Source organism: Achroia grisella, unplaced genomic scaffold (genome assembly GCF_030625045.1).
Source record: "Achroia grisella isolate CSIRO2021 unplaced genomic scaffold, CSIRO_AGI_Agris_v1 utg1086, whole genome shotgun sequence".
NCBI classification, from domain to species: Eukaryota; Metazoa; Arthropoda; class Insecta; order Lepidoptera; family Pyralidae; genus Achroia; species Achroia grisella.
In genome coordinates this window covers 360,401-504,579 of record NW_026712572.1, presented here as the reverse complement: position 1 = coordinate 504,579, position 144,179 = coordinate 360,401, and the positions used below count along the sequence as shown (strand labels likewise).

At 31.8% G+C, this 144,179-nt stretch overlaps 1 protein-coding gene across 2 annotated transcripts; it reads left to right on the top strand.

Annotated features, from left to right (window-relative positions):
- The first annotated feature begins 38,935 nt into the window (after positions 1–38,935).
- LOC131842784 (uncharacterized) lies at positions 38,936–122,119 on the top strand. 2 transcript variants are annotated; one of them, XM_059191355.1, is made up of 5 exons: positions 38,936–38,964; positions 82,728–83,349; positions 101,260–101,372; positions 119,318–119,486; positions 120,461–122,119. In XM_059191355.1, exons 2-5 carry the CDS (start codon positions 82,750–82,752, stop codon positions 121,094–121,096), a joined length of 1,518 nt encoding a protein of 505 aa, XP_059047338.1. In that variant the 5' UTR covers positions 38,936–38,964; positions 82,728–82,749; the 3' UTR covers positions 121,097–122,119. The 2 variants fall into 2 exon arrangements, with proteins under 2 accessions (XP_059047338.1, XP_059047346.1); XM_059191363.1 differs by lacking the exon at positions 38,936–38,964 and adding an exon at positions 43,503–43,778.
- The last annotated feature ends 22,060 nt before the right edge of the window (positions 122,120–144,179 follow it).

Sequence of the window (144,179 nt, the reverse complement as noted above, 5' to 3'; positions counted from 1 at the left end):
ATATAGTATGTTCTGTACATATGTGTACTTAAATAAACATTTTACAACCGACAACAGTTTCCGAACATTAATCTTGTAGGCAAACATGCAATAAGAAGATATTTATCTCGGATCATCGCGCTTGTTGTATCTCAATAACAAATCTTATTAACATAACAATATAGTTAATTGCACTAAGGCTGCTCGTGGTCCGGTTGTGTAAATTTAAACGACATTCACATGAATCATTACGTTTTTTTTTCACAACCCACCCGATAATTAATCTCTGATAATACTTGTAGCTGTAGGCATTGAGATTCGTATTTTTATTTTGTTATCATACACTCGGTGTTATTATAGTATAACTAGCTGTGCCCGCGGTTTCACCCACGTTAATTTTCAATATAAAATATAGTCTATGTGTTATTCTGATGCATAAGCTATATTACTGTAAAGTTTCATCAAAATCCGTTCAGTAGTTTTTGTGAAAGAGCAACAAACATGCATACACACAAACTTTCGGTTCGTAATATTAATAAGATGTACGAGTAGATTACAAACAAAGGACGTTATAATTTCAAATTCGTTTTTCGTGTTGCAAGATATAATTTCCACAGACGCAAGATAAGAGGTGTTGTACATATATGTAAGTTTTAAGTTTTATATGAATAATAAATATATCTCCACGATATATCCTGAATGGGGGTAGTCAGGGGAATTGTTAGCTGTCGACGAAGTGTCGAAAACAAATCTTGAGGTGAAATGTAATGAAAATTTGAAATATTTTTTTAAAAAATATGACTAATTAAACGTGCTTATATTAAGTTTATTTGAAAAAAGATTATTTATATTTTATTTCCTGCTTATAGGAAGCTATAGTATCTAGCCTATCTTAGTATGAAAAAAATAATAAAATACTTACTTAATTTTAAATGTATTATATATATGTATATTGTAATAATAATATGTATAATAATCCATATCTTATATTTATATACTCGTATATGTAATTTACATATTCAATACTAAGCCACCATCAAGTATTTCTGCACTTCCCGAAGGTTGACTGGTAGACTGACTGACTGACTTAATACTGACTGCAGTATTAAGTCAGCCTTTCTTATCATATTTTATTGGTCAAATAGGAAATATATACAATATAAATAAACATGTTTTAATGTGTTTAATTTATTGAAAACATGGTACGAAAAGCATAAATATTTTCTGTGAAAGATAATATATACTTTTCATATGAACTGGACATCGTAGTCGATATTAAATTCACTAAAAACTGAACCTTCTGCGAAGTATGGAGCAACATTGTTGGATCCCGTTGGATTAGACATATATCTGAAATCGTTCTCGAAGCTTTTTGCAATATCTCTGTCATTGACAGACAGGCATTTCTCATTGCAATGATCAATGTGTAATAAATGTTTGTTTACCTATTTATTAATATGAAACGAGAGTACATTTTACCGTCATTGTATATTTCATTAAAATAATAAATTATGCGGTCATATTTAGAAATATTGTTTATAATATTACTGGTTTATTTTATTTGTAATTTGTGTAAATGAATACTATATGCAATCAATATTTGACGGATTGATCTCGATGGACTAGCAGTTTAGCACACCGCTGTACTTTCGATGATCGCGGGTTCGATTCCTCGCACGGTGCAAACAGTTGTATTCATGACTATTGTTGTTTTTATCGGTCTGAGTGTTTTGTATATAAGTATTTACAAAAAAATACATATTCGAGTATTTATATAAGTTTGTAATAATACTTGTACTAATAACACAAGCTTTGCTTACCGTGGGACTAAATAGCGTTGTGTTAATGGTCCATAGTTATTTATTATTAATATTTTGTTGGTAGAAAAAATAGGCACTGAATAGCTATATTATTAGACAAATATTTGGTACTCATATTTTTTTTTGTCATGATAATAAAGGAGAAGGAAAGGACATAGACCAAAATCAAGTCACAGAACGGCACGGCTGAACTGTTTGAATTAACCACGGGGATAAATGACATCTCATCGAAATCCCTTCATTCATTTTTCCGAGATGACATAATAAGCTGAATAGACATCAATTCTAAAATTACTCGGGATCCGTTGGTTATTCATACGCTACCTAATTATTTTCTTTCTAAAAGACGGCAAAGATATATAAGATTTTATTATATGTATCTGTATAATAATATTAATATTTCGTGACAATTCACACAGCGCCATCTAGTTTCAAGCTAAGCAGAACTTATGTTAAGCGCATTAGTGAAGTGATAAAAATTTTCTTTCTCTAGAAAAAATGACTATGTAAGTTATTTTTTCTATTTACATATATAATATACATAGAAAACACCAATATCGATACAGACAAACTCGTGAATACAATGGTTTGTACCCTACGAAGTATCGAACCGACCACCACCGGAAGTAAGGCTAAACCGCTAAACCACTGAGGGCGGCATTATATGTATTTCCAGTAGATGGCTATTCGCACAGAGTAAGAAAGACTCTGAATTTATATTAAGACATCTAGCCATACAGTAAAAATTGCATTCAGTTCCCTACAGTAGATTTTGCTTTATATATAGTATCTGAGTATGGGTACAGCTAAACAATATTTTTAAAAACCATTGTTTTGGCTCCTTATACAATAATCGAGATTAATTTATTTTTAATATGTAATCATTAGTTATTATAATTTTATTATATACACAGATTAAAGTCAAGAGAAATTCAAACTTATACGTAGTGCCATAAGTCATATTATTACACATCTAAGGGACGACGGTCGAAGACGACTAACCTTTGCAACAATATATTAAAAAGTAAATTTTATCCTCATTAAAATGTTTGAAAATTGTTCTTAATTGCATATAATTAAAGGTCACAACTTGAATTAAGTTGTTTCGCGATTCGAACTCAAGCTGAGTCGAGGCAAAATTACATGGTACCCTGCTGACAATACAAAACCGGCGCCTCTGTTGTAATTATAAGGACTTTTTACAGCATCTGCTAGTCGATATGTTAATATTACTTGTATTTTAATAACTTCATTTAGCTGCGCTTTAAATGGCCATACTAATATCATAATTATGTAGATCTGTCTGTCTGTTTGTTTATTGATACCTTCTTATTAAATGTCTGAAAGCGTCTCAACGTTTATTGTCAAGATAAATTGTATCACAAGGATGGAGATAATTTTATCATTTTTCTATAAAAAAAAGCAAACAACGTTAGTAGTAACAGCAAGTTCTCTGTTGTTATAGAGACTAACTTCTGCCAGTAACTTCGTCTGTGTTTTTATGATTTAACGGGATAAAAATGTTGTCTACTGAAGGAGAGATATTCTTCTCTGCAGATATTAAGTACTTAGTTTAGTAGCAAATGTGAACGAGACAGTGCATATATGTAAAATTTCATGATGATAGATTACACTGTTAAATCGTGAAACTGTAACAGACAAACCAACTAGCTTTCGCATATGAGAGCATGGCCGTTACTATAAATATACTATAGTAGAGTTTCTCACTCTTCTGGATAAGTCGTCCACTATTATAATATTCTGACCAATGAAATGACTGATTTGATATATGTACTACTATTTATTTTAAATAATCCGGCATCAAATTCCTTGTAGTTTGCTATAAATGGTAGCTTATCCTTTTCAAAACTGGCGTGCACAAGACATAAAATATCATTTAAAACGATTTTATAATTTTATAAATTCATTTCTTCACTTATAAATATTTAATTTAGTACTACTAATTTGTTTTCAAAAATTTAAGGCAATGTTTTTTCTCCTTATTTACTTTAGACGCATGGCATTTACCAAATCCATCGGATGTAAAAAAATAATTTAGGTCTGAAAGGATATATTATACCAAAGCATCACCCAAAAGTATAAATGTATGCTAAATTGCCATTATTGAGGATAAACAAAAACAATGAATTATTTACGTATTGAATTTATTTTACTTAGCATTATATTGCAACATCAATCCAAACACCGAATATGAGAAGAAACTAAAAACTCACACTATTTGTTCAGAAAACACCACTAACTAGATCAACGCAGTAAATGTACATTTAAAACAACATTTAACTAGTACATTCTATTTTTAAATTTAGCATTCCAAATTCAAAATACATCAACACTGGTAATGATACCACTAACTGGATACAGTAAATGTAAATTTAAAACAATAATTAATTAGAACATTCTATTTATAAATTTAGCATTCTAAATTTGAAATATATTAACACTGGTGATAAATCAGCAAAGCAAAATGAAATTATCTAGGAGAGCTAAAAATCTCCTTTGTAAGAGTAATTCGATTTATTCTGTTTAACCCGCCGAGTTTGAAAAGCCTCTCTCCTTGAGAGTATCATATTTACAGAACAGCATATCTAACTAGAAGGGTTATATATACATGAACACTATGATCCAGACACTTTCCTAGCGAGTACTGAGTCCTTTTCATTCATCTGTGTTTATGCCGACAAAGCGCTTACCTATACAGTTTTACTACTACCAGTTCACTTCAACCATATAAAGTTCGTAGTTTAGATTGAAGCTATAAAACTAGCGATCATGGAAAAACTTTTATTAACTCTCATATTACAATCGTTATGTATACTTTGTACTGAAATCTTATAACTTGTACCATACGTTTATGATCGACGACTAAAAGCAATGCATAAAGTTATATGGCAAGCATTGTCTTCGTAGGTACACTAAAAGTGTAGTGCATCAACAGTGTAGCAACACTGCACAACAGTATTTCATTTAAACATGGGAATTTCAATATGTATTGTCAATTTCAATTTTGGTCAATTTTGGTATTGTTCATGTTCAATATGATATTGTTTAAATAGTCAGTATTGTGACGATCATTGCTCATTATTATTGTAAAAGCAAAATCGCTATCACAGTTGGAAAAAAAATAGCCTGTAAATATATTCCATAATTAATAATAATAATAACACTGGACAATTTACACAGCGCCATCTAGTCGCAAGCTAAGCAGAGCAAGACAATGAATATAAATACTTAAATACTTATTTAGTAACTATATACATAATGTATATACATTATGTCATTATCTGGGTGTCTTCTATATAGAAGACACCCAGATAATGACACTCATGAATAGAATAGAATAGAATACTATTTAGAAATCGTTACTTAGTTACTTAAAATATGGTAATGAAATAAAATGTTGAAGTATAAAGTCTTAAAATTTCATTTGACGTGAAGCACAATTTTGGAACGTACAAAATAATATTTTCCTCGGGAGCGAAACATCAAGTGAATTCTTTAACGTCACTTACACTGATTAGGTTTACGTCTAACTTGGCTATGTACTACATCTTAGAAGTTCAGAGTATCGCTCGTTTCAAAGCTCCAATTTGAAGCTAGCGTCTCATCAGCGCTCCCGTCTTGCATTCTCAAGTGTTGGCTGGGCATTGAGAACGGGTTCCGGGCAAAAACTGGACCCCCGTCTGACATTCATAACACTTTTTGTCACCTACCGGTCGCGCATTGTTTTAATAATCATTTAAAATACTTCATACATTGTGATTCCCCTTGATGTCGTTAACGGGTTGAATTAATTAAAATAGTAAATTATTGAATTCATTAAAGTTTCATTTACACGTGATTAAAATCACATTTCCTTTATAACATCAGCTAGCAATTTATAGGTTAAAACCATTATTTTGATTTCTACTCCAATCAAATTATACTTCTATTTAAATTTAAATTATGCTCAAATATATTTTAGTCCGCAAATAAAACTTTATACCAAAGAGATATTACTACAAGATCTGGAAGTTAATTAATCATGTGGAAAAAAGAACTGTGAAACAGAATAGTATGTGTACATAAACAAAAAGTATGTTCAGGAATATCTTGAATCCGTTGCCTCTATAAAATCGTTAAAAATGTACGAATTATTACAGTAAATACGTACATATTTGTATAAAGGTTGGTAAACAATAACGTAATGTTTTAATCAAGTAAACCTGATTTATTTTCAAGTTAAAGATAATTTAAAGCAGATAATTGAGTATTTTTTAATGACGATCATTAAACACGGGCTTGTAAAGATCAAAAAAAAAGAGAATAAAGAGTGTGTAGACTGGTTTATAGGGCTGATATTTTTAACCTAGTGCAGTAATGATATTGGGTAAGTTTTATGAAATGTATCACAATAGAATACTTGTGTTCAAATTTGATGATTCTCCTTTTTACCCACTTCTATCTATTTTCACACCATTGTTGGAAATTATATATCTTATCCAATAGTTTCTGGATATGGATATAAAGTTATATTGACCTCTTATCAAATAAAAACAAATTACTTGATAAAATTGGTACTAGACGTCAGAACTTCTAGCTAAATCATTCATACTCCAAAAGGATTTAAGTAAAAAAAAATGCAATTTTATTTTGACTCCGATATCAAAGACTATAGAAATCGTAGCAATCCTAAACAGTCTGTATTGGAGCTTCGAATATTTTTACACATCTATAAAAGAACTGCTCTAGATCTCAATACTTCATTCTCGAAAGACGTCTGCGAAAAATTTTGTGAGCAATTTTCCACCTTAGAAAGGACAAAATTGCTCACTGAGGTATTTCTACATATTTTCCAGCATCTAAAATCGACTAAGTAAGAATGCCTCTTGTATCTATTTATTTTGAAATATTGCAGTAACCAACAATGAATTTTTTTTATAAAGATATATGAAAAAATAATCTAATAATGTAAAGAGGTAATAAAGTGGTGTAGTTGGATGTTCTGAGTTGGAAAGATCATTTATCGAGGAAGACTAAAACTAGACTGTATTATAGGCTAATTAACATTACGCTACCAAAAATAGCAGCGAAGCTGCAATGAAAAAATTAAAGCCGGAGAAAATCTGGCGCAGACGATAGACGATTGCGCGGGTCTGCTAATACTATATATAATTACGACCATGCTCTAATTTTAATTGCAATTAATAAGTATAAAAAACGTTGGCATTTCAATCTTAAAATAATTGACTACCACAAATAATTAATAGAAGCTCGCAGAAAAAAATACAAATAAAAACCATCTTCAGTGATCTAACTTAAGCAGTCAATGACCTAGCAACCTTTGGTCTCAAAATGTCAGATCTTTAATTATTGGTAACATCATAATCACCCAATTCAGTTCATAAGTAATCGTTGAACATGATTATTACACGTCTATTTCGTATGGTTGTTTATATTTAACTCTTTGTACTAGCTAGTACTAGTCTTAGCAACATGGTCGTGGTATACTTAGATTATTACGTTACCGTAAGATACTAGTTTACTTGTTTAAACCACCCGCTGAGCTCTATGTGAGGCGTGTATACAGTCAACCGCTTCAATGAAGACATCGACTTAAAAATTGATACCATTATCGACTGTATCACCTTCCACCTAAGTATTAACTTCCACATTATGATAAGATTCAATGTTAGTGTCTTATTTGGTGAACCGTACACCTCATGCCGTTTCATTACAAGCCTTACATCATTTATCATACTTTACAATCCCATAATTTATTCATAAAGGCGATCTTGTTTTATTTCTACACAGATTGCTTTACATGGTGTTCTCAGATTTCTCTATACGTGACGCGATTGCCCTTATAAAGCGATTGTGTTGAATTATAGCACTTATATTATCGATGACAATATTTTACACGTCGCCAAGTGTTCTGTAAAACGAAACCTTCACTTATTTATGTTACGAGCGATGGCTTACGATTGTCTTGTTTTAATACCAAAATGTTATTAAAATTTTTATGCTTATGCGTTTATTTTCCGTATCCTGTATCAGACAGTTTAATTACTATCGTAGCTGCATTGTGTAAAGTTTTTATATTATACTTGCACCTATAAAATTATTTACATTAAATTTCGATAGTGTTAACAAATACTAAAGCCAATTCCTTTAACATTTTTTTTTTATTTAATAATTATGTAATACTATATTTTTGGATCCTAATTACGAGAATAGTCACATGTAAAACTCATACAGTTGTAGCAGTACCAGTCAATACCTATAATTCTAAATAAAAAGAACATAGAGCATAAACTAGAAAAGTTATCAATGAATATGCCGTTGTTAACTTTACAACAAAAATAAATATTTGTCTATCCTGGAATATGGCTGTTACATCATACTTAAACGACAATGATACATCACAAGATAACACACTTCCAGGTGAGTCACATGAAACACTATCGTCTCGTAGATTCAACACGCAACTAACGAAACGAAAACCACTTTAAAACAAAACAACTGCTACAATAGATCTACCTGTCGCGCCTTTATTAGCAGTTCTAAATGATTAATTATTATTAATGTTGCCACACAAACGTGTATCCGAACATTAATGTCTTGTAGAATTACCATTGAGCACGTCATATGAATATTTTATTCGACGGCTATCAATTACGGTAGCAGAGATCCAGGTTCCTTAAACTTTCGGATCATTATATATAAATTTTCAATTTTGCTTTAATGTATTATTAAAATTATTATTTTTATGTAGGACACAAATTTTGGTTTTATTTATAAGACGACAGGGATCGTTAATTTACGGTTAATTATATTTAAATTAATTTCTGTCTAGTGTTGTTATGGTAATACAATTAAACTCATCATTCTCATATTTATCGCTTTTATAATAATACTAGCTATTCGCCCTGGCTTGCATGGGTGTATTACATAAACCTTCCTCTAGAATCACTCTATCTATTAAAAAAACGATACAAACTTCATTGCGTAATTTTAAAGATTTAAGCATACATAGGGATGGACACAAAGCGACAGCGACTTTATTTTATACTATGTAATGATTATATAACTATCAGCAATAGTTATCCAGACTACTAAAGACATTTGATACACGACAATCTGGAAGCTATCTGATAAGATCCACTTAACAAATCAGCATATTATTAGGCTACTTGAGTTAAGCGAACCTACATTTGAGAGAACGTAGTCTTGATTTGATGTTCGAACGACTATTATGATGCCAATTCATGCCATGCGTAGGAGCTGTTAGAAAAGAATGCGAGCCTAAGAGCCCTAAGGCAAACATAACACATTTAAATAAGTATACACGACTATTGCGTGCGAAGAATAAACATTGATAGAATTGTAGAAATTAATATTTATACATATAATTTTAATAGTGGTAATTTAGAGCTTTTTTACCGTTCTCTTGAATCATTCTATCCGTTCCTGAATACTGCATTACACTGCTTTCCATAATTTAGAATATCTACGTCTAACGACAGCCGTGACGATTTTGTTGTATATTATGTAAAGATTAGTGTAAATTTAACATAACTAAAAAAATAATGTGATAAAGTTCTGATTATACAAGAAAGATACACGATTATTTACCGCCGGGTGAAAATAAGATCGAAAAACATAAATCGGAAGGGTCTAAAATGGAAGAAATTTTCCCAATACCTCATTTACGTTTTACATTATTGTCGATAATTTAGCTACCGCTTTTTCTGTATATTTGTGTGTTCAAAGTTATTAACATTGTCAGGCTTTTAATGATTTAACGAATGCTTGCAATTCGTTGTTTACATACCTAAATCTTCTTAAGTATCTTATCATGCTTCTCATAATTTCACATCTTAAAGACATTTATTTCTGAATAACTTAAGACAATTTATTAAACCTCTTGTAGGACAAGACACTAATGCCTTCTCAACGCGCAGTCGAGTCACTTTGCATATACGATCACGCGATTTCAGAATAGGTAATCTGATATATTAATTGGGATTTATAGTTATTATTATTAGTATTGTTCATTAATTATTAATATGGGAGAAAAATGTATCTACTATAAAGTATAAAGAATTATATCTTATATGAGTCATAAAGTATAAAGAATTATATATATCTGGTTCTGGTGTTAGGAAAATTTCCAAAATAAAAATAGAATTTTATTATTCAGCTTGTATTTTATCGTAAATTGTTTATTAATAAATAAATACAAATACTTTATTATTAATATATTTCGATTGAGATTTTTTTAACAAAATCGTAATGACTTGTACAAAAAACGTACTTTTCAATAGTGCTTCTATTAAGTTTAATTGAATAAAAATTATTTCTACTTTTAGCATTGTAATAACGTTTTAGTTATTTTTGATTATTTATTTATGTATAATAACCATTAATTTCTAATAATGTATTTCTATTATAAAGTATGTACTACAACGTAATTACTGGACATTATCTTTAGAAATATAAGCAATCTTTAAAATCCCAGTAGTAAAAAAATGTATTAAGAACAACAAAACATCCCAAGTGCTCACTAAAAATGATAATCTTTGGATGAAAGACGAATGCCTACATAATAAAATGGGGCTTTTTTTACAACCAGACCCTTTATGAAACTCGCTTCGATCGACGGTACAAAATTCATGTACGGTCACGTTTCTAGCGTACAAGCAATGTTTACGAGGCAACACACATTGCGTAGGAATAAACAGATAAAAACCAAGGTCTAGGTAACCGTTATGACGGATGAAACAACTAAGGTTTGCCGTTTATTAAGGATTCCCTAAAGTCCTATACCATTTATAACCAATTAACCAATTTAGCTAATGTTAGTAGCTGGCTTCGCTTTAGCCGATATTCAAATCTGTATATATTTGTTTGCCATCATAATGCTACCTGCATTCTGATGGCAAACAACAGCCAACTGATAGTAAAAGATTACCGTAGTCTATAGCCGCTTGAAACACCAAAGGTGTTACTTGCGTCTCTAATGATTTAGACGATTCTTATAGTACACAGTTTATTTTTGTTGGTTCCACAGTGATCTACAACTTCAGTAGCAAAAAAAGCAGTATAGTAGCGACTTCAGTCGGCTGCTTTTGTTGGATATATCTGTGTAGTGATTTACTGTCGACTATTGAACACAAGCTCCCCCATAAACCACTACAAAGAGCGGTTCTGAATTATCTGCATCCATTAACTCCCTGTAATCATTGTAAGGTAGTTACACCATTTAATGGGAAGATGCTCTGTGGTGCACTTACATGTGTACAGTCGCCATTTATGCATCAATCTTTCCCTCCAATCACTGGTTCATGAAGCTAGACTAATAGCATTGCAGGATACTAAGCATTTGGACTATATAGATAAGTATAGTTATATACATCTTAATTATCATCATAAAGCTGAAGAATTTATTTGTATAGTTGGTTGAACACACTAATCTTACCAACATATTATTCGAGAAAGACTTTTAACTACATAACATCATACTACATAATTATAGAAGTAAAGAATCATTTTTTGTTTAAATAAGAGGAATAATTATTCCCCCTTTATCACTTTCTTCTGTGACTCATACGAAGTTGCGTCTGTCAGCTAGCGAATTAAATAATACACATTGCTTCTCTACATACGTCTGCTTACATAATATTATAACATATTTTTTGCTGTATAAACATAATAAAAAATATCTCATCATTTTACCTATTAAAACTCCTTTGCTAAACCTAGTCCTCTTTATAACATTAGATATCAACTTAGAGATAAGTAGAAGATTATTCAAGCAAAATTCAAATCCTATATTCTACTAACAACTCACCAATGTATCCGAATATTATATTTCACGTGGTTTATATATGTCTTCTTAAAATAAGATCGTATATAAACTAAGAATCGGAATATACATGATATAGAGTTACGGATTCCGACATTTTATTTACATATTTATATCATGTGTATGTTTGTAATATACCTTTATATTTGGATCCCGCATGCCCGGATATGGAAATTAGACTTGGCCTAAACTTGCTACGGACATAAGACTTTTGGCGAAAAGAAGTGATGCAGAAAATTGTGTTCTGTTCCGTCTAGTTGTTCGTGAATATTATGTGACCTGTGAAGTTATATGCAGTGCATGGTTGATCTTATGATATTCTCAAAGTAAATTCAACCTTATTTACTTGATATATTACTTCTCGTGAAGGCTTTATGAAATCTTTCGCTGTTCGTTTGTACAGTATTAAAAATAAATCTAACTACATTTAATTTTTAATGAATATACAATTATTTAGAGTATTTTAAGCAATGATATTTTTTTTTTATTGCAATCAACCTAGCCCCAAATCTAATTTAAAAAGCCAAGTTTCTCTTTACATTATTTATCTATGTATTTATCTTTTAATTAAGTTATATTTCTTTAGGTGAACTTATTTATTATGCGCACCAAGAAAACTAAATTTAAAATGATTATTATATTCTCAAAATCATCCATAAAAAAAATATTTTAATCATAATTTTAGATGATATTACAAAGCGTTGCGCTGTTAAACTATAAAAACGTTATTTGGTCTGTCGTTCACATCTATTTATAATACTGTTATAACCAATCAGTGACAGAATTGATTTTCGTCTGATCCCATTACCGCAGGTGTAAAATTGCTTTCTTATTCTACTTAATCATATTCATCTTTTTGTTATTTATTATTAACATCAATTAACCCTTGTCTGCGACCGGCATTTACATATTAATATATTTTGAACCCATAAATTAGAGTCGTTGGAATATCAAGTGTAAAGTTTATTTTTACGGCTTGATGCGCGAGGTGGAAATTAAAGTCCATTTCAATTAATAATTTTGACGTTGCATTCCTTGGAGCATGATTTTGGTTACTGTCGTTTTTTAAATCATATTTATAACTAGACCTGCTTTGATTAATGACGGCGCGGTGTATATTTTCACTGCTTCTTGTTTAACATGTTCCATTATCTTTCATGTTGATTAAGACATAAAAATTTCTGTATTATCATGATCAATAAGTGTATATTAGTAACGTTTTGTATCTATACAATTATGCTAATATATAAGTATACGTTATCTAATATCGTCACTTTTTGCTGTTAAGAGAACAAGTTCTAAACGAATTTCTAATTATGTTTTGCTTGAAGATGTCGATATCGTGACATTATTAAGATGATTGTCTATAATATATTACGTTGTTAATTCGTTCGAGCAAGTTCGGTATTCAAATTATAAAATTTTGATGTAACACGCTTTGGAAACCGAAATTTCGCCATCAATACCCTCAGCTTCTCTCAGTTCACCGCCTCCAACATATATCAGGACAGATTGATCCGAAACTATTGTTGCCAAACTCTCCAACTATTCCATAACAAAAACCGCTAAACCCCGAACTCTGACCATTTTCGATTGAAATGTCTGTCTACTAAAAATAACTTGGAACAAAGCGCCCGACGTTGTCTTAATTCCACGAAGCCAATACGAATGGCTAACAATTTGTCGGTCTCGTTGGGTTGATATCTAAATTAGTATGGAGACAGGCCTAATGTTATTTTTTTCTTTTAGTCCCTCGGCAAACTTGACGTCTCAATTAATGGTGTGTAATTTCATACATCTGAATCGAATCTGGCAAACTTATGATCTGACAGACTATGCATATCATTTTCATATGTTATTATCGTAGCCTTATCGTGAATGGAATTTTCTTACACAGATCTACATTTTTGGTTCTATTCAGACATTGCAATTTTTATCTTATTTTTAATTTATGGCACCATTAAAAATGTATATTCTTGGTTTTAATAAGTATTTATTTATCTCTCAATATTAATGGGCTGGCTAGTAGGTACATATTTCAGAATCCGAGTATGCTATCGTGAAGATATACAATAATATTTATAATAATAATACTCATATTTATTTCTCTCAAATAGTAAACTGTTACAATTGCTGTTTGTAATGAAATTATTTGAGTAGATACTTTTCAAGTTTCTCATTTTAGTTCTCTTTAATAGGATTATTTAACGAAGTTACATAAGTAAATTATAACCCTTTGAAACATTTTAAGTAGTCAACATAAGAATGCTAATTAAAAGATTTAAGACACAAAAAGTACAGAAAACTTCATTGTAGATATACTTTGTCAAAAATGAATGCAAAATAATACAATTTGTTTGAGAGCGTCAGCCGACGCGGTGCTTGTAAAAACCTCTCAGCTTTTCTAGCCATCTGAACGGACTGTATTTATTTTAGAGCCTAATTTAAATAAGACAAGGCTTAAGTTCTTTTGTGACTTTGTAGGATTCGTAAACAAATTAGTCTATACGAGAAGGATATTTTATTTACCGAGCATTGCATTAACATATAATTCTGTATTATGCAGCAAGTTGAAATCTACTATTATTCATGATGTAGTAATTGAATAACCGTAATATGGTATTGAAAATTACAAAGGCAATTAACATCCTAATGACATAAATGATGTTAAAAAAGGAATGCTCGTAATTTAGTATTATAATCCCTTGAAGCGTTCAAAAGTAGTCGGTGAGAAAATACACACAAAAACTGAACAATTCATCATAATAGTGCCAGGCAATTACTGTTAGAAGCGTTAATGACTGGCAACCATTATTAATCTGTAGGGAACTTGTTTTGAACTTACAAGACTTATAGCGATTTCGATAATAATCTTGTTTTAATAATTACTCACTTATTTTTCTTCCCACAATCTTGATTAACCCTATTTGTATGTTATTTTTCTTGATGCCCGTTAGAGTTAATTTGGTAGCTTGACAACTCTTTTAAGAATGCTTAATTCTGGTGATTTCTCTTGGTCAGTGTTATCTAGTATGAAATCTTAGGGGGGAATGCTTTCTGTTACTCTTTGTATGCTGTATTCAAATAATTAATGATAATTAATTGCAACCGCATTATGTTCTGTAGGAAATCATTAATACTTGTATAAACACGCTAAACACTGATGATACTAATATTAAAATAATATATTCAACTACATAAAACATGAATTATTTTGTTGTATAACAGTTTAGATTTATAGACATGAATCATAATTTTAAATGTTATTCTTTTCTGTATTTATGTAAGAGTAATTATTTTTCTAATTTTTTCTAGTTTTAAGTATAGTAGAGAAACGGAAGTAGAATTTGGTTGATAAAAAAATCACCAAGCGTTTTTATGACACTAGCTAATTTAAGCAAAGTTCAAGTCAACGTTATGGTTTCTAAGTCTGCAATGCTTGTTTTCTAGTCTTCCAAGCATCTGTAGATCACATGTTTCTGTCTTAACTAATTGCAAATGTAAAAATAAAAGTAAGTTTAATCTTGAAACACAAGTTTTGTTACAGCGACAGATATCGTTACTAACTCGCTTAATAATAGTTAGTTATTTGCTTTTACATCTTGATTTGTTAATAATGAATCATGTAATGAAGAAAATTTATGTGAAATGATCAAGCTATTTGCATACTATCAAGTAACGTAACTTACGAGTATTATAACTATTATAACTATTTCAATATAAATTAGGTCTTATTAAATTAGTCGATGGTTTATGTCCGTGGGCCAAAATATCGGAAAGGTAAACAGTATAATACGTCAGTATGTTTGTATAAAAGTCGGTTTGTTACCATTTTATGACCAAATGGCTTAATTTTATGGACTAAAAGGTATCTTAATGAAATTTCACGTAAACACGGATTATTGTGGAGACAATAAATTAATATGTGAAAATGTTAAAATAAACTAAACTACATACCTACATATTTGTGAATTTAGAAATATAAACGGATAACCATAACATCTAGTTACACTTTCAAATTGAGTCAAAACATTATACAATAATGCTATGGATATACTGGTATTATTTTGTAGCTGTCAGCAACAGTTATCATTTCGCTCTGAGGGTGGACCACTAATTTGTTATTCTTAGTATATAACGAAAGAACTTTATTAGACTTTTACGCTTTAACAATCTTAGTACAAGAACAAATAATTCCATTGTAAGATTATCTTTGTTTCTTTGGAATACGAAATTATTTGTCATGTCTTAGAATTCTTGGCATTCATGCCCAACTGGCTTAAGAAATTGTATATGTCTCATTCATAAAATTATCATCTTTTATATTGTATTGCGCCAGTAGATTTCCAAGTGGCGACACTGCCTACTGCGCTTGCTTAGGTAGGTAATAAATATTAATCACTCACTAACTCATGTTTAAATGTTTCCTGCTACTGTAAGAATATTACGAATGCCCAAACGAATTAAATTCATAAAACCTTCATTACCATATAACAGAACTGAGTGTGTGGGTTGATGGGTATTTTAATGTAACTAATAATTTAAATGACGTTTTTCCTCTACTTATTCTTCATATTGCACCTTTTTTAATTTAAAATAGACGTTACATTACTATTTTACTTAGGGTCTTTTATCGTACCTTATTCGTAATTTTATCGTCTACTAATTTTTATAGTAAATTAAAAAGGTAGATTCCTAAGTTTTAATAGGTGTACAGGCAGCAGTTCGAATATTCCTTATTAAATCTACACCTTCGCTGTATAAATAAAATTAGCCGCCATTTTGTTTAAGCTTGTTACAGCTCGACGCACGCCGTTGGCCCTCGTAATTACGATGTTAGGCCGGTATGTGTGCCCCATCCCTAACGACGCGCGAATAAAATACTTTACACGTGTGCGTTTCGTGTTATTCGTGTGTGTAGCTCGTATTCATGCGTATGCGCATGTGTTGGTGTTTTACGTTTGTATTTGTGATTGTCGGCGTTTTTTGAGTCAGTTGCTTGTCTAGCAATAATTACTATATACCTTACACCCGCGGCACGGCCCCACTCGTTTTTTGTCCCTTTTTTTAATCGAACATCTTAATCACAGTGCGTGATAGAACTTGGTGCCTCGCGTATAGTACTAAAACTGTTTCTCTTGTTTAATGGTTAATCACGATTGTTATCGGTTTTCGATTATAGAGGGCGCGTTGGAAATATAGTGCTTACGTCAAATGTTGGTATAGTACTACTTGTCAGCATACGTAAAGGTTTGTTGATATATGATATAATATTGTAATTATCTATAATTATAACGTAGGTCATACTAAATTTAAATTTAATAAAATTTATGAATGTATAGAAATGTAGGTTTATAGGAACTTGTTGGGTAAATTAAAAATGTAACTATTACCTTAAACTATGACGTAGTGATTATTTGCAGTACACTCAATACAAATAAAATCGTTCTATGTCGAAAGTAATATTCATTATATTGGAAATATTACTCAAATGTAGTATTTTAATATCCCAAACCGTTAAGTATAAAGTTAACATAACTTTATAAGTTATCGAAACTAATAAAGTTATGTTAACTTTATTAGTTTCGATAACTTCGTTAAATTTCATAATTTGCTTTAAAAGAAAAAACATTTCGAAGACGAATTACTTGATGCCTACAATAGATTTATTCTAAAGTTTGAACTTATTTATAAATTGAAGAATTGCACTTAACTAATAGCATATATATTTTATTATAGTAATAAAAATGTTTCAAAAAGGTCTAAGATTCTATATTTGCTGTACCCTAAAATCGAATAGAGTCGTTACAAGACTAAAAACAAAACATGTAAATCTCCGTACATCTCAATTCACATTCATTTGACTCGACATAAAACAAGTTATCCCGGCTACGGGCAGAAATGTAAATGTAACGAACGCAAATACAATGAAATTGTTAGTAATAGTCGGTGCATGCTAGCATAGTGAGTTACTCCGACTTACAGGGTATGAGTTCGAAGCTGTCCAAAACACTTTGTTTCTTTGTATACCTAAGTGACAATCCGGTAATGGAAACACTGATAGCAAACTGAATTGAGTCTTTATGATTTTATTTTGGACTGTTACAAAAAATCTCGAAAATAAGTCTTAAGGACTCAATATTTTAAAATATTGAAAATAGTCAAAGTAACAACAATAATACGATATTTTTTTAATATTAAAAATGAACTAGTAAATATGGTAATTCTTAGGATGAAACAAAAAATGCAAAATATATTGGGCACTTAAAAGAGGACCACGTACGTAGCTCTGCTCTTAAGACAAGACCTATGACATTCACAGAGATGGATTGTTGTACTAGTTAACTGTAGAATCAAAGAGTAGTCTAGTGGATCGAGAAAACCTAATAACGGTGTAAAACTGTTTATTTTGTAGACATCGAAGATTGCTGTACATTACGTGACTAATTCGATACGGTTTTTGAAAAGCCAATGACCAGACGATTTTGTATTGTATTTAACATACTTAATATATTTTCGTGGAAATTATATTAAACATTATTTGGTTTATATAAAATAACATTATTTTCTTACAAACTAGCGACTCGTTTCTGTATTTCACAGGTGCACAGTATAGTGTATCATACAGATTGTATATCTACCCGTTTTACACGTACATATTCAGAAAATAATGAACGAAATTATTGACAATAACTAAAAACTTTATCAGAATCATTTGTATAGTTTAGAAGATGTAAGAAAGAAGAAGCGGGAATATAATCAAGTCGTAATCTTACTAAAATTATAAACGCGGAAGTTTACGAGTGCGAATGGAACGTTGAATGATGTTACTCTTTCACGTAAAATCTACCGATTGATTTTTAATCAAGCTTTACAATAATATAGGTTATACATCAGAATAACACATAGGCTATAGATTTCACGTGGGTAAAATCGCGGGCATAGCTAGTATATAATACATAAACATAATTTTATTCTTTCATATCAAATCTTTACCTTATACTAAAATGTTGTCTGGACTTGGTGACCGATGAGATCGCCTTTTGCATTACCTAGTATTTATGTTATTTCAATTAATATTTTTCCGTATATGTAATATGCAATATAATATGTATAAATATTAGATTTTGATGGTGATCGGATTGTGTGATCGTGTAGTAACATGAACAAGTTGCTGTATAAATATTTGTTACCAAAATTAAGGTCGTTACTCTCAATTTATAATTTTAATATCCACAAAATGACCGCAAGAGCATTTTTAAAGCGGTAAAATGCATTTACTGTACAATGCTATGTCGAATCGTCGGCCGCCGGTAGTTCTACTTCATCACGATGGGCACACTCCACAATTGTCATTTTTTATTCTGTTTGTTCAGTTTTCTTGTTTTTGTTTATTTTTTTACGTACTTTACTTGTTGGTTTTGTCAAGAATGCAAAGGAATTGACGTCTCCATCGTGGTTCGTCACGCTTTACCGTCGACAGAATGACGCTGTGATTTTTTCCGCTATTAAAAGGCTACATATTCTTATTCCCATTGAAATACCTCTCTTATTCCTTAAAGGTAAGGTATGAATTGTTTCGATCCTTTTTTATAGTCGTAAGTTTAAAATACACAAGTGAAGTAGCATGCAGGCCCCTTATAGTGAGACGTGATGACTTAATTTCAGTCGTTCATTTGGTATGGGTGCAGATATTTGCATATGTTAGCTCGTTATGTAGTAAGTCGTAAATAGTCGAAGTCTTTTTATTACTTTTTAACCTGTGTTTACTCTGATCTGGTATTTTAATGTTGATTATCCTCGACGGCCCGTAACCAACTTGAGCTTGTAGAAAGTTATTTTTAAATATTCTGTGGAAACCTACTTATAAATTTTGTAATAAGACAAGATAGATCTTGTATAAAGTGGATAAATATGAGATAAAATTAGTATTTTCAAGATTTTATGCTACCTATTCACTAATTACGCTGTTAAATTGGTTTGTCTGGTAAATATCTTATTACGAATAAAAATTATGAGATATAAGTAACTTTTATAGAAACTTTTTTACTTTTATCAGATAATAAAGATTTTACATATTAGAATCATTCTGATAACTATTCTAGACAACTATACTTATACTTCAAAATATACTTTACGATATGCCATCCTATATTAGTCCAGGCACTTAGCAAGAAAGTCGGATGATAATATGGGAATTCATTGCGAAAGTGTATTGATTATGTTACTAGAAAAGGTCTAAAGTGTTCTATCATGACCAAATAGATCGAATATTATCTGATGGAGGTTTCAAGAGCCAACAGCCATATAAAGTTGAATGGCTGTGGCATTCAATTCAATGCATCCGCTCTATGTAACTATGTAGTAAGATAAGTGTTATATACTGTATTTTTAAAAATATAGTATGCATTGCTTAATTATGTGTGTAGTAAGTACGTATGTGATATTTTAAATATTCAAAAGGGCTTATATTAAGTTGATTTGATTAAATGATTTTTTATTCTTCTATTCTATTCTAATGATCGAATAATTTTCGAATATTGTTAAAATTTTGAATATATGATTACTGATATGATTTCAGTTGTGAATAAATAACAAATAATGCTTATTTCTTACTACTACAACTTCATCAATCAACATGAAATATTCGACCTTGTTAATTAATTATGACGGCTTCGGTGGCCTAGGGGTTTAGCGCACCGCTTTACTTCCTGTAGTCGCGGGTTCGATTTCTTTCTCGGGTATTTTCTATGTCAATTTCAAGAAATTAATAAAATATTTCTAAGTATTCAGTATATACATATATATCAGTTATTTAATATTCATAACACAAGGTCTATTGTGCTTAGATTGGGATTAAATGATGCTTTGTGGATTTTCCACGGGTTATTATTATTATTATATTCATACAATTTTCATAATTTGTTCAATAATTTTCAACTTAATTTTGTAGCCAGCTGCAGCCAATTAAAAATTAAATTAGGTTTCATTTCATTACATACAATAAATTAATATATTTACAAATATAGTTCAACCAAATTGTTATTATAAACGTAACAGAATATAAAATAAATATAATTACAACAGAAATAAATAAGTACAAAAAACAATATTACAAAAAAATATATCTATAAACAGTGTTCAACCAAATACTTAAAAGCAATTACGTTTAACACATCGTTCTATTATTACTAGGGAATGAAGTGTGAAAATACTCGTATATCACGCTACAATCTACATCTTCCTATCACGTATCACATATTGCTGATGTATCACATGATGCAATGCGTGGCGAACAGAACAGGTATCAACATGTATCTCAAAGAGATTGCTGCTATTACAGTCCATACGTTTAGTCTCGGTTGCTCATATATATTTATATTTTTATTTAAATATCTAATACCGTAAAGTTTAATATCACTTTTTTAATAACTATACTTCATTCTTCCATCTGATTAAATATAAAGGTGTGTGCTATCTACTTTATTTTAATTTTATAATAATAATAATAATCTCAGGACAATTCACACAGCACCATCTAGACCCAAATTAAGTTAGCTAAAGCTTGTGTTATGGGTACTAGATAACTGATATATATATACATAGATATTTTTTTTAAATACATACATATTATACATAGAAAACACCTAGACCGATACAAACAATCATACTCATGAATACAAATGTTTGTGCCGTGCGAGGAATCGAACCCGCGATCATCGGTCGTAAAGCGGTGTGCTAGACCGCTAGACCAACAAGGTCGTCCACCGAATTTTAATGTTCTATTAAAATTTCTTAAGGTTTGAGTTAAAACAATATTTATTTATTTATTTACACAACTATTATTACATACCTAAGCCCAATAGAATAGTGTATCTAATACTATATTATACATGTTCGTTAATGTAACATATAACATACTATGTTGTTTTTGGACAGTGCGAGCGTCAGCGGCGCCTTGTTCAACAAGTTAGTAAGTAAGTATTATGATTGTTAATCTACTGTTGCCTTTCAGAAATGGTATTTCCGAACCGATACGATATTGAAAGCTTCAATAAAAGAGCTTATTCCTTCTTAAAAGGCCGGCAACGTACTTGCAATTCCGCTGGTGTTGCGGGTGCTCATGGGCGGCGGTAATCACTTAGCATCGGGCGAGCAGTAAGCTCGTTTGATCCCTATGATATAAACGAAAAACGAAGAAAATTGTTCAATTAATTAATCCAAAATGCTGAATATGTTTTCAGAGATAACAGGCATATGTGCCCAAATATGTAAAAGACCAAGTTAATATTGACAAAACTGTATGTACCATATTTGCTGGGAATAAATTTCTATTAAAGAAATTCCAAATGCGGTATATTGTCTCTATTATTAATCATCTCTATTATTAATGAGGAGATCCGCAGAAGAACCAGAGTGACCGACATAGCCCGAAGAATTGCGACTCTGAAGTGACATTGGGCGGGGCACATAGCTCGTAGGACAGATGGCCGTTGGGGCAGTAAAGTCCTCGAGTGGCGACCACGGATCGAAAGACACAGCGTGGGAAGGCCTCCAGCAAGGTGGACCGACGATCTGGTCAAGATCGCTGGAAGGCATTGGATGCGAGCAGCGCAGGACAGATCGTCGTGGAGATCTTTGGGGTAGCCCTTTGTTCAGCAGTGGACGTCTTCCGGGCTGCGATGATGATGATGATGATTTATAATGGCCTGCCTGGAAACCATCTTGGCCATTGACTGATTAAATAGTGACGATGAGCTAATTAAGCTGACTTTGTCATCGTTCTTTCATCCTTCACTGTGTGTAATATTAGCGTAAACAGGACCACATTTTTTTTATTTATCTCAGGACAATTCATACAGCGCCGTCTAGTCCTAAGCTATGCAGAGCTTGTGTTATGAATACTAGACAACTGATAGTAATATATTTGTTTAGTATATAGTATATAGACATAGAAAATACCCAGATCGATACAAACGATCATACTATTTTTTCATACGAGAATACAATTTTTTGGAAGAATTGAACCTGCGACCATCGTAATTAAGCCGCTGTGCTGTACTGTACCGTTAGACCACAAGACCGACAATAATCTAGCATCATAAATAAAATTATAAAATTTCTATAACATAAAATTATAAAAATAATATTATACAGGAATATATTATATTTAACGATAGATATAAAGAACTTTCTAGTTTCCTAAACACTATATAAACAATACGGGAGCCGGAATAGTAAATAAACTATACACATAGTACATTTTCATACATCACTATATTAGATACATTCAACGGAATTACGTGTGAAGTGCGAAATAGCTTTAGGGAAGCTGTCGGTTTCCCATATGGATACAGGGGATTCGCCAAGATTACATCTGTAGTACGCACATAAATTACAACGTCTCTCGGCAATATAAGAGTACTGCTATATCCTGATTTATTCAAACAAACCTCAACAGTGATTGGTTGTAATTATTAAATATTAATGTAATATTTAATTTCTTTATTGTTATATTACAACTGACAGCCTCTAGCGGTTTAGCACGATTGATTGCTATGATTTACTACCAATGGTCGCGCGTTCGATTTCTCGCACGATGCAAACTTTTATATTCAAGGGTATGATTATCTGTATCGGTGTGGTGTTTTGCATATAGAAAATTTCGGGATAAGACCACTTTAAGTGTATTAAAAATAGTGTAGGAGCTACCAAATATATACCGAAAATTTGAAAAAATCGGCCAGGTTGTTTCCGAGAAGTTCAATAACAAACATGGTGATACGAGATTTTTATATATTACATTAACTTTAATTTTACAAATTATGTTGCAAAATATAATATTATTTACTCTTCTTTATTATTATCCAGAAATATAAGGTTGTATATTTAATATTAAAAAAAAATTGCGTAGGTATGACAGAATAAGGTTGGATAGATACATACATTTATATATTTGTATTATTAAACTAAAGAAATAAAAATACAATATGTGAAAACTTTTGGGTCACAAAATCCCTGATGTTACAAATGTCTTTTAGTTAGTTTTCGATATATCATCCAGATGACATGACAATCTTTTATCCTTAACGCTTCACAACACATAAATATGACTTGTTTATTTGTTTGGGTATCACATATTGGAGGTTATGAACCCATCTTCGCGGCGATTGGAAAAATAATCACGCAAATTGGCCTAGAAATGACGAGGAAATCAGTGTAGTCTCGTGTTAGTCACCCTGATATTAGGGGTTGTTATTCCCCATTCGTTACAAACGAAAACCTTGCTGTACTAGAGATAGCTTTGGAAAAATGAAATTAATGAAATGAAAAACTCTTTACTGTTCCTCTCACAGAAAGGAAAAATATATATATCATATATATATATTTTTGTATCTATTACTATGTTGTAATATGCTTACAAGGTCGGCTGTAATCACTATTTCATTGTCAGATTATTGGTCATGTACTTATGTGTGTATGGTATATTTTTGTATATATGTATTCATGTATATTCTATAAAATATTATAATATTATTTGCGCTGCCAACAACTTATCTCTGCACAACTCATGGTTGACTGGTAGAAAATGCCATTAGGTGTTAAGTCCGCCATGTTACTTTACTTATATATGACGTGCATTAAAGTTATATAAATAAAAAATAAATAAATAAATATATAAATTAATATGTTTAACAATTATAAAAAACAGCATAATTACAATACACAGAAATTGGCGGTCACAATGGGCGGCCTTCTCGCTAAATAGCGATTTTTTCCAGGCAACCTTAGTATGGAGAGACTGATTAAACAGTGCCTGTTCGAGGCATAAAAATAATTAGTTATTATATTGCTACTGAAGTACAGAAAAAATGCCGACAATTTTGTTAATTTATCTACATGTATTACAAAAATTACTGATTTATTAGACCTTATCTAAACTCAGTTCAAATTCACATTCAAAATATCTTTATTCATGTAGGTCTATTTCAGACTTATGATATGTCCAATCTACCGTCAGTTCAGAATGATTTCGAGATGAGAAGAACTGACAAGAAACACAGTTCGTATTTTTTTTTAATGTTGTACATATTTACAATAATACTATTTAATTTTATTCAAATTGACCACCAGCATATGCTATATAAAAAAAATCAAAAAATCTAATCGCAACCTGAACAGACCAGTCCCCACAAGCAGGACCCGTTCACGAGTATGACGGATGAGCCAGCCTTCATTGTACTCAACCATATTAGAGGGAGCACATCGACCCGGCCCACCACGCCGCCACAAGTTTGAACTTAATAGCGAGCATGACTGTTTCAAGTTACTCCACTACGTCATTTATATTATTTTCAGTGTTTATATTGTTCGACTTTGATCAGTTAGAAGTATTCCTCTATCTATATTATTGATTCGGTTCAAAATATCGTAAAGTTACCTCATCGCATGGCGTGTTTTGGTTTATTTTATAAATGTGGAATGGAGGATCCTAGGATGAGGATGATTTCAGGTTAATTAACTCGCAGTGGTTAATTGGCTATAAATTGACCGTTGTTAACAATCCTTTTCTCTATGGACTATTTTGAGTTCAACACTTTGATTTCACTCTAAAATACTCTTAATAGATAAAGTCTGTTTGTAGGAGGTTATAGTTTTAATAAATAACAGAGTAGTCTGAAATAGGAGAGGACGACCGAAGAAAAGATGGATGGATCTGTAAAAAATATGTATAAAGGGAGAGTAAGCTCAGATATGACGGCTGATAGGGACAGGTTAGAAGATGACAAACCGATCTCAACTCATCATTACATAGTATAAAACAAAGTCGCTGTCTGTCCGTCCCTATGTATGCTTAAATCTTTAAAACTACGAAACGGATTCTGAAGCGGTTTTTTTAATAAATAGATCGATTCAAGAGGAAGGTTTACATGTATAATACATGTACACCCGGGCGAATCCGGGGCGTTTAGCAAGTAATAGAATAAAGGCAAATATAAATTGAAATACAGGGTGGCCCAGAAGTTTACATTTTGAAAATTAAATAAGTTTTTTTCTATTCATATATTTCTTTTTCTCTTTTCAGAATTAAAAAATATAATCCCTGGAAATTTTTATCATGGATAAGTTTACGACAGAACAACGAGTGAAGATTTCAACAGCATTTGTTGAAAACGCTTCACTAAGTTCCTTATTGCAGGCCTACTAGGGACATCCCCCTAGTAGGCCTGCAATAAGGAACATTAAAATGGCGCATATACGATCTTTACGTTGCAACAATTGACCATCCATTTTCAAAGTAAAATTCAATTATCTTCACTCATTGTTCTGTTGTAAACTTATCCATGATAAAAATTTCCAGGGATTATATTTTTTTAATTCTGAAAAGAGAAAAAGAAATATATTAATAGAAAAAAAGTTATTTAATTTTCAAAATGTAAAGTGACTTCTGGGCCACCCTGTAGGTTATTTTATATTTATTAATATAAGTACAATATTTCTGATTCCTGTTCGTTCCAGTTCAATTGCTACATCAATAAATAGTATCACATTTTCTAGCCTTTCATTTGCAACGCCAACAAGCAAGCACTATTGCAATTTCATTAAAAATTTACATATCATTTAAATATTTCTGAAATAGTACAATCCCAATGGGCGGTTATAATGAAATTTACATAATATTAATTGTAATTGTGTTTTGTGAAATACTGCGCAATAAAATGTATTACATGTGGCGTATAATGTACTTACTACTGACTCTCTGAGTATTAAACTTTAAATTTATTACTACCTATTTATTTGATTCGTTACAGATGTGTACTATGTTACTAGTCGTAGTAATCATTACATAGTATAAAACAAAGTCACTGTCGCTGTCTGTCCGTCCCTAAGTATGCTTAAATGGTTTTTTTTATAGATAGAGTGATTCTGGAGGAAGTTTTATATATATAATACGAGTACATGTACACCCGGGCGAAGCCGGGGCGAGTAGCTAGTATTATTATAAACGCGAAAGTTTGTGAGTATGTATGGATATTTGGATGGATATTTGCTACTTTTTTACGATAAAACTAGTGAACGGATTTGGTTGAAACTTTAAAGTATTGTAGCTTATATAGCTTTATTACTTATAGGCTATAAAAGATATTATATATCGACAACCTCGGTGGTCTAGCGGTCTAGCACACCGCTTTACGTCCGATGGTCGCCGGTTCGATTCCTCGCACGGCACAAAAATTTGTATTCATGAGTATGATTGTTTGTATCGGTCTGGGTGTTTTCTATGTATAATATGTATGTATTTACGAAAAAAAAAATGATCTATGTATTTGTATCAGTTATCTAGTACCCGTAACACAAGGTTTAGATAGCTTAACTCTGGTCTAGATGGCGCTGTGTGAATTGTCCTGAAATTATTATTATTATTATTATATGTAAATTTATTATAGATTATTGATTAGAAATGCATACAAATTGTTGGGTCCTTGTAAGTGGTACCATTCCCTATATACATGAACAGTATCACGGGCATCACGTTATCATATAACACTCGTGATACAATATACAATACTAATATTCCATACCTCTTACTCTGTAATTTCACTGCCTATACTTAAACTTTAATATGTCTTTTGTGGATTAATTAACTTTAAATAATTTATATTAACTTCACCCACATCTTGTTTTGCCGACAAACGAACTTCCAGATCATGTGCACGTTATGATTAGGGGTTGCTTTCAAGACCGGAACTGTTCGAGTAATCCACTTACGCCAACCGCCACAAATAATTTTAAATTAATAATCATATTGTGCATAAGCATTTAATATATAGAACAACTAGCTGTACCCGCGACTTCGTCCGCGTAAAATAGTGACATTGACCAAAATATTTAATGACCTAATAAAAGCCAAATGAACTTCTTTGAATATAATCTCTCATAACTCTTTCAACCTCTTATAAATCTAATCCTTAATATATATTTAAAAATAGGCTAAAATTTAAACTTGAAGCTTTTAGCCTTAAAAATAACAATATTTCCATATAAACATTTAACTCTCCTTTAAATTCTTTAGAACCCATTTTTCATTATTTATATTTAATCAACAGCCTAAAAATCAGTTTCACGCTTTGAAAATTGGCAATATATCCATACAACCTTGCACCTACCCTTTCAATCCCCTTAGAACCCTTTTCCACATTAAAAAGTACCCTATTTCATTTAAATCGGCTCAGTAGTTTTGGCGTGAAAGCGAGAGAGACAGACAGACAGAGTTACTGTCGCATTTATAATATTAGTAAGGATAGTACTATTCAGGTCACACTAGAATCTGTGTACTGAACTGGACTCTCAGAAAAAACATTAATACCAAAAATTTTACGTTTATAAGCGGCTAAAATGTCCTACATTAATAAATGATTTGATTCCAATGTATCTATCGTTACAGAGTGTATTAATCTTTTTCACTACCGTCCAGTTTAGTACACAGATTCAATTAAGAAGAACTGGTAAGATACTCAACTGAAATTCTATCTTTTTAAAAGCCAGTTTGTTTACATTTTGTATTTATGTAGGTGTCTATGTCTAACATTAAGTGAAAATCACCGAACTGCTCTTGCCATGCATGTTCGTCATTCAAGTAAATAAAAAATTCTATTTGTTAAAAAAAATACAGACGAATTGGGAGCTGCCTTTTTTTGTTGGTTGAAAAAATACAACGTTGATCTGAAACAGGTCGTTGCAAAGGGGACTAAGGCACTATAACGAAATATACACATCCAAAGTTTGTATTTACTATCATTTTTTTTAAATACAAATCTATTTTTCTGTAACAATAGCATTTTAGTAGCATTTTGACTCAGTGGTCTAGTGGTTAGCACACTGTTTTATGTCTAATGATTGCGAAGTCGATTCCTCGCACGGTACTTACAAACGTCTATATTCATGAGTATGAGAGTGTTTGTATTGGTTCGACTATTTTCTATGAACTTAAAAAGATTGCTTTTAGTAATAAGGCCGCCTTACTGTAATTATACATGTGTTCTTTAATATATTGTTTATGTACCTATTTTATTTATTGTATACATCTATACATATAAATAAAATTGGAGTGTCTGTTTGTAATATTGAAATGAAACGTTTTTTACTACATGCATATGAATATAAATACGAAACATACACCAAACTAACCTTTTTTACATTTTTTGTTTGTCTGTCTGTTTGTTCCAGCTAATCTCTGAAATGGCTGGACCGATTTTGACGGGACTTTTTTTGACAGGTAGCTAATGTAATAAGGAGTAACTTAGGCTACTTTTATTTTAGAAAAATAAAGTTAAATTCCACTTGGACGAAGTCGCGAGAACAGCTAGTTACAAATAAAGTACTTTCTATCTATCTACAAATGGACGTGTTATAAATGAGTTGTAGTATATTTCAATAGCTATTGACTCGTTAGGTGTTCTACCAAATAAATACAACAGACAGGGACATACTCAGTCATAAATCATTAATGACAACCATTTCCAGCTGACTGTTCCGTTATTACAACAATTTGCATTCTAAACATTAGTTTATGCAAATTCAGGATTATTAGACACTGTCATGAAATTTCAGCTATTTCGCTTCGCGTTTGGTTTCGGTTTATTTTGAATCTATCATTATATTATGCTAAATACATATATTAAATATTGTATGTGTCATAATAATGTGACATATAATTTGACGGCTTCATTGGTCTAGCGGTTTAGAACGCTGCTTTACTTCCGATAGTCACGGATTCGATTCCTCGCACGCAAACAATTATATTTATGAGCATGGTTTAGCGAAATGTTTTCGACCGCGTGGATACAATAAAATACAATACAGTTGTATCATATCCAAAATACAAACGTAATATTTGTATTTTGGATATGATAATTTTATGTTTAGTTTTATTTAACATTTTTATTTGCACAATTAGACCCACTCAACAGTTCCTAACGCTCTATTGGAGATATTAGAAGAGATCTTTTAGAGATAAGTCGTTTTTTATTAACATTAGTTCTAATTAGTATACCTAAAAATATATTTAAGTGAAATATAGAATATATAATATATTTTAAGAAGTACTGAACTTTTAGAATTCCGTCCTCGGACACGTTGACTTTAGCAACAACGGGTAAGACAGATCTGTCATAACAAATGACTTGTCACCTTCCAGCGAATGGGCTAACCTATTTGTTATTGCCAGGGGTGTTAAACTCCTCGCAGGCAATGTCAAATACAATATTATTAAAGTTTTGTAGAATCTCAGCTTAAATCGTCGAGACATTAGCAAATTAATTTCCTCGCAAACGTTACATCAAAGAGGAATAAACTATTCATTACTTGTTTGAATTCATGAAAAATTGACTAATTTAATGGATCCAAAGCAATTTCACTAAGAATATCTCTCCTAATTAATTCATCAGAACCAATCTGGCTTTCAGAGTTCATTTATTCATAGCGTATCTCTGTACGGAACCAATAAAGCATCAACTACACAGCTATCAGAATTTGCATTTCAAACGTTTTCCCCCGGGAACCAGTGGCAGGCTAATGTTAAGTGTGAGGGAGACAGAAATTTAGGCATATTAGCCCGCCCGCAACGTTTAGCTAAGCCTGAGGTGCCGAGTTTGGAACTTTAGCGTGTTTCCAAAGTTTAACTGCGCAATTTGGAGTTTGGAAATATTTTGTTTTGTAATAAACCGATAAGTACCTACTCGTATTTTGCATTTCAAAGGTCTTAAAGCTGCCATAATGGAGGCTAATGAAATAACTCAATTAAAGTAAAGTTTAGAAATACATCACTTTATGTCTGTAAAGTTTATTGAAATTCATTGTGACCCAATATTTAAATATGCAACAACCAAAACTGTAGTTTTTTTTATTGTAGAAATGGAACGGTCTTTATTGAAAATTGTATTGCATATTTACAAGATCTTATTAGATTAAAAGTATATTACACTGAAATATCCGTGTTCAAAGAAAAGTTGGTTTATATTACCGTTTTGTTTTACATTAGCCAGTATCTTCAAAAATTCTCAACCGATTTTAATTTTGAACTCCATTCAATGTTTATTAAGATTGAAACATTGTTCTATTTAGTTCTAAATATTTAGTTAGACTTGCATGGTTTTTGGTGGCTTCGTCACCAAAACAAGGCGTCAATCAAAGTATTTTTTATTTATTTGATTCATGTACCTGTACATTACAGATATTTATGATAGGTCAATATCCCATCAGTTTGTAGTATTTGTAAAACCCGCTCGCAGATCATAACTTGTGCCCCAAACAAAACGGCAATGCTCTCACAGCGATAATTCATCAAGACGTGATAAGGAACAGTGTTGTGACACGCGCGTGTATTATATTACACCCACGTTACGTACTAAGTGTTAGTTGCCGTTGTGACAGACCACATTTCAGCTGCTCATGTGTACCGGACGTTACGCTGGTTGTGTACCAACGTGTAGTAATTCTAAACTGTCAGAATATGAGGGAATGCACTAGCTAAATGCCGCGGCGAAGGCTGCGTGAAACTGAGTAAAAAATATCTTGTTTGATTGTCTATGTCCAATAAGTATTAGTTGCTGTTGTGACAGACCACATTCTAGCTGGTCATGTGTACCGGACGTTACGCTAGTTGTGTACCAACGTGTAGTTATTCTAAACTCACAGAATATTAGGGGAACTGTGAATACAGTAGCTATATGCCGCGATGCTGGCTGCGTGAAACTGAGTAAAATATCTTATATGATTATCTAGAACATGGTCTACACCCAATAAGTTGCCGTTGTGACAGATCACATTTCAGCTGCTCATGTGTACCGGACATTACGCTAGTTGTATATCAATGTGTATTAAAACTAAACTTACTGACGACGTCGTTTCTCTAGCGGTTTAACACATCGCTTTACTTCCAATGGTCGTTGGTTCGATTCCTAGTACGATGTAGACAGTTATATTCATTGGTATGATTGTTTATATTGCTCTGGATATACATATATTTTGTATTTGACTAAAAAAAATATTTTAGATATTTCTATCAGTTTTCCAGTACTATAACACAAGCTCTGCTTAGCTTGGGACTAGGTAGCACTGTGTGAATTATCATTAAGTTATTACTATGAAGAATTATCTGATATAATTATGACTAGCTCGCAAAATGTTCGGTAGCTTTGTGATAGTTTACAAAGGAAAAGTCAGTCAGTAATACGTACATTTTGTGCGGATTACTCTCATTTAGGCTAATGTCACATTCGGTATTAAGGTTCACGGAGCTAAATAAAAGAATAATAGAAAGGACTAGATGGCTTTTGTGTGTTTCTTTATTAAGGCTAATGACTATATTAGGGAATCTCACGGGCTTTTGGGTAGTGCTAAATTTAGTTGAAAGACTAATGACTTGGTGAGTATTTAATAGGCCGATGTGGTTTTGATTTGTCTTTATTTTTGGGCAGTATAATTGAGTCGTAAATATTATTCTACCTTTACTAATATGTCTGTATATGTTTAATTAAATATGAAAAGACAAATGTTTTTTGTTATGTAACTGACATTTCCAGTAAGTTCTCATATATCACAGTCATTCCACTATCCTACTATTACTACTATATATTAATATTTTACTGCTATATAGCACACTTTAATTGAAACACTATTTGCACTCCCGTACTATTTTATTATTTGAACTATAATTATTCTCGTCCATATTGATCATGTTACTAACTTTGTATTATAAGGAATATATAGGACTCCGATTCAACATGTTGTACATGATTATGTATATGTTAATAAATTCTTTTAAGATTTACATAGTATAAAAACTAGTCGTTTCAGTTGTCTGTTTGTTTAGATCTTTTAAGCTGCGCAACTGATTTTAATGCAGTTTAAGAGATAGAGAGTGATTCAGTGTAAGATAAACTCGTGGGAAACCAGGGCGGGTAGCTAGTCAAAGTAGAAAACAAAATTATTTTATATTACTTTGTTATTTATGATTCTGTTCTACTGTAACCATTAAAATATTTATCCAAGAAATAAATTGTTTTACAACATATTCTTACCACAGTATATGCCTACAAACCTAACATACAGACTCAAACATAACAGTAAATACAGTACATAATTGAGTTACCGCATACTTTCTATAATCTTCACTAACTTATTTCGTTTTTATGCCTTGAAAATTATTACCACACAAAAATTAACACGACATAAAACCACAAAACAAAAACGCTGTAAAAATTCCTGAGTGTCCGAACATACGTGGCTGCGTTCACACATAAACAATGTTGTATCATTAGCAACTCAAAACGGGGACTTTAACAATTACAGTCCGGAAACATTGCTGGTTGGGAGGTGATTATAATCTACGCTTTTTAATTACAACAGGCTCCTCCCGTAATTTATAATGAACTGTCCAATCGCGTTAAGAACCATTGACGTGGAGCCATTCAGGTATAGATAATCTCATGTCAACTACATTACATTAGGTGTATGTAGAAATTATTGATAATACGACAAAGAAGACGAGCTCGGTGGTCTAGTAGTTTAGCATAACATCTTACTTTAGATGGTCGCGGGTACGATTCCTCTCACGATGCAATTTTTAATAGTCATGAGTATGATTGTTTGACTCGGTCTGGGTGATATCTATTTATATTATATACTAGCTGTCCCGGCAAACGTTGTTTTGCCTTAAAATAAAAAAAAAAATAGGGGTGGATTACCTACTACTGGTGGATGAAAAATAGATGTTGGCCGATTCTCAGACCTACTCAGTACGCTCACAAAATTTCATGAGAATCGGTCAAGCCGTTTCGGAGAAGTATGGGAACGAAAACTGTGACACGAGAATTTTATATATAAGATATATTTCAATATCCGTTGCCTAATATCCATAACATAAGCTCTGCTTAGCTTGAGACTAGATGGCGCTGTGCCAATATAAGTCATCGAAACTATATGACTCCCCGGGAGAACACTCTGAGTCCATACCCACCTCTGAGCCCTATTTAAAACTAATAGTTTTGGAATTATGGTTTGGACTGACCATATCAATCTAATTAAAATGAGAATTGTTAGTAACGGATTTGTATAATCCAACAAACTGAAATGACCGTTGCTAATGAGAAACCACACTAAACCTTATCTTTTGCTAGTTAATACGGATTTTGTATAATCGTTTTTTTTTTTTGGACTACTCTAATGCCGTAGCTGGCCTTTACAGCTTCATCGGACATTAGGGGCGAGTGCAGATGGCACTCCAAACCCGCGGAAGGACTTATGGAGCGGCTGAAGGCCAACTCCTGCCTGACGGATACGACTTTAGTCTGAGGGCACCTCGTTCGAGCCTCGGCTCAGGCCGTCGTAATTTCAATCCCCGTTCCACGTTTGAATTGGACGGGGGATCGATCGGAGGGGTATTGGATATGTCCTATATAACCATGTTGGTGCTATCTACTTATTGCTATACAATACTAACTGTTACCGGACTTCCATTTTTTGGTAGTTAACAAACTAATAGACATATTATTGTATTTATAATGTATATAACATGTTCGCCCAATATTCAAAATTCCGCTATAATTAATTTTAATGTTAGGCTTGAACATTATTAAGGCTCTATTGTCAAATTTCAAATTCAAATTCAAAATATCTTTATTCATGTAGGTCTATTACAGACTCTTCATCATCATCATCGCAGCCCGGAAGACGTCCACTGCTGGACATAGGCCTCCCCCAAAGATCTCCACGACGATCGGTCCTGCGCTGCTCGCATCCAATGCCTTCCCGCGATCTTGACCAGATCGTCGGTCCAGTTACAGACTCTTATGATATGTCAAATCTACCGTCAGTTCGGAATGATTTCGAGATGAGAAGAACTGACAAGAAACTCAGCTCGTATTTTTTTTTAATGTTGTACATATTTACAATAATACTATTTCATTTAAATTCAAATTTGGGAGAATAGAGTGACCACCAGCATATGCTATATAAAAAAAAAATCAAAAAATCTAATCAGTGTTCGCAACCTGAACAGACCAGTCCCCACAAGCAGCGCCCGTTCACGAGTATGACGGATGAGCCAGCCATCATTGCACTAAACCATATTAGAGGGAGCACATCGATCCGGCCCACCACGCCGCCACAAGTTTGAACTTTATAGCGAGCATGACTGTTACAAGTTACTCCACTACGTCATTTATATTATTTACAGCATAAACTGTACCAATCACAGTTTTCACACATTACAATATTTAATTTACATTATTTAAATTACAATATGTCAAAAACTATACTTATTTGCGCGTATGTGTCATATACATGGTAGTGTGCGTAATGTTTTTTTTATTGATTTCATGTATTTTATATGCATAATTTAAAAAAATATATTAGTATTTTGCATTATTTCTCTATATAAACTTTCATCATCTTCAAAACTTAACTTATAAACTTTATTCATCTTTTGTCGACCTCGGTGGTCTAGCCGTCTAGCACACCGCTTTACGACCGATGGTCGCGGGTTCGATTCCTCGCATGGCAAATTTTGTATTCATGAGTATGATTGTTTGTATCGATCTGGTTGTTTTCTATGTATAATATGTATTTTTTTCCAAAAAAAAATCGATGTATAGTATATGTATCAGTTATCTAGTACCCATAACACAATCTTTAGCTATCTTAACTTAGGTCTAAATGGCGCTCTGTGAATTGTCCTTAGATTCTTATTATCTTATTATACACTATAATTGTTAAATATTTCATACTCCTCTATTGGCGCAATTTTCGTAAAAGAGGGTATAAAGTTTTTTCTTCACATGGCCTCTACTTCGTCTACACCAATTTTTTTTCCTTTTTCTTCATCTCGCCTATCCAGTGTCCAACTGACCTGACATCATGCTCAGCCTATCATCCTCCACTGATACAACTGACTCCACCCCGCCAGCGTAAACCGTTAGCGCAGGCGGAAGCACCATTCCATAATCATTTAAAAAATAAGTCTATATAACTGAGAGCTCATAAATTACTATCAAATGAAATGTTCACGTCTATCATTTAAAATTAAAGTTTGATACAGTGTAGAAGTTAACGGGGAAAGCAATCTTTGGGTTTTTAATTCCATTTGACGGGATCATTATTGATGATTGAGTAATTGCTTCTTTAGAATGATTAGGATAGCCTGGTCTGTTATTTTAGTTTGATTTTCAAATTAAAAAAACTTATACGTTATGTATGTAGTTCTAATTCCAAGCTAACAATGAGAGCTTGTGATATGGGTACTAGACAACTGATACAAAAACGTAAATACATACATAAATATATATACAAAATAATCTGACAAATATAAACATAATAGGTACTCCTGAATACAAATGTTTGTATGAATTATGCGATATCGAAGCCGCGACCATCAGAAGTCGGTGTCCTAAACCGCTACACCATCGAACTCTCATTAGACATATATACCCAAATAAGTAAACATACTATTAATAGATAAACTATAAAAACTAACTACTAAACTAAACTGAAGGTAGCGCTAACAAAATAACCGTGGGTGGAATGAACTAAGCTTATTTAGTAGCTGCTATGTCGAAGATAAACAAAAATGATAAAAACATCTTTTCTAATATTATAAATCTGTAACTCGGTCTGTTTATAAGTATGTTTGTTATCATTTCACTACTAAACGGCTGAATGGATCTTAATGAAACTTGGCATGAATATATATCACTAGAAAAAGCAGACGAAATGGCGGACTACAACTAGTACTTCTATTCGGTATAAAAAACAATATAAACAATGACTAATTTAATATTACAGTCTAAAATAATAATGTGCAGTTACCGTTATAATTTAACATGGAATTTCCCTTATACTTCCTACTTTACGGCCATATAACTGTGCCGCCATGAATCTAATTTGGCTGAAGTGTTACACTCTCAATAAGTAGCCGCCTAATACTTCACTCAAAAATTTACGTACATTTTATACGTTGGATATGTAATTTACAGCTGCTCAAGCGGATGGCTTCTCACAAATTATGATACAAAATAACACATTTCTCTCGCCGACACGACTGGCTTATAATATGGGCAAGGCTCGAAATTAACTATAATTGCTTAATTCGGAACTCATGCGTTGTTTGTCCAGATCGCCGCAAAGGGTTCTACGTAGTGAGGGAGATGGGTATATCTGATGGTGGTTGGTTAGATAGAGACGGATGTATGCTGTTAGAAATCGGCGCCGATGTTATGTCCGCATCGATGGATACCTTCCCGGTAATGGGAATAACGTGTGAAGGGAGAGAGAGTGCGATCATTAGATCTGCTTTTTATACATCTTGTTAATGACGTATATGTATAAAAAAGTGTGTATAACTACATTTTACAAAATGAATATAAGAAGTAACATAAATATAAATTAAAAGTTTATCAAGTTCGAAATTTAAATTTTACTTTGAATTTCGAATTTTACCACATTGTTTTTTTTAATTGGGATATCACATCATATATGCAGTAGCACGATAGATAAAGTGAGCATTTTTTAGACTGTGGCCCAACAACACGTAAAAAAATCTCGCGCATTTTTGTATTCTGAAATGTTAGCTATGTTTTGCTTGAAACCTTTTCTATGTTAAACAAATAGTAGTGATGTAAAATATTCCCTTTTTAGTCAAACCTCAGCCGCGGATTACGTAGGTAGGTATTATTTCAAGCTTTCATTTACCTAAAGTGTAGACTATTACATCATTGTTTTTATCAATATTATACTCGAACATATTTCTAAATTCAATTATATAATATATGTAAAGTTAATGTAAAAGATAGTATTTTGTAATGTCAATACAAGAGATTTTTTTATTTTAATGCTTAGTGCATTAAAATAAAAAGAATGTAGTATTATAATGTTCTAAATTTAAACATATTTTTGAATTTCGAACATTGTCATAATTATGTTTTAATTATCAATCCAGTCGGATGAAGTATTGTATATAGTAGTAGTATAAAGTCCAGTAGCATAATAACTAACATAAGATTTTTTTAAACTGTGGAACTTCAACTTTAGGTAAAACTCGCGGTAGGTACTCGGCTTTTATTTAGCCAAACTAATGTTGCTACCATTGCGCTATTGATTTTATCAATATTATTATCAAACACGCTTCGAAATCCAACGATATTAATATAAAGTTATGTGAAATATGCAACGGAATGCAATGCAGATAATATTTGTTAATATTTACCTCCCACGCGTGTTCATTGTGCGAGTTCATTGATCTTGATCCACACTAATATATGAAAATTAAGAATTTATTTGTTTGTTTAAACGCGCCAATCTTTGAAATTATCTGTCGACTTTGAAAAATTCTTTTTACATTTTAGAACACACTTGAGCAAGATTATGGGCTATTAAACATCACGCTAGAACCTGTAGTCAAGAATAAACAAAAATTTAGAAAAAATACGAAACGAAAATAAAGTAATAACGCGAACGAGGGTTTAAAACAATCCGTGGGTCGGAATCCGGAGTCAGTAGCCATTTCTTTTAGACTGCGGGTGAATCCACGGGTCCAAGGTTCTATAATAATGTTATTGCAGAATATTTCTAAAGTATGCCTAAGGCATATTTTATGTGTTTCTATTAAAAATGTGTTTTATTTGTTTCTGTTGCTTACGTACTGGCCATATAGTTTTATATCTCATATTTAAATTGTATTTACTACTGTGTATTTTTTATTATTAAGAATTGTATTATATATATTTGTATATAGAACCTTAGTGTCTAATAAAGATTGTGACAGACAACAACAGTCTCTTTAGTATATTAAACTTTATATAATGACAAAGACGATCTTGCTAAGTTCAGGAGTTTACTTGGATTAAATGATCTCAGATTCCATTCACGGTGTAACCTAACGGTTGTTCTAAGTTGTTAGTATGGCATAGCTGACGGTCTAGCGGTGATCTAGCGGTTTTATTTCCGATGGTCGCAGGTTCAATTCCTCGTACAATTCCAAAATTTGTATTCACTATTTATGTAATTCTTGCAGTATATATGTTTAAAAATGTCTGTATGCAGGCTGTATCTGAATATACTGGACATAAATATATTTAATATTGTTAAAATCTATAAGCACTGTATTCTACATATAGTTGATTTGATTTGATTTTATATATTGCGGTACTGCCGCCCTTGTACCAACTACTATTGTTTAAGAATTAGCATCTAATCTGTTTTGTTCTTTTCAGATGCCGTCGTGATTTGGAGACATCTTAAAGGGTACGTTGAATGTTTTTTAATGTTACCAAAGTTATAATACCCTCAACAGTCGGTAGTCACGAGGATCCAACTTAAAAATAAAACAAGAATATAATCATCAAAATGTGTTTGAGTACAAGAGTATCTAATTTTATATTGTTTAGTTTAGCTTCTATGCTTTCGAGGTAATAAACTGGATATGTGAGTTTAAATATAGATCTGATGAAATTACGGATTAATTAAGATTCCTAGTGTCCGAAGTATGGTGGTATTATTGACTAAAATGATTTAGTGTTATATACTATGTTACGACTTTATAATTATAGGTACTAGCCGACCCGACAAACGTTGTTTTGATATATAAATTAATCAATTATTTGTCGACCGCTTTGAAAATAAAATATTAATATCACTATTAAAAACCAAATTAATTAAAAAATAGGTTGTAAGTACCCCTACTTACAACCTAATAGGAGTTGATGGCAGAAAGAAAAAAAATTGTATAGTCCAAAAAATTGTGGTCAATCACTCATTTAGGACTATGAAAAGTAGTTTACGTCCTATTTTCAGATCTACTGAATATACACAAAATTTTAGAAGAATCGGTCAAGCCGTTTCGGTGGAGTTTTGACACGAAAATTGTATACTAAACTAGTTGTACTAAATATATGTAGATTTTTGTAAAAAGTGTAGTGAAAAATTGGTGAGGCAGATGATTTAAACTAAGCTGCTTGCTTAGTAAGCTAAATAAATATTCGCTTAAAGAAATTCAAATCATCACCAACTAACATAGGCTATATTTAATAGAATAATAAAGGTTCTACAATACTTGTACTTGTATAAAACAGCGTCAAATCGTCGAGTTCTACATGAAATCATTATTATGGTTGGCTAACGATTGTTGTGAACCGACTTAAATTCCTTCACAGTCAAACTTGAAATATTCTTGCAAAATTTCAGCTGCAAACATCAAGCAACGGAAATTGAGTGCCTCAGGCATCGGCCATTATATTCTGTATTAACTTAATGGCTTATTTTGTTGATTCTTTTTTTATAAACGATGACACCATTATATTTAGCGCTTATTGATCGTGGTCTTTATCGGGAGGCGTTTGATGTTTAACCTGCTTTATACAAAGTACGTTTACCAAAAGCTTTTATCCTTAAGATTACTTTTTGCGATGTTTTTATGTTCAATTTACCATTAAAGATTGTGTAATATTTTTTGAGGATATTGGGTATTGTATATTGTAATTTAAACACTTGTGGGGATTGGTCTGTTCGGGGTACAAACACTGATTAGACTATTTGCTTTTGACAAAATTGCAATAGCATATGCTGGTCACTATATTGTCCCAAATTTGAATTTAAAAATAAATCTGTATTATTGTAAGTATGTACACAATCTTGTTTGAAAAGAATAAGAAGAAGAAAAATAACGGGCTGAGTTTCTTAGCAATCCTTCTCAACTCGAAAACACTCCGACCTGATGGTAAATTTAACATATCATCATCATACAAGGAATCGAACTTGCAACGATCAGAAAACATAGTTAAGTCGATAATTGTAACATTTTTTATGCGCATAATCTTTATTATTATATTTTTATCTGAAAATCAAACAAAGTCGCGAATAACAACCAGTGCTATTATAAATATTACGATATTAAGAGCTTAAAAGCAGATAGGGCTCATTTAGAGTATTTGTTCTCAACTAATATTACTACTACTAAATTGAGCGTACAAGAGCTCATCCGAGAAGTGAGCGGCTCTTAAATTATGAATGATAACATTAAATATAAGAAAAAAATATTTGGTTATTTAGATAGTAAAAAAATACATAACTTATTTTAAAAATACATTTATATAGACGACCTCGGTGGTCTATTGGTTTAGCACACCGCTTTACTTCCAATTGTCGAGGGTTCGATTCCTCGCACGGTTTGTATCGGTCTGGGTGTTTTCTACGTATAATATGTATGTATTTACATAAACACATAAATAATTTACATAAATACAAAATATATTTATATATTTGTATCAGTTGTTTAGTACCCATAACACAAACTTTAGCTAGCTTAACTTGAGACTAGATGACGCCTGGGATGATTATTATTACTATTATTATAGACGATTTATTTTAGTCGCTTTGCCTTCAAATATACCTAGTGAAATATGGACTTGTCAAGTGGTACAGTACTACGTTGAGAACTGACAATGCCTCAGTAACGTGGGCCATATTTTGATTTTAAAAATAAAAGGATCCCTGCAATCAACCCAGGCAGTAATGATAGTATATTCGATTGAGCTAAAATATACAATTAACTTGTATCTAATGCTACACTAATAAATAAACAAATACCTTAACGTTCATGTTTAATTCAATGGAGATTAAGTTAAAATCTTGGTTTCTTATAAAATTTGTTGCCGGCACGTATTCTTTGAAACACATAATTTTGTCTCTAATTAATCAGAAAAAGTGTAGACAGAAACATTTAAATCAACGTCACACAGTGTCGCGTTTGCATCCCATAGATTAACGTTCGTGGAAACAAATCCATTTAGAATACTGAGGCTCAATGGAGTGACTATGTCAAGACGGCAAATTTGTTTTCTTCGAACTTTACAAAAACCATAGATTTTAAAATTCGAATTTCGAAAACAGAACGCGTTTATTAACTGCCAGTCCGATATGTTAAAACAGATGTTCCGCCTTGGCGCTTGACGGATGGGTCAGGCGAGGTCGGCCGCCATCTTGCAAGATTCCCGCCAATCGCTGCGTCCCCAGGGTGCCTGTCAACGGAACAGCGAAACAATTACCGGGATCGTGACTTTGTAAACAAAGCAGGTTAAAGCATTCAAGACGGTGTAATTAAAGAAAGATTCTGTTTAAATAAGCTTAGGCTTTCAAATAACAGAGATATTATTACGGAAATCATCCGAGTGCCTGCCGTCTGTTTTTGGCGTTTAAAAGTCAACTTAATTCCTGCTCTAGAGATTACGGTGGAAATCAAATTAGGTAGGAGGAACTCCTAAAAACTGTAGCAATAAGGCTTTTTTAAGATATAATAAAACAAATAAAGAAGTAATCGCGGCTTCGCAATAAAGAATGGGAACTAAAAATGGAGATTTTAAAATAATTATCAAACTTTTACGGCCTCAAAACGGTTGAGGTAACATTAAGTTATTAAAACGATATATCGGCAAACATCTCATTAGGCTACACGTAATAATTATGTCAGGTCAAAACCGAGACAGCTTCCAATCATTTCGATATGCACCTGTTGCCGCTCGGCTCTTCTCGTTTTTAATGAAGACATTTAGTTCCTTCGCAGGTGTTCGTGACTTCTGATCCGAATCAACCTCTATTATGTTATTTCAATCATGGTGCGCTTTGTTTTCTTCTATAGTTTTTTGTGCGTCCCGCAAATAACTTTATTGTCCCTGTTACAATTTATTGCGGTACAAAGGTGCATAATAAATTGTATCAGTCTGTTAACAGATGTATGTAATTAAGTTGTAAAGTTTGTATTGTTTTTGTTAGTATGAAAGGAAATTCGATTGAGGTTAAGTCAAAATGATATTATATTTCTCTAAACAAAAGAGAAATAAAATTACATAATTAAATTCTATTTTTATATTTTATCACATTTATTAAAAAAAATAGTCAACAGCATAAACAGATGTAATTGTGTTTATATTTTTGACCGAGTTTCTAACTTGGAATAATATTATTTTGCTTTTTAAATTTCTTACACTCATTGAGTTCTACTCTGAAAAAGAAATGTCATTAGTACAGTTATGTAACTGAGTGTAAAAATAAGTCGTAATACAAACGTGTTAAAAATCAAATTATATTGTCACTCCCATTTCAGCACCGACAAGTTAGAAATAAAAGACTTGGACTGCTATAAGATAATACATGAGATTTCGATAGAAGGTTCTCTAAATTCGCACAAGCCACTATAGACTTTAACCTTAATCAGTTAGAGTTTTATATCTCGGGAAGTCCATTTCTCCGATCGGTTTCACAAAATAAAACTTATTGAATGATCTCTGATTAGATGATTATCAAAGCAGGGTTGCATTGGATCTTGGCTGTTGTACGAACATTTTATATGGTAATTGAATTGTAATATAAGCATTCGCTTTCGAGGCTTCATTATTAGTGGTTTATTGCGATCGGTATCAGTAACATGAGTACTGGCAGGCGTGAGTTGTGCGCTAACATCGTATCTCAGATACAAGTATTCAAGAATAATTATAATAAACATGGTATCGATTACATAATTTTAATAAGGTGAAAGTCACCTTATAAGAAAACATTTCGAACAGACCAAAGCGTCTCACAGCAAAAAAAAAAGGACAAAAGAGCGGCAGATGCGTCCAGACCTGCACAATTAATTTTATACATTTATGAAACGTCTCTATCCAGAGGAAACCATTTCTTCGAAGATTTGACGCGTTATAAATTTTTGTGTGAATGGTTTTTATAAAGGGTGGGACCCATTCGCCATATGCCGGTGTGATGTTTTATTCAGTCTCGCCTTGTTGCTGTGGATGACCAGTGGTTTTTGTAGTTGCTCCTCGCTTCGCTTTGCGGTGAAATATTAAACGTATCTACTGTCTATTCGGTTGATTGTTTTGTTGGAAGTGTTTGTTAGTGATCTCGAAATTAACATTTAGTATTTAATGCAGTTTATATACTAAATCGCAAGTGAATTTAAAGTGTTTTTTAATAGTGCAATTTGATATAGTAAAATTAGTTTATTTAAAATGTTAGTGGTTGTGAGTGTAGTATGTATTTTTAATTGTTTGTTTGGAATAAGGAAATAAGTAAGTTTATTTATGTATTATATATTTTTTATATTATGAAATATGAATAATATAAATATTTTATATATAAATAATATAATTCTTGTAGGTTATAACAAATATAAAGTATAATGAAAATAGGTATAACATCAATGTCCTACATAGACTTGACTGAATAAATATACTTTTAGAATTTTATTTAAATTTTATAACGAATCTGTGTTTATAAAATATTTTTCTGTGGCATTAAGAATCGTCTGTAAGCTATATTCTATGTTATTCACTGATAATTTTCTATATGATTTTTTGTACTGTTAAGTATTTTATTAGTTTATTAAGTACAAACATACATAAAATAATTTTTTGGTGGCAAATAGGTGTACTGTCCGTAAATGGGTATGGTATCTGATGGTAAACGGTGACCGTAGCTTATATTGCTTTTTATAATGTTAGTATAGATAAGATTTTGTATATAATCGTGTTTAAGTCAAAAATTAACTCCTATTTAGGACATTCTGACTACTTATTTTATTATTTTTGCGGTGCCGTTGATGTCTATAAGCTAGCGTTACTTTCCATTTGGTAGGCCAATTGCTTGTTTCTCATTTTAATCTCATAAAGAGATTTTTTGAGAATTGTTTCTTTATAACACACCTACTCGTTAAATTATATTTAGACTAGAGATTATCTGTAGTATAATTATTATTTAGATGTTATACATATAAACTGTTATTTAAATTGATTTTTTTATACCCAAATTAAATCTTTAGATAAATATAATCTAAAGATGTTATATAGCTAATTTAAATTTTCGTTATTAACAATGTGACATGAGAACAAACATAATAAAAACGGCATTAAAATAATTCATAAGCCAGTCACGTCGCGACGGTAAATGCCTCTGACTATACCATCTAGGATAATATTTTTTTTCATGAATACTAAATAAATAATTTTAACATATTTATTTACCGTTAATGAAATAATAATAATAATGAAATATTATTAATATTATTCATGAAAATGATAAATATTTTGTTAATTTGTTAGGCATTTACGTACGTGATATTATAGGCATATAATGTCGCCATCACGTAAAAAATAGGTAGATATAATATTGATATAAAATGTAGGTATATTATATTTTATACATGGTGTTTCAAATAGTACAATCTTATAAACGCCACTAAGTGCCACAAAACTATGTATGTTACACAATAATTGAAATCCAGCGCTTTAAGTGAATTAAAAATAAATAATTCAATATACCTACAACTCAATTACAAAAGCGAACCAACACAAAGCTATTATTCGACAAATAAAAATACCATTAACCTTCGCGAAATATAAAAATTCAATGTGACAGATGGTCAAAAGCCCACATACATAATAATTCCATTATATTGGGGAGTTTTTTGACACGACCATTGAAATAGGTCAACAAATAGAGCTTCACAATAGATTTGCCGAATGTTCGGTCGCGAAATGACGATTTGTACCGGTATTGTGTAAAATTTCATTGGAATAAATTAGTGTGAGAATTTATTTTGAATAAAACATACAATATGTTTAATCTAGCTACGCCCGCGGTTTCACATGAAATTTATAGCTTATATGTTATTCTGATGGATAAGCTATATTACTGTACAATTTCATTAAAATCCGTTCTGTAGTTTTTGCGTGAAAGAGTAACAAACATCCATCCATACATCTATCCATACTCACTAACTTTCGTATTTTTATTATTAGTAAGATTTAGTCACTTCTGATAGTAGTTTTATTTCAACTTGTATCTAATACTAGATGACCCGCGCAACTTCGACTGCCGTCATATTTTGCTGACAATTCCGCTCCGATTAATCATACCGTGATATACTATATTGCCTCTAGACTGCCTCGATAAATGAACTATCTAAGAATAAAGAATTTTTAAAATCGGATTAGGAGTAGCTACCAGAGTTTATCCGGAATATCCAAACGCAGAAACTTTACCTCTTTATAATATTTAGTATGGATAATCTTCTACAATACAAATTTAAAAATAAATATGTTATGTATAAATAATCATTATTTGTTAGGAGTTCCAAATGAAACTCATATTGCCTCTACTAACGGAATCTGATCATCCATAAATATGATTGATTCCAATTAATTTTCCAATAGCAAATAATCACAAAACAATTATATTAATAGTTCATTTATTAATGGAATTGTTTTGTCAATATACGAATATAAGAAATTAGACAACGAACATTTGGAAATTATACTAATTAAAAATATCTTAATATGTATTTATTTGTATAAATTCCTTACTTTAATTAACTTGAAAAATAAGTCGAATTCGTGTGTTAAAAAATCTAAAGTAATTAAGGTATCATTCAATGTATAGCACACAATAAATTGCTTTTTGATTGACACTACCAACAAGTTGAAAATCGGCGGACGAACAGCGAAATATTTTAAGGGATACAATAAAAACTGCTAAGTCACTGTAACCATAGAGATTGTGTAGATCATGTGGCGCTAACCATTATTGTTTTAGGTCTCATGGCGCCAAACATATGGTGCTTAACGTCTTAGGGATATTTCAATAAAATGTTTACGATTGCTACAAACGAAAAAAAGTGAGCAGTAAAAGATTTTTTCCTTCAATTGGATCGTAAACTCGAGAGTCACTGTAAGTTTAAGTAAACTGTTGACATTATTGCTATTTTCTTTTGATTTTTTACAAATCTGCGATTAGAAATGTCATTTAAATAATATGTAACATAATGTAAAAGAAGTACTTCCTTTACATTGCTAAACATTGTGCATAAAATAGTCAAACACACGCAAAACAATAAAACAAGAACCATCACAACATTCCAGCTATTGTGCAGACGCAATAAATGCCTAACAGTTAACGTTTCTTGGTTATAATAATTTTAGAAAGTAAAACCAAAATAAAGGATCTCAAACAATGAACTCTTCAATTGCCACTTCAAAGTATGCCTGCGAGTCACAAGTAACATAAAATCCAACAATGAGAATAAAAACGCTTAATTTATCTTTATAATACTTTTACTACCGTTCCACTCTTTTGAACAACTACTAAACATTTGTTATTTTAATAAGTGAATAAACATGAAACTACTAGACACTTGATTGTTGAATATCATAGACATTTATAATTATCTTAATTTCGTATTATATTTCAATAAGTTTTTTGACTTCATAAATATAAATTCATAAGGATTAAAATAAATGCTTCAATTAATAGAAATATTTTCGTAATTATTTAAATTTTCTGTTTAAATATAATGTAAATACTTTTTTATTAACTTGATTAGGATATCTTATAAATATACAAAGTTTATTCATATCAAAGGCAACAGTTGTTTATTATTAAAATCTCGACGATACAGCCTATACTAATTTAAAAATTCATCAATCATTTCTCAAAGATACGCAATTGCCGCCCAGGGCTAAGAATCTTTACCTGAGAGCGATGAAAAAATCAGTAGAAAAAAAGGTGACAATAACTACAACATGCCAGTAAACTACTAAGACATCTCAATTTATTGAGTCTACTTCACAATCGTCCACAGGATCTAAAGGAATCAATTTGTTCTTGGAAGTATCCTCAAGCGATTTGGTGACAAAAGTTTTGAACTCAATTATCTTCAACACCGCCTATTTATGACTTTATCAAAAGCTTTTGATGCTACCGTCTCGGCTTGAGCATTAAATGAGGTTTTAGAAACACGAACTGTAACAAAGTTAAAATAAAAGTAGAATATTTAAGTTTGATTCTATCAGAGACGCTTCATTGGCGACCGATCCTCCGCGTTCCCAGTCAACATTCCTGCATTCGGTATAAGGTTATAATTCAACTGGTGACGGCATGTGATACCTATCTGGACAGCCATTGAAGGTATCAGACTTGACAAGTCACTCTGCACTAAATTTTCAAGTTCATAAAGTGTGAACAGTTAAGTATAAATTATACGCAGTGAAGACAAACATTTTCAACGGTTCATATCCTTTGAGAATTGTGACTTCTAAGAAATATAGATGGTTATCAAGTTTGAGTTTCGGCACCGCTAACGAAGGTCGGTTTGGATACCTGTTTGTTTTTTCATTCGCATCCTCTGAATTGTCAGCGAAGCACCCACGTCTCATGATGTTAAAAGAAGATAACATAATAATCGATGACCAAGACATTATTGTCATCGAAGTTTATGTCAAATATAGTTTTGACTTCCTCCACGAAGATTGGCTGTTCACAACCAAATAGTAATAGGTTCTATAGACATGAATCATATTCAAATTAAGTGGTTACTATACCATAACAACCCATTAACATCCCACTGTAGGGCACTGATCTCTGGTCATAAGAATGGCCTTATATTGTTATTACTACACTATACAATTTTATTTATTCTTAAATCGTTTACAGTTATAATCTTCCTTAACGGTTTTGGACAATATACTCAGATTTACAAACAACAACATTTAAGAGACCTATTAGATTTATACGTAATGTTTGACTGTGAAAGTATTGTCTAAAATTTCTGCGTAATAGCTTGAAGCAAGTGATATTACAGTAAACAGTTTGTAGGGATAGAAAACGTTTATAATGAAGCCTGAGACGAAACTACGGGGCGAGGGAGAAATGTGTTCGTCCCGAAGATCCAATTACAATAATTGTACTCTAATAACATGTAGGTACTGTTACTAATAAGATGAGAGTATTGGATATGCTTACTACTTGTAGTCTTACAGTTACCTCTTTATCTTCCAGTATTACAAAAGGGTCTACAAAAAATATGATAAACGCTATCTTTATAATCCCGCGTGTCCGTTGTTTAGCTACCCCAGCACATATGTCGCACAAGTTAACGCTCTTTTGTAAACCGTATCAAAATTAAGATAATGTACATTGTCCGTTCAAATTTATACTTTATTATTAGCTTGGGCCCTACAGCTGTCGTGTTTTGTTGTATTTTTTGTGGCCAAGTGGGCAGTGACCGTTGGTTATAGATTGATGCGGTCCCATAAAAGTGTACAGGTAATGAGCTCCGAAATTGGTAATAACTATATAAAGTATGATACAATTTTGATACTATAATCTTGAATTATGACTTATATCCTGCATGGTCTATTAGATAATAGATACATTGCGGTAAATTGCTAGTCTGCTCGCGAACATTTTTTTATAATGCCTACAAAAATATATCAATTAAATATTCCGCGTTGTTTTCTGTTTAAAGACAGTATACATATATTGTACTGAATTAAAAATTCAAATCAAATTAAAAATAATTTACTGATGTAAAAAATTTTAGCCGTTTATGAACGTCAAGATTTCTATATTAATATTTTTTCAGTCCAGTTCAGACCGTACACTCAATTAAGAAGAACTGGGTGAAACTAAAAAGTAAATGTCTTTTTATTTTAAAGCCAGTTTATGCCAATTAATACCAAAAGTACTTTTGGTACCTTACTATAAAATTTGCATTTGTACCTTAATATAAAACACTCATTGCTATAAAAGACGTATTGATTTTTTTCTAATCGAAATTTGTTGTTAAATCTTTTATTAATCTTATGAATCTGGTTGATTTGTATAATAATTATATTACTATGACTTAACAAATACGTTTATAACGTTTATACATTTTATGGCAATCAATAAAAATATCCAAATATATAAAGTGTCATGTTGTTCATTTCAATTTTTCAAATTTCGAATGTTGATTTCCCCTAAATTCGTTTGCAAGTGTTGTTCGACATGGAATTTCATTTGTTTAATTGAGCAGCCAAATATTTGCTCCGATTCTGTCAACGCCGTTAGTTTCGTTCGTTCTGTCAATATGTCCACAAATAAAATACAACATGACGCTATAATTTATTGCTCTGTTTCATTCTATTTTAATGCTTGCGTCATTGATTTAGGATTTAGAATTGTATTCGAGTAAAATAACATGGACTTCAACTGCACTATCGACAGGTTGTAATCAATTACACTAGGCCTATAATATTTATTATTTTCATCGTCTCGCAATCTAATTTAGCCACAATAACTACATCTTTATATATGTTTTGCAACAATTGAATGTCTGGTTCCAACGGTGAAAGATTTATAGTTAGTAATTATATAATTTTCTATCTAATAAATGTTATAGATACAATTGCAATGTTATGAATATTGATTACAATCTTTCAGCACAGACTATATTTTATTTAGTGTAGTGAATATAAACAAAATATCTGTATATAATACAGATAATAATTTCTATAGTAAAGAATACGGAATGTCTTTCGCCAAAGCAATATAATAGTTTTCGATGTTTCACTAGTTATTAAAAATTTATCGTTCAGTTTTATGTGTGACATGTTGCCCTGCAGAGTTTACAATCAGTTTTATGTGGTCGACGTCTTTTGACCATTGACCACAGATCTTATACAGTCATATAATTGGTATTACTTGTCCACTTCCCATAGTTTATTGTACACATAATTTTAAGTAGCCTTACGCGACTATAACTGTCTTTTATACTATTTATTCTTCTTTATTCAAGCTTTGCAGTAACAGCCATCAAAGCAAGTACTTTAGATCCATATTTCAAAATATTTTTAAAACTTACTCTAGATATTAAGTCTTTGATAAACTTTTATTGAGTTTGATGTTAAAAACGGTTTTAAAGTTTCCAAAAACGCTCGAGGTTCAACACTGAACTAACGATAAATCGTCTCTAAATGGACGCGTAGTTTCACAATAAATATCTGATCTAACACCGTCTTCCTGCCCACGCCCATAATTCAGAGAGAATTATTGGTATAAATTAAATAAACATCTCAAGTGAGACATTTACAACGAATGTCCGAGTCACTGCAAAATTATTTATAGAAATTGTTACAAACTTATTACATCTAAAAAGCGCAGTTAATTGGAGCTAGGAAAAGCTAATTATATAAGAACGAAACAGCACTAAAACTAGTGACTATCACTTAGTTACTAATTTCAGTGATTGTTTATTAAAACCAATTCCCTTTGAAAAGATCAAACTAGAAATAATAGTATTGTTTGATTATGACGGCAATAAAACACTTGGCGATGGTTTGAGTGGGTGTTAAATCTTTTCTTATTCTCTTACACCTAAACGAACTGAAATGCGATAAAAGTGAGATTTTATGATACGGGAATCTCTAAAAACATTGTTCATCTTGGGTGGTCAACTAACAGGCTTGACGTGATTTCTTGGTCTAATAAACACTTGATGTGTGTTTTGCGCCAGCCGGTTTGGTTTTTTAATGTTTATTTTCAAATCATTCATAGGAAAACTTTGTTAAACACTTGATTCAAAAACTGATGAATGTTTAGGATGGCTACTTATAGAAAGCTATGATACGATATTAAAAGGTATATCAATATTTATTGCGTTTATAATAACATTTATTTATGTGTGTATAAGTATTTAATTGAGGATAGATCGTTAATGTTGCATCAAAAACAAGGACAAGATTGTATCATTCGCTGCCGTCGCATAAACTACAGTTGTTATAAAACATATATAGGTACAGGTTTCTTCGAATAAAGTATCATGTAAGTTTCCGACTGGCTTTTGCTATCGTGTCGACGTGGTATTTCATCTGGTCGACATCTGTCAAGTGGAACAAGTTCAACTTTGTCGCTGGCTTTGGTATTAATTTCCCTTTGCTCCATTTTATTGGCTGTGATTGGATTATTCTCGTACTTTTCTCTCCTTCCTTCTCTAGACATAATATTTAACTTTTTATTTTAATCTAGTTAACTGTGTTTACTGTCTACAATAATTTGATATATTGCTGCTATTATATTAGTATCTATTATTATAATGTTTCTGCAAATTATGGTTACTATTTATTTAGATACCAATTGTTCAATAAATTGATATATAAATCGTGATATAGAATTGACAACAATAATTTGTTTTGCCAGTTCTCTATTTGTCTTCAATAAATCATTTGTCACTCCATTGAAGAATCCCTTATGCATTCTATTCAATGACTTTAAGGTATCGCCTTATTGAATTTGATAGTGTTCAATGGATTTTATTTAATACTCGTTCATTCACTTACATTGTTTCGTATAGAAACAACTAAGTAGGCAATCTTTCAAATGTATTGTACAATACGTTACGAAGTTACGTTAACAATACTTTGAGTGTCAGTAAACACTTGAAGATGACGAAACTCAAAACAATCGTGCGACACAAGACAAAACTTTTCATCGAAAAAAGTACATGTACCAAAACAATTAAGCCCTCAGCGAAAAACTTTTCGCGAACTCTGGAACTAAATACGACGAAAATCACTTAAGACCCTTAAGTCTTAGCATTACGATCCCTCCCAAGTTTTTGTTATGAGAAAAAGAGACAAGAGGAACGACGTGAAGTGTCATACATTTTAACGGTAGCGTTTTTGTGTTCCCCGGTTGTTGTTTAAATAACAGCATCTCTTGTTCGCTTGTCGACAGTTTTTGCCAGACTGACAAGTTACTCGGGGGTCCAACTTTAATTTGTCGTGAATAATTAGGTAATTATTTGTCTGGATTTTTTGCATGTTTTGTAAAATATATGAGTCATTATAATACTTTGCTTCATTTAAATACAGAAACATATTTCTGCAAACTACATTGAACAGACAGTAATTTTTGTTTTAACCTAATTGCTTGTATAAATCATGACATTGCTATGTTGTATAAGATAAGCAGAGAGTTGTTAATTCCGTTTTTGTAATTATCACTGTCTTACAAAAAGACTATTTTAAACTCGACGCGTTAATTCGGATTAAAAGCGAGATTCCCAACTTAAACTACCTCAAAGCGTTTGTCCCTTCTCTAGTAAATTACGCAATAAATCTTCGCTTCTAAAATTGCGTTGCACCTAACTTTGTTAGGAAGGAAAAAGTTGCCGTTTCTGTAATTGGCTCTTATCCAAATTAGCCAAGGAAGGTCTTTGGAAATAATAACTTTCATAATCTTAACGGTACACGTCAGGGGGCGAAACAACGAAATGAACTGTCAACGGGGACGGCCAAATCCAATTATTCTTCGGCTTAGAAACGAGAAGATTTAAATTAACCTCCGTTGTTCTTCCCTTTTTAGCTATCATTGGATTTTGCGGAGTTACATCACTTCCAAGCTTATGATACTGGTGGTTGAGATTTTATTTTTACATATTTTTTTCCTATCGCTTTATCGCTTTCATAATACAGAAGTTCGTGTTCAACTTGAATAGGGAGTAGAAATTTGTTCAAACGTAAATTGCGGGAGGATTATTCAAACTTATAACTTTTCTTTTACATTACTTCTCCTTATTTTACATTTTTCTTTTTTCTCCTATAGTTCTCTCTTTATACTTCTATATTTTTTTAGTTGACACTTTTTTTACTTTCATTTTAAGGCTGGCCTTAATACACAAGCTCTGCTTAGTTTGGGATTAGATAACACTTTGAATTGTCCACTGTTATAATTTTTATAAGATAAAGCTTATAACATTAAGTTGTTAAAATAATAAGGAATTAGTGATTGATTAATCTAATTGTTATTCTGAATAGGACGTAATATAACAGCACCTAAATAAATGCACCTAGTGAAAAGGAATTATTTTACGAGCATTTATTGAGGTTATTTCTCGACTTTAGTTTGCGAGAAAAAGGTGTATAACTCACGTGTTTATTAGTGTGGTTTATGTGCTCTTTAATTGTGTGTTTATCTGTTGAAGTGTAGGATTACCTACATGTTTACTTACTTCGCTTGTGTTTTATGGCCGCTGTAAAAACATTGCAGAAAGATGCGCTGGCGTTGTGACTTAAATGATGACTCTGGTATATTTATGTGTGTTATATCTCGTTTTACTAGGGCTTTATTACATTATCAAATATTGTAGCTTTATACTTACAATTTAAGTTCTTAAAGCTTAGAAACATAAATTTATTCCATTACTTTATTTTAAAACTATTGTACAACTTAATATAAGAATCAATACCAAGTGGAAAAATATGCGATAACTTCATAACATATTCTAAACTACTATATTATGTATGATTTTTTTAATTACAAGTAAATAAGAAGTAAGAACAATAATAAAGATTAGACTATCTAAACTCGATGTTGTTCCATTATTTCATGAGAGTGTTCCTAGAGTAAATTTAAACTGTACCGTATCGTCTTATGCACCGTATTGTATGTATATGTACCTCTATACTCAAAATCTCAGTATAATCAGTTAGTAAGAAATAAAATAAAATATGTTGAATATAAACAAAACCTAATTAATAACTAAGAACATAACCAAGACATTATAAATAATAATAAAGTAAATAAGAACTGAAGTCACTGGTGTGACCGTAAATCTTTCAAGATAGTTAGTAGCCCCGAATCATTACAAACAGCTAATCAATCAATCGTAAATCCTGCTAAAGAAATCAAACTCGTTGGAGAGCAGTGACAAATGACACAGTAATTGCTCTAGATTCTAGCAGCCCCGTTTTTTCCCTCCTCCCGAAAGCAAAAATCGAATCCTCAAATAACCTTACGGGATTGATGAGGTACTATTGAAGACGAATGATAAACGCAAGCCTGACGCGATTACAGGTTGATAAGCGAGTGGCAGAGAAAGCCAGGTTTTTAGGGGCTGCTGTATTTTTTATACCTAGTTAGTATTTAACGTCGTTTAATGTCAAAAATTTTGGTAGAGAACATTAGTGTAAAAATTTGGAGGTAACTGGTTGACTAGAGACATCTGATATAATTGTATACTTGTTTAGTGCGAACGATAATGTTGTATATTAAGCTTTATGTATATTAAGCTATATATGTTTTGTTAAGGGTTATACTAGAGATTTAGCTGACAGAATTGTTGTTAGTAATAAAGAACAACCTCTTTGGTTATTTGTAGGGGAACTCCACTAATTTATTTGATGTTTTTATAATTGCATACAAAACATACAAATTTATAATAGATACATCAATATATCAATATAAAACACATTTATGTATATCTCAAGTATTTGTATGCATTTTACACTGTTATATTATCATTTCTATTTTTATAGTGTGCCACCGACCTTTTTTTCTTTACTTAAAGTTTCGATCTCCCAAGTTGTCTTTAAGAGATTGCTCGAAGCGATAAGGCCTCTTTTTGTTTAGCACATTAGTGTAAAGTTCTTTATTTATAAAGATTTTTCTCTGCACAATAACGAGTTATAATATTATTATTCCATTTAACAAATTAAAAAGGTAAGGGTCTCTAAAAAATAACACATAAAATCTTTCTCTCCACAAACTGGTGAGAGTACCAGTTACAAGTAATACAACTGCCAACCCGAAGCTAAAGTAAAGGTCCCTTTTTGTAACCTGTTTGAACCTCCTCAAGAAAACTTCAAGATTTACGACATGCCTCCAAAAGTTAACATGTTTCTAAAAAATGGAGCAATTCTCCGTGCCTCTAAGTGGCGATTTCATAAAAGAATGTCGATCAAAAAGATTTTTAATTTAATTTTCATTTATGTCTTCAACCATTTTCCATTTATGAACTAACATTTTAAATAGGAAAGTGAAATTATTTTTTGATGTATTGAATTAACAAATAATTATGTTCATATGGTAATTTACAGTGCGCTTTTAGATGAAATGAACTTTCTGCCGCAGATTTCTTTAGAGACTTCATTATGGGCTTCTTTAAAGGGCATATTGAAGTTTAAGGGACGATTTTAGAAACGTGACAAGTGTTTCAGGCATCCATATGATATGGTAACTGTTTATAGATTACAGTATGGTTCACCCGGTTGCGCTAACTGTTTACACTGTGTTTGTACACCTATAAGGATGAAGTCAGATTAATTAGCCATATTATAACTTACATAGCCTTATTGCGTCGGCCTGATGTTATATTATTAGAAATGTGGTCACTAATCAACATTATTAACAATCCGCTCTTTCCTATGGTAACTGTTTATTGTAGGCTCATTTGCCTCTATTATGGTATTTCTATATCTCTAAGGTTGCCTTGAAAATATTGCTTTCAGCAATAAGTCAGTCTTATTATAATTATAAATGTATAATGTAGTCGTTAAAATATTTTTTTGCGAGCTGACTCGCGTAACTTCCTCTGCATCACACTTGATATTTATCATTATATTTAGCCTTATTTACATAATATCTTTTTATATTATAGCCTATGTATTATTTTGATGTATAAGCTGTATATAAGTAGTTTTTGTGTCAAAAAGTATCAAATAGACATCAATCCGTCCCTACTCAAAAACGTTCGTTTTTATATATTAGTAATATATCTTCACTTCACTGTATGTTACAAATAAAGCATGTTCTATTTATCTATCTCTTATTAAAAAGAAATAATGGCTTATCCTGTAATATTTGGGTTAGTCGCGAACTCTAACGGAATTGCAGACAAAAGGCAGTAGTGTTATTCGGCTTTCATTCTTCAGCTTAGTTTTGAAGTAATTAAATGAAGGAATGCGTTGTCACGTGCGCTGCCGGCTCCGAAAAATCTTTTCTCATCCTTTTTTGCAGTACCACATAGTCTCTGGGGATGAAGTTAGCTTGAATCTTATTCCGCAGCCTGTTCTTAACTTTAAATTTTGACTTAAATACAATCACATTAAATGACGTAAATTGTCGGATTATTAATAATAATAATATCTCAGGACAACTCACACAGTGACATCTAGTTCTAAGCTAAGCAAAGCATGTTATAGGTACTAGACGATTGATATAATACACAGTTTTTTTATAAATATACATAAAAAAGTACATATACCTAACGATACAAACAATCGTACATTTGAATACAAAAGTTTGTACCATGTAAAGAATCGAATCCGCGACCATCGGAAGCTAAGCGCTGCTACAAGACCACTGAAGTTGTCAATTAATGTCTGACTTATTATATTCTTGTGGTCTTCATTACTGCTTGAAGCATATATGTTATGGAAATCAGTACCTACATCGCGATACAATTTAATAACAAGACAATCACAACATAAACATCCATGGATCTTTCCCCTCATGTACTGCTACTGCCAAGCAGCTTTGTAACCTGTGTTTTGGTTGGAAGTTGAGATGAGGCAGTAAAATTATAATTGCACTATATTTAAAATATTATGTAGTAGTAAATATACATTACCTGATACAAAAGGTTCCACCTTTTATTGCTAAGCATTTTCTTCAAGACTACTTTTGGGTGAACAGAAAACATATAAAATATATTTTGTATCATGTATATATTTACATTGGATCTTCTACAACGTACAAACACTTACTCTGTGGAATATAATGTAATGTAGGTATCATATAAACACAATAGCCAGTATAGAATAAATTGAAGCGTACAAACATAATATTCTTTTCATAAGATACGCATAATGACATACAGAAAATCTCATATATTAAACACTCCGATTACCATATCCCAGCACTTGAATTTCAGAATTCGCAGATAACGTAGGGGTTCACGCATTTTACAGCGCAACCCTAATATAACGGATAAAATCGCCCTCGCCTCCCGGGCTCGCTCGTAAATTCGATTTTGAATTTCAAGAAAAAGGTGCCCCTTTCAAAATTTATGGCTGATTCGACCGCCTTGTTTTTGTGGTGCCACGGTTTAGACTGGAAAATCTGCGAACATGTTTGGGTTAAAAACTTTGGTCGTATCGGTTTGGTACAAGTTAAAAGATATATCATAATATTACACTTTTAATATTTGTTTTCCTATTATTACTATTGTTAATCCTGTTTCTCACTGAAATCTTCATTGATGTCAGTTTTATTAACAGTCACTTGTTACGATACCTTATCACCTATTATAATACAATATTGCTTTAGTTTACTATCAACGTGGTCGCTATAGCAATAAGCTAAAAATAGATTTAGAAATATGTGTTAAATTACATATATTTTTTTATTTTTATTAGCTTCACAAAAGGACATAAAATATACAAACTTTTTACACTTAAAACGTTTATATATTTTTAAAAATACAACGTAAATTTTCTCATTACTATTTGATTATTTCGCAATTAATTTCAATTAATATTATGTAATTTTATAGTTGCAATTGCTCTGTGTTTTAAGTAAATACAAAAAAGTTCAAACATAATCAATAAATCTCACAAAAACCTTGGTATAAATAGTATTTAGCTTACAAAATTATAAGTAATCTGTATTATATATATTTACTACTTAATGGATTTATCCATTTCACGAACTTCACTAATTCCATTAATTATTTATTTGTAAAATAAATTTTATTATATTTGTAAAATGTACTCGCTCGCAGATCTTCACTTGCGTCCGTCTCCTTTTCAATTTTGTGTCGAAAGTTTTCGTGTTAGCGTGAATTATTGCGCTCATAATGAGAACAAAACCATTTGATGCAGCTTCAATGGAAGCCATTTAATGATATTTTATTTGCTAATATTTTCTTGAGGCTTTACTTATTTATACAGACTTGCCATTTATTTAAGAGACACGATCGTGTAGGTTTCTTTTCAATTGACTGCAAAATACTGGAGAGTTTTTGGAGGTATTTCTGTTGTATCTATTTACAATTTTAATGTCAATTACATTAAAATTGTAAAGATACAAAAGCTATACCTATATTGCGTTTATTACAGGTAATATAATGTAAGTATTCCAGCTTCCTTTCATTCTTGTTAGGACGTAAGACCCCCCTAAAGGAATAACGGTAGGAAATAATTAGAATTATAATTACTATATCTTTCTTATATTTTTGTTACTGTATTATTCTGACTTTTTGGACATAAGTTAAATATTAGTTTAGTTCATAATTTTATAACTTAATTATTATTACATTCGATACAATAATTTATTGTTAAAAAAAAATAAAAAAGATTGTTAAGTCTATAGTATATAAATTAGAATTACTAGGAAAATAAGTATGTTTTAAGTACAACAAAATATACTTGTATTTCGAATAATGACGTTATATTATTTAAACAGAAATATTCGATCATACCTTCATCCTTTTCTCACCCATGTAGAATCTCTGTTTAGAAGTCATAAAACTATTCTAATCTCCTTCACACTAAACAAATAGAAGTGTTATTGTCACCGATACATTTTTTAATCGATTGATACATCCCTTTCACAACTAAATTTCTGTTTTCTAAGTCATAGAACTATTGTTATCTCTTTCGCACTGAACAAATAGAAGTCACCGATACATTTTTTAATCGATTGAATCACGATTCGATTTAGAATACGTACGTGCGTTAAAATCGTTACGACAACAGGCGATATGCATGATGTAGTAATTCTAAAGGAGCTTATAACGACAACTTTTTTATCGACGCAGTGTTGGTATTTCTCTGTAGATGATGATTTTTTATTTAAAATTTAAACGACGGTTGGAACTTTTGGAAAGGACAAAAAAATATTCTTATTTTAGATGTAAAAAAATGTTTTCCAAACGAAACATCTAGTCATCGTGAGCAAAAAGATATTCGAAGGTAGTGTGTATGCGATAAATATTACAACAACTAAACTCGGTAGTTTTGCTTTAGGTTTAGATACGGTAGACACCATCTTTCTGCCAATGGTTTCGGGTTCGATTCCTCGTACAGTACCTAACATTTGTATTCATGACTATGATCACCCTGGATAATTCACACAATATCATTTAGTCCCAAGCTAAGCAGAGCTTGTGTTATCGCTACTAGACGTCTGATATAAATCCTTATTTTTTTTTTTGTAAATGAGTATGCATTTCTATGTGTAATATGTTATATATAATATACATAAAAAATACCGACACTGATACTAACATACTTATGCACAAAAATGTTAGCATTGTGCGAAGAATTGAACCCACACCATCAGAATTAAAGCGCTTTGCCAAACCTCTAGATCAGTGATTCCCAAAGTGGTCTATATCGACCCCCAGGGGTCTATGACAGTGGTCATCTTGTTATTTTTACTTTATGTTTTTAACACTAAACTTTACTACAGTTAGAAATTTTCAAAAAATCAATACCAGGTAAGAATGGGGGGTCTACCTAAAACCGAAAAATTTAGCAAGGGGTCTACGACACAAGTTTGGGAACCTCTGCTTTAGATCACCGAGCCCATCTAATTTAATGTCATGATTACATTGATGCATACTTTAATGACGACTCTGACAAAAGACAAAATTTCTAAATACTTAATGTATCCCATCCTCGTCACCATTTAATATGTCTTCTGGTGACATCATGTATAGAAATAACACGTTTTTAAGAATGATATTTATTGATTTAATATAGAATATTCGCAACAACGCGATTAAAACAAGTATCAACAATATAATAGTCTTAATCTTCCTTCACAATGACAAATTCCTTCACAGTGTCAAAAGTGACACTGAGTTTAGATAATAGATAATTAATACATTACATAACACGTTTAATAAACCTACATTACACGTTTAATAAACCTACAAAATTTGCTAACAAATGATTTATGTGACACTTCATAAAAATATTCAAATTGTTTTTGTTTAAAATAAACGAACACAAAACTTTATAAATTTTGCAATGTTTTCCGGCCAGCGAAAAGTTTCATTAAGGCAAACTGCAGTGGTTCCGTAGCGGATGGTTTTGCCCTTTTTTTTGGTGGCGGCGTTGTGTTGTGTCGCACTTCGTTTCTTATTCGTTGCAAAGTTTTTATTCAGCACGGAATATTTGTTTGTACGAGTCAAATTTCGCGAGTAACTTACGAACTGTTCGTTACAATTGCATGTAATATGTTTCGCGTTTGTAAAATAAACTTTCAGTTATACAATTTTCATTTAACAATACGAGTAAGAATTTAAAAATACTTTTTATTTACTTAATGTGGTAAGTAAATTGATCTGATGAAACCAAATACATTATTTTTCAAACCAGGCTGGGATCTCTTGTAAGTATAATAAAGTACTTGTGAGAGGAGATCCTTCTATTCAAGGGTGGTTGGTTTCTTACATATATATTTAAGGGGGTCTTCCTATGTGACGGCCTGTTTTTTAGGGATATTTTAGGATTTTTTTTCTACGACCAGTAAATATTTAGAGCTTCAAGTTTTTTATCATTTATTAACACATATTTGGACAGTATAAATATAAAATTTCAGCTAAAAATATTCAGTCAAACTAGAGTTACAGCGCTCTGAACACCCCCGCCTCGAAAAAAAGAGCTCCCACTTCCTCCACGATTCCGGCTGATCGGCTTATCTGAAAAAAAAAAAAATTTGTAGGCTTAAAAGCACGGAATGACCTATAATCAAATGAATATAAAAAAAATTGGATTTTTGATAGACATTTGAAATAAAAGTTGCAAATTAGGCGTTTTTTTTTTGTTTTTTGCTATAAAAAAATCGAAGTTTTGAAAATTTTCGATTGATAATAGTTCATTCCATGCGTTTACATATATTGAGTGTGCCCTGTAAATTTCAAGTAATTCGGTCCAGCCGTTTCTGAGATACAATGGAGGAAAGTTTGAAAAACACAGTTTTGAGAAAAACGCGTTTAAAGTTTCAAGTCCGTTAAAAACTATTAAAATATCAACTTACTCTCAATCGGCGATGCCTGGTCCATAGAGTATTCCTTCCTCTTCCTCGTGAAACTCTTTTAAAGCAGATTGTTCAGCTCTTGAGTCAATCCTGGCTTGTTTAACGACATCACTTACGCGCCGCTCAGAGCGTAAGATTCGCTTTTCATCCCGTTTCTCAACATACGCTTGGGCTTCACGACCAACAGGGCATCCCATAATCGACATAACTTTTAAAATACCTTGAAAACCTTCATTAAAGATAATAACTGCTAAGTAGCTAGCAATTTCAACAACTTTGGGACCAGAATGAAGATGTTTAGGAGCGAAAGTCCAAATCAAAGAATTCAAAGATTCGTTATTGTTTTGTGTCTCTGCTCCTAAACAACGAATTAATAATTCGTCTTTCGATAAATCTTCGAAAACCGGTTTGATAGCTTCTTGGACTTGCGGAATTAGAGGTGGTTTATCGTGATGAAATTGGTCCAGTTCATTATTAGCTTCAGCCTTACGCCATTTACACCAACTGTCTTCGCCTTCTGGACAAAATTGATGCTGAGGGTTTTCATCAGAAGAACATTTGTGATAGTACGTTGCCCAAACTTCCTTTCTCATATCTTCAAGCGAATCTGGATGGCGTCGAATTGCTAATCCGTAGAATTTTGTAATTTCTTGGATAACTTTATCAGTAAGTTTACCTGCTCCTTTTCTGTTTAAGTCTGTAGAAACGTGTCTAAACTTGTATAAACAAATATATTAATAAAAGGGAGGCCAGGTATAAAGCCGACGGTACACAATAGGCCCGGTCTCTAACTGCCAACTCACCGCTCCGAACCGCTCTTTCTTTTACCTGCTGTATCTTTAAAACGACTTCGAATTTTCTAAAATCGCTTTACTACCGTATTCTAGACATGTTAAGGGAGCAATTTATGAAAAAAAAAAAAATCGATTTTTTCAACCCATCACATAGGAAGACCCCCTTAAAGATATTTTATATATGTAGATACTTTATATTTTTATATGAATTTAAATTGACTGAAAACAAAAAACTAAAAATAAATGTATTAGTATAAAAAAAAAATTATATATTTCAAAACGTATGACAAAGTCTCTTAACTCAACAGATTAATAGTAGAAAAATATCATGGAGAAAACCATGGGGCTTTTGGGCGCTGCAATTTGACATAATATATAAAGACAAGGTTAAATCTAAAAAACATCACTAACTTTATTAACACAACAACATATATATGTATATACCTATTACAATGAAATAACTAAATTTGGCGTTCATAAGCGGCTATAATGTCCTATATAAACAAATCACTTTTGAATTTTAAATATAATAATAAAATAAAAATTCAAATAAAAATGCAATCAAAAACATCCTATAGATACAGTAGTACAGGTTACCGTAAGGAAATGCGTAGATTATGACAAATTGCATAATTATAACTCACTGCTGATGACCTACGATTATGGTAAACTACGTAAATCTGATGACATTAGATCATGGAAGACAACGAAATATTATGATGTTTATGACCATTATGGAGTCCATCATGAGATGTACTCTGGATTTCTACTGTTTAGTATAGATGTTGAAACTTGATAACATACGCATGTTAAAGTTAAGAAAATACTGACTTAAATCGTTAACAATTTATATATCTACTAGTAATAATTAAAATTCATTAACAACCTAACTGGGTAGCTCAACATCTCATTCCACAGGTGATCCCAGGATAATTGGTGTTTGACATCAATCATCCTGTGATCACCTCATTAGATCCTGTCTTGGGGACAGAGTAATAATTCTATAAGATGTTTGAAAATCATCAATCAAGAAATAAAATAAAATACATAGTAATTCCTCATTTTTTGAAGTCGGTACAGAAATAGTACAGGAGACAAGTGTAAAGTGCCAGTATCATAACATTGTAGAAGCAAATGCATGGTAGTGCCTCGGCCAAGTTTAACGTTTATCGTAGACAAACTACTTACGTGTGTATTGCAAGTTGATGGGTACAGTTCATTTAGTACAACTTCTTCTGATAGATATATAATACATGATTAATCAACATTAATATAGCTAAAAAAATGCATTGATTTTAATAATTATTTCACTTATAAAATACTATATTACTAACTTTAACACACAAACTGTTTTTTTTTTTTATAGAATACATGTTTAATAAAAATTGTTTCATTAATTCCACTCTTACAGAGCCGTTGCGAATCGCTGTTAAAGATGCTATATACTTAAAGTATAACAATATCTCTATTACTACGAAACCATAAAGTGAAATAAGCTATTAGTCATTTCACTATAATTGTGTGACCAACACCAAAGTGTCGGAAAAGTCTTTGTCACATATGACGCACGTCACAATATCAAAGGAATTGTCCGATTGCTTGTTTTACGCTGTCTACGAGTTGAAAATAAATACACCCTTGTATTGTATTTGTAATAACCAGTAGGTGGCAGCACTTTGTTAAGTTGAACTAAAATAATCTTGTCCATTATGACATCTGCATGCATTTATTACACTTGGATCTTTTGATGACATGTACTGTTATTCATACAACTCTTAGGTAATTTAGGTAGGGTTAAAATATCAAAGAAGCGTTCAATTATTCGTATAAATTAACGTTTAATTAGGGTTCCGTAGGTTATATTGCTGTAAAGTTTCATCAAAATCCGTTTTGTAGTTTTTGCGTGAAAGAGTAACACATCAATAACATCTATTCATCCATACTCACAAACTTCCGCGTTAATTTTATTTTATTCATTTATTTCAGATATGTATCCATATTATGTTAGTAAGCAACTTAGAAACTATGTTAGTAAATTACAGTGTATCCTTATTTTTCTAATTGTTATATTTATATCTAATAATCTATGTTCTATGTTTATAATGTTATTAAGATAATAAACAACAACTACCACCTACTGAATCGTGTTTACGTCGTGTGTGTCCCCAACCTAACGAGTACGATAAATTAGTTGGTTACTTTGAAATACTGGCGTGCCAATTATCGTCACTGTAATATAAATAACCATACATTTTATTCTATTTATTACAAAGCTTGTTAATTCGCTCTAAAATGGAAAGTTGTTCATTTTGACATCCTCAATGGATTCGATTCTCGCACGGTACAAACGTTTATATTTGTAACTAGCTGCACCCGCGACTTCGTCGCGAATTTCAGAGATTAGCCGGAATAAACAGTCAGACAGACAGACAAAAATGGTAAAAAATGTTATTTTGGTGTATGTACCGTATTTATATTATGCATGTAGTAAAAAACGGTTATTTCAAGATTACAAACAGACACTCCAATTTTATTTATATGTATAGACTGCGATTATTTAAATTGTATGGGTGATTTCTATATATGTTATGCAAAAAAAAAAAATAATTAAGTTAAAAATATTTCTAAAACCATAGGAGGATGATAAGATAAGCAAGAGGTCAGTCAGGTTTCTAAAGCGAACCAAGTGGAATTCGACCAGACTTTCCATATTACTAGCAATACGGTTGTTAATCCACACACCTCGTACTCTGTAATTTCACTGCCATATCTCACCCTTTAAAGTTACCAAGATTATAAAGAAATACTTTGTGGTTGTATGAAAAAGGTTCATACTATTTTGTACAAAGTCATCTGCAGAAGTAACCCGTACTCCTGCAGATGGCTTTGTACAAAATATACAAGTAGAAGTAACATTCCAACCAAAAATATATAAACCCTTACAATATAAATATAGTCCCATTTTCTTATATTAAGAAAACTATTCATGTTTTCTCATAATAAGAAATTTCTATTGTAATCCAACACACTATGAGAAATGTTATTTCTTATACCAATAATGAAAGGACATATATTTCAATTCTATATTAAGCTGTACCCTGAATGCCAGCGGAAAGCGATAAAGATCTCCGCGATATAGAATATAATAGAAAATCATTTATTCAAATAAACTTAATTTAAGCACTTTTTAATAGTCATAACAATTTTTTTTTATCTACCGTTCGTACGGAAAGCTGTCTCATCACAAGAAGAATGAGCAAGAAACTTGTGTGTTGCTCTTGTAAATAATCTTTGTAACTTTACATTTACAAGTCGAAACGTGTGAATACAAACTACCAACCAGCACTAATTTATTTGGGTCAAGTAGGTATATATATACAATAAGATTAAATCAATCATAGTGATAATCTTAGTTAATACATAACTAGCGAGGACAACTTTTAACAGTTTTAGCAGTCAGATAGAACCTAAGGAAGTTCTTAAGTTCTTACAGAACAATCTGAGAGCGCTACTCACCTACTTAATAACTAAAGAACTTTTCAACCTGATGCTGTTCTTGCCAACTTATACCATTTTAAAAACCTATTATATTAGTGGTAGATGGTATATGATGGTTACTACTGGAGGGAGACGGCAGTGTCGAGAAATAGATCAACAAATGCACATGTGATATTCAACTGCAGAAAATATCAAAATGTTTTATTTATCAACTAACCCTTGGAAGATTTTTTTTTTTTTTTTTTCCAAAAATTCTTATCTCCCCTCTTAAGGAGAGGAGATGGCAACATACCCCGGCAGAAGCACAGTCGGCCATTTTATTATGTTATTATATTATTACAAGTCACAGTTATTATTATGCGGTTTGAAAATGTGGCAATTTGATATAACGAAATATTACTATATATTTATATAATTATATATTATATAATTATATAAATATATAGTAGTAGTACTGTAGACATATACCCAAAGCCCTAAACATTTTTTTAGATATATATTTTATCTGTGTTCTATAGAGGTATTTATAATCTACTTTATGTTATATTATATAACATAAAGTAAAGTAAATATCGATCTATCTATCTATATAGTAAATAAAATAATTAAATAGAATAAATAACATAATTTATTAGCAAAGAACAAAAATATATAATCTATCGAGAATACACTAAAACGAAGAAAGGAAAAACTATTGAATTGGCAATAATTGCGAGCGGAACTGTGGGTTTAAGCATCTTATCTATATTTCCCGCTCATACTTCCGCTTGCCGGTTACAATCGAACTTAAACTCTATATAAATGTAACACTGAATATCATTCACAATGCGTATGCCATAACAGTATGTTAAGGGACATACAAAGTAATTTATATGCTACGATGGCGAATATGTTGGTTATATTACATGGCTCTATAAGAACGAGAGTTCCATTTTTTGCGTTTAACATTCTATATTTATACATTATTTTATGTGATGTGTATTAAAAGATATGTAAGTGAAAAATAGGTTTATTGGCTGACTAGTAATATCCTCTTGCTTCGCACGGAATAAGATAATTTCCCGCTGTAAAATGGCGCTTATATTTTGAGTTATATCTGTAGCAATACATTGGTGAAAACTGTTTTATTTTCATGATATTTCGTGATAATGTGATGACGTTTCATTTATAATTGTTTGCATAAGTATACTCTTTTCTTTCATTGCATTCAAAGTTTGTAAGAATTGTATTCTTAATGGAGTTGTAATGAGGGATGAAATATTGTATGGGAAATTCATCATTTTTGAAGCTAAAGCGACAAAACTTTTTTTTTTACCTTTTTTGGGTAAATTATTAAATATTTTTTGTTTTTGTTGGTCACTATTTCACACGGACGAACTCCTGTTTCAAATTTCGTAAAAATTATATCTTTAATAGAGTTGAATAAAATGGTGAATGAAAGTTTGTATGGAAATTCATCATTTTTCTTTAGCTTCTTTGGGTTAGATTATTAAACATTTTTACTTCATTTGTCCAGTCACTATTTCATACGGACGAGGTTACGTACATCTAGTGTGTAATAAACGTAAAAGTAAAAAAATAAACAGCGCTCAATTGCACACTGCAAACATTTAATAATCGATTATTAGCTACATCTTGATTTACAGCTCTGGAAATAGTGGATGTCAACTGCCAAGTTGCTGCATAAACTGGCGTACACTAACGATTACGACTATTTCCATTCATGTTTATGTCTAGGCCTCCCCGAGCGTCGCTCTCTGTTTTTATTGACAACATAAATACGCTTGTGTGTGGGCTAAAAATGCTTGGAACGAACGGGAGGACTTTTTACGCGTTCCAATACGTTCGATTTACTTTATATATTTCTTTTAAATTCAATTTGCTCTAAGTATACAGATTTTCAATTGTATATATTATGTAAATAATGAATAATCGAGGACAATACTCATAGCGCCATCTATTCCAGAGCTAAGCAGATATTGTGTTATGAGTACTGGACATAAACAATAATATATTTATAAGTGAGTTCATAACGTAGGTATATACGTGTACTTACAGTAGGTTTTTGTATATAAATAATTGGTAAAACTTATACATACGCAGAATAGGATATATATTTGTAGAATAAGTGTGTTTTGTGTGTTATTTTTTTTATAACTTATTTAATAAAAAAATTACCTATAATACTTGATTAAAAATCATAAACTTCATTTCACAGCGTAAAGCGTATACATTACGCTTACGTACATAAATTGCGAATTAATTAAAATAATTATAAAAATTTATTATTGACCTCCTGTATCACAAATGTAGTATTTTTTATGGAATTAATAAGGAAATAAATATTATCTATTGCAAAAATAACAATCAAACTTCACTTTTACTGAAGGTACCAGGAACACTCAGAAAATTCCCGTCGAATTTAGACCGTCTCACATTTGGCAATCGTCTGATAATGGTTACTTTACTACAAAACGTTTACAAGCAAAATATGCAAATTGGATGTATGAGTGCTACTTGCAATTACCCCACGATCTCCCGAAATGCATTTCACCAACATATGTAGGTATGTCGAACGGAATACATTCGTGTAATTATGTAGAGCACTTGAGCCTTCATATCTGGCATATTAGCATCAAACATGTGATAGCTACTTAACTCTATGTGATAGGGCTGCCAAATCTTCCTATATATATATACGGAGCATACTGTATTTTGTAATTATAATGTATTCAATGAAAAAAAGGATTTTTGACATTATGTAGAGCACTTGTGCATATCTGGCATATTAGCATCAAGCATGTGATAGCTACTTAACTTTATGTGATAGGGCTGCCAAATCTTCCTATATATATTTGGAGCACACTGTATTTTGTAATAATAATGAATATAATAAACGAGAGGAATTATTTAAATTTAATGGCATGGTTTTAATTAAGTGATATTTCTAGCATTTACAAATTATAATTGACGAAATCAGTAGTTTGGTCTAACACATCGCTTTATTTTACTCTTCGATCGATCTCCTATCCAATTCTAACGGGGTTCGAAATTACGACAACCTGAGCCAAGGTTCGAACCTCTAGCGGTGTCTTCAGACTAACGTCGTATCCGTCAGGAGGGAGTTAGCCTTCAGCCGCTCCCTAAGTCCTTCCGCAGGTTTGGAGTCCATCTGAACTCGCCCTCTATCGTCCCGTGAAGCTGTAAATATCATCTCTGGCCAACAGCATAGAATAGTTCGGAAAAAAGCGCTTTACTTTAAGTTTAGTTTTAGGAAGTATGATTGTTTGTGTTAGCTGGGTGTTTTATATGTATATAGAAGTAACGTATCTACTTAGATTAAGGTATCTATATATATTTATATATATGTAAAATATATTTCACAATAGAGCCATATAGACAACTTTTTATAAAATTGAAGATACCTTAGCTTCAATGTATATACTAGAGGCTGGAATTTTCGTTAAGTCATGTGGAATTCTATGCTATGGCCGATATCAATAGCAGATATAAATATAGAAATAACACAGCCCTAATTTAAGAATCTATGTAAATTGGCGACGTTGAAAATCTTAATTAAGTGAGGTTTTTACAGCGACATCTACGAGCGTACGATGGAGTTACAAACAGCGGCCGCCCGTCTTGAGACTTTATGTATTCGTACGTTATTTTGTTTGGTCTGGAATAAAATCTTGTATAAATGTACTAAATATTAACTAACCTATGCCACGCTGTGTTGACTGTAAAAGATCTATTCTAGGGATAAATATCTAATTTGCTTTAAATGATTCTTCTCTATGTTTTAAATTATATTAATTAATTCCATCCAAATAATGATATAGATGGATATCAAAGCTTTTATATATATAAATGTACAAAAGAATATTATCAAGATTTCTAAGCTGAAAAAAAACCTTTTTATCTACATCGTTATTTAACATTCTTTATAATAGATAGCTGTTTAACTTGTACATTTCAATAAATAATCTAAGATAATTCACACAGCGTCATCTAGACCCAAGTTAAGCTACCTAAAGCTTGTGTTAAGAGTACTAGATAACTGATACAAATAAATGGTTTTTTTTTCGTAAATACATATATATTATACATAGAAAAGACCCATACAGAATCGAACCCGCAATCATCGGAAGTAAGACGGTGTTACAAACCGCGGGGCCACTGAGGAGTTCAAAAATGTATTTACCATTCTTTTGTGGCTTCAAGCAAATTGTTTTCAATATCATGAAGGGATTAAATTATGAAATTTGACCCAATTTCTGTCACGCAGTTGGCTAGGTCTATTTCCAGCGATGTTTAGTTTACAAAGATAATAAATTAAAACTTTAATGTTGTGTTTAGACTATATTTTTAGTTAGTACAAGTCACACGTTAATCTTGCTTTATTAACTGTAATTAAATTAGACAAGTAATAGTTTCCTTTGCATGGAATACGTTATAAGTTATTATGAAAGTATGATTCTTAATAAATTCGCTAATAATGTATATTAATAAAACATATGCCCTCTGTGGATTAGCGGTTTAGCATACCGCCTTACTTCGGTTACGGGTACGATTTCTCGTACAATAATAAAATTTATATTCATGTACAATGATTGTATTGATGTGAGTGTTTTTTCTATATATTATGTATGTATTTACAAAACAAATATATTTAACTATTCTGTCAGTTGTTCAGTGCCTGCTTAGTTTTGGACTAGACAACGCTGTGTAAATTGTTCTAGATTATGTATGTATTTAATACTACTAATTCTGTAAGTCATAAACAAGGATGTAATTTTTATCTTAAAATATAATTAGGTATATATGCTTATAGGTAAACATTCAGTTTAACGTCTGCAGCTATCAGAAAGAAAGAAAAAATATTTATTCAGTGCTTTTCAATAGTCTTACAATATAAACAAAACCTAACAAAAAATATTAAATGTAATAAAATGTATATATAATCATCAGTTAATCATTAATAAAAAAGTCCATTTTATTCACACTATGACAGTCCTTGGCCAACTGAAATAAAAAGATTCAGTTATATCATAACAATATCTGTAGACTCTCTTCGCTTGAGATGAACATTTTTCATGGCAAACAAAGAATACACTCAGGAATATTTCGTGCCACTTGGAACATCAAGCAACCGACTAACCCAATTTCTTATTCGTTCCACAATAAAACACATAGACATATCCAAGATCTGCACAGATTTGGCAGCAGACGGCGTTGCCAAGTGTCTCATGCCAAGTGTTCGTTACGCTTGCACCGATCCTGGATGTTCAGTGCATAGTACACTTTATGCGATATGGTACCGTCATGTTTATAATATAGATAAAATATTGTACCTTGTCACATTAAGCTCTTCTTCTCATATCTTAGAAGTATATATTTATATACTTTCACATTATTTGCAAGCCTATATGGTAAATATTGCTGATCATTTCATGCAACATTATATTCTATCATCTATTGTACCAATATTTAACTAATAAATTATTTCATTTCATATTTCCTAGTATTTTAGTGACCTATCCCTAACTAAGTGACAATCTTTTTACGGCCTCGGTATTCTAGAGGTTTAACACACCACCTTTCGGATGGGCGCAGGTTCAGTTCCTCACACGGCACAAACATTGTTATTCATGAGTATGATTGTTTCTATCGGTCTGTGTATATTATTTATGTATTAACAAACAAAGTATCGAAGTATTTATATCAGTTGTCTAGCATCCATAACATAAACTCTGCTTAGCATGGGACTAGATGGCGCTGTGTCCAGGATTATTATTATTTAACCAATATAAATATAATTCAGTCAAGTGTTCATAATTGAAGTGGTAATCTAGTTGCAACCGATTAAGTTAAAGTAAGTACTGCAATATTTACTCGCAGCTAAGTAAATACTCAATAGGAATTAATGGCTTTAGAGTATTTACTCATTACCACTGAGTTATTGTGTATTTACTCAGTATTATTTAATGCTACAGTGCTTGTACATCACTACTTACTTTATCTACCGTAAGCAAAGTATTAGTAGTTTTATTTACTATTGTTTAAAAAAATATTCATGAATTATTATTCATTACTAAGATTGACTAGTGGAGAAAGCTTCTAGTATTATGTACGTTTTTTATACCATCTTTGTACTTTGTACCGTGGTGCTTTTCATATATAGGTAAATGTTACCAACAAGTCGTTACCGTTAGATCTCGACGGCCTTGGTGGTCTAGGGGTTTAGCACATCGCTTTACTTCCGTTGGTCGCTAGTTCGATTACTCGCACGGTACAAATATTTGTATTCATGAGTATGATAGTTTTTTATCGGTCTGCGTGTTTTCTATGTATTTATATCAGTTGTCTATTATCCACAACATGAGTTCTGCTTAGTTCGTGACTAAATGGCGCTGTGTTATTTGTTCTAAGATATTGTACTTTACCCAACTCATGTTAAACGGTTACCGTAGCCTATGGACTTCTGAAACACCAGGGGTATCTTGAGCGTGTAGCTGACCTTTAATAAACCATAATATACCCTTCTTGAAAAAATCATGCTGTAGTTTTTAAAGAAAATATCATGTCCGTGGTTGCAGCGTGCAACGATTGCAGCTTTATCTGTCTGTCCCATAGAAAGGATCCCATTCAGGTTCGAATCCCTAGCGGTATTGTGAATAAAGATGTATTCTCAAGCAAGAGTTGGACTGACCTCTATTTTTGTCCCATGTAGCTGTGAATGCTAGCTATCGTCAACAGCATTAGAATAGCTCGGATATTTTCAGATTTTTTTCTATAGATTTACAATTCTATTTTATGTACATAAGAAATGATTTGGTTCAGTACGCAATAATAAATGGTTTGCATACCTTACATAAATTCTTCGTTAGCCTTCTTTCCACATACAGAACACTTGGCACCAGTTTAGGACGTTTCCATATTGAGTTCGCCATTTTGTTTGAGATAGATGAGATGCCAAATATATTGGAATGTTACCAACCTCCCAGTTTTTACTCGTATATTTTTTTATATGGCAATCTTGAATACGAAATTTCAATTCGTATCAACTGCTATAAATGTTATGAGAATTTTTAAGTATAAAAACTTTTTATTTTTATTTTTAATACCATAATTTTCATTAATTAATATCAAGACAGAGTAACATTTATGATTATGACAATTGTAATTCTGATTATTGTAAGATGAAGGAACTAGTACCCAAAGGTTTGTACTTAGATTAGGTAGCAGGGAATAATGTATAATGTGAATAATGGAAGAAACAAAATTATTATGTTATACTGGTATATATTTTATGGATAACAATAGAATTTAGCACCCATCAGCATACTCTACTGAATTAATTAGCCACTTATTTATGTAATTTAAAAAACAAAATTCTTTTTCGGTTTTTGATAATTAGAAAAAAATGTCTTTCTTTTGTTCTGCTGAAGTGTCAAGTTTAATTCAATAAAATAAATCAGTAAGTACAAGTAAATCATTTCCACAATTGTCATCATTATGCATCTTAATCTCATCTGTATCAGCCGCCAAGCATCTTGCTTTGTAAGCTGTATTTTGGTTCAAGATTGAAATTACAAAATTGATGTCATCCATATGATCCTTGTCCTCCGGAATAGCAACGTACGTATAAGCAATATCACGGCCATTACATATTAATACAATGTCCGCAATACTGTATAGGCGACGGTTACATTTACCATCAGGCGGGCCGTCAATTTGTGTGCCATTCCAATTACAGAAAGAAAGATAATCGAGCTACAGATGTTTCTTGTCTTCTAAATCTAAGTTTCCCATGCCAAAGAAGGAGAGGCCATTCGCTATGACGTAGAACATAAAGGGCGGTGTACACAAAACATTTTAGCTTTTAAGGGGGCAAGTGTTTACATATTTGTACTGGTGTTAGCTCGACCCCAGTTAATGGGCCCAGTAGCGGTCTTGTTCTTTGTAATGTTCACTGCACACCGGCTCCCAGTCGGCTCATCACGATTTGTGTGTGTTTGTTATTGACAAGTATATATTATCACAATAAATGTTCTTTTGTTTACGTTTGACATAACTTTACAAGGGAATAAAAATGATATGGTGGTGTGAATTAATGATTTAAAAAAAAATGTTCGGTATTTACAAAATTCTTTAGTAACGGGAAATTTAATCTGAAATTTGATTTTGCATAGTAGTAGTTTTTCGTTCAGATCTTTTTTTTTAATATTTAATGTATAAACAAAGTGCCTATGGATTCGGCTGGAGTTTTATTATTAAAAAACTTATTTTACTTACACCTAGTCAGCAATTATTCTTAACATTATTATATCCATAAATAATTGCTTAATATATTTTTGTAACATATAAAAATATTATAAAATAATATTATTTTGTCCAGTACACCACCGGCCTTACCACTTATCCTTTGTGCTAACTATGACCAATAACACTCAAGGTGGCCGGGGTACCGACAAAGATGGACGTTCTCATCCTTAGACCACCCTGTTAGGGTAAGTAAGTTCTGTAAGTGCCTAATATAATAATTATGTTTGCCATTTTAATAATGGTCCTTGAGGGTGAGAGAGTCTTTTTTATACTTCGATGGTGGCAAACAAGTATACGGCGCATCTGATGGTAAACGGTTATTGTAAGTTATGTATGTCTGGAACACCAAAAGTGTGACATGAGCGCTGCCGACCTTTAGAAACCTTTAATATACCCTTCTTTAAAACCTCCATATAGTCTCTCAAGAAAATCTCAGTAGGTAGTTTATCGCACAATCTAAGCAAGCTTCACTGAAATCGCTCTGTCCGAGACTACTTAGGTTCCAGCGTGAGGTACATTCCCTGACGATGGCATCATGTCTAACAATTCTTCAGAACACAGTCCGTTTCTCTTGTCATCCTATTAACCCCTTTGTTCAGAAGACTGTGTGGAGGTCAATGTACCACACTAGCATCTAATATTACTAATAAGCCAAATTTTGTACATTGTATCTTTGAAAAATGTTTGTTACCCGTTCGCTCAAGAACTACTGTACGAATTGGAATCAAATTTAGTACAAACTACCAGTTCCTGCGACATCGTTCGCGTGGAATTTAACTTTATTTTTTCAAAAATATAAGAATTTTTCCAAAATAATAATAGCCTAAGTTACTCCTTATTACATTAGCTACCTGCCAATAAAAGTCCCGTCAAAATCGGTCCAGTCATTTCAGAGATTAGCCGGAACAAACGACCGACAAGCAGACAGACAAAAATTGTAAAAAATGTTATTTTACCGTATTTATATTCATATGCATGTAGGTAAAAAAGTTATTTCAATATTACACTTCAATTTTATTTATATGTATAGATTACCTAGAATATCGTTATACTTTTTTATTGGAATTTTCGAAATCCATACCCCATTTTCTCTATATTTCTATATTCCTTTTATTAAATTAGATTTACTTTTAAATACACTTTATATAATAAAATTATCCAACTCCATAAAAAAATATTTAGATGGCTTCCATTTACATGTCTCGTTAATAACTGGCAAAAAATACCCACGAGAGTTAATAGCCTTTTATTGTTTGTAATATTTTAAACGATATTTATTTATTAAAAGTTATAAGTGTAGGACAAGTGCAAGAAATTTCTAATCTTAATACATCTAATATAAGTTCGTTTTTCTCATGCCCTGATTGCGTCATTTATTGGTTTACGGTGCAAAATATTCGATACATAATTAAGCGAAGTGTTATTTATATTTGCTATCCTTATATTCCCCCATCCTAATCTTATTTTAATGACTGTACTTGTAGGGTTATCGATATTACTAATTTAATAACTAATTTACTAGATACTTCAAATATTAATGTTACTAATGAACTTTTAATCATTTAACTGACGTTAGAGAAGCCAGAGAATCGTTAGCCTATTTCTAGTTATTCATATTATACCTATAAGTCGAACGAATTATTAGATAGATAAATATTAACTTGTTATGTATCAACAGATACACATACATATACATTTTAGAACGTAATATAATTAAAAAAAATCAGAACATATGAAAAACGCACGAATACAAATATACAAATTTTCATAATTGTATTTCTACAATAATATGTTCGTACCTGGAATGTATACGTACTTTTTTTAATAAATCTAATGCTGTTGGCTACAGAATTAAACTCGCTCTGTCTAAAGGTAAGACTTTATCAAACCAAAATGGTGGCAGACCCGGGGAAGAGCTCACGGACCATCTGAAGTCTAACCCACGCCTGACACCTGATACTACACGGAGAGCGTAGCTAGCGATTCGAACCTCTCAATCTGGGGGGAATGCGATTGTTAGTAATGTGGACTGATGACCCCATTGCTAGCAATGTACTCGTCAGGTTGACCTCCACGTGGTTTCCCCTAGAAACCATCGTGATAAATTCCTGGTGAATTTGTTGGGTTAACTGACCTGACCTCATGCTCAACTCATCAGCCAGCGTGAACATCCATAAAAAAAAACCTCTCAATCTTGTTTCGAAAACCTCCAGCCCTGTCCATCTAACCTATCTCAAGATAACGATCAGAAGATAGTTGTGATATAGTTTTCCTAAGTGTTTATGAGTTTATCGGAGTTCTACAATTAATTAAGTTTCTTAACCGAAAACTTTCTCTAAATTTTAGTATTGACCAATTTACGTCTTAAATTTAGCATATTTTTACCATTTGTATACGTATAATCACAAGTATCATGTATAGATGACTTACTATTATTTTTAATAGATTTGTTTATAATAGCTACATGTAAAATTCTAGATCGATTTTAAAATTTCTTTCCTAGATATCTCCAATACCACCTATTAACACAGGCTGCTTTAAGTAGCCTGTGAGTAGTAGATTGTAAAAAATATATGCTGGTTGACAGCCCTAACTAAAAGTAATTCCGACAACGTTGGATAGCATCAAACCGTGGTGGTAATCAATACAATATCTTATACAGAACAAATCTTCATAAGGGAAAACTAATTAACCGATCACGAACACGCTTAGGATTAATGTTATTACAGCGTATCACAAACAAGGCTAGTGGTGCTGACTTCACTTTGTAACAATATTTTATATTCTGTATTAATCCACATCTATATTTTACTAATGTTATAAATGCGAAAGTTTGTGAGTATGGATGGATGTTTGATAATCTTTCACGCAAAAACCAATGAACGGATTTCGATAAAACTTTACAGTAACATAGCTTATACAATCAGAATATATTTTTATTTATTGCTCTGGAAAGTAGAGCTAGAGCTGTAATAAAAATGGTCACTTTCCGTCCCATTACATATCCTACCTATGACTTATACCAATCATTCCAGGTGCTCACTGTAAGGCAACTATATATTTTAACACTGTCCTCAAAATCCACTTCCTTGAGGTATATAACCGAGACTGCAGCGGTTCGATGCTTAACAAAGGAAACAGAATATCTGTAGTATTCCCAAATTTAAGAGCTCATTCATAGAAAGATTCTTTTGCTACCAAGGTTACCTTCCAATACAATAAGTAAATAAAATAATTAATATAAACTCTATGACCAAAATTTTATATAATATGTATAAAAAACCTGGCTACAAAAGTTAACTTACAACGAAACAGAAAACTTTATACAATACAAATTTAATTGAAATAATATTAAAATAATATAAAAAAAATTGGATTGCGTGGTAATCGGCTAAAATGGAATTGAAATGATTTATTTAACTTTATCTGGCTTTATTTATTTTATTGTTTCCTTTTCTTATTGTTTACTAGCTGTTCCCACGACTTCGTCCGCGTGGAATTTAACTATATTTTTCTAAAATAAAAGTAGCCTAAATTACTCCTTATTACATCAGCTACCTACCAAAAAATGTCCCTTCAAAATCAGTCCAGTCATTTCAGAGATTAGCCTGAACAAACAGACAGACAGACAAAAATGTTAAAAAATATTATTTTGGTGTATGTACCGTATTTATATACCCTCCCTGAGAATATATGTGACACCTGAGATACAGTATCATGATTAGTTATAATACTATATTAGTTCAGGTGGCACAATTACAAAATCTAAATATATATAACCCAAAGGTGACTGACATAGTGATCTATCAACTCACAGCCCAAACCACTGGACGGATCGGGCTGAAATTTGGCATGCAGGTAGATGTTATGGCGTAGGTATCCGCTAAGAAATTATTTTGAATAATTCTAACCCCAAAAGGATAAATTAACGCGAGCGGAGCCGCGGGTAAAAGCTAGTGTATGTATATGTAATGTAATGTATATACATTTGTAATGTAATGTATTTTCACTATTATGTACAACTTAACTATATAACAAACTAAGATTGCAATAAATTATTATTTTTATTATTATTTTATACGGGTATACGAGTGTGTCCCTTACAAATATTAAATTATGCGATTCATTAAAATTCCATGTAGACCACCTAATCTTTAATTTATACACAATCGGATTGCAGCAATGCGGCGAATAGTAATTAACTGTTGATTGCGTTAATTCGTATTTGTATTGATCAATTATAAAGATACCTGCCCGCCTGTTGTGCATTATGAAACAGATTTCAATTATTTTATTATTTATCTGTTTACTGAATACAGTGTTACAAGTAGGTCTTCATTACATGGTATAAAATAAAATCGCTGTCGATGTCTGTCCGTCTCTATTTATGCTTAAGTCTTTATAAAACTACGCAACGGATTTTTAGCGGTTTATTTTTATAGATAGAGTGCTTCAAGAGGAAGGTTTATATGTATAATACATGTACACCCGGGCGTAGCCGGGGCGAGTAGTTAGTATATAATAAAATTAACTCCATGTAGTGGTAAATATATGTATTTAATGACATAACAACTGCGGGTAATAATAGACTATGTCTCTAACACAATTTGCTCGACCGAATGCCGTGGCTTACATTTTTTTTTCGGACTACTCTAATGCTGTTGTCAGCTGGCCTTTACAGCTTCACCAGACGACAGTGAGTACAGATGGCACTCCAAACCCGCGGAAGGACTTATGGAGCGGCTGAAGGCCAACTCCCGCCTGACAGATAAGACTTTAATCTGAGGGCACCACTATATTAAAATATGTCGACAAATAAAATTATCTTGTACATGTAAAAAAATTCCTTAATACTAAAAAACATATTAAAACATGCACTTGATTACTGTACTTCAAATATTACAAAATCTCACAATTTCGGTACGTAAAAAAAGAAGAAATTCTCCTCTTATTATTGTAACACTTTCTAATCGCAGTTTTGACATTTTACTGAGGTAGCCTTAAGTGAAAATTTGTGTAAGCAGATTGGCATCTGAATTGAATTAAGCTGTATGTCAGCTGAGATAGAGCAGTGTAATTACAGTATATGTCAGAATGACATCTTTCTTTATGTAATTGAGATCTATAAACGGTAACACTTTGCCATATCGCTTGTAGATATATTTTCGTAAAATAAAAATATTTGTAAAAATATATAATTATGTCCACCACCACGTATAAAAAAAAATTCTATACATGTTATAATTCTAGGATATATGTTATATATTGTAATATACGGCCCTATAGAGCATATAGCTATCGTCATTTTTAGCACTAACAAACTAATTTGAAATACAATTCTTTGTTATTTTTTAATAACAAAGAATTGTATTTTTTTAAAAACAATATATCGGTATTTATGTCAGTAGTACCCATAACACAAACTCTGCTTACCGTGGGACTAGATGGCGCGTGTTAATTATCCAAAGTTATTTATTATTGTTTATTATAATAAAATGGATATATCATACTTTTTATTATACTACTATATGAGTGTATGTGCGTTTGTTGTCAACTACACAGATTGTGACTGTGGCGCTGCGAAAAAAATATAGCATTAAAATGAATAACTTTATGCACGAGTCTACACAAAAAGCATTGCTTTGATAAATTATCTCGTTTCATATCAAAAAGGCTCAGTGGTGTAGTGCTTGCACGTTTTAGATCAAGATTTTACGCATGAGTTACTATTCTTGTACCTACATATAGTGCGCACAGAATATTAATATACAATGGAAATTCTTTAACTGTATACCTAGTAAGAAAATAAATAATATTTGAAATTTTAGAATTATTTTATTTTTATACGCAGCGCCATCTAGTACCAAGCTAAGCAGAGCTTCTCTTATGAATACTATACAACTGACACATATACTTTTTTTATCATTGTACGTAGCGCCATCTAGTCCTAAGCTAAGCAGAGAATCAAATACTTTTTTTATGTATATTTATGCTTAGTAAACATGGCGAATATTCAGACTATTACGAACACTCATACATCATTAAAATCGTGTGAGAAATTTAAACGTGCGACCATCGGATATAAGACGCCGTGCTAAACCACTAGACCACCGAGGTTATATGAGTTAGAGACCCGCAAAATATTTTCACGAGCGTTCACGTGAGAAACCAATAGAATGGGTTCGTTAACAGACACAAGGGTCCTCGATACAGCATTGTGCCGGTGCCAGGTCTCCGCTGACAGGTATCGAGAGCCCGCCGAAATGTTAATGAGACAGCGCCCTATAATACTTGTCTGAACGCGTCCGTTGATGTAAGGTTCAAAATTGATTAAAATGTTTTAATGGTTCTTGTGTCTAACTAAAAACATTTTCGATGTTATCAATAGAAATGAAATTCAGTATAATATGATACTTCAGAGATCATTTTACGTATTTCAAATATTAGTACGGACTAATAATTGGGGGTGTTAGTTTTTTCTTTGATATTGTATCAAAAATATATTGCAAACTATGTTAACATAATAACACCGACTTAGGCAAAGTCGGTGTTTTCATCAGTCTGGACTATTTCTCGAAATGGTAAATGCAACGGATTTTGATGCGGTTGTCACTAACATTTCGAGAATTTATTTAAAAAGGTTTACATGTACAACAAATGCATAAATAAACGACGGTGGTCTATCGGTTTATCACACCGTTTTACTTTAGCTGGTCGCAGTTTCATTCCCTCGCACGGTACAAACATTTGTATACATGGGTATAATTATTTGTATCATATATTATTATAACACAATTTGAACCCAGAAATCAAACTCTACTTAGCTTGGGACTAGATGGAGCTGTGCGAATTGTCCTGACATTGTTTTGTTATTTAAACCTCTATGACATACAATTTAATTGATACAGTTTATGAATTGAAGGTTAGTTTTCGTTATAAATTGACACCCGTGTCCTATTCGCCAGAATTGAAGGGGCTGACCTGGACACGCTTCAAAGGACCATTTTGTTAAAGGGTCAGGCTTCGCAGTTACCACCCCTGCGAAGTCGCTAACTCACTCATATTTACATAGTGTAAAACAAGTCGCCGGCGCTATCTATTCGTTTATATCCTTTAAATGACGCAACGGATTTTAATGCAGTTTTCAGCAATAGATAGAGTGATTCAAGAGAAAGATTTATATATAATACATGTGCGTTATAGTCTAGAACAAGTCGAGAAATTTAAAGATTTGTAATGGATGTGTGTCGAAGTCGACTGGATCTTATCTATAAGGACTGGTAATTATCTATAAGATAAAAGTGAATACCAATGTCAAATCAACCCAATAGCAATCGTTTTGTATGCTAAAACAGTACTCATGATCACTCATCACTTGTTGACCTACCGACCTCAACGTCTCGGTACATCTTCTAATCTCTATTCTACTGTTATAAATTTAAATATTTTATGGACGAGAAATCGTTATCAACCATTGACTAGGATAAAACGAACTTTAAATATAGCTTTTATGCACCTACCTTAAGGTAATAAGAGTTGTTATTAATTTGAAAATATATGTCAAAAGAGATTGGATACTACTTTAATTCGACATAGTATGTTTTCGAAATCGATGGCCACAATAGTCCAGTGATTTACCAAACCGACTTACTTTTGATGATCACCGGTTCAATTTCTCGCACGGTACAAACATGAGTATGATTGTCTGTATCAGTCTGGATGTTTTCTATATATATGTTAGTTGTCTAGTACCTATAACATAAGCTCTGCCTAGCTTGGTCTAGTCACACTAGTCGCGCTGTTTGAGTTGTCCTGAGATATTATTATTATTGTGGCTATAGATGACATTAGTCATATAATAGCATCAAATTCCTTTACTAATATCTGTTCATTATAATTATAACAAGTAAATCGTTTGTCCGTCCCAAATACCACATCACTATTTAAATACTTGCCAGTATTATTATTATTATTATTATATAATACATTGACTACGATCTAAATTTGAACGATAAAATGAACTTTATGCTTTCTTTAATATCCAGAGAACATCGTGATAGCACTAAACCCGTTCGTCCAATTTGAATCGATAAAAAACAAATTAAAATAAACCGAGAAGTCGATGATATCGATACTAGTTCCGCAGCCATTGTACTCTTGAACGTGGTACTCTCTAATTGCGGTGGCTTTGTTATACAAAATGAGGTGTTAGCTCTTCTATTAAATAATAAGTAGTTTGATGTCAGAGTGGGATCGATATATCAGATGTAAATTAATCGGTGATGCTTCATGTTTTGATATCAATGCTTCGGTATGTATATTAGTTGAAATGATAGCTTTAAAACATACGTCAAATAACTGTGCTTCTAAATAAAGTACAAGAAGCCTGCTTGAATAATGTGCTGAATATAATAAGACCGACGTGGTTGGACTACTTGAATCAAGCGACGCATATTGTAGTGAGGACTGTTAGTCAAAACTTTTCTGCAATAAAAATATGTAGATTAGAGTGTACTTTCTTAAAGCATCTGCACATGATACGATTTGGTACACAATCGGATGAGTTCAAATATCGAATTGAAATTGTATGTGATTTAAATACTAATATATCTCAACTATTCGCCCCATGTGCATTTTTGGACGATCAACTGATCGGGCTGACTGCAACCAATCGAATTCCAGATCTTATTGAATTCTTACAAAAAGTTCTTTAAAAAAATGTTGATAATATATTAACCTTGTTTATTTTTGTTACAGATAACTTACAAGAAGACTGCGTATGGCCGAAAGATACATAAGAAGTCCTACGGAAGCGTCGCCGTACGCTTTTTGGACACAAAAAAATGTTCTGTATAAAAACAGTTACAAACAGAGAAGTTATCAACAAACTGACTTAAATAGAGTTAATTCTGATATCCGCACAAGACAAGATGTCATTGAAGAAGCGAATAATAATAAAGTTAGTAAACATAAGACTGGAAATATCGACACACCCATCGTTATAGCGACTGAATTAAATCAAGATATAAATAATCAATTAGACAAAGAAGATGAGGAAGTCAGAAAGAACGTATGGGGTGACGTTGACGATGATACCTACATAGCAGAAATAATTAAATTAAGAACTACAGATGAAGTGAGACGGTATATTCGTGATACTAGTGATTATAGTGATAACAGTGATAAGGTTGTGAGTAGTGATAAGTTAGATTATAACGAAATGTGGGAATTGGAGCCCACGGACTTGACGGAGTGTGACTGTTTAGGGCCACCTCCAGAGTTCCTGCTGCCTCCGCCGCCAAGACCACCTTTCCTCCAAGCAGATTATTACTGTGGAGACGACCCAATACCAGACTTGGAGACCTGCGACACTGAACCAGTAAGTAGTTTGTTTAGTTCATCCAACTGTATCAAAACACTTGAACACAGGAGATAAAACTATTTCATGTAACAAGAGTAGGAAAATGTTTAAAGGAATTTTGTCATTTACCTATTTTTGTTAAACAGGATTGGATAGCAAATCATAATTAATTTAACGAATAAATTTAATTACACTTTAAAAGACTACTGAAGCAAACAGTGCCAATTTCCTCTTTACTTGACACTTTTTTCCCTTTTAGTAAATAAGGCAGAAATAGCAAATCTGAAAATTATACATACTTGAAAGAACCAGCCTTTACGGTATATTTCGTATATTTAACAAAAATACTGAATATATAACTACAACCAAGATGAAATGAACATATGTGTAAACCGTATTTATGATTCTAATCCATATATTATTAAAAGGCGTAATATACTTACAACAATACATACAAAAATAATAATGTTACAGAAAATTTACATAATTTGGCATAATTTAAAAAAAGTACAAATTTATTTCTTTTCACAGCAAATTCGAAAGAAATAACACAACACAAAATTATATAAAATATTATTTGTCAATGGAACTTCCTTTGTATATCACTGTGGAGATTTTTTAGATTGATACCTTCTAAACCTCCTTTAGAAATATCATAAATAGGTCTTTGTACTTCAATCGGATCAAGAACACGTTATAATTTCAATTTAAAAAACGTCTACGTACGTACAAATAAATAATTCATTTTGTGGCAAATTAAAAAAGGAGTTTTTAGTGAGTAGTCCGAATGAACCAGTTTTTTGTATGACAAATTTTCAAATTAAAATTCTTGTTTTGTCCCACATGGTGATGAATATACAACATTGTCGGAATCTTATCTGTCTTAGTAAATATTTGTCATATGCGGGTCTTAATGAAGGCTTGTTAACGACAACTCTTTTATCTTTACATCTAAGAGCCCCTACAGACTGTCTATAATTCGAGACTTTAGTTCTGTTCTTAATTCAAATTCAAATTCAAAAATCATTTATTCATTTTAGTCCTTTATGTACGTCAAATTTTTTATATTATATTTTTACCCTACCGTCCAGTCACAGATTTAATTAAGAAGAACTGGCAAAAACTCAATTTAATTTCTTATATATTTTTTTTTAAAAAGTCAGCTTATTTACAATTTTTAATGTACAAATAATAATGATGATATATGCATCTCCTTGAATTAAGCTTGATCTTAAGAAAATCTTACAGTGACAAGTATAGATATAAAATACGTATTCATGGACCATATTTATTGGTATCTTTATTGAGTCTAACTATATCTTATATGGTGCACTGAAGTGGATCAAGCCATCACTAACGTTCACAGTTGACCTTTTAATGTTGCATAGGAAAATGATCCTTAAGGGGTCAAGCGTTAAAGTTGCCGATATGGTAATATTCAGACCGCATCAATGCACAGTGCATAAAGCAGTCCAGATATGCCTAAAGTTTCTTAGTCAACATTATAAGAACAACGTCAATATAAGAAATAGAAATAATCTTTATTCCGATAAACCCAATATAAGCACTTTTGAAGAGACATATTTTTTTATTCTACCATTCATTCGGAACGCAGATTTATGACAAGAAGAATGAGCATAAAACTGTTGCTCTTTTGAATAGATGTTATTTAAAATAAATAATTAAACAATAATAAGTAAGAGGCATGCAATAATCCACATAGAAACCGCTACGTACTCATTCTTAATGCAATCAGATAATTTTGTAAGATTTTAGATTGTTTCTACAATATTACTTATAAATATTTTAAATTTATTATATAAACGTCAGAATTTCTATTAATTGGTTAACATATCGTAGAAATATCACATTCAAAACATTATTAACCTACTTTTGAATAAATTTTAGGAATTAGAATGTATAAAACGTACTAGTTCATAATACTAGACGCTTTAATTAAAAAAATCTATTCTATTTATTTACACATAGCTTATAATATATTATATTTTAAATAGTCTTAATTTATATTCCGTTACACCTTTCTGCTGTTGATGCATAACTAACACTGTGTTAAGGAGCTAGAACCTCATTTAGATATAATACTCGAGCGGTCTGAGGCACGTCTTCAGAGAGATTCAAGTAAATTATCTACGAAATTATGTAAATGAAGCCTGTTCCCATAAAGTGAGTTAGCCGATATAATACAATGTTCAATTTAAGAACACAATTTTGTGTGTAATATGACATGTAATTGGCCTTGGATATTTTGATATATATTGCTTAATGTACACATCTACTTCTCAATATTATTAACATTATTACCATGAATGATCATGTATTTGTGAATATTACAGAATATTTATCTGTTTGTAATATTTTGATATCTGAATGGCTTATTAATTTGTGGAATCAATATATACATTTATTGCTATATAGACGAGTATACATAGTTATAGTTTTAATGTATATTTTATGCATATTAAAAAAATGCAACATGCATACATCCTCTATATAATCCATAAGTATGTGAAATTTCATACGGAGGAGTATTCGCGTAATCTTTGTAAAAAGGAATAAGGGAAAGTTTTTGCTTACTATAGATTACATTACCTACTTTCAAATAAACTTCATTTAAACAATTTCGAATAGTCATGCTTATTTTTTAAGTCTACAGGTCATTTGAAAATCTGTCTCATTACAAGAAGATGTTTTATTAATCCATGCAATGGTTATAAAAGTTGCACTAAATACATACACTAAAATGTGCGCTTCATTTTCGGTCCATGAATGTAAAAAGCAACTGTAACTTACATATTTGTTCATGTATGTTTGTACGGTACTATGGAACCTACTAAAACCGTAGTTATGAGTGTCTTTATAGCAAACTATTGCAGCATCTCTTTGCTGTTGTAGAAGCTTATTTGTTCGTTTCTATCGTTGACTTGTCACTATTTGACAAAAGTGGTAGGTAGGTAGGTGGAACCGGATGTATACTAGATTGTTGCTAGTTTTTGGTTTAAGCAGATATAAATGAAATGACATACAAATGATAACTTTGGTACTTAGCATATTTTATGTAACAGGTAAGTAAGTACAAAAAAATATGTAGTTGGTTGGATAATACATGTTTATTTTAATATTATTACAAAGACTATTTAATGCCAACAGTATAAGAATCATTACATAGTATAAAACAAAGTCGCTGTCGCTGTCTGATCGTCCATATGTATGCTTAAATCTTTAAAACTAAACAACGGATTTTAAAGCAGTTTTTTTTAATAGATAGAGTGATTCATGCGGAAGGTTTATATGCACCCATGCGAAGCCGGAGTGGGTAGCCAGTAGTTAAAAAAAAAAGAACTCATACATGCTTTCCTTGTCCTCGTATTCTTGTACTAATCATAACAATTTATTTCATTCCCTCAACCATTTCGAAATTCAAATTTTCCCGCCAATCGGTGTCAGCGTGAACGTGTGAACCCTTTTGAAGTAAAAATATTATTATTAATACCTGAGTTTGACCTTGATCATATACTAAGAGAAAATACTAGAAAATCTGTATAAATACACGTATGCAGTACATTTTATATATAACTAGTGGTTGTGTGTGAAATTGGAGACAAACACAAACGGTGCACCAAAGGCCTTTAACTCATACTCATACTTCAGTCTCCTTCCTATTTCTGTTAGTACACTGTCTTCTATTGGATTCTTAGATTTTTCAAGCCCTTTACTAGGTAGGTGATTCACAGATTTCTGTCTTTTGTAATAAATTAAATCAAATCAAAAATAATTTAGTCATGTAGGACATTGTAGCCACTTATGAACGTAAAATTTTTAGTATTCATATTTTTTCCCTACCGTTGTGTCGTGTAGTTTGTATTCGTAATTTACCACAAGCCAACAAGTAACTTTATGCCATTAACATTTACCACCCAATTTTATGCCACTGTCAAAAATCTATCTATATAAAAAAATATCATTGCTAATATATGTAAAAAGTAAATTATAAAATTGTTCACTTCGTAAAAAGTCCCGAAATTGCCTACACGACGAATCAAACGCCGTTTAATAAATAAGTCATACTTTCTTATTTAATATTTCAAATTCAATTTACAATATCGAACATAACAAATTCACTCCGTTTTTTTCTTTGATTCAGAGAAAGATTACAAGAACACGATTTCCTCTTTAACTTATTTCCTTCCTTTGGTAAATAAATAAATAATAACATCCTTTCGTATAGCGAGTATGCGTAGACAGGCATTTTTTATGGTATAACATTTTAATCATTTATAAAGTAATAGACCATTATTTTATTAATTTTATCTTAGTTATTTAACTCAGGCTACTAATGGCCCATATTATAAATACCTTATAGACTAACATACATATGAAATATTAGTTTAAATATAAATTGTTTCTATGGTCACGGCTCTGACGACGGCAATCTACCACGATAGCGCCGATACACCACCCCCTTCAGGCAGTAGTTATCCTTTATGAAGGTAGGCACCATGTTCGGAGGGTCCCGGGCCATAAACGCCTTGAAACTCGCGTTGGGACTTGACTCCAGCAGTGTCCGTCAATGTCAGGTTACCTCTGGTCCATATGCAGTCGACAATTATTAATCTGTTAACCAGTTCATTAGACAGTATCCAAGGTAGACCACATGGAGATCTTCTTAATAGGTTGATTGCTTCCCAATTCCCATTGACAATTAAGTCCTACATACTACTAATACTAATAAACGTCTCCAACCCATGAACCATTATTAGAATTTATTATCAAACTTAATTTATTACTTACATGTATTACAATTTTAACAGACAATTTTTAAACAATATTATGATTGGCGTTCTAGAGTTTTTATCAATAAGCAATTATACAAATAATAGATTATGAATAGTACGGTAGAATGTCGATCTATTTGCAAACATATCAGAAAAAACGTTACAGTTGGTAATTATTTTCACAAATAAATATGGACCTTAACATCATAAATATAAAATAGATTGTCGATAATGAGGTAGCCCGCCTCTGACGCATTTTCAATAGCAATAAACCACCCACATAACACCATCTGATGATGATTCATAAGTCAATATCGGACCGCAATCTTTTCAAACAAATCCACCGTAAAATGTATCTCTTGTTAACATAATGGCCGACTTATTACACGGAAACTTGCCGCGTGAATTCTTGTGGTTTTAAAGGATTAAGATGTAAATTTAATTAAGATATTAACCAACACCTTTATAGAGAAAACGCGGGTGTTCGCGGTCGGTCGGACATATTTCGTAGAATATTTTGGTGGTCTGCATAAAATTTGTTTCGAAATATTTTAGCACTGAGCAAATATGTTTTTTATATTTTTATTATGCCTGATATGTGTGGCTTTGACGATATAGGATGACTGTAGTCAACGTTGTTAGCTTGGATCTCCTAACCTCTGGTTCATCTAAAAGGTGATATATGGCAGTGAAATTACAGGGTATAGAACCACAATGCTTTAATCCTCCGGGATTGGGGTATATATGATTGTTAGTAATGTGGACTGATTATCTTAGTGCTAGCAATGTACCATGTCAGGTTGACCTCCACGCGGTTGCCCTGGAGACCATCGTGATAAATTCTTGGAGAGTTTGTTACGATGGGCTAACTGACCTGACCTCATGCTCATCTTATCATCCACCACTGGTGGCCTGCTAGCGTAAACCGTTGGCGCAGGCGGGTGCACCATTCCATTATCACCCATAAAAACATCCTCCGGCATAGGCATAGCATCCTGCTGACTACGGAAGACGAGGTAATATATTAAATACTACGCAAGTCATCCAAATAAATAATACATATAATAAGGGGGAAAGGGGATTGCGTAATGCCTAAGTTATGCGAATTGATGACCCTATTCCTAGCAATTTAACATGTTAGGTTGACCTCCATGCGGTCTTCCCTGGAAACCATCATGAAATTTCTGCTGATATTGTCACATTGGGCTAACTAACCTGACCTCAAGTTTATCTCATTAACCTCCACTGGTGCCCAGCAAGCGTAAACCGTTAGCGCAGGCAGGTGCGCCATTCCTTCATGATTCATTAAAAATACATTTAATATAACATTTGCTTTATTTAGATCATATTTAAAACAATGAAGTTGAAAAACACTTCTAGAATAGAATAGAATAGAAAATCATTTATTCAAATACACTTACATTGAAGCACTTTTGAATAGTCATTACATTTTTTAATCTACCGCTCGTTCGGAAAGCTGTCTCATCACAAGAAGAACGAGCAAGAAACTTGCGTGTTGCTCTTTTAAATAATTTTATTATTACTTTTATTATTACTTCCATAGATGATCTCTTCTGTATTTAAACATTAACCATTATTATTTCAAACCACGTCTACGAAATTGCGGGCACAGCTATTTATAAATAAACAAGTATTAAAATATCTCATTCTACGAAAATGACTTTTAATTAATTTATATATACTGGGGATATGGAACATCAAATATACCACGTAATGTTTGTACACTGTCTTCAATAATACAACTACGCAGTAATTCCTCGTTAAACATTATTTGTTATAGACAAATAATTTAATTAATTACATCCCAAATACGGATTACCGCTAACATTTCCCTCGGGCGGACCACGATCAACACATGCTGGTAATAAAATATTCCTTATTGTCTTAAATTTATGGCATCATTTTGAATGATAAACTAAAAATGATGACCAAGGTGTATGAATAGGATAAATTTAAATTAATTATTTATAAACAGACTTGTTAATGTTAATTGTGCTTAATTGGCTTGCTGTCTAAGGAATAAAATGTACTAGTACCCACAGCCGTAAAACGCGTAATTAAATTACATTTTCATCCGAATATTTTCGTTGACCTACCAAAATTTGTTTGGTCTGGAATGTAATAAATACAGTTCCAATAACTTCTATTAGTTTATTTTATATACATATGTTCATGAGATTTAATTACAGGGGTAGTCAGATGAATTAAGAATGCAAACAATTAAAATTCTCACATTTGAATTTGATCTGTATATTTGGATACATACATATGTTTGTTTTTATTTTTTTATAAATTAAAAATAAAAGACTTGTGTTATATATATATATATATATATATTTTTATAATTAAAAATTCTTGGACATATTTTAAAAGAATTAATCATAACAATTCATCATGTTAAATGTACTTCAAATGTATTTGCATCTGTCAGATGGTTCATACATAATAACAAATGCTGTCAGTTTCAATATATTAAAATTTAACTGATTGCTTGACTTAACTAATTTCCAGGCTATTTATATTCGTATAGTTTTAACAATAATAATAACCCAGGACAGTTAACGCAGCGCCATCTAACCAAAGTCCCTAAGTCTTGCTTATACTACACTAAAAAACTGATAGAAATAATCGATTATATTATTTTTATAACAATAAATAAGCTGATAATTCATCTGATAGAACTCTATATATGTAATCGTTCTGTATCTTATGTCAATCCAGAAACAGTTTTAAGTTTTGTGTATTAAAAATACTAACATTAGATAGTCATGAGAAGCATATGGGATACTTTCAATTGAGAAAGGTGTCATCCATATTGATGTACAAACTGTGTTAATATTGCACATACACATCCATACATTTTTGGAAACGCTCTTTTGAAGTTGGTTAAACCTAAATCAAATTTATTCGTGGACGTAAATAGATTATGCGCGGGCGCAGACATCACTGCGCACCGTGTGTTTGTTCGTTTAATTGTATAAGATGATTCTGCTGTTTTAACTAATAATATATGCGCATATATATCCCTATGCCTTTTGTACTCCAAAATGCATATTAGAACAATGTTTGAATAAAAAAACCGGTGCCTTGTAATGACTGTTCTTTTTTCGTAATCGTTTAAAAAATAAATGGTACTATTCTTTTTATTACAACTGTTTATAATAGACAAAGGATACAATTGTAGACTGCTTTAATGTCTGTTAATATATAATATAATTTAATATTTGAAGTGTGATACCGCAGCGCCATACCTGCAATAAGTAAAGCTTAATTTAACCTAGTTATTTAGTTCCAAACGTATATAAGCTGATACCTGTCATACATACCTATATATACATGTATGTTAAGGCCAGCCGAATATTAATATATTTACCTACTCATAACCTCAATGTTATCATTTTTAATTTATTTGAGCTGCCAGTATCAAAAGCTTTACCTTTGAAATCAATAACAATAATACTTTTTAAATACAGATCTGTGATTGCTAGTGACTACTGTATAAGGTTAAACAGTTCAACCACTTTATTGTAAAATAATATTTCAAAATTGTAGGTGGTTGGTTGCATACATCTAATTTAGGATTATTCACATAAAGGCTGTGCTAAAATTAATTGCCTATATTATTAGTATTTAAAACTTATATATTATTAGCTGCCAGTATTTAAAAATAATAAAGCAATTCCAAATTTAAAATTTAATCATTGAACTTTCTGAATTACGTCACTGTGACTGCCGCCAAATTATTGCAACCTTTATCTTTTTACATTCCCGGCAATGAACTCAAAATACAAACAGTATAAAATGGAACATTTAATTCAAATTCAGCGAAAATAAAATAATTGAATTATCGAACAGTACCCAGTGAAATCTTCAAGAAAGATTATTTTCATTAATAACAAATTCAATTCTGGTGGCTCTTTTTCCTTTCAAATACCTTACTTTAATTTCCTATAAAAAAACTTCCTGCTTCCATCGCAAAGTTTGAAAAGCGGCTATAATCATAATTTACAAAAAGTTCACAGCGCGAACCGACCCAAATTAATTAAAGGTTTTATTCCATTTTTTTTCGCCGAAAGACATTTTATTAATTAAAAGCGGGGCATTGACAAATCGGCTACCGTCAAAAGATGGACACTCTGATAAGTCGAGCATAGGGACCGTTTTATACATTGTAGTTTTTTGAAGATTTCTTCAAGCGATTGTCAAGAGATCCCTTGAGATATTCCGATAAATCGTACATGCACCGATGACGGATTTCTGTTCTGATAGTGCCAGGTTTTGACAAATTGATGTCCCTTTTTCAGGCTTAATGCGTGCGGCCCATGCGCTTAGATTGTATCTTGAGTCATTGAACAGAGTCGACTGGCTGACCAAGCTCCTCTAATTTATCAAATGCTCTTATTAATTCAAACATAGTGGCTTGGGTTAAGGGTTCTCGTCTATTCGCCCTGTATCGCGATGTATAACCGGCATTGTTCGGTAAAAATAACTTTAAAAATAGATGCACAATGAGATTTAAAATAAATTAAAATCTGTATTATATTGCTTATATTATCTTAAACTGTTCTAATTTTAAATATTTATATTTTTAAAGTCCGTATCTTAAAGCTAGAACTACACAAGAGCAGGGCATAGCAAGATGTAGTTATAGCTCGAGGCGAGGCTCAGTCGACGTGAAACACGTCATGCTGCGACATTAAAATGAGGGACAATCCTTTCTAGGAATTCCAGACAATAATGGTTGCATCTATATTCGTTATAATATTCTATATTTGAATTTATTATTGTTGGAATTTAAACAATATTAAATTCAAATATATTTATAATAGAATTTATTATTTGTTAATTTGAATAAAGAACTATTCTTTATTTAAATTTTTGTATGGTCTACTAATACACGCGAAAGTATCTCAGGATCAATAAATGGATTGATGAATTTTTGTTACTCTGTCAAGTAATACTACTGGATGAATTTTAATAAAAATCAGTGCATATTCAATATATAATTAACGTATTTTTAGGATTATTTTTAGTCGTTCTAATTCTGATAAAATCAAAACATTATTGTCATTTAATCACAAACAACATGTCTGCCGTGTCGTAATAAATTAAAAACCGCGAAGTTTTTATCAAACTAAAATATTATAATTCAGTCGTCGCGATAATTTAATTACTCTATCTAATGAAAACGCATGCTAACAATATTATTTATTACCGTATCAAAGTCGATCTAATACATAACCGGTATAAATTGAACTGTAGAATTTGTTTAATGAACGGCTTAATGAAGGAGTTCATTATGCTATATAAGGGTGGCGTAGCTCACGTATAATGGTCATAGTTTATCAGTGGATCTTAGAGGGTGGAAATAATGTTTTCTATAATAAAACATTTATATCCAGAACTAAGCAATTTGCCGATCCAGTATATGAGGAATGGAATAATAATTATTATTTGTGATAATTGGATAGATGTTATCAAGTACAGTATGTTTACGTGAGGGGCGTAAGTAACAAATGTTACGCTTTCTGTTTCAACTCTTTGAAGCGGAAAGCACAATGATGGCGGTCTGGACCGTCATGCTCGTGGACTCATTCAAATTATATTCTTTACTCTGACTGGCTGTGAAATTTATAGCCTATGAGTTATTATGATGTTTAAGCTATATTACTGTAAAGTTTCATCAAAATCCGTTCATTAGTTTTAGGCTGAAAGAGTAACAAACTTCGATCCATCCATATTCACAAACTTTTGCGTTTATAATATTAGTAAGATAATAGAATGGTGTTAATTTATCAGGGCATCAATGGATGACAGTGAACATGAGGTGTTGACCCATTATGCCGAATTAACCAGGATTAAAGATAATTATATCTATTGACCAGACATTGTACTAACGATTATGGTCACTTCGAATATCCCAAGTAATCATAATCACGCAAATAAAATCAACTACAAATATAATACATGCACGGAAACAAATAATTTATAATTAATAGCTGTGCTAGCTGTGCCCGTAGTTTCACTGGTATGAAATTTATAACCTGTGTTAGTCTGATGCATAAGCTATATTACTGTAAAGTTTGATCAAAATCCATTCAGTGGTTTCTGCGTGAAAGAGTAACAAACATCCATCCATCTTTCCATTCTCACAAACTTTGGCGTTTATATTATTAATAAAATAGAATTAATTGATTAATGAATAAAGTTTTAAAAAATCGGAACATTTATCTGCATGAAATATATGTACACAAATAAATAAACAGTAGGTAGTATAAGAAGCAAAGCTAATAGGAGGCAATTTTTTTTTAATACTATGATGGTGGCAATCAAGCATACGGCCCATCTGATGGTAAATGGTTACCGTAGCCTATGAACGCCTGAAACATCAGGGGTATCACTTGCGCGTTGTCGACCCTTAAAAAACCTTAATATACCCTTCTTGAAAAACCCCATGTTGTATTTGTTGGAACTTAAATTTATATCTGGCCGTTATTGGTAGAAGATAATTTGAATTTTGTATAAAGAAAATATCTTCTATTGTTCGTAAGATTTTCTATTGACATATCGTATGTGAGCCTTGTTACTTTTACCAAATATATATATTTTACTTTCTTATTTCACTATATTTACTGCCGCTGTGCATTCTACCCCTACAATGGTTATGGGCCCAGGACAGGCCAGAATAGCATAAATAGATGTGGAATATCAGTGAAATAGTTGATTTTTGGTGAATTTGAAATTCCGTTGTAAAGCAGATATGGCGAACCCAACTATGAGGATTGAATCTCTGAATCGAGAAAATTACGACTGTTGGAGGATTCAAGTACAGGCATTACTTATAAAGAATGATGCCTGGCGATATGTAAGTGGGCGTAAGCCAAGACCAGTGGATGTAACAGAGCTGGAGAAATGGGAAACGGAAGATGAAAAGGCGCGAGCAGATATTATTTTATGTATGAGTGGCGGTGAGTTGCGGCACGTACGAGGGTGCACTACTTCACGCGAGGTATGGCTTAAGTTGGAATCTTTGTATGCTTCGAAAGGTCCAGCGAAAAAGGCAACGTTGTTAAAACGACTGACTCTACATAAAATGGTAGAAACCGATGACTTACGAGAGCATCTGAATGGATTTTTTGATGCAGTAGATAAGTTGGGTGATATGGGTGTAAACATACACGAGGATCTGCTCTCCATAATGTTATTATACAGTTTACCGGCGAGTTTTGAGAACTTCAGGTGTGCCATAGAATCCAGAGACGAGGTACCCCATCCAGATTTTTTGAAAGTTAAAATCTTGGAAGAGTACGAGTCGAAGAGACAAATGGCGAATCCACCAGAAGGGGTGCTGTATTGTCATAGTAAAAAGTATGGAAGATCGTTCGTTAAGAATAGAAAGGAAAAGACAGATTTTAAGTTTAAATGTTATAAATGCCACGAATTGGGTCATAAAGCCAAGGACTGTAAAAAGAAGAGAGAGACTCAAGGAGGGAACTTAGCACAAAAATTTGTTAAAAACTATAGTCTAATGTTATATAATGTTTCAGATCCAGAACAATGCAATGCCTCCAATATAATGTGTAAAAACGACTGGATATTGGATAGTGGGTGCACGTCTCATTTGTGTAACGACCCGCGTAAGTTCGAATCTCTGAACAACAATTCGGATAAACTAAACTTAGCTACAAACCTGAGTACTAATATCAAAGGTAAGGGCACTGTTTGTTTATCGGCATGTAATGGTAACATTGTCAACAAATTAAAGTTTCATGATACTTTGTACGTACCAGATTTGAGAAGTAATTTAATTTCTGTTTCGAAAATTACTGAAAATGGGCATAACATTACGTTTAAACGGAATGTTGCATATGTCGTGGACAGAAATGGGGAAATAATATTTACTTGTCATCGCAAGGGAAACCTATATTATTTTCGAGAATCTGAGAGTGCATGTATATTGAATGAACGAAATGTTGATGTACAATTGCGGCATAGACGTTCAGGTCATCCGAATGGAAAGGATGTGTATAAGAAATGTGCGAATGTAAACGTGAATGACTTACAGAATGGTATTGAAAATAAAGTACGAAAACGAGGTTCATCGCAATTTATTGATGAATCGAGACCTGAGATGGAAGGAACCGTCAGTAGTGTTTCTGTACTAAAACGAGCTCCTAGTCAACCGAAGCTACTGCGAACTGGTAAAACAGGGCGACCGCGAAAGATTAATGGAACGGTAGCACTGGAACAGCAGCAGCAGTCAACGATGATGAATGTTGATGAATCTGGCAAAGATTTTGTAGGGGAGGCTCAGTTATCTCGAGAAGTTGTTTTTCGAAATAAAGAGAAAGATGAGAGAAAGATAGCGATAGTTAAGAAGTATGGAATAAAAACAAAGTTTAAATGAACCATGTTTATATTTTAAAAAGGTGGCAAAATGTTTGTTTATTTATTTTGTTTTAATATATATTGAAGAAATTATTGTTGCATGGGACGATTAAAAGTGAACTGTCAAAAGGAGTTCGAATTAGTGTAGCTAAATATGAGCTAGGGATTGACATGCAACGAAATGACAATGTCATTGTTTTGTCATAACAAAAATATATATTATGTATTTTGGAGAAATTCAGTATATAGATAGATGGAAATAAATGCTGAAAAACAAAGTAATGAATTGGTAAAATATAAACAATAGGAGGTAGAGTTTAAAACGAAGTGGCCGTATAAATGAAAAGAAATTAAGTCCTAGTTTTTTAGGAATCCCGGTAAGTCGGTGTATGGGTTTTTCGGACGTAGATTAGGATAACCGTTCATTTTTAGTTACATTTTTATTTCAGATGGTGCAAATATTAGGTGAAGGTCATAAAAGCAAAGAATTGTCGCGTAATCGACGTGTGAGGCTGAGTATGTGTGAGTTTGTCTGAGGCGATTGAAAGAAGCTGTTAAGCTTAATATTTTATTAGGTGAAATCGGACAATCTATGTACGTACGTTTTACTTTACATGCCGATAACTAAGGAGCGCTTTACTTCGCGTAAGACCTAGTGTGTATCATGCTTGCAGTAAACATGTTGATATTAAAATCACTTGATCAGAGCCGTATTAAGGGACAACGATAAGATAGAAGTGAGACATGTACTCATTGAAATGATGGTAACTGATGTATCCGTAGATGGACAAGTGTTGTATGTTTGTACTGTTTAACCGACTTAAATTTAAAGGGGCGTGTTGGAACTTAAATTTATATCTGGCCGTTATTGGTAGAAGATAATTTGAATTTTGTATAAAGAAAATATCTTCTATTGTTCGTAAGATTTTCTATTGACATATCGTATGTGAGCCTTGTTACTTTTTACAAATATATATATTTTACTTTCTTATTTCACTATATTTACTGCCGCTGTGCATTCTACCCCTACAATTCTTTACTCGACTGGCTGTGAAATTTATAGCCTATGAGTTATTATGATGTTTAAGCTATATTACTGTAAAGTTTCATCAAAATCCGTTCATTACTTTTAGGCTGAAAGAGTAACAAACTTCGATCCATCCATATTCACAAACTTTTGCGTTTATAATATTAGTAAGATAATAGAATGGTGTTAATTTATCAGGGCATCAATGGATGACAGTGAACATGAGGTGTTGACCCATTATGCCGAATTAACCAGGAATTAAAGATAATTATATCCAGGAGGGACCGTAAGGAGGTCGACCAGACATTGTACTAACGATTATGGTCACTTCGAATATCCCAAGTAATCATAATCACGCAAATAAAATCAACTACAAATATAATACATGCACGGAAACAAATAAAATATTATTAATATCTGTGCTGACCGGTATGAAATTTATAGCCTGTGTTAGTCTGATGTATAAGCTATATTACTCTAAAGTTTGATCAAAATCCATTCAGTTTTTTGCGTGAAAGACAAACATCCATTTATCTTTCCATTCTCACAAACTTTGGCGTTTATATTATTAATAAAATAGAATTAATTGATTAATGAATAAAGTTTTAAAAAATCGGAACATTTATCTGCATGAAATATATGTACACAAATAAATAAACAGTATAAGATAATAGGAATTTTTTTTTTTTATACTACGATGGTGGCAATCAATCATTCTGATGGTAAATGGTTACCCGCCTGAAACACCAGGGGTATCACGTGCGCGTTGCCGACCCTTAAAAAACCTTAATATACCCTTCTTGTAAAACCCCATGCTGTAGTCTCGTAGGAAAACCTCGGCAGGAAGTTCATTCCACAATCTAAGTGTACGCGAGAGGAAGCTCGAAACCATGTTCGATCACTTAGGTTCCAGTGTGTGGGGATGAATTCGTCGATGGCGATGGCAATATGATATGTTTACATTACGTGAATTATATATAGTGTGAACACACTACGGAATATTATATGATGTTGGTAACATAGTTATTTTCAATTATATACGTGCTAATATAGCATGTAACGAGTGTTTGTGGGCAATAGTCTGTTCAAATGCCTACTGTTTAAATTACATTATTTAAGTATTTGCATATACTGTATAATCAGTGTAGTCGTACTAAATTTTATGTATTACTATCTACTCGCCCCGGCTTCGCCCGGGTGTACATGTATTGTACATATAAACCTTCCTCTTGAATGACTCTATCTATTAAAAAAGACCGCTTCAAAATCCGTTGCGTACTTTTAAAGATTTAAGCATACATAGGAACTGACAGATAGCGACAGCGACAGCGACTTTGTTTGTTTGTTGTTATACTGTGTAATGATAATGATAACATCTCTGGACAATTCAAACAGCTCCATCTAGTCCCAAACTAACCAGAGCCGGTGAGTTTTGTGGTCTACTAATACATAAATATTTTTATATCTAGATTCAGACGGTTGCGTCCGTTACACTGATTAGTAGAAATTAACATCGCACGCATAGACAAACAATAGACAATTTTAATACAATATTTTTATAATTCTATTTATGGGACGACTCGCTTACAGTACACAAAGAGTATCCCCTTGCAACACACCTTGTCCAAACAATTTACAATGTAATTATAACAATACGGCGCCATGAATTACAGAAATAAAACGTACATTAATGCAGTAACAGAACAGAAACGTTGAATTAAATTCAGATTTTTACGCTAATGATGAGCGAACTACGTTTCAAATTACACGGAAAAATTTGTATGGTTTAGTGCTTTCAACTAAATTAATAACTTTTTTATTGTAGAGGAAATGCATCTAGAATATTATGGAAAACTAGCACTGGATTAATTAGAGGGAATCAAGTAATGTTCATAGAAGAACTAACCATATATGACGACCTCGGTGGTCTAGCGGTCTAGCATACCGCTTTACGACCGATGGTCGCGGGTTCGATTCCTCGCACGGCACAAACATTTGTATTCATGAGTAGGATTGTTTGTATCGGTCTGGGTATTTTCTATGTATAATATGTATGTATTTACGAAAAAAAAAAATATCTATGTATTTGTATCAGTTGTCTAGGACCCATAACACAAGCTTTAGCTAACTTAACTTGGGTCTAGATGGCGCTGTGTGAATTGTCCTGAGATTATTATTATTATATAAACTATATGGTCAGTTCTTCTCATCTGGAAATCATTCCGAACTGACGGTAGATTTGACATACCATAATAGTCTGTAATAGACCTACATGGAAAAAATATTTTGAATTTGTTAATTTGAATTTAGCAAACCGATTTACTTCCTATGATCCCAATTTTGATTCCTCGCTTACTTGATATAGTAAACACCCCGATCAATATAAACAATATTGTTCGGGGTGTTTACTATGTTTATTATGTATATAACAATGACAAAAATTTTATGTTATTTCTTTATATTTCCTTGTAATTTGTTTTTACTGTCATTTATATGTATAATTACAATTATGTTTAATAAACACTAGCGCCATCTGCGATCAACCTACTCTGTCCTTCTTCTAAATGTGTATTCTGATCTGTGCTCATTTTATAATTCGATATAAATTCAAATCATTTATTCACATAGAGGATTTTAGCGGCTTATAACCTCAAATTTTTGTAAATAATTTTTTTCGCTACTGTCTACTACAGTTTACAGGTTCAATTGAAAAGAACTGACAAGAAACTTCTTGAATAAACGGTACATCATTATTTTAATATCATTATTATTATTATCATTAACATATCATCATTATTATCATTATCATATCATTATTTTAATAATACTAAGCATAGAGTTGCAGTTTTTACATTTCCGTAATTGAATTCCGCACATATCTTGAATAATGGCGCACAATATTCCCGACACTGGCCAAATGGCCGACATTTTTGGCATAGTTTCGTTATTTGTTACATAGACAAATTAGGGATTGTTCTCAATGTCTGATCTTTGGCTTTCATCCAAAGAATAGTATTGGACTATTCTCATCATTGATACACTTAGTTTTATTAATGCACTCACCATATGCCGCGACTTTACTTGCACGAATTAATAGGCCATTTGTATATTTAAAATCTGAAGAGTTTGTTTGTTTGAACGCGCTATTCTCATTCAATTTTTGTGCTGGATTGTTCATTTGTCGAGGTAGGCTTTAAGCTACATAACATTATACTACGACCAATAGGAGCAGAGATGCAATAGAAATTGTTGCAAAATTGTTGCGCAGGTCAACTAGATAAAGATGTGGTACTCACACATATGCTAATGCTATCCGGCGCCAGTGGGAAATGATATTTGATGATTTACTATGTAAGGATAACTTCCACGTAGTAATCCTTGGAAACCACCGAACTTCATGAAACAAGATTATTCCTTCTTATAAAAAGGTTTTATAAGAAGCAATTTCCATGGTATTGCGGGTGCTCATGGGCGGTAGTAATCATTTACTATCAAGTGAGCTGCAAGCTTCCTTTCTCTTGATCTACTACTCTCTACTACTAAAACCTCCATTACAATCCGTTGAGTAGTTTAAAATGTCTAAGCAAACTCACAGCGGAAGTGACTTCCATTTTATAATATGTAAAGATAGTGCTCCAATATAAATGATATATTTTATTGTAATGTGTGTGTATGTAACCATTTTTTTCCTTATTTCAGAAGATAGACGCATACAACCACAGCGGGCCGTCGCTGCAGACATCGGCAGTCATCGCATTGTGTTCTATCGTCCTGGTGCTCGGCATCTTCGTTGGTGTCATACTTGTGTGGAAGTAAGTCAATTCTTCTTTATATTGTCATTGATTTAACGGCCTCGTTGGTCTAGCGGTTTAGTACACCGGTTTACTTCCGATGGACGCGAGTTCGATTCTCCGCATAGTGTGAACATTTGTATTCATGAATATGGTTGTTTGTATCGATCTAGGTGATTTCTAGGTATATAATGTATTTATATATTTTTTTAATCTAAGTATTTATATCAGTTGTCTAGTTGTTGTCATGGCGCTATCTTAGTTGTTCAGGGTTATTTATTTATTTATTGACTAAATACTAAAAGCCGCCAGACGGCTAGATTCGTAAGCTATGTTGCAGTTGTATTAGAATAGAATAGAAAAGAAAATCATTTATTCAAATAAACTTACTTTAAGAACATTTGAATAGTCATCACAATTTTTTTAATCTAACGCTCATTCGGAAAGCTTTCTCATCACAAGGTGAATGAGCAAGAAACTTGTGTGTTGCTCTTTTAAATAATCGTTGTAAGTTTACATTTTTCAGTCGAAACGTATGAATACAAACTACCAATTAGCACTAATTTATTAGGGTCAAATATAAATACACAATAAGATTAAATCAGTATAGTGAGTAGAGTAGACCAATCCTTACAAGGAGTTCACGAATATGATGTATGAGCCAGCCATCACTGCGCTCGACCATATTTTAGGGAGGAGCCCAATGACTTGGCACACCACGCCGCCACATGTCAGGACATTTTAGTGAGCATGACTACTCAATCCATTCGACCACGTCATAGCTACTTAAAATTACCATATGGTAGTTATAGTATTCGCACTTTACATAAAGATGCATGCGGCAATCATTACAAAAAATTTAAGAACCCTTTTATAATTTCTATAATCTGATAAATTTTATTCCATTTTACGCAGGCAAAAACGTGTGACATAGGTAGTTATTACTATAAATGCGTTCATTGAACTATCAGTGATTGCAAATTTTAATATCTAAGATGTTCCATAAATACAATTATATAAAGTTTTAAATTTATTACATCAATTTAAGTAATATCGCTAATTGACTTTTTATCAAATTAGAGCGTCTCCTTGAAGTTATTTCACAAATCTTCCAAGATGGGCAATATCTAGAAATCTTGCAATAACAATCTGTCTTCATTAGGAGATATCTCAAAGTTAGAATTAAGTTAGATAGTTGTACTATCAATTTCTATTAGTGAAGTCTAGTGACAGACCTTGCTAATTGCTCGCATTGATGATTCCAATATTAAACATTTTAAATGACAATTTGTTTTTGCCATTTGCCGAGACGTTGGGAGCCAATTTTGACTTTTTTGAACATTTTGAGCCGATGGGACTCAAGACAAAATATTTTTAACGAATATTACGAGTGTTTGTTTGATTTGTTTTGATTTGATTTAACGTACCATTAACCTCACGAACTGGTCGGAATTGATTAAATGTTTCCATGTTGGATAGATCGTTAGAAAGGACTACATTGAATCGGATCAAATTTGGTACACGAATAGATTACATCTTACTTTAAGACATAGTATAAATTTTACCCGAATATACTAAAACAGCGCTGCGGAATCGCTAGTACTGGATATATTACAAACCGTTATGTTATTGAACTTGTTTCAATTGCTCCATAAATCAGGTACATTTTTTTTAAATAGTCCATATATATATCTCGTGATAAAATACAAATTCATTCCAAATTTTAATGTAACAGACATACAGACAGTTTCGAATTTATAAAATTAACTTAGGATTAACCTACATATAAAGAGCAACACGCAAGTTTCTTGCTCGTTCTTCTTATGATAAGACAGTTTTCCGAATGAGCGGTAGATTAAAAGAAGAACAACTGTATATCGAATACTGATAATTCGAAAGTGCTTAAATGAAATTTATTTCAATAATTACAAAATTTATTAATTTTCATTTATTCTATTCTATATGATCTACCACTCGTTCTCATATACATGACTATAAATATGATAGTATAATATGTCCATACAATTTCGCTGTGACGTCACACTCCATATTGGAACGAGCGAGAGCGAGCATTAGCGAGCACGTTTTCTAATTATTCGCCGGAAAGCCAACAATAATTTCACAAATCTGTCGAGATCTCGAGGAATCCAACAATGGCGGGTTGTGACAGTTTAATCGGCGTTAAACCCGTCGTCACATACGTGCCACGGGGAGGCAATGGTTCGAGAAAGTTGATTAGACTGCCTGTCACCTATTCGAGATTTAATCCTAGCTCCAAATGTGGTGCGCCTCAAACAATGAACGTAAGCGTTTTGATATCCTTTTATATATATATTCATTATTGCACAGATAGTACAGTAATAAAATATTGTACAAATAATGTGAGCAAAGGTGGACAGTACAAAACAGTGGCATAGGGCTATTGAGTTGGTAATAATTGCTGCAGAAAAAATAAAAAGTCAAAAATTACTAAATTGAAATTGTACAATGCAAAACAAAAGTAATATACATAAATATTAGTATGTAGTAATATAATGTTAAAGTTTTTTCACTATACTACAAAATTATATTACAACAATGTTCTATAATTTTTTTATTGCATTTTCGCCCATAGATAAAACGATGAAACCTATATACATATAGTATAATAACTTTAGACTTTTATTTACATTTAAATTTTACTTTCGAAGTATAAATTATTGAGTTGTTGAAGTATTTTGAATAAAAATTAAAATGACGATACGTTGAATGTTATTGGAAAACCATTTCATTAGGAATTTGCTGTATCTACGTGTACTATGTTATATAATATTATTTTATATTTTATGTAATCAGTTGTCGGTTGCTATGAAATTGTGATAATTTAGTAATCAGTATTTATATTTCTCTTTCTTTTATTTTACATACAAATGTTTTTAAACACCCGCTACCGCTTATGCCTTGTAGCGTTAATATGAAATAATTAGACATGTCACAATATTCATGTCGTCAAGTTACGGGCAGTTTGACGTCGTCGAATTAGAAACTGGATATCCCGCGATAAGTAGCTGTCGACGAATATTATTGTATTAATTAGCCGTGTATAACATAAGTTTATTGGAGTTTCGTATCAGCATACATGTAAATATCTCTAATAATTACGTATCTACAGATATGCAGGAAGCATTTAGATTTTTTCATCTGATATATATGAAAATTATGACTCGGTGCGACTTCCTTTCTGTAACAAATATGAGAAATAAAATTTTGTTATTTATAAAAGTAACATGTATATAAAATAATTATTTATAAATATAACATTGTTTAATATATAAAAATAACTGAAAATTATATTTGAAACGTTAAAAAGAATGCGTGCATTAATTAAAAAAAAAAGTTATATTAAAAAATTGATTTAATAAATATTTATAATAAAAATGTCTCTGATTATAAAATATAGTCAAATGTTAATATTATATATATATAAAAATATAGTCCCTGTCCCTGTCTGTCCGTCCCTGTGTGCTTAAATCTTTAAAACTATGCAACTGATTTTGAAGCTGTTTTTTTTAAATAGATAGAGTGATTCTAGAAGAAGGTTTATATATATAATACATCTACACCCGGGCGAATCCGGGGCGAGTAGCTAGTATAACTATAATTTATAAAATTTTCGTGTTACAATATTTGTAACAAAACTCCACCGGATCGACCGATTCACATAAAACTTTGCATGTATATTCAGTAGGTCTGAAAACAGCTATACGTAAATTATTTTTCATACCACTAGGTGATACTGGCGGTTCACCCAATTTTTTTTTATATTTTATACATTTTTTTACTTTAATATTTCTATTATTTGCCACTAAATGTTAGATATAACCCTAAACTTTCACTCTTCTACCATTAATTTCATTCATATATTTAAAACTAACTTTAGCCCGCGGCCTCGCTCGCGTTAATTTATCCCGTTAGGGGTGGAATTTTTCAAAATCCTTTCTTAGGGGATGCCTATGTCATAGTAGCTTTATGCATGCAAAGTCTCAGTCCGATCGGTTTAAAATTGACAAAGTTTCATACAAACTTTCATCCCCTATTTTATCCCCTTGGGGGTAGAATTAATCAAAATCCTTTCTTAGCGGATGCCTACGTCATAACATCTACCTGCATGATAAATTTCAGTCCGATCCGTCCAGTGGTTTGCGCTGTGCGTTGATAGATCACTATGTCAGTCACCTTTAAGTTATATATATTTTTTAGATTTAAGAGTGACGCTTTTATCGCTAAAGCATTCTCCTTCGATGATTTTAATTCGATTATTTTGAAATTTTAAAATCGATATTAGTACTTCAAAAATGTTTAACTCTCAGTACCTAGTCGATAACTGACAAGAAAAATGTTTACCGCCCAACATAGTGGGCTTGGGTCAGTTGCTTTCATTATAAAAACTTCCAGTTTGCATCGAACTAAACCGAGTTATACAATAAACTACATTTTATATTCACTTCGCAAACAAACTAGCGAAACCGCAGGAAACCCACTTAAGCGTAGCATTGAGTATTACGATTTATGGACAATAAACGTAGTCAGTGGCACTGAAATAGTATTTAATAGTTTCTTGTTACATAATAGCGCCTAGTCGAACCGAGTATTGGGTGATATACATCCTGCTTCCTTAATATTGACGGCCTCGGTGGTCTAGCGGTTTAGCACACCGTTTTACTTCCGATGGTCGCGGGTTCGATTCCTCGCACGGCACAAAAATTCATGAATATGTTTGTTTGTATCGGTCTGGGTGTTTATTATCAATATATAATATGAATTTATTGGTTAAAAAATATATATCTATATAATTGTATCAGTTATCTAGTACTCATAAATCAAGATTTCGTTAGCTTTCGTCGTTGGGTCTAGATGCCGCTGTATGAATTGTCCTGAAATTACTATTATGATTACTTTTATAATAGTATTTTAGAAATGCAATCTAGTTTGTACCGTGCGAGGAATCGAACCCATAACCTTTGGATGTAAGGCGGTATACTAAACAGGTAACTCCGAGGCCGTCAAATTAATATTGTAGTTTGCTTTGTTGTTAATGTTTCTTGTAGTCTTGTATAGTCGTTATTAAGTTTATATATATAGATATATAAGTAAGTATAAAAAATATGTTTCTTTTATTAGTCTGCATTAATTTTCATTAGTTCCGAAACGCCCTCTATTAGATTAATTACGAACAGTGTTTGCTTAATTACTGTGGTTTCCTATTAACTAAGTACAGACCTACCCAATGGAAATGTGGTAACACAAAACTCCAATCACCTTAGCTATCTATTAACATTCCCGTAAATAATGAAACGGGTACGGAAATAATAAAAATAATAATAATTAACGATATTCAACCTTATTTCATAGCAAAAGTTGATAGAATACAAGAATTAACGACTTTTTTGTTGGCACTCGTCGCTTCCATGCGTGACTAATTATGCCAAAATTATACGTGAGCGTTTCCCGCCAGTTCGCGATTGGCCGATCCAAAATGGCCGACCAATAAACGAGAAGGGCGGCGCCCGCGCACGTCTAGCGTTTCGTTGCGTTCTGTATGAATATTCAATAGGAGCATTGTAATTTTTTTTATTGTAAACGACATCTTAATTAGTAGTCGATGTATAAATATAATGTCGTATAACATTATATACTTTGTATTATACAGTCAGAAGTAAAGATAAAAAGAGAAAATATTTTTTGACTATAAAACAATTGACATCCGTTCTTTCCCAGAGCTTGTCCTAATTTAGAAAACATGTGTGGAACTTTTTAGTGTATTTATTCAAATAGCCCATAGTGCCTTGACAATTAGCAATAAGGACACTATATCTATATATAGATACCAAAATCAAAACGTCAGATAGTCTTGTCTCTGTCTATCAAATGCGTACAGTATTTTTCGATTCGTAAATATTTTATTTTCTATTTTATTTTTACATAAGGTATATTTTTGTCTGTAGCAATACCTAATATAAAAATTGATTCCAAAGCATTTTTGTTTCACTCTCAACCAACACGTAGATATTAGCTTATAGTCTTGCGACAGAAAAAGAACTGTGTCGTTGGTGAATCATTACGTTATTTTGGTTTTAAGTTAAAAATCAATAGTGAAGTAACTCACATGTAAATCAGATGGCATTTTAAACATTTTGTTTGAATATAATCAATCCAATATAATCAATACAATAAATCTACTTGCTTTACATTACTTTACATAGATAGATTTTGTGAATTGTATTTTAAACCAAATAAATAAATATATATACCTATATAACTTCCTCATTAACTATAGAATATATAAAAATAATTAATAAGTACATTTTATTTATATTGTTAATCGGGTCTGAACAGGAATAAAATATACGTAATGGTATATAATATCTACCACTCTTAACATTAGTCAGCTCGTGACCACTAATGCAACGTAAGCGACAAATCAAGAGAGGTAAATTTTACCATAAAATTATTCGTTTTAAAAGCCCGTTAACAATATAAATAATGTGTATTAATCATGAAAGATTTAAAATAAAAATTAGCAGATTTACTTAAAATAAATCCATTATAAAATTAAAATCGTGCTTTAAATATAAGTTCAGAGAATTGAAAATTGTACTTTTTTTCTGGTACTGTTTAACACCTGGTAATGTTTAGCGTTCAACAGCATTTCTGTCCGAACTGCGGAAGTTATGCGTAGAGTGCCCTCGACAGGGGATTGTGGACTGGAAACCCCACATAAACTCGTTGAGAGACCCTCCACAGCCAACACCGTTGGGGCCGCGGAACAATGCACTATTTACCAGTTCTTTGTCTTAGACCAAGTACTTTTTACAAGAGCAAAGCCTGAGAACAAGCTTACAAATATACTCGTGCCTTTTTATTATTCTTTTACTTAAATGTTTTTACATTCAAACATTAAACATTATTTCAACTGTACGTGATATTTTAGCAAAGTTTTTGTAATTCAAAATTCTAATATTTTGATTTTACCTAAATGTCGTTTGGCTAAAGTGAGTAATTCGTTTTATGGCAATTGCGTAAGGTTTTACAATAAAATACCAGAGTCTGTTATAAATCTGCCAGAAAAAAGATTTAAATGTCAAATAAAACACTTCCTTTGCAAAAATAAGAAAAATTTTAAATACATAGCACTGACAATATTATCTGATTACACTAATAATGAGTGCGTAGCGATTTCTATGTTAATTATCGCATGCCTCTTACTTGTTATAATTACAGTAATTATTTATATAAAAACATTATTAAAAAGAGCAACACACAAGTTTCTTGCTCATTCTTCTTGTGATGAATCTGCATTCCGAATGAGTGGTAGAATCAAAATATGACTATTCAAAAGTGCTTGTAATGAGTTTATTTGAATAAAGATTATTTCTATTTCTATTTCTATTTCTAATAAAGTATCACAATAATAAAATCGAAGTCATTCAAAAATAATTTATTCATATAGGACATTTTAGCCGCTTATGAACGACAAATTTTTGTATTTATATTTTTCCCTACTGTCCAGTTCTTTATACATATTCAATTGAGAAGAACTGGCAAGACACTTAACAAATTTCTTTTTTTGAAGGCTGTACGTATTACGTATTATACTTATATAGATGTATATGTCTAAGATTAAATGAAAATTCCGTGCTTGAACAATTATTCCCATAAATGTTTGCATACTAATCTTTTGTACAATGTATTTCATTTTTATTACCACGATTCTAAAACAGTTCTAACACAGTTTATGTTACTTTTAGAAATAAGACCTATAAGATTTCCTATATCGAATTCTTTCAAAATGCCAGCGTTTTATCTAAGTAACTTGCAATGAACTGGACCACTGAACTACATAAACTCTCAATAAGACTCAAAAACATGCACTGTAGAGCTTCTTTTAAATTAATATCCTTGGTAACCAATTTCAAAAGCGTAGCTTCTAAGAAAGTATTTTGTAAAACCGTTCCGGCGGAAACTTTTATTTACCTTGCTAGAATGTAGGGGTATTTGGCCAACGTGTGGAGTGCCCTTACTTTATGCGTGTCTAGAATAGTGAAACAATTTTCAAAACCCCCGCTGCAGAATGTTTTTTTAAATATTCCAACCGAAGGGGTTGGAATATTTAAAAGATCATTCTTAGCTATATTTTTTTCCATGAGCCTATGCTCAAGAAGGCAGATGTAGTCTATAATCTCATCAAAATTATCGAGAATAGATTCTAGTAATTGTATATATATTATAATTATTTGTTCGAATTTTAAATACTATGGCGTGTGATTATAGACAACTAACAAAGAAAGAGGAATAGTTTACTTTATATATGAATAGAATGTATACCTAAATATAAATTTTATATCAGTGTAATATGAAATAGCAGACGCTAATAATAATAATAATGAATGTTTCATTTATTATCTCTATACAAACAATAACATTTTGTATAAATTAAGAGCTTAACAAAATTATTCAACTACGAGTACCTGTACCATAAATATAAATGAACATGTAATACAAAATCAATGTAATACTGCATTATGCAAAATCTCCAACAACAAAACGGATAAATTACACGCATTATTATTTCACAACAAAAACCCTTTGGTATGCATAAAATGAATTCCAAATCACCACTAACAATGTTTCTACTAATGCTATCTGGCATATCGAACTCTATACGGCGAATGTCTTCATTAAGGCCTATTGTCTTTCTCATTATGGTAAGCGAATTTAAAGCGTTCATTCTAGGCCTTATTGGTGATCTGCATACAATCAGTTATTTGCATAATATCTCAATCCGTTGTTATTCACCCCGGTTATTTAAAGTCGGAAAACATTTCACGCGTCGGGGATTTTGTGACATACTGTTATGTGGTTCGATGAGCAATACATATTTTAAGTAATTGTAATTTAAAATATTCTTTAAATATTATACAGTTGTTACAAAATTGTTTGCACAAATATGTAGACCCTTATTAATGTGAGATACATCACAATTTATAAAAATTGTTTCTTAGATGATGAGCTTGGAAGGGGTAATCTCTCAATCTATTGTACTAAACCGATTTTGAAAAATCTTGTATTGTTGCATAGTCTGTTTGTCGAGGCATGTTATGCGCTATATAAACGATACGTCCAATAGGATCCTAGCTGCAATGACAAATATTGCAACGGAGAAAAGAAAGTTACAGTAAATATTTTAAGATGTATGAAGAAATGAGACGCAGACGAAGTTACGCGTCTTAGTTAGTATAATACTAAACAAAAGAAACAAGAGAATCTACTTCTTTTAGAAGTTGCATATCCTTCATTATAACTAATATTTTTCCAACTCAACTCCATCAATGTAACATATCATATCGAACCTCAAATATTATTACGAAAAATTCAAATACAATTTTCGTTCGCGGGGAGTTTGTAACTCGCATAAAATTCTGTTATGCCAATTTCACTCTTGAAACTTTTCAGTTGGTTAAAATGCTAGATATATGCTGTATAATAGCTCATAGGTACAAATAAAATTCTTCTTTTATATGAACTTAAATAGTATTTCTTTTTACAGTTGCATTTAAATTTGTTTATTTAACGGCTTCTGGCTCCGTAGTTGTTAATACGTCGATTTCGTTTTTAAGTTCCGTCATATATTCACCGTAATTGGTTGTTTGATGTTTCCTTTTGCAATCAATAAGATTTATTTACGTATTGATTCTGTTATATTGTTGGAGTTTTCAAATTTAAGGCGTTTTTTCATTATCGATGATACAATTTATATAATGGTAATAGTGATCATGTTCACCATTAAATAAATCGTATATGTCTTTGACGGATCTTTTTTAACAAATATGAATAAATGATTTTGTATTTGAGCTATGATACTAAAACCGCCGTATACTTTACATTTCATACTACGATGAGCTCCGGCAACTTTACTTTCCACAGAAACAATATTACACTCTTGTAACTTTGTTGCTTTCGACGCTTTGGTCTCGGTGGTAAGGCGGAGGTTTTGCCTCTGTTTTATCTACGACTTCATGAACTTGTTCAATTATTCACTACCCTCTGTACTTCTCCACGTGCAATTGCTTTTAGACCAATTATAAGTTTATTTGTCTTCTTACCTCCTCAATTAAAACCACATTAATTCATTGGAATTTAAGAGTCGCGCTCGGTGAGGCTCTTCCCTCTCTCGATTCTCCGTCATTTTATTTTTTCTTAATTCGATAAAACTATGTTTTGGGCTTCCCCTTCCTGTCTTTTCTTCTGTTTCCTTTAATAATAATATTCATAAGTTCATCATGCCGTATAAAGTGTCTCAACATTTTCACCTGACCGTCATATACTTACAAAATATATAATAAAGTATTTTAGATATTGATAAATATATTATTGATTTATATGTACATATCTGCAGCACATCTAAAAAGAAGTGAAAGAAAACAAAAACAAAGTGATTAAATTAAAATCACAAACTTTGTTCTTTGTTATAAAGTTTATTTCTTGATTATTTCTCTCTATCTCCCTTAATGTTAATATGGTCATAAAAGGTTATAATTTATATAAAGGATTAATAAGAAGATTGTGTAATTACTTATATGTATTAACTTACTTATGTGTAATTACTTACTCATATGACTTTGTTTTGTTTGAAAATGAATATACCTACAATTTCCGTAATACTTACAATGTTCAGCTTAATAGTCGCGGCTCTTATAGCTACATCTCCTTGTTTCATATTATTTTCAAATAATCTAATATTATACGCAGAAATCATTCGTTGTATATCATTTCAACAGCATTAATAAAAACAAATAGAAAACAAATTAGAATATATCGAATTGGTTAGCTCAACACGTGAATAGAGAAGCAACACGGCCAACAGTATGAAGAAAGTAATTTAATCCCTCTTTGTTATACAGAACCCAACGCTGTCAGTTAGAGGCCTCAACCGTTTTTGGAATTCTGACACCTTCTGTTATTACGTGATGAAGTGTAGAAAATGATAGCAAGCGGCGATCACGAAGTTATTATACCTTCATACCTCTAAATGGTATTAAGCATTGAAATGAGAGTTTATCACCGTGAAGGTGTACGGTTGTACTTAATGGTATAATTGCTTCTCTGACACTAAAATAAACTGATATAACTCAGATATATTACTTAGTAATATTTATGCATTTACCAGTATAGAACATGTTATAAAAAAAATCTTGTATAAATATCTCCTGTAGTATTAGTAATATGGACTAATAATCCCCATTATTAGCAATGTACCACGTCAGGTTGACCTCCACATGGTTACCCCTGGATGACCAGGTGGAATCATCTTGATAAATTCATGGTATATATATATATATATTATCATCCTCCACTGGTGCCTCGCCAGCGTAAACCGTTAGCGCAGGCGGGTGCACCATTCAATTATCATCCATAATAAAATATTGTTTGTTATCGAACACTTCCGGTTTAAACGATTTTTATTTATTAGTTTATATTAGCTAGGTCTGAAAATAGGTTGAAAATAGGTATATGTCTTATCTAGAAATATTTTATATATAGTACTAGCTACTCGCCCCGGCTTCGCACGGATGTATATGTATTATACATATAAACCTTCCTCTTGAATCACTCTACCTATTAAAAACACCACAACATTATATTTATATATGTATGTATATATTGCTTGTAATTTTTGTATATTTTTTATATATATATATAGTATATATAATGTGTGTTATTTTTTAATATTTATTGGTATTATTATCCTATCCCTATTATTACCTTTATATATATATTCTTCCATTCTATTCATGCGCCACCTACCAATTTTGTTGTATTTTCTCTACCTAAAGGTTATCTGGAAGAGATTGCGTCTAGCGATAAGACCGCCTTTTGTACTTCCATTTCTCTTTTCTGTATAATTCTTATGTATTAATTCTATTGGTGCAATATAGAGTTTATAAATAAATAAATAGACACCGCTTCAAAATCCGTTGCCTGGTTAAATAGATTTAAGCATACATAGGGACAGACAGCGACAGCGACTTTCTTTTATACTATGTAATGAAAACAATACTCATTTTCATCAATTTCAACATATCCAAGTCAATCTCTAACAGCGTACATACGTACATATATACGTAATAAGAGCGGTTCGGAGGCGCCACCCGCGCTGTATTAACCGATGCCTTACTAATTAGACCACCTCCAACGTTACCTTGAGACATGTTAGGGACCCTTGGGCCCTTTTCAATCAGTATTCAGGTTCAATTAATTATAACCTGGTTATAAGAAAACCATTCGTTTGTTTTAATTTTAATTTTTAAACAATTCGAACAAATTGGTAGGCGTTTTAAGATTATAAGAGGTAATAAATACACTGCAATATAATATGATTTTTTTAAATGAAAGTATTAGCATAATAGCATGTAAGTTTATTTTACTCTCCATATTAATTAAAATTGTATTCGGATTTAATAAGAAATTATGCAATTTCATACATACAATTTAAACGTTTAATTTAGTGCATAATATAAAATATTTCTTGGGTGTTTTCTATGTATATTACGTATGTCCTTACATAGAAGTTATCTAAAACCCATAACGCAAGCTTTGTTTAGCTTGGGATTAGACGGCGCTGTGTGAATTTTCCAGGGTTATTATTATCATTAAAGAACAAACTCCATACAAATAATAGGTTTCAATGATTTTTACAACTTGTGTAATATAAAAAAAATTTAATCAGTAAGTAGATAATGAATAATTATGTGACAAATACATATATATAAGTAATTTGTAGAATCCAAATTTGTCAACTGCAAATGTATATACAAAACATAACAGGTTTTATTCAATTTAAATCATAAAATATGTATAATTCTCATTGACAAAGTAAGCGGGCATAAATATAACGAGCAAATTTAAATTCTAAAGGCATATTCTTTCATAACGTCGCGAGTAATAACAACATGCTATCAATAGTTTTATTTGTTTCGTTCTCCAAGTGTCAGACGTTTCTCTAGGAAACAGTCATCTTGTGCTGTTTTATTTGCATTTTATCTCCAAAGTTGTTGTCTTTATTTTGTAAGACACAAAGAGCCAGTTATTGTCTACCTTCCCTGCAGCTTCTTTGATGCCTCTAAACTTTCTCTTTGCCATGAAATCTTTTTAAATGTTAACTAAATAAATGCTTACTAAGTAAAAACCATTTAAGGAGCGGCTATTACGTAAAATGTCGGTTTTTGTAACTTCATATAAAAGATAAGATATAGATATAACAACACACAGGAGCGTAAATAGTATAAACACACATATAACTAACAGCGTAATATATTTTTTTTTATTTAAAACACACAAAGTAATAAAGTCTCACATACATTCAAAATAAATATTCAAATAATAATATTTTAAGACTTATAGATATTACATCCAAAATTAACAAAAAAAAAGAAATTCCCACCCGCGTCAAATGCCACACTTTTTTGCTGTCGAACATAGCACCTCATTATAACACGTAACCCGTCTACAATAATATCGACAAATGCCAATCAATCTCATAACACGTCCCTAGTGATTAGTTACGTACCACTAATTATCGAGGCCCAAGCTATCGAGTAACACGATAACTGTTTCTTATTGTGGTTATCTATGAAACGCAACGTCGATATCGATTCGCCGCGAGTCGCGTTTAATTTCGACAAATCCCAAGTATCTACAGTAAATGAAAGAATTTCATATAGAATTAATAAGTTTTTTACGCTTTCTAGATAAACAGCTAATATACAATCTAAACTTAACTGACTACATTCTATTAGTAATAAAAATATATAGGGGATAAAGGGACCCCTTTTAATAATATATTTTAGTTATTATATTATGTTTTTTAAGCTTTTTAATTTTAGGTTCTTAGTTGTACAGTTAAGTTATGTTAATTACATTGTATATAGATATTTTCCGGTTTAAACATTAAACTACTTAAGAAAGTCATTAAAAAATATATGTATATTTAATCAGTAAATATTTACATGTGTTTGAAATTATAAAATTTTTGCTGCTAACAAATTCATTAACACTATAAAAAGATTGTTCCAACAGAAAAGAACACAACATTCCCTTATAAAACTTCCAATTATGTATTATCTTTAAACTATTGCGCAAAGAGTTAAGTTTTAAACCTTACTGCTTGGAATCTTCACCGTGCTTCAGATTCCAAGATCACACTAATTCACTATTAGATTGTATCAGATCATAAGTACAGGAAATTAAGAATATAATCAATATTATTTATAATCAACCGTATCAAACAAGCCTAGACAGTTTGGTTTCTAAAAAACTTGTCAATTAAAATGTTTGCATAGTTATTCAAAACTTGATTTCGTTATTCTACATCTGATATCTCAAAGTTTTACGAAATATCGAACTTAAAATAACCTGTTACTATTCGATCCATGCCCTTAAACTGCAGCGATTAATGTAATCAGTATCATTAATTTCATCGATAGTTTGTTTTGGAATATTTTCAAAGGGCATGCGTATCGATAACAGATCGACAAAAATTATTACTATCCACGAAGTAAGTTTACCGGCAACCGTACATTCGAATTAGCTTGATTTATTCGATTAACTTTATCGACAAGAGACAAAACCATGCTCCTACACTAGCTCAATAAGAGCGTACATCAAAATCAAAATGTCAAATAAATCTATTATTTATTTCATTAGACACAGAGGTCATATTATGTTGTTTCAACAATTTTTGTATAGAACGACAAATAAGTTGGCTTTTATCTTATAAATGAGATAATAGATAAGAAAGCATGGAACATCCAATGCGATTCTATAGTTATACTATACCAAATTGGTCCGTTTATATTAAAAGTAATAAAATAAAATATAATTTCAAAGAGGAATTTCTAATTCTACTAGCTAGGATTAACTTTATTTTTCGAAAATAAAAGATTTTTATAAAATAAAATTAGTTAGTCGTTATTACATCAGTTACCTTCCAAAAGCAGCCCCGTGAAAATCGGTCCAGCTATTTTAGAGATTAGCCGGAACAAACAGACCGACAGACAGACAGACAGACAAAAATTGTAAGAAGTGTTTTTTTGGTGTACCTTATGTACCCTATTTATATATTCATATCCATGTAGTAAAAAACGGTTATTTAAATATTACAAACAGACACTCCAATTTTATTTATATGTATAGATAAAACCATGTTAACTTTTATAATAATTTTATATTTCTAATTAATTACAATTTAGTAAAAATATAATATTATATATTCTTTTATAAATTATATTTTTTGTTTTTAATAAGATCATCATCCATCATCATCTTTGTCATCATCGGTGGCTTAATTTGAAAATTAAATAATTTGTAATTTAACTGTTTTATTTAGTTATAAAGTAATCGAATATAGCATGTAGGAATTAATATAGTACAGGGATGGATAATCAAACAACATACTACTGATTATAGATAGAATAATTTGTACTAAATTTATCCATACACTAAATACTTATACTTGATACTACGTCTTATATACTTATTCTTTTTTTAATTTGAGTATCCAATGCGGAATAGTCTCTATATACTAGAAAGGTAGGTACTTACAATAGAAATGTATGGGTGGTCCCGGCGAGATGTCAACTTGAGTAACATTCTGCTTTTCGTTTATTACAATATATTTCACTTTTATTACTTATCGAATAAAATATGACTAAGAAGTTATATATATGGCACCGCTATATTAAGTGCCTGTCAATAAAGTCCAATTTAAATTAAATAAACTGTTAATTAAGTAATTAATAATATTAATTTATTATATTCTCTATTATCATAGCGTCAACTCATTAATCGCTCACATATAGTCAAATGCCCAAACGGGCATTTGACTATATGTCCTAAGAATATAAAACCCTAGTCTAATCTTATATATAAAATTCTCGTGTCACAGTTTTCGTTCCCATACTCCTCCGAAACGGCTTGACCGATTCTCATGAAATTTTGTGAGCGTATTGAGTAGGTCTGAGAATCGGCCAACATCTATTTTTCATCCCCCTAAATGTTAGGGGTAGTCCACCCCTAAATTTTTTTAATTTTATTTTAAGGCAAAAGTAAGTTTATGTTTGCCGGGACAGCTAGTATAATATAACAAAAGATTAACGTGAGTAGGTATATTCCAGGTATTAATATTAATAGATCCATCATAAAAGTTTCGCTACCTGATCTTTTTCAACAAATATTAAATGGAACATCTGGTGGAGAGTGGTGAAATTGGCGTGTCTAATCGGTTTATAATGACGCCATATCTTTTCGGTGTAATTGAAAGGGATCGCGCCATTGCGGATGTAGAAGTGATGAGCCATGCACTACGTAAGTTTTGTATGGACATGCCCATTTATGTATCTTCACGCCAGACTACAGAGGAAGTCGTAGACAGAGAGAATTGTGTAGAAAAAATCCTTATATCCTTAGACATAATTTTTGCCTCATCAACATCATTCATTGGATTTACATCAAGTGCTCTTGATATCTCCCTAAGACTAAATAATTACTAATATTCCCCTCTCCCCTATAAATTAATAATATATTGTACGCTTTAAATACATTATTAAGTTTAAATAATTAATTATGTATTTTAAATGTAACCAGTACATTGTACTCAAAAACGTTTAGAATACTGTATAAGTTTTTTTATAGATTTGTAAATAGCTGTATATTATACATTGATTGAATTAAGATAAAAATATTATCGTTTTATAATTAGTATTACTATTGCACATTTACCTACATAAAACATTGAAACAATCAACAAGTCAAATTAAATTAAAGTTAAAATTAATGACTAAAAATTATAGAAGCAAATAACAAAAAACATTTTTATTAATTTTAGAATTTCTTAGAATTATATTTTAAATCAGATATTGCACTGTCCTATCCACGTTAATCTATACCGTTATTAAAATACAGTTATACAAGAACGGCCAAAGAATACCACGCCGCAAAATATGATATTCAACTATAGACAAATATATTAATAGAGATCTCTGATAGTTGAATACAATAAAAACTCAAAGGTCCCTAATGATTTGTGGTAACTTGTAGATAAATTGTGATTCAAACGGATGATTCTTTTGAATTTCTTATGGCTATAATTTTTTAAAGTGTAATCACGGATACGTTATTTTTTTTTTAAACATATATCAAAAAATATATTGTATATCGTTCGTCATTCTTTGTGGGTAAAATGTAAGTAAGATGTAGATAGTCTGTACATTAATTTAATTTATTAACAAAAATCTTTATAAAGATATCTAATATGGAATGCTAGTGGTTCATAATTGGCTACGATATCGCATAACAGGCACACCAATAAAAAATACGATTGAATTAACAAGAATGATATGCAATTAAGAACTTCGTCAATTATAAATTTTAGTTTTACTGTTTCTTTGTTAGTTATGTTATTGCCTTATCTATTCGCCAATAAATAGCAAGATAACACACCTGACCTTTCACAACTATTATCCCAAATGGGATGTCTATGACGTGATGAACGAAACACTTAATATTCCCACATTTTCCTGGGTATATTTGAATCCTATTTGATTTGTTATCGGGTTTTCTATCACCTAAGAGTCAGTAAGAAATATATTTTTGTTATCCACCAAATTCGAACTAACGATCTCTTGTGTCTAAATCGGAATACTAAAACCTCTAGGTTACTACTCTTTCGTACGTAGTATAGAATTATGAATAGCCCCCCATCCCTCCCCCTCCACTCTCCCTGGGGCTATTAGTAAAGTGGACTGTAGTTCCCATAACTAACAATGTACCATGTCATGCTATCATCCACCACTAGTGCGTAGTAAGCGCAGGCGAATTATGAAATTAAAACAAAATTAAAAACAATGCTAATCATATTTTCTCTTCAACAGGCATAAACGGAAAGTGACCAATCTACTGCCTTCAAAATCCTCGGCTCCAAACCAAAGCGCCGGGTCTCAACGTCGAGCACCGCCGCCTGCACCCCTATACGAAGACCTTCAGGATCTGCCGAGAAGACCACCACTGCCACACAGGCCTGACTTGGAGCCTCAATTAGAGGTAAGAAAATTCATCATTTGTGCTTTTTACCATGAAAATTTATCTTGGTGCTACTTATTTCTTAATGTATTTTACGTATTTCTATAAGATCGCATTACCATCTTACTACTGGAATTATTGTTATTATATAGAAAGCATATAAAACTACTATTGCATAGCAAACACACATGGTCACGTAGCTAGGTATGGTTTTTTATTCTTTTTAGTTTTCCTTCTTTTACGCGACCACTATACCATAGCAATAATTCTGATAGTATTTTAATTTTTATTATCAACATTTATATACTACACTACTAAAGCAGAATGTATGCATCTATCTCAGACAATAGTATAAGAGTACTACAGCTCACGTATTCTAACGTCTATATCTTTTCAGTTTTAGTACCTATATTGTAAGCAACTATTTTGATCCCAACATCAAAGAAATTATCTTTAACAAAATTAATGAATACAGTAATAGTTTTATCAAAATCTTCATGACCATTTATTAAACTGTCACAAGTTTTATCATGGTGAGACTTTAAAATATCTACATAGTTATTCGTGCAATATTTCCTTCAGAAACGCAATTTACTTCAAAGTACAGTTAGAGAGCAATATTCTCACGTCCCTTCTTATTAAAATGAGATTCATATGCGTTTGAAGCTGGATTGCTGAGTTTAAATTATATTTATTAACTAGTTGCGGCATGCAGTTCCTACCATTTAATTTAAAAGAAATGTCGGTCACCAACGCACCCCATCCACCTCACGTCACCCTCCCGCGATATTACTTCGTTTTCACATTCAATCTAACTATTTTCTTTCTCTTTGACTCCTAGAGGGCACAGTAATAACTTTCCACAAGGATTCTAGTATCAAATACATAAATATTTATCTAAACTAACTAATACTTCCAGAGATTAGCACGACGTTACTTCCGTTTATAAATATATTTAGGTACATAAATTAAATGCTACTTATTCCATTTTTCAGATGGTGGAAACGAAAAGACCTAATTGTGCCGGACGAGTCTTCGTTTGTGGATCCGGTGGCACCTGGCGTGGTGGGAATTCGTGTGGGGGCGACACGTGTGGTGCACCACTTTATGAAGAACTCCCACATCGATCAGACGACTCCCTACACAGTGATGATCATTTCGCTGAAGACGAATTGAGTCTAGTTGGGGAAGCTGCACCTTGTCGGACTTGTTTGAGACCGCCCGTGCCTCAGTCTTTACCTCACCGTCCTAGACAACAGCGGTTAGACAGAAGACCCAAATCCTTAGACCGCAGGAGAGCCCAACACAGGATGCCTCGACATATCCATCCACCGGACCCTTCGGAATTCCATGAGGGTGTTTTATTGGATGCTTTATTAAGATTGTATCCACAAGTGGGTACAGTTGGGGCTAGAGCTCCAGGGCCAATGGCTGTTGGAGCAGGAGGGGCTTGGCCAGGGGGCGAATTACCTGGTATTGGATGTTGGAGAGGACCAAGAGCATCTCCGAAGCCTCCCAGCGGAGATTCTTCGTTTGGTTCCGACTCTGGTTATAGCAATAATACGTGCGGTACTTGTGGTACTAGAGCTTCGTCAAGGCACCGATTATCAGCTGAAATTCCTATGTCATGAACAGATAAAGACTTTAGTGGATGGTGTGAAATGGTCAGGTGCCATAATTCTGTCTCATTGATACCGGACTATCAATTTAAAACAGGAATTAATATAATCGTTTGTATAGTGAATTTTTTAGATTTACTCACTGGCCTAATTCGGTTAAGATGGCCTCAATTTTTCTGCCTTCTAGAACAGTGTTTGTTCAATAATTAGAAACAACTGTTCAATAATAAACCATATTACATCCTCGTAGGGACTATTTTCTACTATTCTGTACAAAAATAAGTCTATTAAAGTAGAGAACTTGGCCCTATTAGGAACTAGAGAGATTGATCCGTTTCTTTTTCTATTATATGAATAATATAATTTTGTACAAAACTACGTGACCATATTTGAGTAGTGATAGAAGTTTCGTCCTAGTAAGTTATTTGAACTAGTCCTAAAATTATCACAATTGTCGAATTATTAAAGTTGGACACATTATTGTGTTGGATAAATGCGGTGTATATCGATTTCTGAATTTGTAGATATTGTAAAAAGTAGATAAACTAATTAAGTGAAACAATGGGTTGAATTTTATAATCATATCATAAAATATTCACAATACATTAAAAACAATAGTTGTTATATCACAATTTCTGACTTTCTTTTCTATTTCTTTGTCACTGGTGCTATAACTTTCTAAATTATTAGAACACATTGTATTTCTTACAAATATTTTATGATATTTTTTTCTTTCATAACTATGTATATTGTATCAGAAAGTACAACCTTCTATAGAGTTAACAACAGAATTTCTCCTTTGTTAAATCTATACATATGAGTATGTAAAATATCAACTGCTTTATGTGAAAATTGGAAATTATGTAATAATTTGATTGTCGAAAAATTGTTTTTGTTTTCTGTTTTTATTGTATGTATAATTTATTTTTTTATATTTTGTTCCATTTTGTATAGATATAAAGTTGCAAGATTATTGTAATAAAATCGTGGAACGGCAATTCGATTTATAAAATATGAAAAGCACAATAAAATGAAAAACAAATAAATTTTTAAGAAATATTTCATTTCTTTTATTTCATAACTAATTTACAATAGTATACCTACATTATAATTGGGAAATATTTATTCTCAATTTGAAAATTAGCGTATGCAATATATAATATGCAAGATATTTTTTATCCCTTCGTAACTTAATGGGATTATAAAATCGTCATGTTCGGTCTATAAGCAATGTTTATGATAGAGTAGAGCAAATGCCATATTAGATGCCTATCAATGATGTCCACAAAGACAAAGTAAAGGGACGCAGAAGTTAGAACTTAGATCTTGTTCTTTATTATATAAAACTGGAATGACAATCCACGACAACTCTCCTGTTGTGAAGTGGTAACAGTCGACTATACACATGAACAGTATTACTGATAATGTCGTTATGTGATACTCGCACTAGCGTAGCATAATTAAATAATATAATAATAATATCTTAGGACAATTCACACAGCGCCATCTAGTCCCAACCTAATCAGGGCTTGTATCATGGGTATTAGACAACTGATATAAATATACATTTTTTTTTTTTTGTAAATTTACATTTACACAAAAAAAAATGTATACTTATATTATTTTGGCTGTTTTTCTACTTATATTAGTAATAATATAAGTAGAAAAACAGCCAGACCGTTCATCAACAATCATACTCATTACTCCAAAGTTTACACAGTGCGAGGGATCGAACCTGCGACCATTGGAAGTAAGGCGGTGTGATAAACCAACAACCGAGGCCGTTAAACCCACAAATTACAGGGTAGAACTTCTTAATCTGTAATAGTAATATTACAGAGGATTAAGATGTCACGACTTAAGTGCTATATCGCCACACTCTAATTGAAACAGCTGATACAATTATATACAAGAAGTATCGGAAATAATATGACTAATAATAATAAACCAGAATAATACACACGGCGCACCGTTTTTAGATCCCAAGCTACTAGATGAGTTGACAACTAATTTAAATAATTCGATGCTGTTCTTTTTATAAATGCATATATAATATACATAGTAAACAGTAGCTCTGAATTCGTATAATTTATTCGCTAAACATATTGTAAATAACCTCAAAAAGATCAACAAAACATAATAATTTGCAAAATCACAACATTACTATATTTGAATTAAAAAGAAATATATATTTAATCATTTACGTATGTATATAATTATAATAAAATATAATATATATGTATTTATTTCGATAATTTAACATCCCCTCCAGAGGAACACATTATACAATTAAAACTTTGGCCGTATTAAATCGCGGCTGAAGTACTACATAATATATTTATAATACAAAAAAAAATGGGATAATAAAAACAGTAGAGAAACAAATAAATTTAATAAAAAAATAAAAAAAACAGCCAGACCAATACAAACAATCATACTCATGAATCCAACTGTTTGCATCACGATAGGAATCGAACCATCATTGGAAGTAAAACAGTGCTAATCCACTAGACCACCGCGGCCCTCGAGAGTTTGATGAATCACTAGTATTTCACTTATAAATCTTGCGGGATACCAAATCAGAGTTTAGCCGCTAAATCTAAATAGATAAATACGTACAGTATTTATATAGAAATAACATTGAATTCGCAACTTGTTTGAGAACTATGCTAAACATGAATTTAATCAAGTTTGTGTTTGAAATCCTGAAAACCGTTTAATCGAATTGTTGCCCAAGAATCTAGATAATAAATTAATTACGTTTAATACAAAATTTACAATTTATGTTACTGGCTGTATCGCCGAATTAGTATGCGTAACATCACGCATGATAATTAAAAAATAAATAATCTTATATATATATATATAAATATAAACGGATTGACCGATTCTCATGAAATTTTATGAGCGTATTGATTAGAGAATCGGCCAACATCTATTTTTCATCCCCCTAAATGTTAGGGGTAGTCCACCCCTAATTTTTTTTTTATTTTAAGGCCAAACAAAGTTTGTCGGGACAGCTAGTACGATATAAAATCTCAGGCCAATTCACACAGCGCCATCTAGTCCCAAGCTAAGCAGAGTTCGTGTAATATATACTAGACAACTGATATATGTAAATACAAATATGCACTATTTTAGTAAATACATACATACTATAGATAGAAAACACCCAGACCGATTCAAACAATCATACTCATGAATACATATGTTTCTATCGTGCGAAGAGTCGAATCCGCGACCATCGTAAATAAGGCGGTGTGAAACTGTTACACCACCGAGACCATCAAAATTTTGTTTCTTTATTTGTTTACTTGTTTACTTATCTCAGTTACTACTGGTTCGAATTAAAAATATATTTAACTATTTAAAAGATTAAGTATATTATAACCGCGTAAGCGTGTCTATCTGTTTGTCTATCTACTTTTGACAACTAAACGACTAAATGGATCATAATGAAATTTGAACAAAAGATAAATTATATTAAATATTGGTATACTATATAAGTAATACTTTGTGACAAAATAAAAAACCTTGGGTAATAGCTAGGGGATATATCACTACTCTACTACCAATAGAAGCGGACCATAACTGAAAAAATGTTGCAAAAACGGAGAAAATGTGACCAAGTTACGGGATCAGTTAGTAGATAATAAGTCACAATATAACAGACGTGGAGTACAAGCTTTGCTTAGTTTAGATCTTTGCATTTAATTATTTATTATACGAGAATTGAACCCACAACCTAAGCATGAAGGCGACATAGTGTAACTATTAAAAATCAGTGTTTTGCTCACTGAGTAGCTTAAATCTTTCACATCTTTATAATACCTAATATTTTTCATATTTATTGTTTTGGAGACGAATAAAGATTTTATCTATTTATCTATATATTTTATCTATTAGGTCCTTGGTAGCTTACGTTACCAGGGTCACATAACACGATGCGATTCCTCGTGCCACCCTGACTACTTGTAAGCAAAAGGTAAGTTTTTAATAATAGAATACGCCTCGCAGTACACCGACCAGACAAATACAAATAGAGTTGTATTTACTGTACAGTCAGAGGAATAAATAACTGCATAAAGTTCAGGTTTTAACAGAAAATTAATTAAACTGTGCATCATTATGGAAAGCGTACTATTGTACAACAAAGCGGGTAGACGGATTTGTCTATTCGTTATAATTGTTTACATTCACTGAAATCTTCAGTCGACTTATAGTCTATAGACTGTGACCAAGACATTTGTAACAGTTTTAAATATCGGAAACTCATAAATAATATTATCATAGTAAATAACTCGTTAAATAGTGTGTACGATTAGAAACAACCGAGTTTAAAACTGCCATTAGTAGTTTTGGTATTTGTATAGAAAATGTAGATATATTTTTATTTATTTATTTATATAACTTCAATGCACAAAATACTAAGGTAAAAGTACATATGACGGACTTAACGCCTTACGGCATTATTTTGGTGCAGAATTATAAATAATATTTTAAACTTTATGTATAATACATGTTTATTATAGTATTTGCTATCAGAAAGAAACATTGTACAAAGTCGTCTACATGGGTATCTTCCAATGCGTCTTATTGTGCTGTCAGCCCCATTTTCGTAGGTCTTTTGATTTGAAGGGCAATATTTATCTTTTTAGGATCTTAGATTATATACTAACACTAGCGAACTGCGATTTCGTCCTCCATAATTAAAATAAAATTTCTAAAATAAAAGTATCCTAAGTGAAAGTCCCGTCAAAATTGATCTATCCATTACAGAAATTAGCAAGAAAAACAAACAATTTTTATGTACATAAGTATCTAAAATATGCATAAGCATTTAGTGAAAAGTTGTTAATTTTAAATTACAAACAGACATTACAATATAATTTATTTGTATAGATAAGGATTAAGTGTAGTACCACAGATAACATAATATTACATATACTATTATTAAGAGATAGTCTGGTTAAACACGTTATTTTCTACAAGTACTCTTTCTGCCCCACCTGGGATTGTAGTCGTGAATTTTCTATTCACTAGCTGTTACCCGTGACTTTGTCTGCACAAACTGTCAGCTCCTATTAAAGATCCTTTCCAGACTGGTTACATTTTTAATATAATTAAAGATATAATGTCTGTTCATGTAAAATTTCAGTGAGTCACAAATAGACAAAGGTCACGGTAAGAAATAGACAAACATTTTGCTACAATGATTATGAGTGTCTGACATAAGTAGATCTACAATTGTGTAAAAAGAATTTGGTATGCATAAGTATATTTTCAACATACGGCCAAATTACACGCTACGAATTTTACCATGTTAATCTGTAATGACTGTACAACGCAAAATCTTGCGTCTCTTTCTTACCGGAAACCTCAACAATCGCGCCTAAGATAGGATCTTACTTATATTACCATCCAAGAGTATTCAGTTACTGGATATGACAAATTTGATGCCTAAACATATTTGTCATTAAAATAATTCTTGTTTGATTTTGATGATTTTGATTTTATATCTCCTGATCATCATGTAATTTAAAATCAAACAAGAACTATATTAATGACAAATATGTTTAAGTATCAAATTTGTCATTAAAATAGTTCTTGTTTGATTTTAAATTACATGACGGCTCTCCTGATGGCAAGTGGTAACCGTCGCCTATATACATGAACAGCATTACGAATATCATCTTATCATATATCCGTGATACCACTCAGAGGACTAAATTATCATCTGGTGATTTAAAATTTAGTATTTAGGCATGTTTAGGCATCAATTATATATTCTGTATGTAAATTATTTGGCTTAAATAATACTAACATTATCTATTAAATAACTAACAATAATCAGCTTGGACAACTTATACAGCGCGAAGTTTAGTACAGTTAAGTAGAGTTTGTGTTATGAGAACTATACAACTGATATAAATAGATAGATACATTTTTTTGTAAATATATACACAATATACATAGAAAACAACCAGATCAATACAAACAATCATTCATGAAATACGTATTGTGCAAGAAATAAAGCCGATACCACTAAACTATTTTAAATTAACCTAATTGAAAATAATCTTTACTGAAACTATTAAACACAATATAAAAATATCAATAGAATTGACAAACTAGTATAAACAATTAATTGACATGAATAATTAAAAAGTGTTCTTAAAATTATCCTGATACACTGGCATTTTTAATAATTTATTATCACAAAAACTGTTGTTTGTGTGTTTCATAAAAAGTGTTTTATTTTAATCATTGCAATTATCGCATCCAGCGTCTGTACGTCAACGCAAACAGCAAATATTAATAAGCCGCCTAAGGCACTGTTGATTTATGTGCTTAGACGAGCGTTTGCACGAATGAATATATTTTAACAGGGTACAGACATACAAACAAACTTGTACAGCATTAGATATATGAGACATGAAGTGTCGTGTCACCAACAATATTGCGGTACTCACTAAATGAGCTTATTATTTATTAGCTATGCAGTTTGTTTTGAGTCCTGTGGTTTTAGATGCTTCTAGAATAAAAAAGGATAAAACTATATCAGTATAATTCTATTCTTGGTAACTTGGTAGAAAACAGAGCTAGACTTTGTGCAAAGTCATCTGCCTGGTACCTTTACTATATCAGTGTAATGCTAATGTTAATAATTTGGTAGAAAACTGAGGTAAAGTTTATACAAAGTCATCTACCTGGTACCTTAACTATATCAGTGTAATGCTAATCTTGATAACTTGATAGAAAACTAAGGTAAAGTTTATACAAAGTCATCTACCTGGTACCTTAACTATATCAGTGTAATGCTAATCTTGATAACTTGATAGAAAACTGAGGTAAAGTTTATACAAAGTCATCTGCCTGGTACCTTAACTATATCAGTGTAATGCTAATCTTGATAACTTGATAGAAAACTGAGGTAAAGTTTATACAAAGTCATCTGCCTGGTACCTTAACTATATCAGTGTAATGCTAATCTTGATAACTTGATAGAAAACTGAGGTAAAGTTTATACAAAGTCATCTGCCTGGTACCTTAACTATATCATTAATGCTAATCTTGATAACTTGGTAGAAAACTGAGGTAAAGTTTATATAAAGTCATCTGCCTGGTACCTTAACTATATCAGTGTAATGCTAATCTAGATAACTTGGTAGAAAACTGAGGTAAAATTTTTACCAAGTCACGTGCCTAGTACTCCTGTTTTAGCCGCCAAGCACCTTGCTTTGTAAGCTATATTTCAGTTGAAGGGTGAGGTATGGAAATTAAATAACAGGATATGAAGACTGTATCTTCAATGCAATCCTCTGAAATGGATAAAGATGTCGGTAAAAAAATATCAAGTATAAAAAAATCATGCACCATGGTGTTCATAAATAATTATGTTATAGAGACGATATTCATCGTGTCACGCCATTTAGCGTCGACTGGGGTTGAAATTAAAAAGAACTCTTCAACATATTAATGTTTGGAAATAACAATAATATTCCTGGATAATGTACACAGCGCCATCTAATCCCAAGCTAAGTAAAGCCTGTGTTATGAGACTCTACAACTGACATAAATACTTAAACATATACCTATGAAGTATTATATTATTTTCTTCATATATAGACGCGGTTATTAAAAAGACCTTTAAAAAGTCGAGCACAATAGAACTATGTACGTCGCAGAGCTACAGGTCTAAAGCACCTGACAACAGAAACCCCTCAAAAAAAACCTTACAAGTTTACTTTCTTGTTTATTACAATATCATATCTCGAACTAGACATAAAAGAAGTTATACTATTACAATCCGACGACCGAAACATTATCAAGCGTTAGATAATCGCTCAATTTTCTATCCACTATAATTTATTAGAAACTAAAAAAAACGAACGGCCACAAGATGGCGCGGAACGTGTTGATTGCTCTGAAGTTGTACCTACTATTTCTTTTCCATACTGGAATTGTAACTTAATGTAGATATGAATATACATATATACATCACAACATTGTCTTTTATGTAGAAGGAAGGTTTACACCTCGGCGACTCTGAGCTACAGAAAAAGATACTTTTCTGTTGTAAATGATTCATATGATTTGGTGATCTATCCGTAGATGATAGTCAGATTACGTATATATTGTTTATTATATATGTACATACATATATAACAAATTACAGTCATCGTACTTCGCCTCATGATATTCGGCGAAGGTAACCTATATAAGAGAATCAACATCATGTTCGTCCGGTGAAGCTGTAAATGCGAACTGTGCAGCCAACAACATTAGAATAGACCGAAAATGAAGTATCCAGTATAACAACATATTTGTAGATATGAAGTCTGATTCATAGATAAACTTTAAATAAAATTCTAGATATGAAATAATATTAAGCAATTAAAAAAAATACAAGATTATAAAATCCTGTAAATACTTTCTATAAATTTATACAATAAATAATTTCTATAATTACAGATTGCTTGTGGTCATTGTGGTTTTATTTTTCACACATATTTTGTTTATATAGTTTTTTATATTTACTTTTAGGTTTTGTCGTTTATAAGCTTGTTAATAGAAATATTGTATTAAGTTAAAAAATGAATAAGCAAAAACAAGATTGCATGTATATTACATTGTTGTTTATTCCAATCATATTTATTAATATGCATGGAATAAACTATTAAACTACAAAAGAACAACACGCAAGTTTCTTCTTCGTTCTTATTGCCATGAGTATGCGTTCCGAATGAGTAGTAGAATAAAAAAATATGAATATTCAAAAGTATCTACATTAAATTTAATTGAATAAAGATTATTTCAATTATAAAACGACGCATATTACAGGTAAGAGCGATACGGGAGCAACTGTTAGTGGCCGCGCATCGGTATCGTGTAAACCGTACTTTAGAACTCGTTATTACGATGTCTTCATCACGCCTGCAAACAAATTGACGCTATAGGCGATTTGCACGTGAGTATAGTAATTTATAAACGTTTCTTAAGGGCTGTATTTGAAAATAGCGTTTGTGAGAATTGGCATGTACTGGTGATTGGCGTATACGTGACGAGACGAGTACGTGACGATGCGGGTGCGTGACGTGGTGCGCTGTAGATGATGATTGTTAATCTGTGAAGATAATTGTCATTTATTTTTTCTTTTTTTTTATGTACCTGGAATAACACCTAATTGACGGCTCACTCAAAGGAAAATGGTAACAAGTATTTATAGTAATAATGTTTACGTTGTGATTGCTAAATATAATGTTATTAATATAACAACAGTTATACCGTAATAAGACCGTTATATACAGAAGCACGACACATTGTATTGCTGTATTTTATGGTGGTGATTCCTTTAAAAGTAAATAAATAAAGACTCATGCCTCCGTAATTTCATTTGCATATGTTTAAAACAAGTCACAGCATACAAACCAAGCTGCTAGTCAGAAACACATGAGATAAAGTTACCCTCCTAAACGACTTTATAAAAAGTCTGTTGCGATGTGAAACAGACAGTAAAGATAAAATCTTGGAAGAAATAAACGGAAAAATAAAAACAATATATTTAATATGCATATTTTTTATATTACATTATATAATATTTTCCTTACACGTTCTAAATTTAAATTTAAATATCTTTACCGGATAATCGGTCTATAAATGGGAATCATATATTATTATAAAATTTAAATATCAAATTCCTAAATCTATACATTAAATATAAGTGTAGGTACAAGTATTAATCGGGGAATACAAAGTCTACTTCGATGTAGAACAGGCAATAAAGATCTGAAAGAAATAATAGAAATAACCGGTACGATAATGTAAAAATTAAAAATAATTTTCCTAGGTACCTATACATTGATTTTAATTATACGTTCTAAATTTAAACAGATAATCCGACTATAAACGGGAATCATATATTGGTATAAAATTTAAATTTCGAACTCCTAAATCTATACATTAAATATAAGTGTACAAGTATTAATCAATCGAGACACGTCGCTATAATTCACAGACACAAGAACAGTCGCCACGGGGAATGCCATTTGTATAAGACAAGTTTGTTTCAAAATTCACTAAACATTCATTCGTGACGATCCGGAGACGGTGAATGAGTATAAATAGAATTGAGTTTATTCTAAAGGCATTCGATAAATAACACTAATTGTCTTTAAAAAGCAAGTGATTCGTGTACGCGCTTATATTTTCGTGTGTAATTTGTATGTTACATTGTAACACCAATTGAATCGCCTTAAAAATGATTTTTTAAACGTAAGAAATTACATAATTATTTTCTACATTTCGTCTTTCTTTAAGTAATTTTGAAATCTGCCAAAAATAATATGTTACTCACTAATAATGTAGAAACTTTTTTTAAATCGACTTTTTTTGTATTCGTTTATTCAAACAAAATAATAAATCTTTTCTCATAAAGAAGTAAAACAATAAGTGTTGTCTATATATATGATATATCTATTAAATAAAGAAATATTTATCTGTATTATTTTTTCTTTCTTTCTTCTTATTTCTATTACTTAGAGGTTCTTAGACAGAAGAACTGACAATTAGTTAAAACTACATATTAAGACGTGCTCGTTGTTCTTATTCGAATTAATACAATATTATTTATGTGCAACAGTGAATATCGAGTAATACGCATAATACACCTTTTTACCCCTTGATTGAAGTTCTTCAAGATCTAATTTTATATTTAAACGCTTACACTCTTTGTCACCTCGCCTCTGTGAAGACGTAAGGCATCAACATACAACGGTACATTGAAACCGCCCTTTGATATTGTTACCAACTATTATATATTTTTTATTTATTTATTTCTACTCTTACAACTATTTTCAAGTACCTAATATTAATGACCTATTACTGTAATATTTATTTATTTATTATATATATATTGACAGCCATCGGTGGTCTAGTGGTTTAGCACACCACTTTACTATCCGATGGTCGTGGGTTCGATTCCTCGCACGGCACAAACATTAATTGTATTCATGAGTATGATTGTTTGTATCGGTCTGGGTGTTTTCTATGTCTAATATGTATTTAAAAAAAAAAAAAATGTATCCATGTATTTATATCAGTTATCTAGTACCCAAAACACAAGTTCTGCTTAGCTTGGGACTAGATGGCGCTGTGTGAATTGTCCTGAAATATTATTATTATTTATATACTTTTTATTGCACCATTTACAGGAATCAAAATTAACAGTTTAATAAAAGGCGGCCTTATCGCTTATGCAATCTCTTTCAGACGACCTTTGGGTGGAGAAATGACAAAAGGTAGTAATAATAGGTATTCATCAACATCATCATCACTTCAGCCCGGAGGATGTCCACTGCTGAACAAAGTCCAGGTAATATCTTAGAACTATTGTTTATTTTTCAACCAATAGTTAAAAGCTTTATATTATACGAGTATATTATGTAATTAGTAAAACAAATTTCGATGATTCTGCTCCAATTGCAATACTTCAGACCTGTTTATATATATTACCACATAATTTTTTAATATGGCTAGCGCCTACATTATAAATATAGCAAAAATGAAGAATTGCAACTGATGTTGGTTTGGAATAAGTCAATATCTAATTTACAGATTTCAAAATTTCACAATAAAGTTGTTAATCAAAATCTTTATAACCTTTAACACGCGATTTTGGCGGCTTCTAGGGATGAAAGGTATGCCTAATCAAGAATACCAAATGCCGTTCAGAGGCGTAACACGTGTCGCAATATGGGTGCAGACTCGGAATTTGATCATCAATAGAGAAGGTCGTACCGCCAGCGATGTTCAGGTTACTGCACTGAGTATTTGTGGTCTCACGCATGTTAATCTTATTAAACGGAAGGCATCAAATTAAATCTTATTAATATTATAAACGCGAAACTTAGTGAGTATGGTTGGATGTTTGTTACTCTTTCAAAAACTACTGAATGGATTTTGATGAAACTTTACAGTAATATAGCATATACATCAGAATAATATACAGGCTATAAATTTCCCGCGGGTGAAACCGCGGGCACAGCTAGTAAATAATTTGAATCCATTAAGTAATAAAATGGGCTACCGCAGTATAACACATAATTAAAAAAAATAGAATTGGGAATTGTTTGTAACGGTGTCTAGGGGTCCCATAGGTAGCAGTATACCTTATCAAGTTTTCCTCGATTATGACTTAAAACCAATGTAGTTAATTCCTGGTGAATTCGTAGCAATGGGCTGACTGACCTCACTACATTGTCATAATAATATCTTCCACTGATGTCCCGCCAGTATATACCGCTAGCGGAAACCCTATAATTTTCCATTTGACTGCAATGTGATATCAACAACAGAATCTTTTACAACTCAAACATTGTTTCGTTAAGTTCAAATGTACCTAATTTTGTAACAATATGGTATAACAACAGCTGCATTCAACCGCTAATAATAATGCCAAAATTATATACCACGCTCCCTACATTCATGTCCACCAATCACAAATGTACCACGAATTGGGGTAATTTGTAGGCGTTTCATTTCCATTAAATGCGATGTCTGGCGATTAAAAACGTTCATGTCGATTAAGGTCCGGTCTCAATGTCCAAATTGTGTAACAGATGGTGAACAAATATTGAATAATATTAAGACAATAGTCGATAACTTTTTTTTAATGGATAATAATGGAACGGTGCACCCTTCTACGCTAACGGTTTACGATGGCGGGACACCAGTGGACAATGATGAGATGAGCATGACGTCAGGACAGTTAGTTCATCGTGAAGAAATCACCTGGATGGTTTTGGAACCCATTGAACCGCAGTATATTGCTAGCAATAGGGTACTAGTCCATTCATTCATAATTTATGAGCTGTGCTTTTCTCGGTGGAGCTCCCGCCACCTTCCACAATCTTCTATCAGTCCTTTTAGCTGTTGATACGAGACGACTCCCTGTGGTACTAGTCCACATTACTAATAATCCCCTTCCACTCAATAGTCAATAATAATATTTCACTCATTCTGCTGTAATTTCTTGTCAGAACTTCATATCATAGTTTGTAATAGTATTAATAATATATCTTCAAACGCAACTTTAACATTTTATCACATTTCTTTACCCTTTATCTGTCTGTTTAAATGTCTGTGTCTGTGTTTAACTATCAAGTAGCTTGTTTCATAAACATATTTCTATTGTAGTATACGATTAAGGAGTTACATTAAAGAATAAGAGGCATGACATCTTAGTTCTTAAGATGTCCCTCCGATCGATCCCCCGTTCAATTCAAACGGCGATCGAAATTACAACCGCCTGAACTGAGGTTCGAAGCCGTTTCTTTCCTTCTGCGGGTTTGGATCTGCCATCTGCATTCGCCCCCTATCGTCCGATGATGCTGTTAATGGTAGCTGCGGCCAACAGCATTAGAGTAGTCCGAAAATAAAAAAAAAGGTTGCCATTTCAAAGGACTAAGAGGTCATACCTCTCATTTTGTACTTACAACAGCTTGCAAAACAAGATGCATGTTGACTGAAATAGGTAAGACTGAGATATCTACTAAAATGATTATGTACAAAATTTATCATTAGAGTACTCCGAAAAAAGAGTTCTCAAGAATGTGTGGTATCTATGTCCTCAAATAGTTTGAAAAGGCAAACTATTCTAACATTGTTGACCGCAGCTGGTCTTACAGCTTCACCGAACAATGGAGCGACTTGAAGACCTACTCCTACTTGACAAATGCGATTTTAGTTATTTTTAAACTTTCGTGTTTAATATACATTATTTATATTACTAACCGGGTCTTAACACTCCATTCAACTCGTGACTACGGCTAGTGCAATCTAGTCGAATCGTCGGGAGAGGTAAATACCTTTATTTGCCATAGAATAGTGTTAAGACCCGGTTAATAATATAAAATATGTAAATGCGATTGCAGTCTAAGGGCTCTATCAGGAATTCGAATCTCGGCTCATGCAGTAATTGCCGAAAGGATGTGACGTCCATAGTGCTATTCATGTATAGGCGATGTTTACCAGTTACGATCACGGTGGGTCGCAAACTTGTTTGCCATTTGAAAACAAAAATCTAATAATAATAATTTTCAGAAGTAAAAACATATCTACGTCGCCATCTTGTTAGAGTCTTGTTAGAGCATTCTTTAAAATTCTGAGTTTCTATTAATATTGCAGTCATAATAATCACTAATTTAACACCACCGTGTGTTGATTTAACGATCCACATAAATATAAGAGACTTAATTGAGCTATGATTATGGAATGTCATAATCTACTGTTTAGTATCTCATGTGACTCCCATAGATTATAGTGATGCACCGCAATATCGATAAAATGAATTCTTTCGTACATTATAATTGTCATGTTCTAATGATAATTCTGGTTCCATTTTATTTTATTTTATATATAACTAAATTATTTACCAGTTAAAAATGTGACTACCATGATTATATTGTATGTAACTTATTAAATACAAAAAACTGATTGTAAAATCTAATCTAACTAATCGGAAATTATAAAGAGAGTGAGTTCTTACTACTTCTTACTCACTCACAATTTTCAAATTGCCGTAAATTGCTGCCGCTAAAAATTTTAAACGTTTAAAAAAAGTTTATTCAATGAAATATTATATGAAAAATAGTATTACTCTAATGCGTATAAAAATGTATCTAATAATATTTAATCTAAGAACTAAAGAAAAAACTACCATTATCCAGTTTTTTTTTCACAAATGATTCCGTTTGTTCATATATTTTATCGGTTCTTACTTTCAAATCATGTTTTCCATAATTTTACATTAAGTAAAGCCTAATATGATATATAACGATATCATAAATAAAGTTTCATATTCGTTTAATTACCGCACTTTACAGAAAGAATATATTCATAAAAATAGAAATGTACTTGTACAGATATGCATATTCGGTAACAGAACACTAGTCGCACTTTTAAAAAGATGATAATGCATAAGATTTTCTATCTTACTGACATTCCTTAAAGACAGGAATTTCTTAAGATTACTATATATTTTTAGCAAAAATTGGATTCTAAATTTAAATTTATCGATACAATTTCGGCAGTTACAAGCACAACACTAGTGAAACGTATTTTCATCGTCATTCGTCGACGCAGCTGCTGCAATTTGTCCAGCTCGACGCTGTCCATGAACGCGTGTCTCACGAACCCAACTCGCGTGTTAACAACAATGTTTTGACGTTGTCGACTACTTTCGAAATAGATATATAAGTTTAAAGTGACTTTTTCAAAATCATTCCTTCTTATGTATTTTTGTTTATTCTACGAACTGGCTGTCTAGTGTAGACGTCAGTTAGATACAGAAAATTAAATTTGGAATATATTATCCTAAATGAGCCAATCTGAAGTATTGTGTAAAGTGACTTTTTCAAAGTAATTCTGACTCTGTATGTTTGTTTATTCAATTAATGATACTACACTGGGGGAGGGGATTATTAGTAATGTGTACTAATAACCAATTCTTAGCAATGTACCATATAAAGTTGGCCTCCTCGCAGTTCCCCCTGAAAACAGTCGTGATAAATTTCTAGTGAATTTGTCACGATGGGCCAACTGATCTGACATCATACTCATCTTATCATCCTCCACTGGTGCCCCGCCAGCGTAAACTGTTAGTACAGGCGGGCGTACCATTCTATTATCATCCATTACAACTACTTACTCTATACTCGGGTAATGAAGTTACTTAGGTTAAAAAAATAATAATATTGTTCGAACTACCCCCATGTAGGACACATGGGGGTAGTTCGAATCATTGTCAACTGTCGACGTTGTCGTGTACATAAAATTAGACATACCCGCACATTTATATAAAAATACTGAGTTCCACGTGGCAGGTGATGTAGTATGCAGTACATTTCATTTATTATTGGGTATTAAACAAAAAAATAATTTATAATCCTTTTATGTATGTACATTGAGAAACAAATCCTTATTTCTTTTTAAATAATTCTAGTCATATTGGATACATTTGGCCTCAGCTTAATCGAATCAAAATGGAGACGAGTACAGAAGACACTTCAAATTCGGGGATGGATGAATGGAACATCCGAAGGCTAACTCCTGACTGACCGATATAATATTAGTCTGACGACACCGCTAGAAATTCCAATCTTGACTATGCAGTCTCAATTCTCTAACAATCCGCTACAAACCTCTCAAACAGGAACCTTCTCATTAGGAAACAAGAAATTTAAACCAATATCAGATTAAGTTTCCAATATAAATATCAAGTAGCTACTAACAAGGGAGAACAAAGAATTTCAGAAGGCAAAATGGTGGCAATATCGACTGGACCTGAAATTTCCATTGTGCAAGAAAAAAAATGTTCATTGTCTAAAATACGTGAGAAGAATGCTTGTGCCCAATGGGCTGCGTCAGAAATTATTATTTCCCACGGATTTCTTTCTTCAGCTCATCACATGGATGTTTAATACAGAAGTCACTACTGGAAGTGAATTCGACGAATTATCTATACTAATATTATAAAGCTGAGTGAGTTTGTTTGTTTGATCGCGTTAATCTCAGGAACTACTGGTTCGATTTGAAGATTTCTTTTTATGTTGGATAGTCCATTTTTCGAGGAAGGCTAACAGATAGACTAACTGTATAACATTACACTACGACCAATAGGAGCAGTACTGCAATGAAAAATATTGCAAAAGGCGAGTAAATGAAACCATACAAAGTTTCGCGGGTCAGCTAGTCTGTAATACTGCAATAGTTTTAGTCTGTAATATTTTTTTAAGTCGTAACCGTCGCATATATACATGAACAGTATTGTCATACCCGTGACAAGACTCATGCGTTACCATTTTAGAGGACTAAGATGTCAGGGCTAGTATCCTGTAATTTTACTGCCCAATACACCGTATAACCGAAACAGCTTGCTTACAAAGCAAGCTGCATAACGGCGATGTAAGTGATACTGACTGACTTTGTATATCTGCACAAATAACTAAAAAAAAGTGCATCAGTAAAAAAATGTATAATGCAAACAAAGACCTTTTTAATATATTCATACTCAATATATTATTATCATAGTTTTGAATATATAGATCTTGTTGATAATATATATTCAAAACTATGTCTAATTTCGTATCTGGATATTTGTTACCTTTTATAATCTAATCAGCTGAATGAATTTTAATATAAATGTGATTTGAAGAAAGATTGTATCATGAAAACAGATAAAGGCGATGTTATTTCTAAAAAAAAGCAGACGAACTCGAGGAAAACAACTCGTTAAACATATGACTATTATCCAGAGACAACTGTCAATGTTATAATTTTTGGTTACATATCGGTTTTCCTTCATTGCAGAGTCAGTCAGATATATATTATAAAAAACATTGTGTTTTTAGCATCAAACAGATTCGAATTTATGACCTCTTATGAGTAATTCAGGACTGTACACGACTAGGCCACGATGCTCTAGCAGTTAATAAAGCAAATATTTTTTTCATAGTAAACTGCAGACATGTGAAACATTCTGTAATAATCGAATACTACGTTCAAAAAGCACTTCCATTTTGCACCACAGTAATATCATTGTATATATATCCGCGAGAGACTATTTAACTTCCTCATTGGTACCTATCACCATTATCATTTATTTGTGTGGAACTGTCCCATTTTTCTGCACACTTATCCGGCCATGCCATAACATTAAATGTTCCCATTTCTTCAGCAGTAAAATTATTCATATTATACCCCAATTTGGTGGTTATTAAACTCGGGCCAGATTTATTGGAATTGTCCAACCTTGACACGGTTTATTTTTACTTGAGCGTGACTTTATGTTTACGAGTTTTATAATTGAAAATAATAAAATCTAACGTTAATAATTTTTATGAAAATCCGCTACTATGGATTTTTTTTTATCATAAAGTCCATTCTGTGAGCTATTTAGTTCGGGATTTCATATCGCTCTTGCTTTAGTGCTTTTTGAATCATCAATTTAATCCTACGTAATGGAAACAAGTCAAAATCAATTCACAGTAATTGTAAAATTGATCTGTGATCTTTAATAATTTATTTTATTTTCCTTATCCATTAGTGTTGTTCATAACATTGGCAAAAGTGTGTAATAAAAATATATTGGTTATTTGTTACCCACAACATTGTCTATTTTCTTTTGAGAGAATATAGCGCATGGTCTTGGTAAAACTACGTTTAGATCAAATTTCATTAAAATTTATTTAGTCTTCAAAATGCAATAAACGGAAAGAGTGTCGAATAAGCTTTTAGCATTTATAATATCAGTATAGATATTAGATATTAGGATAAGTTGTATATATATTCTTCATCAATATTAAAAATACAGTTCTTGTGGTAAAAAAATATTTAGAATTTATACCTGTTTCTCTTGCTTATATTAATCTTAACACCTGATGTTTTTGAAGCTTCCTTTATAAACAACTTTGTACGGAGTCTCCTGAATTCATACATTTCACGCAATTATTTAGCGTGTCTCGCTAACGTGCCAGACGTGGTAATATTGCTAGTTTAATTAAAGCCTTGCGTCTGATGTGTGACGTCACAATATTGTACATATCAGAGACAATTTTCTGAATTGTGTCTGAGATACACTTGCCTCTTTGTGAGGACTCTTAATGATTTGTTTAATATGGTGTTTTACCCGTGACTTTGTATAAATGTTTGTTTGTTTGTTACACTTTACTGTACAGTAAATACATTTAAAATAGCAAGATATATACATAGAAATATCTTAAGAAATAACCTCTCTGCCTAACGATAGACAGAGATGATGATGATGAGCATGATCAAACTTACGTAAACCGACGTTCATTCAATTTTACACCTCTATATCCTTATTATTTTTCAGATAAAACATTGCCAATGTCCATCGTCGTGGATACAATAAATCAAACAACAAAACATATCTTTATATCAAATTTCAAACCGTTCGGCCGTTTAGTTATGAAAAGGTAACAAACAGACAAACTGAGAGGCAGATATACATTCTCATTTACCTATACTAAAATTACTCAAGATATGTTAATTTATACAGCGCCGTATCGTCTTTGACCAAGCAGAGCTTGTACTAGGAGTACTAAATCATTCATAATACCTATATTCATTTTTATGTAAAGGATAAAAATTACGCCAGACACAATAAGTACTTGTGGTATGCGGTCTAGCAGTTCGGCACAGCGCTTTATTTCCGATACACGCGGATTCGATTCCTCGCACAATGCAAAATATGATTGTTCGTATCAGTCTGGGTGTTTTCTATTTATGCAGGTATTTACATCAAAAATGTATCTATGTATTTGTATCACTTGTCTAGTACCCATAATGCAAGTTCTGCTTTCTTTAGCATGGAACTAGATGGCGCTATGTGCATTATCTTGAGATATTATACTATATTATTATTATATGTATAATACAATGCTATGCCATCAGCTAGCCCGATTTTGGGTGATTTGGTATGTTCTAAAGATTTCCTGAAACTTGGAAAGAAAAATCTGACCTTTACCTGAAACAATAATTATCATTAATATAAGACCTTCTTTAAGCTTCTTTACTACGTATCAGAATAAACGTTGACGTGGCGTATAAAAAAAGAATAAAACTTTCCAATCTAGATTTTAAAGGATTTTAACAGGCTCTCGCTTCAGTACTCTAAACAAGAATACTAAATTATTTATTAAACTCAATGATGTATTAATTATTCAGATCCATTAGTGATTAATGATAATGAATTCACTTAAATCATCAGTATGCTCAGTTGTTAACAGGACTAACCAATAAACGTCTTTCATAAATATTACCGTAAACTGTTTGAACTGATGCTCCTTTATTTACGTAAACACCATTTACACCGTATTGTGAACTATGAACTTTAAACTATAGTAGTAGATTTTAATAACACAGAAAAAATAATAAGTAGATAATCTAAGTAATGTTAGAGTAAGTTATAATATTCCTTTTTCATAATAATATGATATACATATGGTTAGTCCTAAATATGAAATCAAGTCAGGTATAATATTCATGGATGTATTACTTATCGTTCTACATATGTATGGATGTCATTAACAATTAAATATGTACTAATTTTTAAATATGTGCGGACTATTTAACAGTTTGTGAGATTCCACATTGTGGTGATTCTACAATTCACCTTCCAGCAATGGTATTTTCGAATACCGATACGATACTAAAACCATCAAGAAAAGAGCCTATACCTTTTTAAAAGGCCGGCAACGCACTTGGAATTCCCCTGTTGCGGGTGCTCATGGGCGGTGGTAATCCTTTACCATCAGGTGAGCCGTATGTTGGTTTATCCTCTTTGCAATAAAATAGAAGCTTAGCTCGCATCTGCAACTCTTAAACGATTTTAATCCGAATTTTAATCCGCTATAAGATAATTATTGAGCCACTGAACCACTTCCACTAAGAAACAATGTAGAGATAAAAAAAAAATACTTTTTCTACTAAGTGTATATGAAGGTTTCAAAAATTAATAGCAAATACTCCTAATTTTTACTATTTTAGTTGTAGTACTACTGGCCGTAGTGCTAACTGCACCTACCGATATAGCTTGTTACTCATCGGTGTTATAGGCACCCTGCTAATTAATACTAGGGGAGTTTTTGTTTATTTGCCTTTGGTCCGACTTTAAAATTTGTTTATTGACAATAAGTATTTAAGTTGAAAGCTTTTAAGGGGATTTAGGGTTCGAATAACAATTACTTATTCTACTCTCGGGAATGCCATTAATAAGTTGTTTACTCTTTGTTTCCTCCCGCTTGGTTCCTGTAAGGATACGATCTTCCTGTTATTGCTTCAATACATTAATCTAATACGTTTTATGTTAAATTATTGAATATGTATGAAGTTAATCCGATATGAAAAATAATATTCTTTCAGTAAGCTTGTTTGTGTTTTGCTTTTTATTTTTATGTCATATTTTTATGGTTTCGCAAATAAGAAGGAGACGAAACAAAATATCACTCTGTGTATAGCTATATAGTTGGTTTATTGTAGTATAGAATTATTAAATTAAGGTTTTGTTTAATAAAAATTACTTCAGTCACATAAAAATAGTTCCTTAGTGGCAAGTAATCGTCCAATAATAGAGTAAATATTGATTTTCATTAATCTAATCTAATCTTTTAATTTATAATGATAGCAGAAATATGATAGAAATGTTGCAGCAAGGGCTGAAATGAACCTTTCATTTAAATTTACGCTCTGATTTAAATTACCTGTGATAGATATTCTAAAAAATAAGGTAGGTAGGTATTTCAGTCTCACTTATTTCAACCTGCAATCTTTTAAGCTTTATAAGCTGTGTTTCCGATGTGAAATCGAATTAGAGAGTGAACTTATAGTTCTCTGGAATGACAACGTATGAGTAAGTAGTGTTACCGATGTTACCTGATAATATAGTGCTGTTCATGTATATAGACAATGATTACCACTCACCATTATATAATACTAGCTGTCCCGGCAAAAGTTGTTTTGCCTTAAAATAAAAAAAAAATGTAGGGGTGGACTACCCCTAACATTTAGGAGGATGAAAAATAGATATTGGCCGATTCTCAGACCTACTCAATACGCTCACAAAATTTCATGAGAATCGATCAAGCCGTTTCGGAGGAATATGGGAACGAAAACTGTGACACGAGAATTTTATATTTAAGATAATATCTTATGGAAATTCACACAGCGCCATCTAGTCCCAAGGTAAGCAAAGCTTGTTATATGTATACTAGACAACTGATAGAAATACATAGATGTTTTCTAAATACATACATAAGCCACATAGAAAACACCCAGACCTATACAAACAATCATACTCATGAATACAAATGTTTGTACCGTGCGAGGAATAGAACCCACAACCATTGGAAGCATGTCGGTGTGCTAAACCGCTAGATCACCAAGATCTTCATTAGGTGGATGGCATCGCAGCAGATTTATTTGTCATTACAATTATATTAAAAAAGATTTGTGTCAATTCACAAATCTTTTTTAATATAATTGTAGCAGAATATATATAACAGAATTCAGCGTCATAGATTCAAACTATATACTACAAGCCACGCTAATAATCGACCCACTGTTCGAGCATTGCATCTCATGAACTTATTTTTAGGCAAGCTCCAAGATGCTGATATATACACAGAAGTGTTGCCTTCCATAATAATTAAAATTAGAATATACTTCTCTTTATATACTTAGTTAAGTATAATAGTTTTAAGATATAAACATGTTGGCATCAAGCTGTAATTTTAATAAATAAAATTCAAAATGATGGAAGCTAGCTGCAAACCTAACTGGAAAAATAGGTAAGACAAAGTACACCTACAAACATTTATACCAAATTTTCTTCTGGTAAAATTAATAATAGACGAAAATACATTTATGTATTAGGAGCAGGTGAGAGAATCTGTTAACGATTAGTATTTCTGTCTCTAATAACACGAAGGTGCTGCGAATTGCGAGACTTTAGGTAGCAGGCTTTTCGGGTATGGCTCAATGCACGAGCTGTTCTAATTAGTTAATCCATCAAAATAATAATATTCTAAGCAAAAATTAATACTACTTTCAGATTATTTTCTGTAATTAAAGATATCCTTTGTCTGTTTCTCGGAATACCATCTATGATCACATCAAATTTCATTAAGATGTATTCAGACTTTTGGTCGTGAAAATATATCAAACATACTATGATATTCGTATATATCAAATAGATATAGCAGTCATCTGCTTCTTCCTTATCCCATTTACATATATGGGTTCGGCGTAATATGCTTTTCTCTTCCATTCGTCCTTATTCGCAGTAATCTCGTTTTTTACTCTCTTTTTTACTGTATCATCTTTCACACAGTCCATTCATCTCTTTTTCGGCGTTCCTAGGCTATTTTTTTATTGAGGATTTTAGTCTATTATTAGGTGTTGAGTCTTGTAGGATATTCCTAAAAGCGATGGTTTGTATCTCAGGATACTTTCGTTCTAAAAGAAATATTTCCAAAGGAGAGATATTAAAGAGAGAGAAAAGATTTTTAGGAGT

Excerpts from the sequence above, each read along its gene's own strand:
- LOC131842784 (XM_059191355.1), top strand. The coding sequence starts at position 82,750 with ATGGCCGAAAGATACATAAGAAGTCCTACGGAAGCGTCGCCGTACGCT. Across the intron at positions 83,350-101,259 it reads AGACCTGCGACACTGAACCA|AAGATAGACGCATACAACCA; the intron begins GTAAGTAGTTTG and ends TCCTTATTTCAG. Across the intron at positions 101,373-119,317 it reads GGTGTCATACTTGTGTGGAA|GCATAAACGGAAAGTGACCA; the intron begins GTAAGTCAATTC and ends TCTCTTCAACAG.